Genomic DNA, 144,179 nt, shown 5'->3' on the forward strand with positions numbered 1-144,179 from the left:
ACTTTATGAATGGGCACCAGTCTTAAATAGGAAATAACATTATTTAGTTAAAGCAATACTAAAGGTTGGGGAAGTATTCATGCCCCTTTAATTTTTCCACATTTTGTTATGTTCAGCCTTATTCTAAAATTGATTAAATAAAAACATGTCCTCATCAATCTACACACAATACCCCATAATGACAAAGCGAAAACAGATTTTTTGACATTTTTGCAAATGTATAAGAATAAAAAAAACAGAAGTACCTTATTTAGATAAGTATTCAGACCCTTTGCTATGAGACTTGAAATTGAGCTCAGGCGCACCCTGTTTCCATTGATCATCCTTGAGATGTTTCTACAACTTGATTGGAGTCCACCTGTGTTAAATTCAATTGATTGGACATGATTTGGAAACAACAGAGAAAAAACCAAGCCATGAGGTCGAAGGAATTGACCGTAGAGCTCCGAGACAGGATTGTGTCGAGGCACAGATCTGGGGAAGGGTATCAAAAAATGTCTGCAGTGTTGAAGGTCCCCAAGAACACAATGGCCTCCATCATTCTTAAATGGAAGAAGTTTGGAACCACCAAGACTCTTCCGAGAGCTGGCCGCCTGGCCAAACTGAGCAATGTGGGGAGAAGGGCTTTGGTCAGGGAGGTGACCAAGAACCCGATGGTCACTCTGACAGAGCTCCAGAGTTCCTCTGTTGGGATGGGAGAACCTTCCAGAAAGACAACCATCTCTGCAGCACTCCACCAATCAGGCCTTTATGGTAGAGTGGCCAGACGGAAGCCACTCCTCAGTAAAAGGCACAGGAAAGCCTGCTTGGTGTTTGCCAAAAGCCACCTAAAGATTCTCAGACCATGAGAAACAAGATTCTCTGGTCTGATGAAACCAAGATTGAACTCTTTGTCCTGAATGCGAAGCGTCACGTCTGGAGGAAACCTGGCACCATCCCTATGGTGAAGCATGGTGGTGGCAGCATCATGCTGTGGGGATGTTTTTCAGCGGCAGGGACTGGGAGACTAGTCAGGATCGAGGGAAAGCTGAACGGAGCAAAGTACAGAGAGAACCTGGACTTGAACCCGATCAAACATCTCTGGAGAGACCTGAAAATAGCTGTGCAGCAACGCTCCCCATCCAACCTGACAGAGCTTAACAGGATCTGCAGAGAGGAATGGGAGAAACTCCCCAAATACAGGTATGCCAAGCTTGTAGCGTCATACCAAAGAAGACTTGCGGCTGTAATCATTGCCGAAGGTGCTTCAACAAAGTACTGAGTAAAGGGCCTGACTACTTATGTAAATTTGATATTTCCATTTTTTTATTTTTAATACATTTGCAAAAATGTCTAAACCTGTTTTTTGCTTTGTCATTATGGGGTATTGTGTGTAGATTATATATTTATATATATATTTTTTAATCCATTTTAGAATAAGGCTGTAACGTAACAAAATGTGGAAAAAGTCAAGGGGTCTGAATACTTTCCGAATACACTGTACTTATTACAGTCACCAGCTAGGCTGGAGGACCCTGTGGTATGTCTCCATATTCTTCGTCCTTGGTGCAGCTGAGCTTAGTCTTGTGTGTGTTTGCTGATAACTCGCTGTAGAGTGACCGGCTTGGCTGACTTTGGCCTTGGTGATAACAAATATCTTGTTTCAGCCTATGGGAGAAAAGCTCCCTCTACAGGCTCACACTATCTCCCACTCTACTATCGTCATGGCTCAGTGTTTCATCTGCATCTATAATGGCTCTATATTCTCTATATAGTGGGATTCTGGTCAAAAGTAGTGCACTATAGACAATAGACTGCTGTTTGGGACGCAGGCCATGGCTATCACTCTGCCTTTTTTTCACTGTTTATGATGAGACCAAGAAGGATATCTGCATGAGGGAATAATTAATTGCCAGAAGCTTGTTGTACCCCTCTCATATTCAAGCATTCCTTATTAGAAGAGAGTTGACGCAGATTTTATGAACACATACTTGGTCATATGAGCGATCAGTTTGTAACAAAAACATCCTTATGAACAGAATACTGCATCTTGGAACTTGCCCATAACACCCTGTCTGTGCCTATGTCCCAGTTCTTCCATGGCCTGCATACTCGCCAGACATGTCACCCATTGAGCACGTTTGGGATGCTCTGGATCGACGTGTACGACAGCGTGTTCCAGAATTTTTTTAAGTATCTGTGACCATCAGATGCATATCTGTATTCCCAGTCATGTGAAATCCATAGATTAGGGCCTAATTTATTTAAATTGACTGATTTCCTTTATATGAACCGTAACTCAGTAGAATCTTTGAAATTGTTGCATGTTGTGTTTATATTTTTGTTCAGTGTAGAAGTAGCAGTTAGAGAGAGCCCTTTATATGGAATAGGGTGCCATTTGGGATGCAAGAAAGGGAGACATGCCCCTGTGACATTACTGACATCCACTAGGCTCTGAGGCTACAGAATGAATCCCATGTCCCTGTGACATTACTGACATCCACTAGGCTCTGAGGCTACAGAATTAATCCCATGTCCCTGTGACATTACTGACATCCAGCAGGCTCTGAGGCTACAGAATGAATCCCATGTCCCTGTGACATTACTGACATCCACTAGGCTCTGAGGCTACAGAATTAATCCCATGTCACTGTGACATTACTGACATCCACTAGGCTCTGAGGCTACAGAATTAATCCCATGTCCCTGTGACATTACTGACATCCACTAGGCTCTGAGGCTACAGAATTAATCCCATGTCCCTGTGACATTACTGACATCCAGCAGGCTATGAGGCTACATAATTAATCCCATGTCCATGTGACATTACTGACATCCACTAGGCTCTGAGGCTACAGAATTAATCCCATGTCACTGTGACATTACTGACATCCACTAGGCTCTGAGGCTACATAATTAATCCCATGTCCCTGTGACATTACTGACATCCGCTAAACTCTGAGGCTACAGAATTAATCCCATGTCCCTGTGACATTACTGACATCCACTAGGCTCTGAGGCTACATAATTAATCCCATGTCACTGTGACATTACTGACATCCACTAGGCTCTGAGGCTACAGAATTAATCCCATGTCCCTGTGACATTTGACATCCACTAGGCTCTGAGGCTACAGAATTAATCCCATGTCACTGTGACATTACTGACATCCACTAGGCTCTGAGGCTACAGAATTAATCCCATGTCCCTGTGACATTACTGACATCCACTAGGCTCTGAGGCTACAGAATTAATCCCATGTCCCTGTGACATTACTGACATCCACTAGGCTCTGAGGCTACAGAATTAATCCCATGTCCCTGTGACATTACTGACATCCACTAGGCTCTGAGGCTACATAATTCATCCCATGTCCCTGTGATATTACTGACATCCACTAGGCTCTGAGGCTACAGAATTAATCCCATGTCCCTGTGACATTACTGACATCCACTAGGCTCTGAGGCTACAGAATTAATCCCATGTCCCTGTGACATTACTGACATCCACTAGGCTCTGAGGCTACAGAATTAATCCCATGTCCCTGTGACATTACTGACATCCACTAGGCTCTGAGGCTACAGAATTAATCCCATGTCCCTGTGACATTACTGACATCCACTAGGCTCTGAGGCTACAGAATTAATCCCATGTCCCTGTGACATTACTGACATCCGCTAGGCTCTGAGGCTACAGAATTAATCCCATGTCACTGTGACATTACTGACATCCACTAGGCTCTGAGGCTACAGAATTAATCCCATGTCCCTGTGACATTACTGACATCCGCTCTGAGGCTACAGAATTATTCCCATGTCCCTGTGACAGTACTGACATCCGCTAGGCTCTGAGGCTACAGAATTAATCCCATGTCCCTGTGACATTACTGACATCCGCTAGGCTCTGAGGCTACAGAATTAATCCCATGTCCCTGTGACAGTACTGACATCCGCTAGGCTCTGAGGCTACAGAATTAATCCCATGTCCCTGTGAGATTACTGACATCCGCTAGGCTCTGAGGCTACAGAATTAATCCCATGTCCCTGTGACAGTACTGACATCCACTAGGCTCTGAGGCTACAGAATTAATCCCATGTCACTGTGACATTACTGACATCCACTAGGCTCTGAGGCTACAGAATTAATCCCATGTCCCTGTGACATTACTGACATCCGCTAGGCTCTGAGGCTACAGAATTAATCCCATGTCCCTGTGACATCACTGACATCCGCTAGGCTCTGAGGCTACAGAATTAATCCCATGTCCCTGTGACATTACTGACATCCGCTAGGCTCTGAGGCTACAGAATTAATCCCATGTCCCTGTGACATTACTGACATCCACTAGGCTCTGAGGCTACAGAATTAATCCCATGTCCCTGTGACATTACTGACATCCACTAGGCTCTGAGGCTACAGAATTAATCCCATGTCCCTTTGACATTACTGACATCCACTAGGATCTGAGGCTACATAATTAATCCCATGTCCCTGTGACATTACTGACATCCACTAGGCTCTGAGGCTACATAATTCATCCCATGTCCCTGTGACATTACTGACATCTACTAGGCTCTGAGGCTACATAATTCATCCCATGTCCCTGTGACATTACTGACATCCACTAGGCTCTGAGACTACAGAATGAATCCCATGTCCCTGTGACATTACTGACATCCACTAGGCTCTGAGGCTACATAATTAATCCCATGTCACTGTGACATTACTGACATCCACTAGGATTTGAGGCTACATAATTAATCCCATGTCCCTGTGACATTACTGACATCCACTAGGCTCTGAGGCTACATAATTGATCCAATGTCCCTGTGACATTACTGACATCCACTAGGCTCTGAGGCTACATAATTCATCCCATGTCCCTGTGACATTACTGACATCCACTTGGATATGAGGCTACATAATTCATCCCATGTCCCTGTGACATTACTGACATCCACTAGGCTCTGAGGCTACAGAATTAATCCCATGTCCCTGTGACATTACTGACATCCGCTAGGCTCTGAGGCTACAGAATTAATCCCATGTCCCTGTGACATTACTGACATCCACTAGGCTCTGAGGCTACATAATTAATCCCATGTCCCTGTGACATTACTGACATCCGCTAGGCTCTGAGGCTACAGAATTAATCCCATGTCCCTGTGACATTACTGACATCCACTAGGCTCTGAGGCTACAGAATTAATCCCATGTCCCTGTGACATTACTGACATCCACTAGGCTCTGAGGCTACAGAATTAATCCCATGTCCCTGTGACATTACTGACATCCGCTAGGCTCTGAGGCTACAGAATTAATCCCATGTCACTGTGACATTACTGACATCCACTAGGCTCTGAGGCTACAGAATTAATCCCATGTCCCTGTGACATTACTGACATCCGCTCTGAGGCTACAGAATTAATCCAATGTCCCTGTGACAGTACTGACATCCGCTAGGCTCTGAGGCTACAGAATTAATCCCATGTCCCTGTGACATTACTGACATCCAGTAGGCTCTGAGGCTACATAATTAATCCCATGTCCCTGTGACATTACTGACATCCGCTAGGCTCTGAGGCTACAGAATTAATCCCATGTCCCTGTGACATCACTGACATCCGCTAGGCTCTGAGGCTACAGAATTAATCCCATGTCCCTGTGACATTACTGACATCCGCTAGGCTCTGAGGCTACAGAATTAATCCCATGTCCCTGTGACATTACTGACATCCGCTAGGCTCTGAGGCTACAGAATTAATCCCATGTCCCTGTGACATTACTGACATCCACTAGGCTCTGAGGCTACAGAATTAATCCCATGTCCCTTTGACATTACTGACATCCACTAGGATCTGAGGCTACAGAATTAATCCCATGTCCCTGTAACATTACTGACATCCGCTAGGCTCTGAGGCTACATAATTCATCCCATGTCCCTGTGACATTACTGACATCTACTAGGCTCTGAGGCTACATAATTCATCCCATGTCCCTGTGACATTACTGACATCCACTAGGCTCTGAGACTACAGAATGAATCCCATGTCCCTGTGACATTACTGACATCCACTAGGCTCTGAGGCTACAGAATTAATCCCATGTCACTGTGACATTACTGACATCCACTAGGATTTGAGGCTACATAATTAATCCCATGTCCCTGTGACATTACTGACATCCACTAGGCTCTGAGGCTACATAATTAATCCAATGTCCCTGTGACATTACTGACATCCACTAGGCTCTGAGGCTACATAATTCATCCCATGTCCCTGTGACATTACTGACATCCACTAGGATATGAGGCTACATAATTCATCCCATGTCCCTGTGACATTACTGACATCCGCTCTGAGGCTACAGAATTAATCCCATGTCCCTGTGACATTACTGACATCCACTAGGCTCTGAGGCTACAGAATTAATCCCATGTCCCTGTGACATTACTGACATCCGCTAGGCTCTGAGGCTACAGAATTAATCCCATGTCCCTGTGACATTACCGACATCCACTAGGCTCTGAGGCTACATAATTAATCCCATGTCCCTGTGACATTACTGACATCTGCTAGAATCTGAGGCTACAGAATTAATCCCATGTCCCTGTGACATTACTGACATCCGCTCTGAGGCTACAGAATTAATCCCATGTCCCTGTGACAGTACTGACATCCGCTAGGCTCTGAGGCTACAGAATTAATCCCATGTCCCTGTGACATTACTGACATCCGCTAGGCTCTGAGGCTACAGAATTAATCCCATGTCCCTGTGACAGTACTGACATCCACTAGGCTCTGAGGCTACATAATTAATCCCATGTCCCTGTGACATTATTGACATTCACTAGGCTCTGAGGCTACATAATTAATCCCATGTCCCTGTGACATTACTGACATCCGCTCTGCTCTGAGGCTACAGAATTAATCCCATGTCCCTGTGACATTACTGACATCCACTAGGCTCTGAGGCTACAGAATTAATCCCATGTCCCTGTGACATTACTGACATCCACTAGGCTCTGAGGCTACAGAATTAATCCCATGTCCCTGTGACATTACTGACATCCACTAGGCTCTGAGGCTACATAATTCATCCCATGTCCCTGTGATATTACTGACATCCACTAGGCTCTGAGGCTACAGAATTAATCCCATGTCCCTGTGACATTACTGACATCCACTAGGCTCTGAGGCTACAGAATTAATCCCATGTCCCTGTGACATTACTGACATCCACTAGGCTCTGAGGCTACAGAATTAATCCCATGTCCCTGTGACATTACTGACATCCACTAGGCTCTGAGGCTACAGAATTAATCCCATGTCCCTGTGACATTACTGACATCCACTAGGCTCTGAGGCTACAGAATTAATCCCATGTCCCTGTGACATTACTGACATCCGCTAGGCTCTGAGGCTACAGAATTAATCCCATGTCACTGTGACATTACTGACATCCACTAGGCTCTGAGGCTACAGAATTAATCCCATGTCCCTGTGACATTACTGACATCCGCTCTGAGGCTACAGAATTATTCCCATGTCCCTGTGACAGTACTGACATCCGCTAGGCTCTGAGGCTACAGAATTAATCCCATGTCCCTGTGACATTACTGACATCCACTAGGCTCTGAGGCTACATAATTAATCCCATGTCCCTGTGACATTACTGACATCCGCTAGGCTCTGAGGCTACAGAATTAATCCCATGTCCCTGTGACAGTACTGACATCCGCTAGGCTCTGAGGCTACAGAATTAATCCCATGTCCCTGTGAGATTACTGACATCCGCTAGGCTCTGAGGCTACAGAATTAATCCCATGTCCCTGTGACAGTACTGACATCCACTAGGCTCTGAGGCTACAGAATTAATCCCATGTCACTGTGACATTACTGACATCCACTAGGCTCTGAGGCTACAGAATTAATCCCATGTCCCTGTGACATTACTGACATCCGCTAGGCTCTGAGGCTACAGAATTAATCCCATGTCCCTGTGACATCACTGACATCCGCTAGGCTCTGAGGCTACAGAATTAATCCCATGTCCCTGTGACATTACTGACATCCGCTAGGCTCTGAGGCTACAGAATTAATCCCATGTCCCTGTGACATTACTGACATCCACTAGGCTCTGAGGCTACAGAATTAATCCCATGTCCCTGTGACATTACTGACATCCACTAGGCTCTGAGGCTACAGAATTAATCCCATGTCCCTTTGACATTACTGACATCCACTAGGATCTGAGGCTACATAATTAATCCCATGTCCCTGTGACATTACTGACATCCACTAGGCTCTGAGGCTACATAATTCATCCCATGTCCCTGTGACATTACTGACATCTACTAGGCTCTGAGGCTACATAATTCATCCCATGTCCCTGTGACATTACTGACATCCACTAGGCTCTGAGACTACAGAATGAATCCCATGTCCCTGTGACATTACTGACATCCACTAGGCTCTGAGGCTACATAATTAATCCCATGTCACTGTGACATTACTGACATCCACTAGGATTTGAGGCTACATAATTAATCCCATGTCCCTGTGACATTACTGACATCCACTAGGCTCTGAGGCTACATAATTGATCCAATGTCCCTGTGACATTACTGACATCCACTAGGCTCTGAGGCTACATAATTCATCCCATGTCCCTGTGACATTACTGACATCCACTTGGATATGAGGCTACATAATTCATCCCATGTCCCTGTGACATTACTGACATCCACTAGGCTCTGAGGCTACAGAATTAATCCCATGTCCCTGTGACATTACTGACATCCGCTAGGCTCTGAGGCTACAGAATTAATCCCATGTCCCTGTGACATTACTGACATCCACTAGGCTCTGAGGCTACATAATTAATCCCATGTCCCTGTGACATTACTGACATCCGCTAGGCTCTGAGGCTACAGAATTAATCCCATGTCCCTGTGACATTACTGACATCCACTAGGCTCTGAGGCTACAGAATTAATCCCATGTCCCTGTGACATTACTGACATCCACTAGGCTCTGAGGCTACAGAATTAATCCCATGTCCCTGTGACATTACTGACATCCGCTAGGCTCTGAGGCTACAGAATTAATCCCATGTCACTGTGACATTACTGACATCCACTAGGCTCTGAGGCTACAGAATTAATCCCATGTCCCTGTGACATTACTGACATCCGCTCTGAGGCTACAGAATTAATCCAATGTCCCTGTGACAGTACTGACATCCGCTAGGCTCTGAGGCTACAGAATTAATCCCATGTCCCTGTGACATTACTGACATCCAGTAGGCTCTGAGGCTACATAATTAATCCCATGTCCCTGTGACATTACTGACATCCGCTAGGCTCTGAGGCTACAGAATTAATCCCATGTCCCTGTGACAGTACTGACATCCGCTAGGCTCTGAGGCTACAGAATTAATCCCATGTCCGTGTGAGATTACTGACATCCGCTAGGCTCTGAGGCTACAGAATTAATCCCATGTCCCTGTGACAGTACTGACATCCACTAGGCTCTGAGGCTACAGAATTAATCCCATGTCACTGTGACATTACTGACATCCACTAGGCTCTGAGGCTACAGAATTAATCACATGTCCCTGTGACATTACTGACATCCGCTAGGCTCTGAGGCTACAGAATTAATCCCATGTCCCTGTGACATCACTGACATCCGCTAGGCTCTGAGGCTACAGAATTAATCCCATGTCCCTGTGACATTACTGACATCCGCTAGGATCTAAGGCTACAGAATTAATCCCATGTCCCTGTGACATTACTGACATCCGCTAGGCTCTGAGGCTACAGAATTAATCCCATGTCCCTGTGACATTACTGACATCCACTAGGCTCTGAGGCTACAGAATTAATCCCATGTCCCTTTGACATTACTGACATCCACTAGGATCTGAGGCTACAGAATTAATCCCATGTCCCTGTAACATTACTGACATCCGCTAGGCTCTGAGGCTACATAATTCATCCCATGTCCCTGTGACATTACTGACATCTACTAGGCTCTGAGGCTACATAATTCATCCCATGTCCCTGTGACATTACTGACATCCACTAGGCTCTGAGACTACAGAATGAATCCCATGTCCCTGTGACATTACTGACATCCACTAGGCTCTGAGGCTACAGAATTAATCCCATGTCACTGTGACATTACTGACATCCACTAGGATTTGAGGCTACATAATTAATCCCATGTCCCTGTGACATTACTGACATCCACTAGGCTCTGAGGCTACATAATTAATCCAATGTCCCTGTGACATTACTGACATCCACTAGGCTCTGAGGCTACATAATTCATCCCATGTCCCTGTGACATTACTGACATCCACTAGGATATGAGGCTACATAATTCATCCCATGTCCCTGTGACATTACTGACATCCGCTCTGAGGCTACAGAATTAATCCCATGTCCCTGTGACATTACTGACATCCACTAGGCTCTGAGGCTACAGAATTAATCCCATGTCCCTGTGACATTACTGACATCCGCTAGGCTCTGAGGCTACAGAATTAATCCCATGTCCCTGTGACATTACCGACATCCACTAGGCTCTGAGGCTACATAATTAATCCCATGTCCCTGTGACATTACTGACATCTGCTAGAATCTGAGGCTACAGAATTAATCCCATGTCCCTGTGACATTACTGACATCCGCTCTGAGGCTACAGAATTAATCCCATGTCCCTGTGACAGTACTGACATCCGCTAGGCTCTGAGGCTACAGAATTAATCCCATGTCCCTGTGACATTACTGACATCCGCTAGGCTCTGAGGCTACAGAATTAATCCCATGTCCCTGTGACAGTACTGACATCCACTAGGCTCTGAGGCTACATAATTAATCCCATGTCCCTGTGACATTATTGACATTCACTAGGCTCTGAGGCTACATAATTAATCCCATGTCCCTGTGACATTACTGACATCCGCTCTGCTCTGAGGCTACAGAATTAATCCCATGTCCCTGTGACATTATTGACATCCACTAGGCTCTGAGGCTACAGAATTAATCCCATGTCACTGTGACATTACTGACATCCACTAGGCTCTGAGGCTACAGAATTAATCCCATGTCCCTGTGACATTACTGACATCCACTAGGATTTGAGGCTACATAATTAATCCCATGTCCCTGTGACATTACTGACATCCACTAGGCTCTGAGGCTACATAATTCATCCCATGTCCCTGTGACATTACTGACATCCACTAGGCTCTGAGGCTACATAATTCATCCCATGTCCCTGTGACATTACTGACATCCACTAGGATATGAGGCTACATAATTCATCCCATGTCCCTGTGACATTACTGACATCCGCTAGGCTCTGAGGCTACAAAATTAATCCCATGTCCCTGTGACATTACTGACATCCGCTCTGAGGCTACAGAATTAATCCCATGTCCCTGTGACAGTACTGACATCCACTAGGCTCTGAGGCTACAGAATTAATCCCATGTCCCTGTGACATTACTGACATCCGCTAGGCTCTGAGGCTACAAAATTAATCCCATGTCCCTGTGACATTACTGACATCCGCTCTGAGGCTACAGAATTAATCCCATGTCCCTGTGACAGTACTGACATCCGCTAGGCTCTGAGGCTACAGAATTAATCCCATGTCCCTGTGACATTACTGACATCCGCTAGGCTCTGAGGCTACAGAATTAATCCCATGTCCCTGTGACATTACTGACATCCACTAGGCTCTGAGGCTACAGAATTAATCCCATATCCCTGTGACATTACTGACATCCACTAGGCTCTGAGGCTACAGAATTAATCCCATTTCACTGTGACATTACTGACATCCGCTAGGCTCTGAGGCTACATAATTAATCCCATGTCCCTGTGACATTACTGACATCCGCTGGGCCAGGGGTGTCAAACGTCCGGCCCGCGGGCCGGATCAGGCCCGCAAACGGGTTTAATCCGGCCCGCGAGATGATTTTGTAAAGTATAAAAATGCGCTGCAATTTTTCAATAAAATAAACTGCTGTTCCAATTGCGTCCACTGGATGGCGCAATAGCCATTGTGTTAAGCAAGCAAACTGTTTATACCGGGGCAGAGCAAGTAGGTCAAGCACGTGCAGCCAATGAGCTACTTTGTTTTGCCCGCAATATTTATTACGGCTTCTACTTTTAACATTATGTGCTTTGGCACCCTCATTGCCCCAATATGTCTCTGTCAAAAAAGAGAAAAGTGGACGCAGAGTGCAGTGTTCCAAGAAAAATGGTCATCCTCCTATTTATTCACGGAATTGAATGGGAAAGCTGTATGTTTGGTGTGTTCACAGCATGTTGCAGTGCTGAAAGAATATAACCTTCGTCGCCACTATGTGAGTCTTCATGCTGACAAATATGACAACTTTCAAGGACAGCGGAGAAGAGAGAAGGTGAATGAACTGTTGGCGGGTCTGAAGAAACAGCAGTCTGTGTTTACTCACAGCCGAGACATCAGTGACGCTGCAGTGAAATCGCAGTGGCTTCAAAACCATTTAGTGAGGGTGAATTTGTAAAAACATGCATGATGAAGGCAGCAGAGATTGTGTGCCCTGAAAAGCGTCAGGCTTTTGTAAATATCAGCCTGACAAGAAACACAGTTGCAGACAGGATTTACGATCTTTCAGTGTATTCGGACAGCCAGTTGAAGCAAAAAGTAAAGTCATTTATTGCGTTTTCGGTTGCAATTGATGAAAGCACGGACATTACAGATGTTGCACAACTGGCCATTTTCATCCGCGGAGTTGATGACACATTGACCGTCACCGAGGAGTTTGTGGAGTTGGTGCCGATGACAGATACAACGACAGCAGCTGATATTTTTACCGCACTCGTCGGCGCGCTGGACAGGGTCGGAGTGGACTGGTTCCGCGCTGTCAGCCTGGCTACAGATGGTGCGCCCTCAATGATCGGGAAAAAAGCAGGCGTTGTGACAAAGTTCAGAGAGAAAGTGCATTCTGCAAATGGAGGACGTGATTTTTTGACTTTTCACTGTATTTTGCACCAGGAGGCTTTGTGTTGCAAGTCATTAAAGATGGATAACGTCATGAAGGTGGTCATCCAAACTGTTAATTTCATCCGATCCAGAAGCCTGAATCACCGTCAGTTTGACAGCCTTCTCAGAGAGAAAGACCACATCTATGGCCTGCCACACCACACTGAGGTAAGATGGTTAAGCCGAGGTGCTGTGCTGAGGCGTTTCTTTGATTTACGAGAAGAAATTGAACAGTTCATGGAAGAAAAGGGCAAACCAGTGTTAGAATGTCATTCTGCAGAATGGATGCAGGACCTTGCATTTATGGTGGATGTTACAGAGCACCTGAATAACTTGAACAAACAGCTGCAAGGGCGCAACAAAGTTGTCACGCAGTATTATGACAGCATACGTTCTTTCAAGTTGAAGCTGTCATTGTGGGAGACGCAACTTGCCGGTGGTGATGCAGCTCACTTCCCCTGTCTGAAAAATGTGTGCGTGACCCAACATGTGGCAGACATGAAGCGGTTCAAAGATAAAATAACGGGACTGTTACGGGTGTTTGAGCAACGCTTTCAGATTTTTGGTGAACTGGAGAAAGACTTCAATGTTTTTTGCTCGCCATTCACCGTGAATCCCTCTGATCTGCCCGTCAGCATCCAACTTGAAATAATAGACTTGCAGTGTGACTCGGATTTGAAGGGCAAATTTGCCGCAGCTGGCTTGGACACATTTTATCAGAATCTCTTGCCAGGTTACCCCAACTTGACAGCCCTCGCTGCAAAACTGTTGTGCATGTTTGGAACCACATATCTTTGTGAGCAAGTTCTCTGTAATGAGCATAAATAAAACAAAGCTGCGCTCAAGGCTCACGCACAAGCACTTGAATCACATCCTGAAGTTGGCTGCCACTCAGGATGTGACGCCTGATATTGATGCGCTGGTGAAAGCTAAAAGATGCCAGGTATCAGGAGTCAAATAAACTATGCAACCCCACTTAAAGTGCTGCATGAGACACCCTGATATAGTTCTGTGATCTGTGATATACTTCTGTGAATCACTGAGGCATTGTGTGTTTGTGTGTTCTTTGTCCTCAGAACTTTCAAATAACTTGAGGTGTTTTATGATTAATAGTGATGTTGTGCTTTTGGACACACTGTCCTCAGGCTCCAGCTTTATGTTTATATGTTTTTATGTTGATGTGCTATTGTTTTTAATTGATTTTATTTTATTTGTATATTTAACCTATTCTTGACTCTGTGGTTCTTGCACTTGTTTGGGGAACAGGATTTCATTGTTTTTATCTACATTTCTGCCTGAGAAATGACACCCTGATATAGTTCTGTGATCTGTGAAACAGTTCTGTTAATCACTGAGGCATTGTGTGTTCTTTTTCTTTAGAATTTTCAAATAAACTTGACGTGTTTTATGATTAATAGTGATGTTGTGCTTGTACTATTTTGGACACACTGTCCTCAGGCTCCAGCTTTATGTTGTATGTTGATCGTATTAAAACAAAGAAAACAATCTGAAGTTGTTGTTTTTAAGTTATATATACCATGATTTTTCCGGTCCGGCCCACTTGGGAATAGATTTTCCTCCATGTGGCCCCTGAGCTAAAATGAGTTTGACACCCCTGCGCTAGGCTCTGAGGCTACATAATTAATCCCATGTCCCTGTGACATCACTGAAATCCACTAGGCTCTGAGGCTACAGAATTAATCCCATGTCCCTGTGACATTACTGACATCCACTAGGCTCTGAGGCTACAGAATTAATCCCATGTCCCTGTGACATTACTGACATCCACTAGGCTCTGAGGCTACAGAATTAATCCCATGTCCCTTTGACATTACTGACATCCACTAGGATCTGAGGCTACAGAATTAATCCCATGTCCCTGTGACATTACTGACATCCACTAGGCTCTGAGGCTACATAATTAATCCCATGTCACTGTGACATTACTGACATCCACTAGGCTCTGAGGCTACATAATTCATCCCATGTCCCTGTGACATTACTGACATCCACTAGGCTCTGAGGCTACAGAATGAATCCCATGTCCCTGTGACATTACTGACATCCACTAGGCTCTGAGGCTACATAATTAATCCCATGTCACTGTGACATTACTGATATCCACTAGGCTCTGAGGCTACAGAATTCGTCCCATGCTGCTCTGATTCACCTCACCATGTTTACTTGGTTCTATGGTATTTGGTAATATAATTACATAACTGATTCATTAATTACATAACTGATTCATAGGATCTCTGTGTTTGGGGTCTTCTGTTGTTTAACCCCTTACATGCACACAAAGATAACAGTCCACATAGCCTAACTCATAACAAGAAAATCGTGTTATCAACTATTCCAAAGGAAATAAGGAATATACACACGAAGGGACATATACCTCATGAAGTCAGTCATTTGAGAAGAGGCTCATGTATGTGAATCAAGCGCTCTATGCTGCGTCACATTGTCCAGGTAAACGACGGGACCCGTTTATGGGGGCGGAGTTGAGAGCGCGCGCGGGTCTCCGTCGCTATAGATAGCAGCTTTAACTTATTTACTTCAGGTTACAGCTGAGTGGACGACGCACACATATAAGAGCAATGAACGGTCCCGTTGACTCGGATTATCTGAGACGCATTATGTGAATTTTCCGAATTTGAACACCTTTTCAGGTAAGCTATTTCAATTCAATTGCAAAGTTGAGAATAGTTGTTTTTGTCAGTCTATATTGACCTAATTGTCTTGTACTAGGCTACGTGCCACAAGTAATTTTGTACCTTATTTTCCACAATTAAGCTAATGTCTAGAAAGTTCTAACTAGGCTACAATGGAAAATAGCATAAATTGCTGAAAGAGATGTGAAAAATAGCATGCTGTCTTATTTAGGTAACGGCCTGGTTTAATTGTTTTAATATTTTTAAATATTATTTTTCTCGGAAATAAGAATAAGAACCGTTACAATGTCTCACACGGAGGTTGAGATAGCTGGAAGTGGATTCCATAGCCTTTCTGTCGACCTGAACGATGACTGCTTATCTGGCCGCGTCCCGTCGATGCTACGGACGAACAACTTGGGTGCCAGGAGAAACTCTTATGGGCTTCACAAAATTAACATGGACATTGACCCACAACTCTATTGCGGCGCGCTTTCAAAGGCTCTGTCCTGGTCCGCGGAGAATATCTTAACTTTAAAGGAGGCCAGAATTGAGGAGAACTACAAAACGGAGAATCCGACGGCGTCTCCATCTCGCGTCTCTTGCGCGGGCGCGAGCATCACCGGCAGCACGTCCCCCTGTACCCAAGTCTCGGACCCGGTCACCCCTCTGGTGAACAACTGGAGCTCGGTCCCGAGCCCCAACATACAAGATGCCAGCTCGGACTCAGACAATGAGCTTGTTCAAAATAAACCACACGTGTTCTCACGCAGTCCGTATGAAAGCAAATGGGAACAGGAGGAGAGGGAGGAAATTGAGACCAAAGCTGTGGCCACCTCACCTGATGGAAGATACCTGAAATTCAACATTGAGATTGGGAGGGGTTCGTTTAAGACCGTTTATAAAGGACTGGACACAGAGACTACTGTGGAAGTGGCATGGTGCGAGCTGCAGGTGAGTGACAGACATCATTTTACATTATTGTCGTGAAACAATGGTGATTTTTTCTCGTGCTGAATTGCTAATATGATAAACATAGTTTATTTAAATCTATTGGCACCATAGAAGTTATCCTTGATTTATTTAGTATTTTTGTGGATGTGATGTAGCCTATGGGGTTAGGGATAATTAGCCTGATGGTTGGTGACACTGCTATGTCCTGTCCTGGTGCCAGTAGTAGGTGGCGCAGTGGTCTAAGGTACTGCATCGCAGTGCTAGCTGTGCCACTAGAGATCCTGGTTCGAATCCAGGCTCTGTCGTAGCCGGCCGCGACCGGGAGAGCCATGGGGCGGCGCACAATTGGTCAACGGTCTGCTGAGCCAGTCTGCCTGGCCGGCCTGCCAGCCGTGATCCCCTCTAAGCTGTGTTTTCAGTACCAACCAGTGACACCAGCTCCCTGCCTCTCTCTCTCTCAGCCGTGCTCACGTGTAAACTAGGAACTGCCAAAGTCGCAGATGACTTGAATTCTTCCCTCACTCAACCACAAATCCTCAATCCCACAAGAGACACCTACTGACTGACTGTGCTATTAGATTATTCACTCACTGTTATGTATGAATCATTTGTATTGAGTGTTCTATTATGGTGTCTGTCTGAACCCCTCCCCACACACTCCTTGAAAGGCTAGCTTTGTGAACAACTTTCCTCCATTGCTAGAGTTATGAGTATCCCACCATAGGATTAGCTCACATGCCACAGGTATCACTAATATTACAGGCAGGAGTGCACATTTTGATTTTTGCCCTAGCACTACACAGCTGATTCAAATAATCAACTCATTGTCAAACGTTGATTATTTGAATCAGCTGTGTAGTGCTAGGGCAAAAACCAAAACGTTCACCCCTTTGGGTCCCCAGGACCGAGATTGGGAAAAGCTGGTTTATAGTATTAGTGATACCTGTAGAATTGATTGGAATTGTCAACAAAGCAGCATGACAAAAAATGATGGCAATTTTGTGAACTACCAGTAGTTCCTTTGGGAAGATATATAAAGCGATCTGTGCATTTGAACAACAGCATGAATAGACCTATTTAACTTTTATCACCGTCAAAAACCGAATGACCACTACTGCACATGCTGCCACTGTTTTGATCAGATTATACTATTTAGAACGAGCAGCCAGCTCATGAACGAACGACTGCACCAGGAAGAACGCAAAAAGCATGCAGATGCAAATATTTCAGACCCATAAACTTTTAAACGTTACAGCCTTATTCCAAAATTGATTAAAAAAAATTAATCAATCTACACACAATACCCCATAATGAAAAAGCAAAAACAGGTTGGTATTTTTTGTTGCAAATGTATTAAAAATAAAAAACAGAAATGCCTTATTTACATAAGTATTCAGACCCTTTGCTATGAGACTCGAAATTGAGCTCAGGTGCATCCTGTTTCTATTGGTTATCCTTGAGATGTTTCTGCAACTTGACTGGATTCCACCTGTGGTAAATTAAATTGATTGGACATGATTTGCAAAGGCACACACCTGTCTATAGAAGGTCCCACAGTTGACAGTGCATGTCAGAGCAAAAACCAAGCCATGAGGTCGAAGGAATTGTCCGTAGATCTCCGAGACAGGATTGTGTCGAGGCACAGATCTGGGGAAGGGTACCAAAAAATGTCTGCTGCGTTGAAGGTCCCCAAGAACACAGTGGCCTCCATCATTCTTAAATGGAAGAAGTTTGAAACCACAGAAACTCTTCCTAGAGCTGGCCGCCCGGCCAAACTGAGCAATCAGGGGAGAAGGGCCTTGGTCAGGGAGGTGACCAAGAACCCGATGGAAGAAGTTTGGAACCACCAAAACTCTTATTAGAGCTGGTCGCCCGGCCAAACTGAGCAATCAGGGGAGAAGGGCCTTGGTCAGGGAGGTGACCAAGAACCCGATGGTCACTCTGAGCTCCAGAGATCCTCTGTGGAGATGGGAGAACCTTCCAGAAGGACAATAATCTCTGCAGCACTCCACCATTCAGGCCTTTATGGTAGAATGGCCAGACTGAAGCGACTCCACAGTAAAAGGCACATGAAAGCCTGCTTGGAGTTTGCCAAAAGGCACCTAAAGGACTCTCAGACCATGAAACAAGAAACAAGATTCTCTGGTCTGATTTAAACCAAGATTGAACTCTTTGGCCTGAATGGCAAGCTGGTTGCATCACCGCCTGGTATGGCAACTGCTCGGCCTCCGACCGCAAGGCACTACAGAGGGTAGTTTGTATGGCCCAGTACATCACTGGGGCCAAGCTTCCTGACATCCAGGACCTCTATACCAGGCGGTGTCAGAGGAAGTCTCTAAAAATTGTCAAAGACTCCAGCCACCCTAGTCTTAGACTGTTCTCTCTGCTACCGCACGGCAAGCGGTACCGGAGGGCCAAGTCTAGGTCCAAAATACTTCTTAACAGCTTCTACCCCCAAGCCATAAGACTCATGAACAGCTAAACATGGCTACCCAGACTATTTGCATTGTCCCCCCCACCCCACCCCCTCTTTTATGCTGCTGCTACTCTGTTTATTATCTATGCATAGTCACTTTAACTCTACCCACATGTACATATTACCTCAAAAGCTCTCCCTCGCCCTCCATTTGGCACCAGCACCAGTGACTCGGTTAATAAGGAAGTGGTCAGATGACGCAGATGCTAAGCTACAGGACTGTTTCGCTAGCACAGACTGGAATATGTTCCGGGATTCTTCCGATAGCATTGAGGAGTACACCACATCAGTCACTGGCTTCATCAGTAAGTCCCTGTGCCGAAAACACTAAGGTAACCTGCCTAAATGACTTCCGACCAGTAGCACTCATGTCTGTAGCCATGAAGTGCTTTGAAAGGCTGGTCATGGCTCACATCAACACCATTATCCCAGAAACCCTAGACCCACTCCAATTTGCATACTGCCCCAACAGATCCACAGATGATGCAATCTCTATTGCACTCCTCACTGCCCTTTCCCACCTGGACAAGAGGAATACCTACGTGAGAATGCTATTCATTGACTAAAGCTCAGCGTTCAACACCATAGTGCCCTCAAAGCTCATCACTAAGCTAAGGACCCTGGGACTAAACACCTCCCAGCCACCCTAAAGACTCCAGCCACCCTAGTCATAGGCTGTTCTCTCTGCTACCACACGGCAAGCGGTACCGGAGCGCCAAGTCTAGGTCCAAAAGGCTTCTTAACAGCTTCTACCCCCAAGCCATAAGACTCATGAACAGCTAATCATGGCTACCCGGACTGCATTGTTGGTTAAGGGCTTGTAGGTAAGCATTTCACTGTAATGTCTACACCTGTTGTATTCGGCGCATGTGGCAAATAAAATTTGATTTGATTTGAATTGCCTCGACTAACCGGTGCCCCCACACATTTACTCTGTATCGGTACCCCCTGTATATAGCCTCCCTACTGTTATTTTATTTTACTGCTGCTCTTTAATTATTTGCTATTTTTATTTTTTACTTATCTATTTTTTACTCAACACTTTTTTTTCTTCTTAAAACTGCATTGTTGGTTAAGGGCTTGTTAGTAAGCATTTCACTGTAAGGATTACACCTTTTGTATTCGGCGCATGTGGCAAATAAAATTTGATTTGATTTGAAGCGTCACGTCTGGAGGAAACCAGGCACCACTCATCATCTGGCCAATACCATCCCTACGGTGAAGCATGGTGGTGGCAGCATCATGCTGTGGGGATGTTTTTCAGCGGCAGGGACTTGGAGACTAGTCAGGATCGAGGGAAAGATGAACGGAGCAAAGTACAGCGAGATCCTTGATGAAAACATGCTCCAGAGTGCTGAGGACCTCAGACTGGGGCGAAGGTTCACCTTCCAACAGGACAACGACCCTAAGCACACAGCCAAGACAACGCAGGAGTGGCTTCAGGACAAGTCTCTGAATGTCTTTGAGTGGCCCAGCCAGAGCCCGGACTTGAACCTGATCGAACATCTCTAGAGAGAACTGAAAATAGCTGTGCAGCGATGCTCCCCATCCAACCTGATAGAGCATGAGAGGATCTGCAGAGAAGAATGGGAGAAACTCCCCAAATACAGGTGTGCCAAGTTTGTAGCATCATACCCAAGAAGACTCAAGGCTGTAATCACTGCCAAAGGTGCTTCAACAAAGTACTGAGTAAAGGGTCTGAATACTTATGTAAATGTGATATTTCCTTTTTATTATTTTTAATACATTTTCAAAATGTTCTAAAAACCTGTTTTTGTTTTTTCATTATGGGGTACTGTGTGTAGATTGATGAGAAAAAAACAACAATTTAATCAATTTTAGAATAAGGCTGTAACGTAACAAAATGTGGAAAAAGTCAAGGGGTTTGAATACTTTCCAAATGCACTCAGTAGATAGCTAGCTAACATAATGTCACAAAGCATGATGCGCTAGCCAGTTGACTTTCATTCTGAAATGCTTATTTCCGAGTTAGTCAAATATTAGTTTAGAAAGACTTGAAATTGACATGGGAGCTAGCAAGCTACCAGCTAGCTATATATAGCTAGCTTCTTATCAAAGGTAGATAACTGGTTAATTTGACCAAAGAATCGACCAAACTATTTCTTATTGTTTCTCAAAATTGCTGTAGCTGGCTAATTAATTTCATCATGCTTTGTGATACACCCGGTTTTATGCTGTTTTAGTCCACACAACATGTCACCCTATCACCTACTGTAGAACCTGATGAACACCATGGGGGGAAACAATAAAATTGGCCAGCCAAAGTTATGCTTTTTTGTCCTACCAGATCCCAGATGAGAAGGTTCTAGCTAGTGTATCCCTCTTTCCTTCTACTCTTGTTGGATGTAGATGTCCAGTTTATCAGGTCCCAGGCTCCCATGACTGTTATGATTATTTATTTACAAGTTAATTACAATTAGCTTTAGCGCCATCTGTACCTGATAGAGCAGATACAGTCTCACGTGCTGAAGTAAGCCGTCTGGCGCAAGAGACTCATTGGGAGGGAGACTAGAGCAGACCCAGAAGTTCTGACTGAATGCACATTTGAGTGCCCCAGGACGGTCCATTTACTTTGTGCTGTTATAATTTATGCTATGAAATCCTGCGATTTCATTGGGGCAGTTCCCCCTCATAGTAAATAGCTGGCAAACAGCCTGGTCTCATAGACTATACATTAACATTTTACATTTTAGTCATTTAGCAGACGCTCTTATCCAGAGCGACTTACAGTTAGTGAGTGCATACATTTTTCATTTTTTATTTTTTATACATAACATAGTAAATGTAAATCCGGGACACTCAAATGAGTATAATATGTTACGTTTGGTATGGATAGATAAGACTGATGTTTTTAAGGCAAAAACGAAAGTAAGTTGGTTGGTTGGTTGGTTGGTCGAGGTGGATGGGTGGCCGTATAACGCAAATGTCTAGCAACTCAAAGGTTGCGAGTTCGAATCTCATCTAAGACAACTAGCATTTTAACTAATTAGCAACTTTTCAACTACTTACTACTTTTGAGCTACTTTGCACCTACTTAGCATGCTAGCTAGCCCTTCCCCTAACACTAACCTTAATCATTTTAGCTAACCCTTCCCCTAACCCTAACCCTATCCCTAATAATGATGTAAGTGCCTTAATGTGTTTGGACCCCAAGAAGAGTAGCTGCTGCCTTAGCAGGAACTAATGGACCCCAGGAAGAGTAGCTGCTGCCTTAGCAGGAACTAATGGACCCCAGGAAGAGTAGCTGCTGCCTTGGCAGGAACTAATGGACCCCAGGAAGAGTAGCTGCTGCCTTGGCAGGAACTAATGGACCCCAGGAAGAGTAGCTGCTGCCTTAGCAGGAACTAATTGACCCCAGGAAGAGTAGCTGCTGCCTTGGCAGGAACTAATGGACCCCAGGAAGAGTAGCTGCTGCCTTGGCAGGAACTAATGGACTCGAGGAAGAGTAGCTGCTGCCTTAGCAGGAACTAATGGACCCCAGGAAGAGTAGCTGCTGCCTTAGCAGGAACTAATGGACCCCAGGAAGAGTAGCTGCTGCCTTGGCAGGAACTAATGGACCCCAGGAAGAGTAGCTGCTGCCTTGGCAGGAACTAATGGACTCGAGGAAGAGTAGCTGCTGCCTTGGCAGGAACTAATAGACCCCAGGAAGAGTAGCTGCTGCCTTGGCAGGAACTAATGGCCCCCAGGAAGAGTAGCTGCTGCCTTGACAGGAACGAATGGGGATCCATAATAAACCCCAGGAAGAGTAGCTGCTGCCTTGGGAGGAACTAATGGGGATCCCTAATAAATACTAATCTCCCACCATCCCTATTAATAACAGTTACATGTAAATATCCTGAAGCCCTATTAATGACAGTTACATGTAAATAGTCTAAAGCCCTATTAATGACAGTTACATGTAAATAGTCTAAAGCCCTATTAATGACAGTTACATGTAAATAGTCTAAAGCCCTATTAATGACACATTTACATGTAAATAGCCTAAAGCCCTATTAATGACAGTTACATGTAAATAGCCTAAATCCCTATTGATGACAGTTACATGTAAACAAGTACTGTCTATTATCGATTGCGGTTATAATATCGTTTAGGACCTTGAGCGTGGCTGAAGTGCACCCATGACCAGCTCGGAAACCGGATTGCATAGCGGAGAAGGTACGGTGGGATTCGAAATGGTTGGTGATCTGTTTGTTAACCTGGCTTTCAAATACTTTCGAAAGGCAGGGCAGGATGGATATAGGTCTGTAACAGTTTGGATCTAGAGTGTCACCCCCTTTGAAGAGGGGGATGACCGCAGCAGCTTTCCAATCTCTGGGGATCTCAGACGTTACGAAAGAGAGGTTGAACAGGCTAGTAATAGGGGTTCCGACAATTTCGGCGGCTAGTTTTAGAAAGAAAGGGTCCAGATTGTCTAGCCCAGCTGATTTGTAGGTGTCCAGATTTTGCAGCTCTTTCAGAACATCAGCTGTCTGAATTTGTGTGAAGGAGAAGCGGGGGGGGCATGGGCAAGTTGCAGCGGAGGGTGCAGAGTTGGTGGCCGGGGTAGTGGTAGCCAGGTGGAAAGCATGGCCAACCGTAGCAAAATGCTTGTTGAAATTCTCGATTATAGTAGATTTATCGGTGGTGATAGTGTTTCCTAGCCTCAGTGCAGTGGACAGCTGGGAGGAAGTGCTCTTATTCTCCATGGACTTTACAGTGTCCCAAAAGTTTTTGGAGTTAGTGCTACAGGATGCAAATTTCTGTTTGAAAAAGTTAGCCTTTGCTTTCCTGACTGCTTGTGTATATTGGTTCCTAACTTCCCTGAAAAGTTGCATATCGCGGGGGCTATTTGATGCTAATGCAGTACGCCACAGGATGTTTTTGTGCTGGTCAAGGGCAGTCAAGTCTGAGGAGAACCAGGGGCTATATCTGTTCTTAGTTCTGTATTTTTTGAATGGGGCATGTTTATTTAAGATTGAGAGGAAATTACTTTTAAAGAACAACCAGGCATCCTCTACTGACGGAATGAGATCTATATCCATCCAGGATACCTAGGCCAGGTCAATTAGGAAGGCCTGAAAGTGTTTTAGGGAGCGTTTGACAGTGATGAGGGGTGGTCGTTTGACCGCGGACCCGTTACGGACGCAGGCAATAAGGCAGTGATCGCTGAGATCCTGGTTGAAGACAGCGGAGGTGTATTTAGAGGGTAAGTTAGTCAGGATGATATCTATGAGGGTACCCATGTTTACGGATTTAGGGTTGTACCTGGTAGGTTCGTTGATAATTTGTGTGAGATTGAGGGCATCTAGTTTGGATTGTAGGATGGCCGAGGTGTTAAGCATATCCCAATATAGGTCACCAAGCAGTACGAACTCTGAGGATAAATGGGGGGCAATCAATTCACATATGGTGTCCAGGGCACAGCTGGGGGCTGAGGGGGGTCTGTAGCAAGTGGCAACAGTGAGAGACTTATTTCTGGAAAGGTGGATTTTTAGAAGTAGAAGCTCAAACTGTTTGGGCACAGACCTGGATAGTATGATAGAGCTCTGCAGGCTATCTCTACAGTAGATTGCGACTCCACCCCCTTTGGCAGTTCTATCTAGATGGAAAATGTAATAGTTGGGGATGGACATTTCAGAATTTTTGGTGGTCTTCCTAATTTTGGGGGGCCTTCCTAATGACAGTTAAATGTAAATATCCTAAAACCCTATTAATGACAGTTATATGTAAATAGCCTAAAGCCCTATTAATGACAGTTACATGTAAATAGCCTAAAGCCCTATTAATGACAGTTACATGTAAATAACCTAAAGCCCTATTAATGACAGTTACATGTAAATATCCTAAAGCCCTATTAATGACAGTTACACGTACATATTCTAAAGCCCTGTTAATGACAGTTACATGTAAATACCCTAAAGCCATATTAATGACAGTTACATAATAATAATATGCCATTTAGCAGACGCTTTTATCCAAAGCGACTTACAGTCATGCGTGCATACATTATATATTTTTTGTGTATGGGTGGTCCCAGGGATCGAACCCACTACCTTGGCGTTACAAGCGCCGTGCTCTACCAGCTGAGCTACAGAGGACCACATGGCTCTGTAGGATGTAAATACCCTAAAGCCATATTAATGACAGTTACATGTAAATAGTCTAAAGCCATATTAATGACAGTTACATGTAAATAGTCTAAAGCCATATTAATGACAGTTACATGTAAATAGTCTAAAGCCATATTAATGACAGTTACATGTAAATAGTCTAAAGCCATATTAATGACAGTTACACGTAAATATTCTAAAGCCTATTAATGACAGTTACATGTAAATAGCCTAAAGCCCTATTAATTACAGTTATATGTAAATGCACACCTCCTCTCGCATGCCATGGTTCAATGCCTTTCTTGACCTGGGTTATATATTTTTCTTCAAGAAGTACATTACACATTCCATGAAGTATGTGGATATTCTAGTTGACCATGCAGACAGTAGTAGTTATCTAGTCTGAAACCTTCATCAAGTTAGTTTTGTTGCATACACAGTGAATTTAATAACTTGGACTGATATTTTGATTAACAGTTTTTGTCATTTATGCAATGTAGCTATTGACATGTCAGTGGCTTTTCAATACTATGGCACTGGGTTTATAAACTCTGGGTTAATATGGCTTGGGGGAGCGGCACCACAGAGTGATATCACCTAGCAACCCTTACACACAGGTAAACCAGAATATGCTATTGTGACAACCGGGGATTTAAGAACGCATGAGCCGGCCAGCCGGGCCAATGAAAAATACATGACAACTGACATGATCCCTTTCACTGCTAGAGGAAGAGGATGGCTCGCATGTTTCATGGGAGGAAAGAGTCTGTGTAAGCTGAGCAGATCACAATGTTTTCATTGCATTCACCTCCTATTCCATAGTTCCATAGACATAATGTGTTGGTCTCCCTGGTTCCAGCTGCTCCCTGTACGGTCGTTGATGTGTTGGTCTCCCTGGTTCCAGCTGCTCCCTATACAGTCGTTGATGTGCTGGTCTCCCTGGTTGCAGCTGCTCCCTGTACAGTCGTAGATGTGTTGGTCTCCCTGGTTCCAGCTGCTCCCTGTACAGTCGTAGATGTGTTGGTCTCCCTGGTTCCAGCTGCTCCCTGTACAGTCGTAGATGTGTTGGTCTCCCTGGTTCCAGCTGCTCCCTGTACAGTCGTAGATGTGTTGGTCTCCCTGGTTGCAGCTGCTCCCTATACAGTCGTTGATGTGTTGGTCTCCCTGGTTCCAGCTGCTCCCTATACAGTCGTTGATGTGTTGGTCTCCCTGGTTCCAGCTGCTCCCTATACAGTCGTTGATGTGTTGGTCTCCCTGGTTCCAGCTGCTCCCTATACAGTCGTTGATGTGTTGGTCTCCCTGGTTCCAGCTGCTCCCTATACAGTCGTTGATGTGTTCGTCTCCCTGGTTCCAGCTGCTCCCTGTACAGTTGTTGATGTGTTGGTCTCCCTGGTTCCAGCTGCTCCCTGTATAATCGTTGATGGGGTCCTGAACTCTACAAATGGTTTTCCAGCTGCTCCCTGTACAGTTGTTGATGGGGTCCTGAACTCTACACATGGTTTTCTTTGATTTCAACAAAGAGCTGCGGTGAAGCTGTTCTTGCAATGATGGATTTGAATTGGAAGTAGGGCAGCAGGTAGCCTAGCGGTTAAGAGTGTTGGGCCAGATTTCTGTTTCGAATCCCTGAGCCGTCTAGATGAAAAAATCTGTCAATGTGCCCTTGAGCAAGGCACTTAACCCTAATTGCTCCTGTCAGTTGCTCTGGATAAGAGTGTCTGCTTAATTACTAAAATGTAAATGAATCAGAGCACCTTTATTCCTACAATGAGTATGCCTGTGATGTTTCTGGTTTCAGTGTATAGTAAAGTATTAGAGGCTATGAATCTAGACTGCAGCTCCATCCACGAAACTCAGTTAATTAATATCACTGAACCACAGACTGTAAGACCTGTTGTTGTTTAAGAATACACACCCACTCTGTCCAGTTCCTCTACCCTTCATAACACATTAATAACTCTGTCCAGTTCCTCTACCCTTCATAACACATTAATAACTATGTCCAGTTCCTCTACCCTACATAACACATTAATAACTCTGTCCAGTTCCTCTACCCTTCATAACACATTAATAACTCTGTCCAGTTCCTCTACCCTTCATAACACATTAATAACTCTGTACAGGTCCTCTACCCTTCATAACACATTATTAACTTTGTCCAGTTCCTCTACCCTTCATAACACATTATTAACTTTGTCCAGTTCCTCTACCCTTCATAACACATGAATAACTCTGTCCAGTTCCTCTACCCTTCATAACGCATTCATAACTGTCCAGTTCCTCTACCCTTCATAACACATTAATAACTATGTCCAGTTCCTCTGCCCTTCATAACACATTAATAACTCTGTCCAGGTCCTCTACCCTTCATAACACATGAATAAGACTGGCAGCACTGAAACAATCCTGTTCCACCTTTTAAACCTTTTTCAGGAATCCTTCATCACAGACTCTTTAATGATGCTTGGGGTCAAACAACAGTTGCTTGAATCAAACTGTGTTGTCTTCTCTTGCCATGTGTAAAGAGACTGATCAGAATACAGGGCTTGACTTGGGTGTGTTCAACAGAACACAGCACACAGTACTCAAAACACTTGAAATCTTGACTCGTGGTGAGAGCCAATTGAGGTAAGTGGAGGAGGACAGTGTTTGATAACAAGCACATACCAAGCCAATAAGGCATTGAGCACTTTTAAAGGTGTGGCCCACCTTTAGTTGAGAAGTGTTTTGTATTTTGTGCCGATAAAAAGCCCTTTGCCTGAAAAAGTACTTCTTTATAAAATGTAGTTACGTACCTTTAAGGCAACTGCAGATTTGTTGGAATTTAGTATGTGAATGCAATGGATGTTTCCTCTCACACAGTGGTAAATAGTAGTGATGGGGGGAAAAATCCAAACAGTAGAGTATAGCAATATTATTTTTGACCATATTATGTTGATTTTATCACTCCAAGGATCGATTCTCTAAATGCTAGGTAGTTAATGTTAGCTAGAGCTAGTCAGCTGTACCTTCACCAAAACTCCGGTATATTTCCTTCTCTAGCTTGTTCGTCATCTTCTTTTTAAACAGTGAGCCAACATGTTTTCAGCACTTTTATTTCCATGACTGATCAAAACTCGTTTTCTCATGACTCTGTCTTGTCCCTCTGCAGCGGACATATGGTGAGCAATATGTTTAGAACATCAAATCTCAATAAAATCACAGTATCGAATAGCAATACATATAGAATCGAGAGAATCACAAGGCATTGTATCGGCACCTATGTATGGTGAGACTACTGTGTGGTGATAGTATAGTGATAGTATGGTGATAGTATGGTGATAGTATCGTATGGTGATAGTATCGTATGGTGATAGTATTGTATGGTGATAGTATTGTATGGCGATAGTATAGTATGGCAATAGTATAGTATGGTGATAATACTATATGGTGAGGTCCCTGGTAATTCTCTGCCCTAGGTAATAGTGCACTATATCTGGGAATTGTATTTTGTATTCTTCCAGCTGTTTGTCACACACAGCCCCAGAGAGGGGTGGTACCATGCTCTACTGGTAATCTAGTTCAAGCCTTTAGCTTGGGAGTATAAAGCTGACCGACAAGTGCTGAACTGGAGGCACCATTCTATAGGTCTTCACGGGTTTAAAAAGTTGGACCCATTCCGAAATATACCTGGGGCTTTCCTACCAGAGCCCGATATGCAGCAGAAAACTATTTTTTTTAAGCTACTTTTTTATTTTATTTTTGTATTTTATCCCCTTTTTCGTGATATCCAATTACGATCTTGTCTCATCGCTGCAACTCCCCAATGGGCTCGGGAGAGGCGAAGGTCGAGTCATGCGTCCTCCGAAACATGACCCGGTAAACCGCACTCCTTAACCCGCTTAACCCAGAAGCCAGCTGTGTCGGAGGAAACACAGTTCAACTGACGACCGAAGTCAGCGTGCAGGCGACCGGCCCGCCACAAGGAGTCGCTAGAGCGCGATGAGCCAAGTAAAGACACCCCCGGCCAAACCTGGGCCAATTGTGCGCCGCCCTATGGGACTCAACCCCCTTCTCTTCTGCTTCACTGTTACAAACACACACATAGTATGCCTGTATACACTCAGCACCCAGGCTGTGGTGGCCAATGCTGGAACCAGTAGCGGAGCAGTGAAGTGGGCTCTGGAGGGAGTAGGAGCTGGAAGCTATGCTGTTTACATTTAAGGTCTGCTTTTAGGTACATGCTCACTTATCAGTGCCAGATTAAACTAAAGTAGTTAAACCCTCATTTATACAATTATACGCTTTTCATGATGAGTTGCATCATGGTTCAAAGAACAAAATACAAATAATTCATTTCTACTATTGTTCCAGATCATGCTATAGTAAACCAGGGACCAGCCTGCGAATGTATGTGTGTGTGTGTCTGTATCCGTTATCTCTGACAGAGGGGTTAGTGTTCAGTGTCAAAACAGAGGCAGGGTTTCGGAGGGTCTCCTATTAATTTAGCTGCTCAAAACATCAACACTGTCTATCCTCTCAGAGCCCACAATATGATTGAGTCCATCTTATCTGCACCAGCCCCATATTCCATTGACTTACTGGGGAAAGTGGAGGGGCCCCCTCAATGGTGCAGTGTAGATGCCAACACATCATGGTGATGTGGAGGGGCCAGTGTAGATGCCAACACATCATGGAGGGGCCAGTGTAGATGCCAACACATCATGGTGATGTGGAGGGGCCAGTGTAGATGCCAACACATCATGGTGATGTGGAGGGGGCAGTGTAGATGCCAACACATCATGGGGATGTGGAGGGGCCAGTGTAGATGCCAACACATCATGGTGATGTGGAGGGGGCAGTGTAGATGCCAACACATCATGGGGATGTGGAGGGGCCAGTGTAGATGCCAACACATCATGGGGATGTGGAGGGGCCAGTGTAGATGCCAACACATCATGGGGATGTGGAGGGGCCAGTGTAGATGCCAACACATCATGTTGATGTGGAGGGGCCAACATCTCATGGTGAAGTGGAGGGGGCCAACAGGTGATGTGGAGGGGGCCAACAGGTCATGGTGATGTGGAGGGGGCCAACACGTCATGGTGATGTGGAGGGGGCCAACACGTCATGGTGATGTGGAGGGGCCAACACGTCATGGTTATGTAGAGGTGCCAACACGTCATGGTGATGTGTAGGGGGCCAACACATCATGGAGGGGCCAGTGTAGATGCCAACACATCATGGGGATGTGGAGGGGCCAGTGTAGATGCCAACACATCATAGTGATGTGGAGGGGGCCAACATGTCATGGTGATGTGGAGGGGGCCAACATGTCATGGTGAAGTGGAGGGGGCCAACAGGTCATGGTGATGTGGAGGGGGCCAACACGTCATGGTGATGTGGAGGGTGCCAACACGTCATGGTGATGTGGAGGGGCCAACACATCATGGTAATGTGGAGGGGGACAACACATCATGGTGATGTGGAGGGGCCAACAGGTCATGGTGATGTGGAGGGGGCCAACATGTCATGGTGAAGTGGAGGGGGCCAACAGGTCATGGTGATGTGGAGGGGGCCAACACGTCATGGTGATGTGGAGGGGCCAACACGTCATGGTTATGTAGAGGTGCCAACATGTCATGGTGATGTGTAGGGGGCCAACACGTCATGGTGATGTGGAGGGGCCAACACATCATGGTAATGTGGAGGGGGACAACACATCATGGTAATGTGGAGGGGACAACACGTCATGGTAATGTGGAGGGGGACAACACATCATGGTTATGTAGAGGGGCCAACACGTCATAGTAATGTGGAGGGGCCAACACGTCATAGTGATGTGGAGGGGCCAACACGTCATAGTGATGTGGAGGGGCCAACACGTCATAGTGATGTGGAGGGGCCAACACGTCATAGTGATGTGGAGGGGGCCCACCCTGTGAGTCAGGAGCTCTATTTGTTTCTCTGTGTTAACTTTACATGGTCCAGAGGAAAGGGTGCACAAGAAGTCTCCTCCTACAAGACGTCTCCTCCTACAAGAAGTCTCCTCCTACAAGAAGTCTCCTCCTACAAGACGTCTCCTCCTACAAGATGTCTCCTCCTACAAGACGTCTCCTCCTACAAGACGTCTCCTCCTACAAGACGTCTCCTCCTACAAGACACGCGTGTGTGTGCACTTCGCAGGCAAGGAGGGATGGAAAACCTTGTGGTTATTCAGATGTGCTCAATTTGTTTTGAGAGGTATTCTAGACGTATCTGCAATTGGCACTGAAAATAGAATGCAATGTCAGATAGTGGCTAATATTTCAGTAAGCGTTATATATCATCATCAAGTTTGTCAGATATCAAGTTAGCAACATTTCTATGGACGACGCCCCTCCTCTCCAGCTCATTTACAGCCCTACCCTACATTTATTTTCCATTGAAAGTAATATATATTTTTTAAATCGTTACAAAAAGTTTCCCTCTGTCATCATAACATGCCATTGTTCCGCTTCAGTGGATGAGAATGAGCGAATGGAGAGAACGTGTTGATGACTGTGTTGAGTGTTAGCTAAGTGTTCTACCCTGTGTTGGTGCCTAGCCTTTCTCCTGGAGGGAGAACCTGGCTCTGACCAATGGGAGACCAGAGAGACGCTCATAGAACACTCAGTGGAACATAACATACCAAAATCATATCTCCCTCTGCCAGTAGTAATGATTGAGCTATTGTTCTTACTACTTTTATGCACATGACACATGACACATGACACATGACATTACCATTACAGGAAACCCTCTCTGTGTATTAATACTATAGTGGGACTCATATTCTTTTTGGACTCAACAACGGGCCAGAACCCATATCATTAACTTTTCCAGCCTATAAAAATATGTGAATAAAAATGGTTTGGTGACCCACATTTCATTGGATGATTAGTTTTCTCTCTTTAAGATGAATCTGATTGGATGGTTTGTTCCTTGCCTATTCCCCAATCTCTGAGAGATACAGTAGGCCTAATCCTGGTTTTTGATTGGTTGCCCCCTCTTCCTGCTCCCACAATTTATGGGACTCATTCTTTTGATCTGTCTTTCGTTTTCTTTCCATCAAAACCATCCATCTGCAATGGTGCTGTAGCATGGTGCTGTAGCATGGTGCTGTATAATCTTTCTATATTATGATGCTGTAGAATGGTAGCATGGTGCTGGAGCATGGTGCTGGAGCTTGATGCTGTAGAATGGTAGCATGGTGCTGTAGCATGGTGCTGTAGAATGGTGCTGTAGCTTGATGCTGTAGAATGGTAGCATGGTGTTGTAGCATGGTGCTGTAGAATGGTAGCATGGTGCTGTAGCATGGTAGCATGGTGCTGTAGCATGATGCTGTAGAATGGTAGCATGGTGCTGGAGCATGGTGTTGTAGCATGGTGCTGTAGCATGGTAGCATGGTGTTGTAGCATGGTGCTGTAGAATGGTGCTGTAGAATGGTAGCATGGTGCTGTAGCATGGTAGCATGGTGCTGTAGTATGATGCTGTAGAATGGTAGCATGGTGCTGGAGCATGGTGTTGTAGCGTGGTGCTGTAGCATGGTGCTGTAGAATGGTGCTGTAGAATGGTAGCATGGTGATGTAGCATTGTGCTGTAGCATTGTGCTGTAGAATGGTGCTGTAGAATGGTGCTGTAGCATGATGCTGTAGAATGGTAGCATGGTGCTGGAGCATGATGCTGTAGAATGGTAGCATGGTGCTGGAGCATGGTGCTGTAGCATGGCACTGTAGAATGGTAGCATGGTGCTGGAACATGGTGCTGTAGCATGATGCTGTAGAATGGTAGCATGGTGCTGTAGAATGATGCTGTAGAATGGTAGCATGGTGCTGGAGCATGGTGTTGTAGCATGGTGCTGTAGAATGGTGCTGTAGAATGGTAGCATGGTGCTGTAGCATGGTAGCATGGTACTGTAGCATGATGCTGTAGAATGGTAGCATGGTGCTGGAACATGATACTGTAGAATGGTAGCATGGTGCTGTAGCATTGTGCTGTAGTATTGTGCTGTAGAATGGTGCTGTAGAATGGTGCTGTAGAATTGTGCAGTAGCATGGTAGCATGGTGCTGTAGCATGGTGCTGTAGAATGGTGCTGTAGCATGATGATGTAGAATGGTAGCATGGTGCTGTAGATTTGTAGTCAATTGTAGTCAAATCAAGCCTAATGCCTCAGTAACAGATGAGGAGGAAAGGGTGCCCAACAACCCCACCACGCGATTAACCCTCGGTCAATTTGCAGTACATGTTGAGAGTACAGTGATGAATGGGTTAATTACATTTACATTTACGTCATTTAGCAGACGCTCTTATCCAGAGTGACTTACAAATTGGTGCATTCACCTTATAGCCAGTGGGATAACCACTTTACAATATGTTTTATTTTTTTAATTTTTTTGGGGGGGTGGGGTAAGGGGGAGATTGAAGGATTACTTTATCCTATCCCAGGTATTCCTTAAAGAGGTGGGGTTTCAAGTGTCTCCGGAAGGTGGTGAGTGACTCCGCCGTCCTGGCGTCGTGAGGGAGCTTGTTCCACCAGAGCAGCGAACAGTTTTGACTGGGCTGAGCGGGAACTGTGCTTCCGCAGAGGTAGGGGGGCCAGCAGGCCAGAGGTGGATGAACGCAATGCCCTCGTTTGGGTGTAGGGACTGATCAGAGCCTGAAGGTACGGAGGTGCCGTTCCCCTCACAGCTCCGTAGGCAAGCATCATGGTCTTGTAGCAGATGCGAGCTTCAACTGGAAGCCAGTGGAGTGTGCGGCGGAGCGGGGTGACGTGAGAGAACTTGGGAAGGTTGAAGACCAGACGGGCTGCGGCATTCTGGATGAGTTGTAGGGGTTTAATGGCACAGGCAGGGAGCCCAGCCAACAGCGAGTTGCAGTAATCCAGACGGGAGATGACAAGTGCCTGGATTAGGACCTGTGCCGCTTCCTGTGTAAGGCAGGGTCGTACTCTCCGAATGTGGTAGAGCATGAACCTACAGGATCGGGCCACCGCCTTGATGTTAGTGGAGAACGACAGGGTGTTGTCCAGGGTCACGCCAAGGCTCTTCGCACTCTGGGAGGAGGACACAACGGAATTGTCAACCGTGATGGCGAGATCATGGAACGGGCAGTCCTTCCCCGGGAGGAAGAGCAGCTCCGTCTTGCCAAGGTTCAGCTTGAGGTGGTGATCCGTCATCCACACTGATATATCTGCCAGACATGCAGAGATGCGATTCGCCACCTGGTTATCAGAAGGGGGAAAGGAGAAGATTAGTTGTGTGTCGTCTGCGTAGCAATGATAGGAGAGGCCATGTGAGGATATGACAGAACCAAGTGACTTGGTGTATAGCGAGAATAGGAGAGGGCCTAGAACTGAGCCCTGGGGGACACCAGTGGTGAGAGCACGTGGTGCGGAGACAGATTCTCGCCACGCCACTTGGTAGGAGCGACCGGTCAGGTAGGACGCAATCCAAGAGTGAGCCGCGCCGGAGATGCCCAACTCGGAGAGGGTGGAGAGGAGGATCTGATGGTTCACAGTATCAAAGGCAGCAGACAGGTCTAGAAGGACAAAAGCAGAGGAGAGAGAGTTAGCTTTAGCAGTGCGGAGAGCCTCCGTGACACAGAGAAGAGCAGTCTCAGTTGAATGACCAGTCTTGACACCAGACTGGTTTGGATCAAGAAGGTCATTCTGAGAGAGATAGCAAGAGAGTTGGCTAAAGACGGCACGCTCAAGAGTTTTGGAGAGAAAAGAAAGAAGGGATACTGATCTGTAGTTGTTGACATCAGAGGGATTAAGTGTTGTTTTTTTGAGAAGGGGTGCAACTCTCGCTCTCTTGAAGACGGAAGGGACATAGCTAGCGGTCAAGGATGAGTTGATGAGCGAGGTGAGGTAAGGGAGAAGGTCACCGGAGATGGTCTGGAGAAGAGAGGAGGGGATAGGGTCAAGCGGGCAGGTTGTTAGGCGGCCGGCCGTCACAAGTCGCAAGATTTCAACTGGAGAGAAAGGGGAGAAAGAAGTCAAAGCATAGGGTAGGGCAGTGTGAGCAGGACCAGCAGTGTCATTTGACTTAACAAACGAGGATCGGATGTCGTCAACCTTCTTTTCAAAATGGTTGACGAAGTCATCCACAGAGAGGGAGGAGGGGGGAGGGGGAGGAGGATTCAGCAGGGAGGAGAAGGTGGCAAAGAGCTTCCTAGGGTTAGAGGCAGATGCTTGGAATTTAGAGTGGTAGAAAGTGGCTTTAGCAGCAGAAACAGATGAAGAAAATGTAGAGAGGAGGGTGTGAAAAGATGCCAGGTCCGCAGGGAGTCTAGTTTTCCTCCATTTCCGCTCGGCTGCCCGGAGCCCTGTTCTGTGAGCTCGCAATGAGTCGTCAAGCCACGGAGCAGGAGGGGAGGACCGAGCCGGCCGGGAGGATAGGGGACATAGAGAGTCAAAGGATGCAGAAAGGGAGGAGAGGAGGGTTGATGAGGCAGAATCAGGAGATTGGAGGGAGAAGGATTGAGCAGAGGGAAGAGATGATAGGATGGAAGAGGAGAGAGTAGCGGGAGAGAGAGCGAAGGTTGCGACGGCGCATTACCATCTGAGTAGGGGCAGAGTGAGTAGTGTTGGAGGAGAGCGAGAGAGAAAAGGATACAAAGTAGTGGTCGGAGACATGGAGGGGAGTTGCAGTGAGATTAGTAGAAGAACAGCATCTAGTAAAGATGAGGTCAAGCGTATTGCCTGCCTTGTGAGTAGGGGGGGACGGTGAGAGGGTGAGGTCAAAATAGGAGAGCAGTGGAAAGAAGGAGGCAGAGAGAAATTAGTCAAATGTAGGGAGGTTGAAGTCACCCAGAACTGTGAGGGGTGAGCCATCCTCAGGAAAGGAACTTATCAAGGCGTCAAGCTCATTGATGAACTCTCCAAGGGAACCTGGAGGGCGAAAAATGACAAGGATGTTAAGCTTGAATGGGCTAGTGACTGTGACAGCAGTCATACACTTATATGGCATAATAAGTGTTGGACTAATGGCTATAAGCTGTTTGGGTACCAGTACCTCACACCGCCAAACAGAACAACAAACATTCAAACCTGTTTTCTCAGTCAACAGGTAATAGTATGTACTTTAACAGTGCAAGACGCCGTTTAGGGTTACTAAAGTCCCCCCTGCTCATACTGCACTCTAAAAAAAAGATGGGTTAAAAACAACCCAATTTGTGTTATTTGGTAACACAGTGCTCGGTACATATTGGACAAAACATTATTTTGACCCAGCCATTTTGACCCAGCCAGTTGGGTTGCGTGAATAACCCAATAAATTGAGTTGTTTGGATGACCAAACATGGGATGATTTAAGCATCCGTTGGGTTTTTATTCACTTTCATGCTGGGTTGACCCAGCAGCTGGGGCTTTTTTAATGCAATCCTTATCTTATTTTTATGAGGCGTGGCTTATTAGGGGCGTGGCTTTTTTGGCCACCCTTGAGAGTAAATGTAATTCCTGTTCATCATGTTAAGTTTGTACACCACAAATGTTAATTTTCCTATAATTTTTTTGGACATTAAATATTTTGATATATAAAATTAATAACATTATTATTTCCATATTATAACAAAGTGGTGACTATCCAAACATTGGGATATGCATAGACTCTTGAGGAACTCATACACTCATACACTAATTAAAGCTACAAGTGTCAGTGTTCAACCTTAACACGTAATAACAATACAACAGAATGGATTAACCAGAATTACATTTACTCACAAGGGTGGCCAAAAATAACTATCTGAAAGCCATGCGCCTACTAAGCCACGTCTCCAGTCTTCTGATTTGACCCGCTGGGTCATATCTCAATAACCCAGCATAAATAACCCAGCATCAACAACCCTGTCACGCCCTGACTCTGGGGACTTTTATTTGTTGAGTCAGGGTGTGATTTTCTATGTTGTGTAGTTCTATGTTTTCTATCTAGTATGTCTAGTTCTATGTTTGGCCGGGTGTGTTTCCCAATCAGAGGCAGCTGTTGCTCGTTGTCTCTGATTGGGGAGCATACTTAGGCAGCCTATTGGCAATTAGGTGTTGTGGGATCTTGTTCTGTATAAGGTTTGTTGTGTGTTACCTTAGGACTTCACGTGTCGTTAGTTTTGTCGTGTGTTTATCCGTGTTAATAAACATGTTTGCATATCACGCTGCGCCTTTGTCCGTCCCGTCCGTCACCGAGCGTGACAGAAGATCCCACCAAACGGGGACCAAGCAGCGTGCCCAGGCGGAGAGAGTAGCCATGTCACAGGTGGGCAATTGGTGGTCATGGGAGGAGATATTTGCGGGGAAAGGGCCATGGGCGAAGGTAGATGCCCAGGCAGGAGAGGAGCAACGGCAACACAGAGGACGCCGGTCGAGGGAGAAGCCAGAGAGACAGCCCCAATATTTTCTTTTTGGGGGGGCTAAAAGGGTGGTTGGCGGAGCCTAGTGTTAGAGCAGAGCCAACTCCCCGTACTCACGCGAGGAAGCGTGTTACTGGGCAGGCTCCGTGTTATGCGGAGCTACGTACTGTGTCGCCAGTGTGCCGGAACAGTCCTGTACGTCCTGTGCTAGCACCACGCACGTGCCGTGCGAAGATGGGCATCCAGCCAGGACGGGGTGTGCCGGCTCAACGCTCCTGGTCTCCAGTACGCCTCCTCGGTCCCGCATATCCTGCGCCGGTTCTACGTACTGTATCGCCAGTGCGCGTGCACAGCCCTGTGCGTCCTGTGCTAATGCCTCACACATACTGTGCGGAAGTAGGCATCCAGCCAGGACGGGTTGTGCCAGCTCTCCGATTCAGACCTCCAGTCCGCCTCCACAGTCCGGTACGGCCCGTTCCTGCTCCTCGCACCAAGCCAGGGGTGCGCGTCGCCAGCCCGGTCCGGCCTGTTCCTGCTCCTCGCACCAAGCCAGTGGTGCGCGTCGCCAGCCCGGCCCGGCCTGTTCCTGCTCCTCGCACCAAGCCAGTGGTGCACGTCGCCAGCCCGGCCCGGCCTGTTCCTGCTCCTCGCACCAAGCCAGTGGTGCGCGTCGCCAGTCCGGCCCGGCCTGTTCCTGCTCCTCGCACCAAGCAGTGGTGCATGTTCCTAGTCCGGTTCGGCCCGTGCCTGCTCCTCGCACCAGACCAGTGGTGAGTGTGTCCAGTCCGGCACGGCCCGTGCCCGTTCCACTGGTGCCTGGTCCGGCACCAGTCAGCAGCTCCAGTCCGGAGCCAGAGCAGTCCACTCCACCGGGGTCCAGTCCAGATCCGGTCAGCGGCTCCACTCCGGAGCCAGAGCAGTCCGCTCCACCGGTGCCTAGTCCAGCTCCGGTCAGCGGCTCCAGTCCAGAGCCTGAGCAGGCCGCTCCACCGGTGCCCGGTCCAGCTCCGGTCAGCGGCTCCAGTCCAGACCCAGACGTCAGCCCCTCTCCAGGTTCGGGGTCTCCCACACCAGGGTCCAGACAGGGCTTGGAGTATAGTGGGAGGAAGGAGAGGGGAATCAGCGCGCCGAGGTCCAGACCAGGGGCGCAACAGGGAGGCGGAGAATAGGTGGTTGTCACGCCCGGAGCCGGATCCGCCTCCGAGGCGGAATGCCCACCCGGCCCCTACCCTGTTAAGTAAAGGTTGTGCGGTCGGAGTCCGCACCTTTGGGGGGGGGGGGGGGGGGGGTACTGTCACGCCCTGACTCTGGGGACTCTTATTTGTTGAGTCAGGGTGTGATTTTCTATGTTGTGTAGTTCTATGTTTTCTATCTAGTATGTCTAGTTCTATGTTTGGCCGGGTGTGTTTCCCAATCAGAGGCAGCTGTCGCTCGTTGTCTCTGATAGGGGAGCATACTTAGGCAGCCTATTGGCAATTAGGTGTTGTGGGATCTTGTTCTGTATAAGGTTTGTTGTGTGTTACCTTAGGACTTCACGTGTCGTTAGTTTTGTCGTGTGTTTATTCGTGTTAATAAACATGTTTGCATATCACGCTGCGCCTTGGTCCGTCCCGTCCGTCAACCAGCGTGACAAACCCAACCTTGCTCTTTTTAAAGGAAACAACCTGACTAAGTTACCCAATGCCTGCAACCCAGCAGTTTGGTCATCCAAATAACCCATCCTTTTTTAGAGTGTTGGCCAAAGTCAAATATATAATGTCCATACTTTGTTTTTGTAATCAACAATTTTTTGTTGTTGTTAAAAAAAGAAAATGTTTTAGACCAAATACAAACATACAAGCAATGACTACATCTCATCTGCCCAGACCCACATGCTCACACCCACATCCTTAGTGTCTGTATTATTGTTTGCCACATGGCCTTAAATTGTACCAATTTGTTTTTCTCAGTCACCCATGCTATTTCAATATTTCAGTAATAAATCATTTGATTTATCCATTGTGTTAATGATGGCAGATTAATTGATTTTCAAGTTTTAATATACGTTTTTTCAAGATAAGTGATGAGAAGAGAATCGTCCAGCCCTTGGGTATCTCACTACACCCCCATATGCCATGTCTTGAAATATGCAGACAGAGTAATACTTTTGACAGCCAACTTTCTAACTCCGCTCATAACTTTTGGACTTTATAGCATTCCCAGAAAGCATGGATTATTGAGTCATTGTTAAATTTACACTTAAAACATGACTGCCATAGAAGTTGTGAATTTTGTCTCTTGTGTAATACATTATATACATTAGTTTATACTGGATTAAGCGTACAGTTTATGCTCCAACTTTCCCTTCATTTTGTGCCAACATCAGTTCTTTTGAAGTCTTGCTTCCAATAGTTTATATTTTTTTCTAAGCGATTGTTAGTTGGATAGGCTCTCTGCAATGTTTTGTATATCTTACCTATCATATGAACATCATTTTCTTACTCAAATAAGATTCCCTCAAAGTTGCTCTGATGTCCAATAGATTTCAAATTGAAATTTCATGATATGAACTTTTAAGTTGCTTGTATTTGAAACTTTCTACATTGGTCAGTCCAAAATCACTTTTTAATTCTGTCATGGAAATAAATGTATACTGAACAAAAATATAAATGCAACATGCAACAATTTCAACCATTTTACTAAGTCACAGTTCATATAAGGAAATCAGTCAATTGAAATGAATGCGTTAGGCCCTAATCTATGGATGTCACATGACTTGGCAGGGGCGCAGCCATGGGTGGGCCTGGGAGGGCATAGGCCTACCCACTGGGGAGCCAGGCCCAGCCAATCAGAATGAGTTTTTCCCCACAAAAGGGATTTATTACAGACAGAAATACTCCTCAGTTTCATCAGCTGTCCGGGTGGCTGGTCTCAGACAATCCCACAGGTGAAGAAGCCGGATGTGGAGGTCCTTTGCTGGCGTGTTTACACGTGGTCTGCGGTTGTTATTCCGGTTGGACGTACTGCCAAATTCTCTAAAACTACATTGGAGGCGGCTTATGGTAGAGAAATTAACATTAAATGATCTGGCAACAGCTCTGGTGGACATTCCTGCAGTCAGCATGCCAATTGCACGCTCCCTCAAAACTTGAGACATCTGTGGCATTGTGTTGTGTGACAAAACTGCACATATTAGAGTGGCCTTTTATTGTTCCCAGCACAAGGTGCACCTGTGTAATGATCATGCTGTTTAATCACATTCTTGATGTGCCACACCTGTCAGGTGGATGGATTATCTTGGCAAAGGAGAAATGCTCACTAACAGGGATGTAAACAAATTTGTGCACATAATTTGAGAGAAATAAGCTTTTTGTGTGTATGGAACATTTTTAGAATCTTTTATTTCAGCTCATGAAACATGGGACCAACACTTTACATGTTGAGTTTATATTTTTGTTAAGTATATTTCCTGTTACAAAGTCATTTACGGTTTCTATGCCTTTAGTGTTCCATGTGAGCCAATTTATCGGTTAATTCTGAAAAGCTATCCAATGATTGTTCCATAAGGTTGTGTTTTTTAGGGAGCGATATTGGTTCTTGTGGAATACGTTTCATTTTCTTCCATGTTGTTAATGTTCTAAGCTTTATCCTTTGAAAATAGACATGCAAAAAGATTCTGGGGATGAGAATGTGGATCTTCAATATGTACCCATTGTACCTCTTTAGTGCATTTAACTATGTCACAAGTAAAAGCCTTGGGTAGTGAGTTTATACAATTCCAAGCCTGGATGGTTAAAACCACCCTCAGATTTAGGAAGATGTAAAACGTTCCTTTTTATTATAGGAATTGAATGAGCCCATATGAAATCGGTTATGACCTAGTATACTTTTTTAAAGAATGTCTTTGGTGGGGTAATTGGTATTACTGACAATAAATACAAAAACTTTGGCAGCCATGCCATTCTAAAGAGGTTTATTCTTCCTGTAAGATTTATTGGAAGATTATTCCATTTAATTAGATCTGCTTTCATATTGTTGAGTAATGGATTAAAGTTATCTTTATATATTTGTTGTTTGTTGTCACTTATTAAGCATCCTAGGTATTTAATATTTGTTGTGGTCTACTTAAAGGATCGGGAGTTATTATTAACATTTTTCCTATTATTATTATTTGTTTCCCATGTTAATTTTATATCCTGAGATTTTTTAGTATTCAGAAAATATTTTTTGCAAAGGGGGGCATTTTCAATATTTGTCAGGTATATCACGAGATCATCTGCAAATACATTTAGTTTATATTCATGTTTACCAATACTGATACCTGTTACGTTTGTGTCCTGGCTAATTCTTTCTTCAACCGGTTCAATTGCCAGTGCAAACAGGAGGGGGGAGAGGGGACATCCCTGTCTTGTGTCCCTTTCTAAAGCAATTTCATCAGATAATGTATTATTTGTGTATATTTTTGCTTTAGGACATTTATACAATATTTGTATTAAATGTATTATTTCAGCTGTAACGTTAAAAGGTTCCAAAGTCTTGAATAGAAAAGGCCATTCAAGACGTTCGAAAGCCTTTTCGGCATCAACAGCCATTATTGATAACTCTATATCTGTAGTTTTTTTTTGCATATTGCATTAAACTGAAACATGTTCTTGTATTTGTTTGTAAGTGTCTATTTTTAATAAACCCAGTTTGATTGATATGTATTAGGTCTGGTAAGACTTTTGCCATACTATTGCTTATAAGCTTTGATATTATTTTGCCACAATTTATTAAACTTAAGGGGAGATAATCAGCAGGGGACTCTACAGATTTTCCTGGTTTTAAGATAACTGAAATATAACTGTTTGATACATGGAACTAGGAAGTACTGCATTGACTGACATGTGTGTTGTCATTTGTGTAAATAGGGGGGCTACTTTGTCCCAAAATGTTGAATAGAATTCTATGGGAAAGCCATCCATTCCTGGTGCTTTTCTCTTGTGTGAATGTTTTAACAGTATCTAATATTTCTTCTTGGGTGATCTCTGTTTTAGTGATTATTTTTTGTCTTCTGATAATTGCTTCAGAGTTGTTGAGTCTAAGAAGGCTGTTGTTTAATTCTGATGTATATACATTTTCTTAGAAGCTTTTAAAATTGTCATTCATCTCATTGTTGTTCCTAATTACCGCTTTTGTATCTTTATCTTTTAAAATTGTAACTGGTTTAGCGTTTATTCATTTTGTGAGAGCTGAGAGATATTTACCAGGTTTATTTGCCATTAAGTAGCAGCCTTTATTTGAGTTTAACCTGTAGTTGTTGGCTCTCTTCAGAAGTAAAATATTGTATTCCTGCTTAAGTTCCCAAAGTTTTATTTTCTTTATTTTTTATGGGCTTTTTCTTTCATTTAAATTTCTAAATCAGATTTTACTTTAGCTGAGTATGAGATTATGATACTGACACAATGCTAGTAGTTATTTCCACTATCTCATTGGTTGGCCACGTCATTGGATAGAGTTGAATCCCCTGTGACTCTGAAGGGCACTATGAAGGGCACTATGAAGGGCTCTCCTCTCTTCTTGTCGTTAACTATATCCGGTAGTCCTGGTTGGCACCGGACAATAGAGTGTTGTCCTCTCTCTGTAACATTACCCCTTAGTAAAAGGGGTAAACAGAACACATAGGTTGTATCCCAAATGGCACCCTATTCCCTAGGTAGTGTATTACTTTTGACCAGGGCGTTGGACAAAAGTAGTGCACTATGTAGGGAATAGGGTACTATTTGTGATGCAGACACACATATTTACGATCTTAAATTGATCACTCTCTTGCAGGAGAACTTTCCTTCAATGCAGGAAATTTTTAACTTGTAGTGTATTTCAGGTTTAAAAAGGCTTCTGAAGTTTGTAATTTCTACTTTGACAAATTAAAAACACATCTCATTGACAGCGGAATATGGACATTTACACATGTGGTAAGGTGAATTGCCTGAACTAAAGAATGCCAGACACCATGGCTCTAAATCTTATTCTCAGACTATTTCTCAGTCCCTCACAAATATTGTACATACATACATCCTTGTTCTTAGAAAGTGCCCAGTAGATCATTCCAGGAAAATGGTTGATCTAATATTTGATTCAGAGGAGGCTGGCGGGTGGAGCTATAGGAGGCTCATTGTAATGGCTGGAATGGAATACATGGAATGGTACCAAACAGATCTAACATATGGAAACCACATTTTTTTTCACCTTTATTTAACCAGGTAAGCCAGTTGAGAACAAGTTCTCATTTACAACTGCGACCTGGCCAAGATAAAGCAAAGCAGTGCGATAAAAACAACAACACAGAGTTACATATGGGGTAAAACAAAACAAAGTAAAAAATACAACAGAAATAAATATATATACAGTGTGTGCAAATGTAGCAAGTTATGGAGGTAAGGCAATAAATAGGCTATAGTGCAAAATAATTACAATTAGTATTAACACTGGAATGATAGATGTGCAAGAGATGATGTGCAAATAGAGATACTGGGGTACAAATGAGCAAAATAAATAACAATATAGGGATGAGGTAGTTGGGCGGGCTAATTTCAGATGGGCTGTGTACAGGTGCAGTGATCGGTAAGGTGCTCTGACAACTGATATATATATAAAGTCCCACATGTTTGACTCCATTCTATTCCATTGCAGCCATTACAATGAGCCTGTCCTCCTATAGCTCCTCCCACCAGCCTCCTCTGATTTGATTACAGGGTACTACTTGATGTGAACCTGATTGCATTCTGTGTGTACACACAGTGTGCTTTCATGTTTTGCTATAACAGAAATGTCATTGCCTCTTGCTAATCTAATGGGCACTACTAATGGGAAGTATAGCATTAGACAACACACTGTTTCGTGGAAAAACAACTGAGTGGCCTGATTTGTGGGCTATGCTGTATCATGTGTCTGTTATTCAGCCCTCTGTAATCACTGGGATATACAGTGCATTCGGAAAGTATTCAGACCTCTTGACTTTTTCCACATTTTGTTACGTTACAGCCTTATTCTAAAATTGATTAAATAAAAATGTTTCCTCATCAATCTACACACAATACCCCATAATGACAATACTTTTTTGCAAATGTATTAAAAATAAATAATGGAAATACCTTATTTACATAAGTATTCAGACCCTTTGCTATGAGACTCGAAATTGAGTTCAGGTTCATCCTGTTTACATTGATCATCCTTGATGTCACGATCGTCAGGGTAAGGAGTAGACCAAGGCGCAGCGTTGCAGGCAAACATACTCCTTTATTAAGCGAAACGATATCAAAACAACAAAAGACGGAAACGTGACAGTACACGGTATAACACAACCAACTCGAAACAAGAACCCACAAAACACAAAGGAAAACCGATAGTTTAAATATAGCTCCCAATCAGAGACAACCAGCAAACAGCTGACACTCGTTGCCTCTGATTGGGAGTCACTCAGGCCAACATAGAAAAACACAACCTAGAACACCCAACATAGAAACAGAACACATAGAGTAAACACACCCTGGCTCAACAAATAGAGTCCCAGAGCTAGGGTGTGACAGTACCCCCCCTAAAGGCGCGGACTGCGACCGCGCCTCAATAAGAGCTAAACAGGGGAGGGCTGGGTGGGCATACCTCCTCGGCGGCGGTTCTGGCTCCGGCCTTGCCCACCACCCTCCAATCAACCCCCCATAGCGCCCCTGGTCCGGTCTAGCCCCGCTGGCCGGAGCCGGACTGACGACACGCACCCCTGGCTTGGTGCGTGGAGCAGGAACGGACCGGACCGGGCTGACGATGCGCACCCCTGGCTTGGTGCGTGGAGTAGCACCTGGCCGAACCGGGCTGACGATACACACCCCTGGCTTGGTGCGTGGAGCAGGAATGGACCGGACCGGCCTGACGATGCGCACCCCTGGCTTGGTGCGTGGAGTAGCAACTGGCCGGACCGGGCTGACGACTCGCACCCCTGGCTTTGTGCGTGGAGCCGGAACGGGCCTCACCGGACTGACGACTCGCACCCCTGGCTTGGTGCGTGGAGCCGGAACGGGCCTCACCGGACTGACGACTCGCACCCCTGGCTTGGTGCGTGGAGCCGGAACGGGCCTCACCGGACTGACGACTCGCACCCCTGGCTTGGTGCGTGGAACCGGAACGGGCCTCACCGGACTGACGACTCGCTCCCCTGGCTTGGTGCGAGTAGCAGGAACGGGCTGGACCAGGCTGACGACTCGCACCCCTGGCTTGGTGCGAGTAGCAGGAACAGGCTGGACCAGGCTGACGACTCGCACCCCTGCCTTGGTGCGAGTGGCAGGAACAGGCCAGGCCGGGCTGGCGACTCGCACCCCTGGCTTGGTGCGAGTGGCAGGAACAGGCCGGGCCGGGCTGGCGACGCGCACCGTAGGTTTGGTGCGAGTGGCAGGAACAGGCCGGGCCGGGCTGGCGACGCGCACCGTAGGTTTGGTGCGAGTGGCAGGAACAGGCCGGGCCGGGCTGGCGACGCACACCGTAGGTTTGGTGCGAGTGGCAGGAACAGGCCGGGCCGGGCTGGCGACGCACACCGTAGGTTTGGTGCGTGGAGCAGGGACAGGCCGGGCTGGGCTGGCGACGCACCCTGTAGGTTTGGTGCGAGTGGCAGGAACAGGCCGGGCCGGGCTGGCGACGCACACCGTAGGTTTGGTGCGTGGAGCAGGGACAGGCCGGGCTGGGCTGGCGACGCACCCTGTAGGCTTGGTGCGTGGAGCAGGGACAGGCCGGACTGGGCTGGCGACGCACCCCGTAGGCTTGGTGCGTGGAGCAGGAACAGGCCGGGCTGGGCTGGCGACGCACCCCGTAGGCTTGGTGCGTGGAGCAGGGACAGGCCGGGCTGGGCTGGCGACGCACACCGTAGGCTTAGTGCGAGGGGCAGGAACAGGCCGGGCCGGGCTGGCGACGCACATCGTAGGCTTGGTGCGAGAGGCAGGAACAGGCCGGGCTGGGCTGGCGACGCGCACCGTACACTTAGTGCGGGAAGCAGGAACGAGCCGGGCCGGGCTGGCGACGTGCACCGTACACTTAGTGCGGGAAGCAGGAACGGGCCGGACCGGACTGGTGACGCACACCACTTGCTTGGTGTGAGGAGCGGGACTGGGTTTCATCATAACCCTCCGCTCCCTCAGCTGCCTACCGAGTTCCTCTCGCCGTGCCTCATTTCTCACCCTTTCCCTAATCGCCTCTAATAGCTCCATCCTCTGCAACACTAACTCCTGCTCCCTCTTCGCCAGTAGCCCCCTTAACCTGGTGGCCTCCTCACCTAATCGCCCTGTGGCAGCCTCCTGCTGCCCAGTCGCCCCTGCCGTGTGCCCCCCCCCTAAAAATGTTTTGGGGTTGCCTCTCGACCCTCCGACGCTGCTCCCACGTCCAGGCTGCCTGTTCCTGGACACGCTGCTTGGTCCTGGTATGGTGGGTTCTTCTGTCACGATCGTCAGGGTAAGGAGTAGACCAAGGCGCAGCGTTGCAGGCAAACATACTCCTTTATTAAGCGAAACGATATCAAAACAACAAAAGACGGAAACGTGACAGTACACGGTATAACACAACCAACTCGAAACAAGAACCCACAAAACACAAAGGAAAACCGATAGTTTAAATATGGCTCCCAATCAGAGACAACCAGCAAACAGCTGACACTCGTTGCCTCTGATTGGGAGTCACTCAGGCCAACATAGAAAAACACAACCTAGAACACCCAACATAGAAACAGAACACATAGAATAAACACACCCTGGCTCAACAAATAGAGTCCCAGAGCCAGGGTGTGACACTTGAGCTGTTTCTACAACTTGATTTGAGTCCACCTGTGGTAAATTCAATTGATTGGACATGATTTGGAAAGGCATACACCTGTCTATATAAAGTCCCACAGTTGACAGTGCATGTCAGAGCAAAAACCAAGCCATGAGGTCGAAGGAATTGTCCGTAGAGCTCCGAGACAGGATTGTGTCGAGGCACAGATCTGGGGAAGGGTACCAAAACATTTGAACTCTTTGGTTTCCTCATCAATCTACACACAATACCCCATAATGACAATAATTATTTGCAAAGTATTAAAAATAAATAATGGAAATACCTTATTTACTTAAGTATTCAGACCCTTTGCTATGAGACTCGAAATTGAGCTCAGGTTCGTCCTGTTTACATTGATCATCCTTGAGCTGTTTCTACAACTTGATTTGAGTCCACCTGTGGTAAATTCAATTGATTGGACATGATTTGGAAAGGCATACACCTGTCTATATAAAGTCCCACAGTTGACAGTGCATGTCAGAGCAAAAACCAAGCCATGAGGTCGAAGGAATTGTCCGTAGAGCTCCGAGGCAGGATTGTGCCGAGGCACAGATCTGGGGAAGGGTATCAAAACATTTGAACTCTTTGGCCTGAATGCCAAGCATCACGTCTGGAGGAAACCAGGCACCATCCCTTCGGTGATGCATGGTGATGGAAGCATCATGCTGTGGGGAGGTTTTTCAGCGGCAGGGACTGGGAGACTAGTCAGGATCGAGGGAAAGATGAACGGAGCAAAGTACAGAGAGATCCTAGATGAAAACCTGCTCCAGAGCGCTCAGGAACTCAGACTGGGGCGAAGGTTCACCTTCCAACAGGACAACGACCCTAAGCACACAGCCAAGAAAACGCAGGAGTGGCTTCGGGACAAGTCTCTGAATGTCCTTGAGTGGACCAGCCAGAGCCCGGACTTGAACCCGTTCGAACATCTCTGGAGAGACCTGACAATGGCTGTGCACTTTCCATCTTGGTAAAATAGCCCTTACACAACCTGGAGGTGTGTTGGTTCATTGTCCTGTTGAAAAACAAATTATAGTACCACTAAGCCAAAACCAGATGGGATGGCGTATCGCTGCAGAATGCTTTGGTAGTCATGCTGGTTAAGTGTGCCTTGAATTCTAAATATATCACAGACAGTGTCAACAGCAAAGCACCCCCACACCATAACATCTCCTCCTCCATGCTTTACGGTGGGAACTACACATGCGGAGATCATCCGTTCTCCCACACCTCGTCTCACACAGACACAGCGGTTGGAGTCCAAAATCTCCAATTTGGACTCCAGACCAAATGTCAAATTTCCACTGGTCTAATGTCCATTGCTCATGTTTCTTGGCCCAAGCAGGTCTCTTCTTCTCATTGGTGTCCTTTAGTAGTGGTTTCTTTGCAGCAATTCGACCATGAAGGCCTGATTCACACAGTCCTCTCTGAACAGTTGATGTTGAGATGTGTTTGTGACTTGAACTCTGTGAAGCATTTATTTGGGCTGCAATTTCTGAGGATGGTAACTCTAATGAACTTATCCTCTGCAGCAGAGGTAACTCTGGGTCTTCCATTCCTGTGATGGTCCTCATGAGAGCCAGTTTCATCATAGCGCTTGATGGTTTTTGCGACTGCACTTGAAGAAACTTTCAAAGTTCTTTAAATGTTCCATATTGACTGACCTTCATGTCTTAAAGTAATGATGGACTGTCATTTCTCTTTGCTTATTTGAGCGGTTCTTGCCATAATACTTGGTATTTTACCAAATAGGGCTATCTTCTGTATACCCCCCCCCCCCCCCCCTTCCTTGTCACAACACAACTGATTGGCTCAAATGCATTAAGAAGGAAATAAATTCCACAAATGCATTCCAGGTGACTACCTCATGAATCTGGTTGAGAGAATGTCAAGAGTGTGCATAGCTGTCATCAAGGCAAAGGGTGGCTATTTGAAGAATCTCAAATATAAAATACTTTTTTGGTTACTACATGATTCCATATGTGTTATTTCATAGTTTTGATGTCTTCACTATTATTCTACAATGTAAAAATAAAGAAAAAGCCTTGAATGAGTACGTGCGTCCAAACTTTTGACTGATAGTGTATGTAAATGTAATATTTCCATTTTTTATATTCAATAAATTTGCAGAACATTCTGAAAACCTATTTTTGCTTTGTCATTATTGGGTATTGTGTGTAGATTGATGAGGAAGAAATCAATTTAATACATTTTAGAATAAGGCTGTAACGTAACAAAATGTGGAAAAAGTCAAGTGGTCTGAACACTCTCCGAATGCACTGTACCTCGCTCACATGATATATTAACAGAGCATGGATTAATTATACCAGACATAACAACATGTACTCACTACTTAGGGAAGTAATAGCTCAGTGTTGTTGGCAAACACAGTTACCTGGCCAGTGTCATGCACGAGACTGAGGCTGCGTCACAAATGGCACCCTATCCTCTACATAGTGCAGTACTTTTAGAGCCTATGGGGCTGTGGCCAATAGTAGTGCCCTGTATAGGGAATAGGGTGCCATTTGGGACATGCCCACTGTTACTTGGCCAGTGCCGTGCAGGAGACTCCTTAAAGTCCAGTTTAAGAACTCTGTGTTCCTCTCAGGCCCTTTACAACTGATGTAAGATATAACCGTGAAGGAACATGACAGCCTGTTAGGTTTTCTGCTCCAGTACACTAAACACAGAATATTATTATTCATGTACCAAAACACTTGGGTTGAAAAAACAGCTTAACCTGTGTTGCTTACCTGCAGTAGCTCCAGAGGTGTAAGAAACCTCACATAACACGTAACTTGTTTATTGAATTCTGACACAGTAGCCTCATGAAATGTGGTCTCTCAAGCCAGTGGAAATAGGCTACTAACAATAAGTGTCACACATACACAGTATTTTGAAGGATGGTAAAATAAAAAATGTTGCTAACATTTTCCTCTTGTGTTTGCCAAGTATGGGCTCATTTCAGATTTCATATGTTTGTGTGGCGTGCTGTGGAGGGAAGAATATGGCTGGAGACAAAGCTGTGAATTCCAGGTCGTTATTGTAAAAGAGAACGTGTTCTTAATGACTTACCTGGTTAAATAAAGTTTAACTCAATGTCTGTCAGACAATACATAACCATCGTAAGATCCAATCCAATTCCCTATCCAGTCCTATCTAATTTTCACTGTCTATAGTGTACAAAACATTTAGAATGTCCAAAATACTATACAAAAATGTATTAGTAAGGAGAGCTTTTTCCCATCAGATTATTTTACAACTACTGTATATGCGATAGGTTGAATCTAGTTGATGATCCCTGGCCTATAGGTTACTATGAACCATAACCAACCTACTCTCCACTGTCTGTGTCCCAAGTGGCACCCTATTCCCTATAAAGTGCACTACTCTAGGGCTCTGGTCAAAAGTAGTGCTCTATATAGGGAATCGGGTGCCATTTGGGACACAGATCTGTTTTCATCAAGTCACATATCTGCAGAGGACATAGTTGCAGAGGACATAGCTGCAGAGGACATAGCTGCAGAGGACATAGTTGCAGAGGACATAGTTGCAGAGGGCATAGTTGCAGAGGACATAGCTGCAGAGGACATAGCTGCAGAGGACATAGTTGCAGAGGACATAGCTGAAGAGGGCATAGTTGCAGAGGACATAGCTGAAGAGGGCATAGCAGCAGCACTGTAGTCTGTTTCATAAGAGTAACCTTTGCAGGCTGTACTCTCTCTCTAAATCTTGTGATCTATTGGTGTATCGTACCATGGGAAGGCAGTTCAAGAAAAAGTTTGTTCTCTCTGGTCATTTCCCCTTGAAGGGGTTTACATTTCAAGACAACACTTTTATCTACCCTGTAAAAACAAGGCAGTAGCAACAATGTTAACAGTTTTACTGGATTATCTAAATATTTCAGTCAGGGTCAAGCGGGGTCGAAATAAATGGACAATTAGAGAATGTTCCCTGAGCAAGCAGCAAAGAAACCTGCTGTCTTTTGGGCAATAAAACCCAGATGAATTACCTTTGGGACTTTAAAAGCTTCCTTTCCTCTCAGTGTTATTAGACTAGATGGAACACAGAACGTAGAGAGGACGCAGAATGTCCTCTCTACTATCAGAGATAGTGTCCCAAATCAGACAAAGTGTCCCAAATGGCTCCCTATTTACGGGCCCTGGTCAAAAGTAGTACACTATATAGGGAATAGGGTGCCATTTGGAATGCAGACCCAGTTACCTCGCAGGTGGTCATCAGGGCAGCATCAGCCCCACTCAAAACTAATCCAGGAGGATATAGACACATCAGCTCCACTCAAAACTAACCCAGGAGGATATAGAGACATCAGCCCCACTCAAAACTAACCCAGGAGGATATAGACACATCAGTCCCACTCAAAACTATCCCAGGAGGATATAGACACATCAGTCCCACTCAAAACTAACCCAGGAGGATATAGAGACATCAGTCCTACTCAAAACTAACCCAGGAGGATATAGAGACATCAGCCCCACTCAAAACGAGCCCAGGAGGATATAGACACATCAGTCCCACTCAAAACTAACCCAGGAGGATATAGACACATCAGTCCCACTCAAAACTAACCCAGGAGGATAGAGACACATCAGCCCCACTCAAAACTAACCCAGGAGGATATAGAGACATCAGCCCCACTCAAAACGAACCCAGGAGGATATAGACACATCAGTCCCACTCAAAACTAACCCAGGAGGATATAGAGACATCAGCCCCACTCAAAACTAACCCAGGAGGATATAGAGATATCAGCCCCACTCAAAACTAACCCAGGAGGATATAGAGACATCAGCCCCACTCAAAACGAACACAGGAGGATATAGACACATCAGTCCAACTCAAAACTAACCCAGGAGGATATAGACACATCAGTCCCACTCAAAACTAACCCAAGAGGATATAGAGACATCAGCCCCACTCAAAACTAACCCAGGAGGATATAGAGACATCAGCCCCACTCAAAACTAACCCAGGAGGATATAGAGACATCAGTCCCACTCAAAACTAACCCAGGAGGATATAGACACATCAGTCCCACTCAAAACGAACCCAGGAGGATATAGAGACATCAGTCCCACTCAAAACGAACCCAGGAGGATATAGACACATCAGCCCCACTCAAAACTAACCCAGGAGGATATAGAGACCGAAGACTTGACAGATCCTTCCCACACCAGATACCTGTACATGATTTCCACATCTCTGAGAATCCTGACTTGTTCCAGGATAGACATGACTAACTCCTGTACAATACATCATGCTTACTATTTTTTGGAAACATGCCTTACATGAGACAAATGTCTTATTAACTCTTGCCCCACCAATGAAGAGTGGGAAGAGTTGCTGACTTTGTTTTGAAGAATGAATGACTTTAAAAGATGATACAATTCTTTCAGTTCCAAGGCCAGTCAGTCAGGCACACATGCAGTTCTTCCTTTCACACACGCCTACTATCTAGCAAAACCTCCAACCAGGCCAAACTTCCAGGTCAACGGCAGCCTAAATAGTTCTGCAAAGTTTGCGTCCCAAATCGCTCCCTTTTCTCTATTTAGTGCACTACCTTTGACACTATATGTAGGGAAAAGGGTGCCATTTGGGACGCACTGGGCCCTGGTCAAAAGTAGTGCACTATATAGGGAATAGGGTGCCATTTGGGATGCACATGAAGTTAGAAATCTTGAATCTGTGTCCAGCATAGTCTTTTGCTTGTGTAGTTAATTGCTTTAGGCGCCACTAAAACGGCAGCCAGGTTTTCAGAGTGCTAGCCCCGGTGAGAGAGAGGGTGGGCTGAATCTCCCGTGTCTCCCCCGCTACATTCAGAGAGCAGCTCAGGTTTTTCTTGGAAAGTATACACTGGTACCTCAGTTCCTCACACTGTGCTGTCTGTCTGTCTGTCTCTCAGTGTGTGTGTGCCTGAGATCTCTATCTGTATGGCTTACTGAAGGAGCCTCTGGAGAGCATGTGGGAGTATGACCTCCACATATTGTAGTGAGGGGTTAAAGACACGTAAAGAAGGAGATAAACAAGATAATCACTTTAACGTCTTAAGTTAGCCACAGCACTGGTACTGCATTTATTCTAGACCAAACATGCCGTGATGTCTTCATCTTCCCTCCCTCTCTCTCAATTCAATTCAGTTCAAAGGGCTTTATTGGCATGGGAAACATATGTTAACATTGCCAAAGCAACAAAAGTGAAATAAACAATAACAAATTAACAGTAAACATTACACTCACAAAAGTTCCAAAAGAATAAAGACATTTAAAATGTTATATTATGTCTATATACAGTGTTGTAACAATGTGCAAATAGTTAAAGAACAAAAGGGAAAAGAAATAAACATAAATATAGGTTGTATTTACAATGATGTTTGTTCTTCACTGGTTGCCCTTTTCTTGTGGCAACAGGTCACAAATCTTGCTGCTGTGATGGCACACTGTGGTATTTCACCCAATAGATATGGGAGGTTATCAAAATTGGATTTGTTTTCACATTCTTTGTGGGTCTGTGTAATATGAGGGAAATATGTGTCTCTAATATTGTCATACAGCTGGCAGGAGGTTAGGAAGTGTAGCTCAGTTTCCACCATATTTTGTGGGCAGTGTGCACATAGCCCTTCTTCTCTTGAAAGCCAGGTCTGCCTTACGGTGGCCTCTCTCAATAGCAAGGCTATGCTCACTGAGTGTGTACATAGTCAAAGCTTTCCTTAAGTTTGGGTCAGTCACAGTAGTCAGGTATTCTGCCACTGTGTACTCTCTGTTTAGGGCTAAATAGCATTCTAGTTTGCTCTGTTGTTTTGTTAATTATTTCCAATGAGTCAAGTAATTATCTTTTTGTTTTCTCATGATTTGGTTGGGCCCCAGGACCAGCTTGCTTAGGGGACTCTTCTCCACGTTCATCTCTCTGTTGTTGAGGGCTTTGTTATGGAAGGTTGAGGAATTCCCACGGGGGGCCAGTATGAAAAAAATAAAAATAATGTATGCACTCACTAACTGTAAGTCGCTCTGGATAAGAGCGTCTGCTAAATGACTAAAATGTAAAAATGTAAAAAAATGAATTGACAGGAGTGGACCCTCTAGCTTCGCCTCTTCCTCTCTGATATTCTCTAGCTAAACAAAGAGAGAGGACACATTTAGAGACCCCAATGCTAATTTTACACCCCTGCAGTGCAACAACAATACCTTTGGGACATGTGTAGGTCTACTGTATGAAGGATAGGAAATAAACCACATCAACTCTAGTGTTGGAGACAAATTCTCATTTTCTTTCTTTACTGTTTTGCTCCATTTAGAAACATATTATTATTGAATATAAGTATAAATATTTCATTCTGAATTATGGAGTATGGTTTTATATTATGGGTATTTAAAAGCATTTTGGATCCTTTCCTGGACACACCTCTTTTTATTTAGTTTTTTTGCAGTATGGGTCTACTAGGCCTCAGGTATGGTGGTACCTTACAAGTTTTCGACCGCTAAGCTAAGCTACGCTACGCCACTAAGAAAGCTGCTACTAGTCTATATATTTTGTTTACAGTTTAAATCTGATCGCTTTGACTTTGTTCATCGGGGGAATATAGCCTATGAAATGATCTTTTGTTTGGAAAGAAAATTTTTGTTTTTACATTATTGGAGCTTTGGATTCCCTGTTCTGTGGTTGCTTTGGAAGCGCGTCTGACTATGGCATCACATACCTGTGGCCTCAAGGCAAGTTTGGAATTGGATTACGAATTGCCTTTATAACTAGATTAGATTAATGTTACAATTTAATGCACTGTCGAAGGTAATCTAAATATGAGGCGACAATTGAAATAATGTATTTGGTTCTGTTGCATAGCTTGGTGCAACATCTACAGTATGTGAGGTGTTTGTCTGTGTTTTGTCAGTGAGTTGATAGAGCAGGAATGAGCAGTAGGTAGGTATTAGGAGGAGCAGTAGGAGGATAAAGCCCTTGTATCCACCCAAGGGGCATTCTCTGTCAGTGCTGTAACCTCTCTCTAGGAAATACCAGAGGCCCCACTATACTGTAGTGTTCCAGACTAGCCATGGTTGCTCACTATTTAGTGTTGGTATTTATTAGGATCCCCATTAGCTGTTGCGAAAGCAGAAGCTACTCTTCCTGGGGTCCACACAAAACATGAAACATGACATAATACAGAACATTAATAGACAAGAACAGCTCAAGGACAGAACTACATAAACTATATATACAAAAGTATGTGGACACCCAATGAGTTGATTCGGCTATTTCAGCCACACCCGTTGCTGACAGGTGTATAAAATTGAGCACATAGCCATGCAATCTCCATAGACAAACATTGGCAGTAGAATGAAGAGCTCAATGACTTTCAACGTGGCACCGTCATAGGATGCCACCTTTCCAACAAGTCAGTTCGTCAAATTTCTGCCCCGGTAGAGCTGCCCCGGTCAACTGTAAGTGCTGTTATTGTAAAGTTGAAACATCTAGAAGCAACAACGGCTCAGCCACGAAGTGGTAGGCCACACAAGCTCATAGAACGGGACCACAAAGAACTGAAGCGCGTAGCTCGTAAACATGTTCTGTCCTCGGTTGCAACACTCTTGAAGCAATGTCAGCACAAGAACTGTTCGTCGGGAGCTTAATGAAATGGGTTTCCATGGCCGAGCAGCCGCACACAAGCCTAAGATCACCATGCGCAATGCCAAGCGTCGGCTGTAGTGGTGTAAAGCTCGCTGCCATTGGACTCTGGAGCAGTGGAAACACTTTTTCTGGAGTGATGAATCACGCTTCACCATCTGGAAGTCCGACGGACTAATCTGGGTTTGGCAGATGCCAGGAGAACGCTTTCTGCCCCAATGCATAGTGCCAACTGTAAAGTTTGGTGGATGAGGAATAATGGTCTGGGGCTGTTTTTCATGGTTCGGGCTAGGCCCCTTAGTTCCAGTGAAGGGAAACCTTAACGCTACAGCATTCAATTACATTCTAGACGATTCTGTGCTTCCAACTTTGTGGCAACAGTTTGAAGAAGGCCCTTTGCTATTTCAGCATGACAATGCCCCCTTGCACAAAGCAAGGTCCATACAGAAATGGTTTGTCGAGATCGGTGTGGAAGAACTTGAGCTTTCTTTGCAGCACTTGACCATATGACTGGACAATAAGACAATATTAAACTAGAGCCTGCAGGACGTGCTTTTTGGAGTGAGAGCAGAGCATCTCTTTATTATGGACAGACCTCTCCCCATCTTTACAACCTTTGAATCTATTTGTTTTGACCATGACAGTTTGCAATCTAAGGTAACACCAAGTAATTTAGTCTCCTCAACTTGTTCAACCGCCACACCCTTCATTACCAGATTCAGCTGAGGTCTAGAACTTAGGGAATGATTTGTACCAAATACAATGCTCTTAGTTTTATAGATGTTCTGGACCAGTTTATTACTGGCCACCTATTCCAAAACAGACTGCAACTCCATGTTAAGGGTTTCGGTTACTTAATTAGCTGTGGTTGCTGATGCGTATATGGTTGAATCATCAGCATACATGGACACACAGGCTTTGTTTAATGCCAGTGGCAGGTCATTGGTAAAAATAGAAAAGAGTAGAGGGTCTAGAGAGCTGCCCTGCGAGGCTTCCATTAAAGAAAACCGTTTGAGTTCTATTAGATAGATAGCTCTGAATCCACGAAATGGCAGAGGTTGAAAAGCCATAACAAATGTTTTTTCAACAACAGGTTATGGTCAATAATATCAAAGGCTGCACTGAAATCTAACAGTACAGCTCCCACAATCATCTTATTATCAATTTCTTTCAACCAATCATCAGTAATTTGTGTCAGTGCAGTACATGTTGAGTGCCCTTCTCTATAAGCATGCTGAAAGTCTGTTGTCAATTTGTTTACAGAGAAAGAGCATTGTATTTGGTCAAACACATTTTTTCCCAAGAGTTTGCTAAGAGCTGGCAGCAAGCTGATAGGTCTACTCTTAGAACCAGTAAAGGCTGCTTTACCACTCTTGGGTAGCTGAATGACTTTGGCTTCCATCCAGGCCTGAGGACAAAAACTTTCCTCTAGGCTCAGATTAAAGATATGACAGATAGGAGGGGCTATAGAGTCAGCTACCATCCTCAGTAGCTTTCCATCTAAGTTGTCAATGCCAGGAGGTTTGTCATTATTGATCGATAACAATACTTTTTCCCACACTAACTTTACAAAATTAAAACTTGCAATCCTTTTCTTTCATTATTTGTTTTTTTGTACGAATATGATGGCTCACTGTTCATTGTTGGCATTTCCTGCCGAAATTTGCCCACTTTGCCAATGAAGTAATCATTAAAATAATTGCCAACATCAAATGTTTTCTCTGATGAATAAGCCATGTGATTTGATGAAAGATGGAGTTGAATTTGGCTTTCTGACCATAATTTTCAAACAAAAAGATGAAGAAACTGTATTAATGAAGCTAAGATCAATTATATAAATGCGTAGTACTTTTAATTTAATTTCAAGTACTTTAAACTTTATATAATTGATATTGGCTTCATAATACAGTTTATTCTTCTTTTTGTTGAGTTTAGTCACATCATTTCTCAATTTGCACTAAATCAGCCAGTCAGATGTGTAGCCAGATTTATTAGTCACTCCTTTTGCCCCATCTCTTTCAACCATACAGTTTTTCAATTCCTCATCAATCCATGGAGCCTTAACAATTCTAACAGTCAGTTTCTTAACAAGTGCATGTTTATCAATAATTAGAAGAAGCAATTTCATAAATTCATCAAGTGCAGCGTCTGGATGCTCCTTATTAATCACAGCAGACCAACAAATATGTTTTACATCATCCACATTCACAGCAAAATCTTTTGTATGATCTCTTATACACTATTTTAGGCCCAGCTGTTGGAACTTTGGCTTTCCTGGATATAGCCACTATATTGTGATCACTGCATCCAATGGGTACGGATACAGCTTTAGAACAAATTTCTACAGTATTTGTAAAAATGTGATCAATACATGTGGATGACCTTGTTCCTGTAGTGTTTGTAAACACCCTGGTAGGTTGATTCATACCTGAACCAGATTACAGGCACTGGTTACAGTGAGAGGCTTCCTCTTGAGCGGACAGCTTGATGAAAACCAGTCAATATTCAGGTCCCCAAGAAAGTAGACCTCTCTGTTTACATCACATACACTATCAAGCATTTCACATATATTATTTAGATACTGACTGTTAGCACTTTGTGGCCTATAGCAACACCCCAAAAGAAAAGGCTTTAGATGTGCCAGGTGAACATGCAACCACAACAACACTTCACATGAGATCTTCTCTAAGCATTACAGGGATATGGCTCTGAATAGCAACACCTCCCCCATAAGCATTCCTGTCTCTTCTTTAGATGTTATATCTTTGTATTGCTACTGCTGTATTATCAAATGAATTATCTAAGTGAGTCTCAGAAATGGCTAATATATCAATGTAATCTGATGTTAGCAAGTTATTGATATGGCTAATATATCAATGTCATCTGATGTTAGCAAGTTATTGATTTCATGAACCTTATTTCTAAGGCTACATACAGTATATTAAAATGGGCTGTTTTCAACCCTTTCCTGGGTAGATTATCAGAGATAGACATAATATGGAAAAGAGCAAACAAAACAAGAGAAAAAAAGTATAATAATTCAGCAGTCCATTAATCAGTTGGTGTGTGTAAGTGTGTGTGTGTGTAAGTGTGTGTGTGTGTGTGTGTGTGCTGCAGGGTTGAAGCTACAAACACATAGGCTTGGCTCTCTCATCCCTTCCAGGCTTTTGGGAGGGAGGGTGGACAATGAGCCTGTCATTGCGGATGTAAGCAATGTCCCCACGCACTCTGGCAGCTTTCAGGTGTGATCACTCACTGTTGGTTTCTGTTTACATTCAGACCAAGTTAAGTCCATCACTTGTGTTGTATCAGTGTTAAATTCAACCATATTAAAGTAGTAATATTTATGGAATCTGGGAAGCATGTGATGACCCATCATGTTTATGTAGATTTGACATGGTTGTCAACATAAATTGTCCTATTTTCACATTAGGCACTTCAAATCATCGTACATAATTATCTGTAGCTTGTGTACGTGTGTTTATGCTTAAAAGGCATCATTACATCACTGTGAAATTAGTCCATGTCACACAACAAACCGATCCCGTGATAGCATAACGTGATAGCATAAGGTCAACACAATTTATTGTTTCACTTTAACTTTTGTTCTTAATTCACATACTGGTATTCGCTATTATTCCTGACATTTCTGCCACATGGGTAATAATATTAATAATAATAATAACATAAATACATTTAATTTATAACACAGTTTTCATTAAAAAACTATCCAAAATTGCTAAGTAACTGAACAATAGGTCTTTATTGGAAACAGGTTTTGGATGAGTCAACATCAGACATGTTACAGAACGCCTTTGGAGGCTAGCTGCACATGTTATGCTTACTCTTGCAGGCTTTAGTTCAGGAATGCCTGAATAAGACATAGGCTATTCCAGGAACGCCAAAATCACTTTATTCTGTATTTGAATGTGTTGTGCTTGCCATGTGGTATATTGAGTGAGCTCTCTAGTAAACTCAGGGGTTTAGGAAGCTGTCAGGGTTTCCAGGGCAGGCTGGTTGACCATGAGGCTAAATGCACGTACACACCACAGTGAGCTGTACTGTAGAGGACCTTTAAGTTAAACAGGCCAGTCAGGTCACACCACAGTGAGCTGTACTGTAGAGGACCTTCAAGTTAAACAGGCCAGTCAGGTCACACCACAGTGAGCTGTACTGTAGAGGACCTTCAAGTTAAACAGGCCAGTCAGGTCACACCACAGTGAGCTGTACTGTAGAGGACCTTCAAGTTAAACAGGCTAGTCAGGTCACACCACAGTGAGCTGTACTGTAGAGGACCTTCAAGTTAAACAGGCCAGTCAGGTCACACCACAGTGAGCTGTACTGTAGAGGACCTTCAAGTTAAACAGGCCAGTCAGGTCACACCACAGTGAGCTGTACTGTAGAGGACCTTCAAGTTAAACAGGCCAGTCAGGTCACACCACAGTGAGCTGTACTGTAGAGGACCTTCAAGTTAAACAGGCTAGTCAGGTCACACCACAGTGAGTCAGTCAGGTTGTCAGTCAGGTCGTCAGTCAGGTCAGTCAAGCCGTCAGTCAGGTCGTCAGTCAAGCCGTCAGTCAGGTCGTTAGTCAGGTCGTCAGTCAGGTCAGTCAGGTCTTCAGTCAGGTCATCAGTCAGGTCAGTCAAGTCTTCAGTCAGGTCGTCAGTCTTTTCGTTAGTCAGGTCAGTCAGGTCATCAGTCAGGGCGTCAGTGAGGTCGTTAGGCAGGTCAGTCAGGTCTTCAGTCAGGTCGTTAGTCAGGTCAGTCAGGTCTTCAGTCAGGTCGTCAGTCAGTTTGTTAGTCAGGTCAGTCAGGTCGTCAGTCAGGTCGTCAGTCAGGTCGTCAATCAACAGGAGACATGGCCCTCTGCTCTGCACTGGGGTTATGATTAAACACACGTGTCCTAACACACAAACGAAGGCTCATGTACCCAGATTTCTGCAGCTGCAACTCAATGACATAGTCTTTACCATGCAGTGGGTGTCATCTGTTACACTAATTCTCCACATAGATACATACAAACTCCTTGGTCAAAAGTTATTCTATGTGGTCTGTGTTGAAAACAGAGGCGTCATGTTGGAATCAATCTTCTTATTTAATTAGTGTTTGGCAGTTGATGGATGTCGGTTTGGCAGTTGATGGACGTTGGTTTGGCAGTTGATGGACGTTGGTTTGGCAGTTGATGGACGTCGGTTTGGCAGTTGATGGACGTCGGTTTGGCAGTTGATGGATGTCGGTTTGGCAGTTGTGGATGTTGGTTTGGCAGTTGATGGACGTTGGTTAGGCAGTTGATGGACATTGGTTTGGCAGTTGATGGACGTCGGGGCTCCCCTCATGTATCTCGACCAGATCCTGAGACAGGCCCTCCCATGCTTGATAGGGCTTGAAGTCCCAAATGGTACCCTATTCCCTATATAGTGCACTACATTTGACCAGGGTATTACCAGAACTAGTGCACTATAAAGGGAATAGGGTGCCATTTGGGATGCAGACAGGGCCTGGTAACGTGAGCGGCAGCCCCCTTCTCTAAAGGGGAGGAAGGTGTCATGGTCAGGCGATTGTAAACATAAACATACCCTCAGTGTTTTTCCCAGAACCGCCTGAATGTAGGATTCATGGTTGTAGAAGTCTAGAGGTCTCTACAGAGTTTTCCGCCATCTAGGCACCCACTGCAGCCTCCCGGCAGCTTTACTCAGAGACCAGAGACTCAATCAAACCATTCATACCTCCCTCTGCACAAAAATGGATTTGTTCACCCACCTACTGTGACCCACCTACCCACTGTGATTATTCTGTAACCCACCTACCCACTGTGATTATACTTTGACCCACCTACCCACTGTGATTATACTGTGTTTGGTTAAATTTCTCACTGCTATCAGAAACCTCCTCTTAAAATGTCTATAAGTCCCAGTTCAAGTTTTATGAAAAATATGATTACGTAACACTGGAATGTGGTTCTCAAGATGGACGACCAACCTGTGGTTTTTCACAGAAAAACGAATAAGTGCAGTAAAATATATCCGTCAGAGGTTCTGTTTGTTCTCTCCCTGTAGGACACACACATTTTCATATTTTTCACACATCTTGATAAGCTTATTCATTCTGTATTGAGTGTTGATAATAAACTATAGTCACAAAGTCAGGCCTGAGGGCTGGGGGGTGTTCCCTGCAATATGCTCTGCCCATAGAAATTGAATTCTAGAATGGTTCTGTCGTATGTAATAATTCTAGAATATATCTATGTTGTGTTCCGTGCAGACGCGTAAACTGACCAAGTTGGAGCGGCAGAGGTTCAGTGAGGAGGTGGAGATGCTGAAGGGTCTGCAGCACCCTAACATTGTCCGCTTCTACGACTCCTGGAAGGACAACTCCAAGGGCCTCAAGTGCATCCTGCTGGTCACCGAGCTCATGACCTCAGGCACCCTCAAAATGTGAGCTTGTCCTTCCTGCCCCAACCTGGCCTCAATCATCGTTGTAGGAGAGGAGACTGTTGTTTTGTACCATTTGTTTTATTTCCTCTACAAATTCCTCCTTACAAATTCCTAGCATTTTAATATTTTCTATATTTTATCATGATTATAGAATCTTGATAGAAAACAAGGATTGATAAAATACTTTTCCATGTGAACTCCTGATGGTCCTCACTGGTCTGGCCTGTACTGGTCTGGCCTGTACTCTATAGGTAATGCATCCTGATAGCATGTGTTTACTGCAGGTACCTGAAGAGGTTCAAGGAGATGAAGCTGAAGCTGCTGCAGCGTTGGAGTCGGCAGATCCTGAAGGGGCTCCACTTCCTCCATACCCGCACCCCTCCCATTATCCACAGGGACCTCAAGTGTGACAACATCTTCATCACCGGCCCCACCGGCTCCGTCAAGATAGGAGACCTGGGCCTGGCCACACTCAAAAGTGCCTCCTTTGCTAAAAGTGTCATTGGTGAGTGTATAAGAGTTTACTAACTAACTGCAGTCATCTAGTTTTATGGATTAATTTCATGTTTTGGGTTTTTCTAGTTTAGGGCCTTTGAGTGCTCTAACTATATAATCATTATGAAATCACTCTGCCACAGATTCCAACCCTATGATGCATGTCCTGTGTAATCAAATGTCTCTATCCTGGAGAAGATGCGTGTGTATGTGTACATCTGTGTGTGTGTATATCTGTGTGTGTGTACATCAGTGTGGTTGTGTGTGTCTTCTTGTGACTGGTATTGACTTGTCTCTCTCCTCTCCTCCAGGTACCCCAGAGTTCATGGCTCCAGAGATGTATGAGGAGAAGTATGATGAAGCTGTGGATGTCTATGCCTTTGGGATGTGTATCCTGGAGATGGCCACCTCAGAGTACCCCTACTCCGAGTGTCAGAACGCAGCCCAAATCTACCGCAAAGTCACCAGTGTGAGTGGAAATATATATGCCATTAGGCAGACCCTTTTATCCAAAGCGACTTACAGGAGTGCATGCATATATTCTTCGAAAAAAGGATTCCAAAAGGGTTCTCTGGGTGTCCCCATAGGATAACTCTTTTTGGTTCCAGGTAGAACCATTCTGGGTTCCATGTAGAATCCTATTTTTTCTAAGAGTGTACATTTTGGTATGGGTGGCCCCAGGGGGACTCAAACTCCAAACCCTGGTGTTGCAAATGCCATGCACTACAAACCTTGCAACACAGGACCATGGTCCTACACAGACTGGGACTCTCCTCTCTCCATGCAGGGTTCGTCAATAACGTAATTGTGCACACCTGTTCGCTCTCCTCCTCTTGCACTATGGAAGACAGAAAATAACCATATGAATGTCCTAGATGTCTGGAGGAAGGGAAAAGTCTACGCGGGATCCTTGGGATGTCCCAACTTTGATGTCACCCCATTGAAGTTGATATATAAAAGTTAAGGTAAGGGTTAGGTAAGGGTTGGGGTTAACGTTAGGGTAAGGACGTCCCAAGGATTCTGGATTGCACTAACCCTGGAAGAAGTCTTGATGTTAAACTCCACTCTCCAGAAACAAAGGGGCCCCGGGTGAAATGATGAAAGCACAATTTTGTAATTGTTGTGAATTTTAAAAAGCTCAGTGTGCATTACCATGTTGTAGCCTTACCGCTGTCTCTATTCTGACCTGCAATTTTGACTCATAATAGCTGATATTGAACTCAGTGATTCTGAGCTCGTTCTACACTTTCCAAAGATCTGACTGGATGCTCATGCTCAACATGAGATCTATTAGAAGATTCCATTTCCTACAGACCATGATGACATGGTGCTGGTTACCAGAGCGACAGATGACATGGTGCTGGTTACCAGGGAGACAGATGACATGGTGCTGGTTACCATGGTGAAGAGAGATATGACCTTTTCAGAGCAGCTCATAATAATGACATTTCTAACTGACTCTGATTCCAACATATTATCAGTCACTGTAGTTCCTCTTGGTGCTTCGTAGGCAAGTACCATGGTCTTGTAGTGGATGCGAACTTCGACTGAAAGCCAGTGGAGTGTGGGGAAGAGCGGGGTGACATGGGAGAACTTGGGAAGGTTGAACACCAGGTGGGCTGCAGCATTCTGGATAAGTTGCAGTGGTTTGATGGCACAAGCGAGGAGGCCAGCCAACAGCGAGTTGCAGTAGTCCAGAAGGAAGAAGACAAGAGCCTGGATTAGGACCTGCGCCGCTTCCTGTGTGAGGTAGGGTCATACACTACGGATGTTGTAGAGCATGAACCTGCGGGAGCGAGTCACACCAAGGTTCTTTGCACTTTGGGAGGGGGACACTGTGGAGTTGTCAACTGTGATGAAGAGGTCTTTGAGCGGGCAGGCCTTTCCCGGGAGGAAATGCAGCTCCGTCTTGTTGAGGTTGAGCTTGAGGTGGTGGGCCGACATCCAAGCTGAGATATCTGACAGGCACGCAGAGATACGTGTCATCACCTGGGTGTCAGAAGGGGGGAAGGAGGAAAATAGTTGAGTGTCATCTGTAAAGCAATGATAGGCAAGACCATGTGAGGATATGACGGAGCCGAGTGACTTTGTGTGTAGACAGTAGAGGAGAGGGCCTAGAACCGAGCCCTGGGGGACACCAGTAGTGAGAGTACATGGTGCAGCACATATCATCTTAGGGTCAAGAAGAAAGTTCTGCAAAAGATAGCGAGAGAGTTTGTCAGAGACAGCACGCTCAAGTGTTTTGGAAAGAAAATAAAGAGGGTATACCGGTCTTTAGTTTGACGTCAGAGGAGTAGAGAGTTGGTTTCTTGAGGAGGGGAGCGATTCAGGCCATTTTGAAGTCTGAGGGGGCGCAGCCAGTGGTCAGGGATGAATTGATGAGGGAAGTGAGAAGGTCTCCAGAGATGGTCTGGTGAAGGGAGGAGGGAATGGGGTCAAGCGGGAAGGTTGTCGGGCAGCCAGACCTCACTAGTCGCAGGATTTCATCTGGAGAGGGAGGGGAGAAAGAGGTCAAGTTGTAGGGTAGTTCTGTGTGAGTGGGACCAGTGGACTCAATAGGCTAAGTGAATGAGGAGTGGATGTCCTCAACCTTCTTTTCAAAGTGGTTGACAAAGTCGTCCACAGCGAGGGAGGAGGGAGGGGGTGGAGGATTAAGGAAGGAGGAGGAGGTGGAAAATAGTTTCCTAGGGTTAGAGTGGCTATAGCAGCGGAAGAGAAGGTAGAGAGGAGGGAGTGAAAGGATGATAGGTCCTCCGGAAGTTTAGTTTTCCTCCATTTTTGCTCTGCTGCCAGCAGCCCTGTTCTTGCAATGAGTCACTCAGCCACGGAGCAGGAGGGGAGGGCCGAGCCGGCCGGGAAAAAAGGGGACAGTGTGAGTCATAGCATATGGAAAGGGAGGAGAGTAGGTTTGAAGAGGCAGAATTAGGAGAGAGGCGGGAGAAGGATTTAGCAGAAGGGAGAGATGATAGGATAGAAGAGGATAGAGTAGTGGGAGAGAGAGAAACAAGATTGCAATGGCGCATTACCATCTGGGTAGGGGCTGAGTGGTTAGGGTTGGAGGAAAGGGAGACAGAAAAGGAAACAAAGTAGTGATCAGAGACCTGGAGTGGGGTTGCAGTGAGATTAGTAGGCAAACAGCCTATAGTAAAGATGAGGTCAAGCATATTGCCTGCCTTGACTGGGAAAGGGTGAAGTCAAAAGAGGCAAGGAGGGGAAAGAGAGAGTTGAAAGAAATGAATTGAAGGCAAACGTCGGGAGGGTGATGTCGCCAAGTACGTAGAGCGGTGAGCCATCGTCAGGAAATTAGCTTATCAAGGTTCAAGCTCATTGAGGAACTCTCTAAGGGCACCTAGTGGCCGATAAGACAACAATGTTAAGCTTGAGTGGACAAGTGACAGCATGAAATTCAAATGAGAAAATGGACACTTAAGAGAAATGAGTAGCCTTGTGCCACCACCGCGATGACCAAATGCTCTCAGACTATGAGAGAAAACGTATTCAGATGAAGAGAGAGCAGCTGTAGTAGCAGTGTTCTTTGGGGTGATCCATGTCTTTTGTCAGGGCCAAAAAGTAAAGGGACTGAAGAGCAGCATAGGCTGAGATGAACTCTGCAGTTCCAAACGCTGCCAGAGAGCAGGAATTCCACATGGGTTGTGCGCGAAATAACAAGGGTTGCAGCCAAGGGGTGGGGAGCGTCTGTAAAGACTACAGGGAGAGGTGTGAACAGGTATAGAAAACACACACGGTTGACAAAGCTACAAAATAGTAAAATGAGATCATGTGTAAATATCTAGGTAAGATACTGAAGTGAGAGAGAGGGGTGTGGAGTCTTCCTCTCCTTCCTTCCTCCAACAACTCTGCAGAACAACTCCGTAGAACAACTCCGCAGAACAACTCCGCAGAACAACTCTGCAGAACCGTATTTGTTTCGGCGATTATCTTAGTTTTGCAACACAACCGCCGCTTACAGCTGCCGCTGCAAAACCAGGGGAGACTGAAGAACTAACACTAATTGCTAATTGCCTTGCAAAGGTGAAGAGCACACCTCCCTGTACTAATTGCTGATTGCCTAGGAGAGGAGAAACCACTCCCCCTCCAATACAGCCACTGTTTACGAAAACAATAACAGTAACAAATTGCCCTGCCCCTTGATCCTGGTTGATGTGTCAACAATCATCTGCAAGTTAATAGCAGTCAGCAGTTCACACACCAAGTAGGCTACTGGGAAGACAGGCAGCACTTAAATTAGATGGCCCTAGCTAGCAAAAAGACAGTATTAGACAACAACAGATGAAGACAAAACTTATACTTATCACTCCTGGAGATATCAGGAGTCCTCTAGCTATAGAATGAAGCACTGGGAGACTAATTCACCTTTCAGCAGGACAATAACCTAAAACACAAGGCCAAATCTACACAGGAGTTGCTTACCAAGACAACATTGAATATCCCTGAGTGGTCTACTTACAGTTTTGACTTAAATCTGCTTGAAAATATATGGCAAGACTTGAAAATGGCTTTCTTGGAATGATCAACAACCAACTTGACAGAACTTGAATAATTAAAAAAATTATAATGTGCAAATATTGTACAATCCAGAGACTTACCCAACAAGACTCACAGCTGTAATCGATGCCAAGGGTGTTTCTAACATGTATCGTCTCAAGACAATTTGTGTTTTATTTTTCATATTTTTTAAAATAAATGTTAGAATTTGTCTTCCACTTTTTTGTGTAGATCAAAAGAAATAAAAGACAATTAAATGAATTTTAATCCCACTTTGTAACACAACAAAATGTGGAAAAAGTCAAGGGGTGTAAATACTTTCAGAAGGCACTCAGGAAAGAGTTCAGTTTAAAGCCCATATTTACATTTACCATTTACATTGCTGGCTCAAACTCCTTGGCTATGTCCCAAATGGCACCATACAGTGCATTCGGAAAGTATTCAGAACCCTTGATTTTTTTCCACATTTTGTTACGTTACAGCCTTATAAAAAATATAAAAAAATGTTTATAATCCTCATCAATCTACACACAATACCCCATTATGACAAAGCCAAAACAGGTTTTTTGAAATTCTTACAAATGTATAAAAAATAAAAAAACAGAAATACCTTATTTACATACAGTGGGGAAAAAAAGTATTTAGTCAGCCACCAATTGTGCAAGTTCTCCCACTTAAAAAGATGAGAGAGGCCTGTAATTTTCATCATAGGTACACGTCAACTATGACAGACAAAATGAGAAAATAAATTTCAGAAAATCACATTGTAGGATTTTTAATGAATTTATTAGCAAATTATGGTGGAAAATAAGTATTTGGTCACCTACAAACAAGCAAGATTTCTGGCTCTCACAGACCTGTAACTTCTTCTTTAAGAGGCTCCTCTGTCCTCCACTCGTTACCTGTATTAATGGCACCTGTTTGAACTTGTTATCAGTATAAAAGACACCTGTCCACAACCTCAAACAGTCACACTCCAAACTCCACTATGGCCTAGACCAAAGAGCTGTCAAAGGACACCAGAAACAAAATTGTAGACCTGCACCAGGCTGGGAAGACTGAATCTGCAATAGGTAAGCAGCTTGGTTTGAAGAAATCAACTGTGGGAGCAATTATTAGGAAATGGAAGACATACAAGACCACTGATAATCTCCCTCGATCTGGGGCTCCACGCAAGATCTCACCCCGTGGGGTCAAAATGATCACAAGAACGGTGAGCAAAAATCCCAGAACCACACGGGGGGACCTAGTGAATGACCTGCAGAGAGCTGGGACCAAAGTAACAAAGCCTACCATCAGTAACACACTACGCCGCCAGGGACTCAAATCCTGCAGTGCCAGACGTGTCCCCCTGCTTAAGCCAGTACATGTCCAGGCCCGTCTGAAGTTTGCTAGAGTGCATTTGGATGATCCAGAAGAGGATTGGGAGAATGTCATATGGTCAGATGAAACCAAAATATAACTTTTTGGTAAAAACTCAACTCGTCGTGTTTGGAGGACAAAGAATGCTGAGTTGCATCCAAAGAACACCATACCTACTGTGAAGCATGGGGGTGGAAACATCATGCTTTGGGGCTGTTTTTCTGCAAAGGGACCAGGACGACTGACCCGTGTAAAGGAAAGAATGAATGGGGCCATGTATCGTGAGATTTTGAGTGAAAACCTCCTTCCATCAGCAAGGGCATTGAAGATGAAACGTGGCTGGGTCTTTCAGCATGACAATGATCCCAAACACACCGCCCGGGCAACGAAGGAGTGGCTTCGTAAGAAGCATTTCAAGGTCCTGGAGTGGCCTAGCCAGTCTCCAGATCTCAACCCCATAGAAAATCTTTGGAGGGAGTTGAAAGTCCGTGTTGCCCAGCGACAGCCCCAAAACATCACTGCTCTAGAGGAGATCTGCATGGAGGAATGGGCCAAAATACCAGCAACAGTGTGTGAAAACCTTGTGAAGACTTACAGAAAACGTTTGACCTGTATCATTGCCAACAAAGGGTATATAACAAAGTATTGAGAAACTTTTGTTATTGACCAAATACTTATTTTCCACCATAATTTGCAAATAAATTCATTAAAAATCCTACAATGGGATTTTCTGGATTTTTTTTCTCATTTTGTCTGTCATAGTTGACGTGTACCTATGATGAAAATTACAGGCCTCTCTCATCTTTTTAAGTGGGAGAACTTGCACAATTGGTGGCTGACTAAATACTTTTTGTAAGTAATCAGACCGTTTGCTATGAGACTCGAAATTGAGTTCAGGTGCATCCTGTTTCCATTGATCATCCTTGAGATGTTTATACAACTTGATTGGAGTCCACCTGTTGTAAATTCAATTGATGTGACATGCTTTGGAAAGGCACACACCTATCTATATAATGTCCCACAGTTGACAGTGCATGTCAGAGAGAAAACCAAGCCATGAGGTCGAAATAATTGTCCGTAGAGCTCAGAGACATGATTGTGTCGAGGTACAGATCTGGAGAAGGGTACCAAAACATTTCTGCAGCATTGAAGGTCCCCAAGAACACAGTGGCCTCCATTATTCTTAAATGGAAGATGTTTGGAACCACCAAGACTCTTCCTAGAGCTGGCCGCCCGGCCAAACTAAGCAATCGGGGGAGAAGGGTCTTGGTCAGGGAGGTGACCAAGAACCCGATGGTCACTCTGACAGAGCTCCAGAGTTCCTCTGTGGAGATGGGAGAACCTTCCAGAAGGACAACCATCTCTGCAGTACTCCACCAATCAGGCCTTTATGGTAGAGTGGCCAGACTGAAGCCACTCCTCAGTAAAAGGCACATGACAGCCCGCTTGGAGTTTGCCAAAAGGCACCTAAAGGACTATCAGACCATGAGAAACAAGATTCTTTGGTTTGATGAAACCAAGATTGAACTCTTTGGCCTGAATGCCAAGCGTCACGTCTGGAGGAATCCTGGCACCATCCCTACGGTTTAGCGTGGTGGTGGCAGCATCATGCTGTGGGGATGTTTTTCAGCGGCAGGGACTGGGAGACTAGTCAGGATCGAGGGAAAGATGAACGGAGCAAAGTACAGAGAGATCCTTGATGAAAACCAACTCCAGAGCGCTCAGGACCTCAGACTGGGGTGAAGGTTCACCTTCCAACAGGACAATAACCCTAAGCACACAGCCAGGACAATGCAGGAGTGGCTTTGGGACAAGTCTCTGAATGTCCTTCAGTGGCGCAGCCAGAGCCCGGACTTGAACCCGATCAAACATCTCTGGAGAGACCTGAAAATAGCTGTGCAGCGACGCTCCCCATCCAACCTGACAGAGCTTGAGAGGCTCTGCAGAGAAGAATGGGAGAAACTCCCCAAATACAGGTGTGCCAAGCTTGTAGCGTCATACCCAAGAAGACTCAAGGCTGTAATCCCAGCCAAAGGTGCTTCAACAAATTACTGAGTAAAGGGTCTGAATACTTATGTAAATGTGATATCAGTTTTTATATTTAATACATTTACAAACATTTCTAAAAACCTGTTTTTGCTTTGTCATTCTGGGGTATTGTATTGATGAGAAAAAAACGATTTAAGCTATTTTAGAATAAGGCTGTAACGGAACAAAAAGTCAAGGGGTCTGAATACTTTCCCGAATGCACTGTATTCCCTATATGGGCTCTGGTCAAAAGTAGTGCACTGTAAAGGGAATAGGGTGCCATTTGGGACGCATCCTATTTCTCAAAACCTTATTAAAGTAATCCAGAAGTAAGTAACTCGCTGACAGAGGCATTTACTGCTCAGAGAGGCAGTCAGTAATGAAGGGAACATTGAGAGCTGTGTTCTTGTTCAGTGGGTTTGGGTGGTGACGCCACAGTGGGTTTGGGCAGGTGATGGTAGAATTATGTGTTTTGAAAATGACGTCTGCCTTCTACACAAACGTCGTCTCTCTCTCGCTCTCTCTCTTTCTAAGTGCAGGTTACTGTAGGCGTCGCTGATCGGTCGCCACTCACCATCCATAAAGTCAAAGTTCCATAAACAACTAAAAGGACCTGCTCAAGGGAGTCTGGGGCAATTACTTGGCAGATTACCACTGCTAGTCTGAACACGTTTTTAATATGTCACGTTTTAACATAATAAACTGTTCGATTCACAAGCAGAGACGTTATGACCACTGTGCAAGTATAGAGTGCATTAGAACAGAGTCAGATCAAAAGATAATACTCAATTGGTTTGCTTGCTTGTATACTGTCTGTTCCTTTGTTAAATAGATAAGCCGTAGGGTTATTGTAATTATAGTGGAGGCCAATTGAAGGGCATTGTCCTTTGTGCTACTTACTTGTTATCAAGTATTTGGAAGAGTTCAAGGGATGTGGAAAAAAGAGTCCTTTACTATCACAATGATCTCCAGATAATAGTGATATTCAGAGCATTGGCGTTATGTAACATACTGTCACGCTGTTCCCAGGTAATAACTAAGTTACAGTAGCTGATGCATTTACACAGAGAACCCATTGACTTGTTGATCCTACTTCAAGATGTGAAATGATAATATCACACCCTTAGATACAGTCCATTCCTGCCATCCAAAGTCTCACAGCTCGATTCTCTGTCTCAGAATCAATAGGCTATCAAGGAAAACATAGGCCAATGTCTGGCTGTTGGCAAATCACAAACTCAGAAGCCAAACATGACAAGTCAACATAGTTGCACAATTACAACAATGTAAACCTGTTAACCAACCAACCAAACAACCTATATTTACCAAACAGTTTTATTTTAATGTCTGAATAAACATGGGGTAAGTTCAGGACAGCTGTGATGTTAACTTTAGCTGTTTAAAACATGTGGGGATTTGCTCTGTTCTCTTACCCATAATGCACTGCTCACTGAGTTGCACCAGGGTGGGTGATGAGAGAGGTCTGCAATATTTTTGTAGCCCCGCTGCCCTTTAAACAACAGATAGACAGTCTCTCCCCCCTGCCCTCCCTCCCTCCCAACCCCTGTGTTTACCTGAAGGCAGAGCACAGTGCGATGCAGGCAGGCAGGCTGCATGCTGGCAGACATCACGCCCTCAGGGGGTTGTCCAGCTACTGGAAAGGGACTGTTGTGGGTTCAGTAATGTAGGTATACTCATCATGCGGGAGGAATGTCTGAGCCAAACATGTTTCTGTCAGGCAACATCCGAGGAAGCACATACTGTGACTGTATCTGTAGAAAAAAAGAGAAAGATATGCACACCCAACTTCAGAAGAACGTATTAAAGAAAAAGGTCAATAAATTATTATGTCCACAACTCTGTTCCCATGGTGATTTAATCAGACAACGTTTTCATCTGATCTTCGTCAGGTCCAGAGTTGCGGACATTCCTTTTTTCTTTGTATTGGTACATTCCCCCATGGTACTACTATGTCCCCGTAGGTTACCATTGCCTTCCATTTTCAACCAAGCAGGTAAATAAGCAATGCTAACCAGAATGCTTCTCCTTACAGGGGATGAAGCCAGACAGTTTCTACAAAGTCAAGGTCCCAGAGCTCAAAGAGATCATCGAAGGATGTATCCGGATGGACAAAGATGAAAGGTATTGGGCTTCTCATAATATCCTTACATTACGTAAAACATATGAGATGTTACACATATGGTGAAAATAACATTCCAGCCATCTGCTAAGTAAATTATATATAAAATCCTTTAGAGTTCAATTAAGGTGTCCAATTAAAAGGAGTTGATTGAATTTAATAGCTATATTATTCCTTTACCTCAGGTACACCATCCAGGATCTGCTGGAGCACACGTTCTTCCAGGAGAACAACGGCATCCATGTTGAGTTGGCTGAGGAGGACGACATGGTGAAGTCAGGCCTGAAGCTGTGGCTCCGCATGGACGACACCAAGAAACTCCATGGGAAATACAAGGACAACAACGCCATCGAGTTCCTGTTCGAACTCTACAAGGACGTGCCAGAGGAGGTGGCGCAGGAGATGGTGAGCAGCTCACGTTTCAAGTTGCAGGTTTATTTGCCATACTGTATGTCAAATCTTACTCAGAGCAGAGCTCTCAGCAGAGCTGAAAACAGTAAGAAAGCCATGAAATTGTAAAGTTGAGATTTATATCAGTTTAGATAGGTATACTGTATCCACTCCCTTTGGTACCCCACTCATGTGGTAATACCTGCTACTGTTATAGGCTGTGGGAGTGAACTATATAGCCCTGAGGCTGGGTATCTTCCCACAACACTTGCCTAACATAATGTCCTCTTTAACCTTTATGTCCTCTAGTTGTAGCATTAATTATTAAAATAAGGGTTTCCAGTTGTGGCTCTCACAAGCTAAGGACCAGTGGAGACAGCTAGGTGTAATACTAAAGCTATTATGCAAGTTGGTAGTAGACTCAGCTTACATATTGTTGGAGTGTCGGTGTTGCACCAGGTGGAAACACAGCCATTCTTATTTTTAGAGATAAACAAAAGAAGTTACACTTACGTATCCAGAGACACGGTGGTGATAATGAGTACAGGATGAGTTGAAGAATGAATATCCTGTAGAAATTCAGATGATATAGCTACATTTACATTTACGTCATTTAGCAGACGCTCTAGATATCCCTTTTGCAACAGACCAGGAAACACAAAGAATTTAATACCCCAAGATCTTTACAACATAGTTTACGATTCGATTACAATCGTGGTCAGCATTTAATCATCAGTGGTAGAAATGTGAGAGGAGAGCGTGGCTCAGGAAGAAAGCGGAGGTCAGGGCTTTAATAATATAATGTCTCTCTCTCTCTCGAACAGGACGCCTTAAGAAACAGCTTTTCCTAGGTTGCGTCAAATGGCACCCTATTCCCTGTATAGTGCACTACTTTTGACCAGGGCCCACACACTAGGGTGCCATTTGGGACTTGTGTCCTCCAGCCCTCTTAGCAGAGGTCACTTTTAATTAGAAGGACACGGCCTGGCCACCAGCCACAATTCCATACCTCTTCCTCCTGCCTGCTGCCTGCTGACTGCTGCCTTTTCATCAAGATCCCATTGATCATCATCCAGGACATTTAGTCTGGGTTATGGGAATCTAACAGCCTGTCTGACGAGATGTTGAGAGAGGAGGGAGGCAAACCACCAACCTTCGGTACATCCCAAATAGCACCCTATTCCTTATATAGTGCGCTACGTTTGACCAGAGCACTATGGGCCCTTTTCCTCCCGGGCCGGTCTGAGACTGGAACACTGTGTTCAGAATGGGACAGGTTTGGATGTAACACCATCGTTTAAAGGTCCACTTTGTGATTTACAGCTGTATCTTTTACATTGATTCTTGAAGAATATCAAAGGGCCTCAGATCAGCCCCTCTATACATACACAGCATCCGCTCAATACATATTGATTATCTACACAGCAAATGACAAGACTAGCGTCCTGTCCACGGAGTGTACAGGTGTACTATCTTAATTTGATCTCTGTTGTCGTAGAGAATTTTCCTGCGCAGCAGGCAATGCTAACTTCTAGTGTATTTGAGGCTTAAAAAGGCTTCTGAAGTTTGTAATTTCCACTTTGAAATATCAGACTTAATTTTCTCTTACCAAAAATGTATCAACCCCTACAAAAATGTCAACTAATTATAATCCACATAATAATTCACATTTCCTGTTGCTGCAGGATTATTTTCCTGCTGTAGCAAACTGGCTCAAATTAAGATCCTACATCTGTACAGTACAGAACAGCACGGTCAGAAAGTACATCAGACCTCTATGCATTATTATTTACACAGACAGTGTCCCCTGTAGCTCAGTTGGTAGAGCATGGCGCTTGCAACGCCAGGGTTGTGGGTTTGTTTCCCACGGGGGGCCAGTATGAAAATGTATGCACTCACTAACTAACTGTAAGTGGCTCTGGATAAGAGCGTCTGCTAAATGACTAAAATGTAAATGTAGTTCATGGAATGTGATGTGTTCCCTGTTTGTATCAGTATTAAGTCCTGACTTTGCTATGTCCCTTCTCCCAGGTAGTGCTGGGCTTCGTGTGCGAGGCCGACTTCAAACTTGTGGCCAAGGCCATCCGGGACCGCGTCAACGTCATCAAGCGCCAGCGTGACAAACTGCGCCGCCTCGCAGAGAAGAAGCAGGAAGAGGAGGAGCCCAAGCCTGCACTGCAGCCACCCTCCCCGAAAATCAACAGGTCTCCATCAAAGCCCCCTCAGAGCCTCATAGGCGTCCACACCCTCACCCCGGCACAGAGCCAGGATCACCCCCCCCCGAACCCGATGACCCCCGACCTGTCCCCCGTCAACAGCTCTCTGGACTCGGGCATCAATGCCAGCTTCATCCATGAACCTGAGGAACCAGAGGCAGACCAGCACCAGCATTTCCAGGTCCACCACACCAGCTGCTCCTCGGCCAACTGTGAGAACACTTAACTTAACCTTCAGCTAATTTAAGATGTGGCTCCGTCCCGAATGGCACCCTAGTCCCTATATAGTGCACTACTTTTGACCAGGGCCCATTGGTTTCATAACTGTTGGTTTAATATCTGTTGTAGTGCTGAATGGCCCTGACTAGATGTACAGATGTTTTTTTTTTTTGTCATTTAGCAGACGCTCTTATCCAAAGCGACTTACAGTTAGTGAGTGCATACATTTTCATACTGGCCCCCCGTGGGAAACGAACCCACAACCCTGGCATTGCAAGTGCCATGCTCTACCAACTGAGCTACAGTTGTGTGTGTGTGTGTGTGTGTGTTTGCGTGTTTGCGTGCGTGCGTGCGTGATTGTCCTCAAATGTTTTTTAGTGACCAGCAGAGAGACAATCAGAACCCTCTGTGTGGTCGATCCCTATAATAATAATAATAGTTCCAGTTAATCTAGTTTAAATATTGGAGCTGCGTTCTTCCACATTTGTCATTGTGTCCTGACCATGGTGTTAATCTATAGGGAATCCTCTGAGCCCTCTCTGTGTGTGTGCGTGTGTGTGTGTGTGTGTGTGGGGGGGGGGGGTATATGCATGCATTTGTCTGTGTAAGTGAGTGTGTGCGTGCCTGTGTGGGTGTGTGAGTGCGTGGTGCATGCAATCCTTTGTGTGAGTGCGTCTGTGTCACTCAGTCAGTGAGTGCGGCCCTGCCTGGTCAGTCTCATGGCTGATGTCTCATGCCTGGTCAGTCACATGCTCATGGCTGATGTCTCATGCCTGGTCAATCTCATGGCTGATGTCTCATGCCTGGTCAGTCACATGCTCATGGCTGATGTCTCATGTGTTTGTTGTAACAGCTGACTGTAAGACAGAAGGCTATCTCAGCTCCTCTGGCCTCCACAACCCCCTGGAGATAGTGGTCAGCCTCAACAGGTCAACCTTGACCCCTCCCACCCTGACCCAAAACACTGGGACTGGGACTACTGCCCTCAACAGACACCCTCAGCACCACACCATCCCAGCCCTCCGCTTCCCCTCGGTGTGTGCATGGGACAAATAGCTAGCTAGCTATGATGATGACTAGTAACTCTACCTGAACTGTACATTAATAAAATTGTATTTTTGAATGACCATTATACACTATGTGACTGTTCCCTCTCCCTTGTCCTGTTTGTAGAGTATTGCAGTATTGGGTAATACGGAGCATGGCCACTCTGGAGGACACTCTACCAGCGGCTTCAACTCACCTGTGGACAGGTACACTCCTCAGCCTCTTCCCTAGAATAGATACTTTATTGTCCATTTTTGGTAGAAAGAGAAATTAATCTCCTGCCTTTCCCATCACCCACACACACAAACACACCCACCCACGCACACACACACAAACACACCCACACACACAAACACTCAAATGCACACACACACACACACACACATTGAGAGGCACAGGGTCAGTCAGTGCTGCGTTCCTTGATCTGTTTTGGGGGTGCTTCCAACAGCAGTGGAATCAGAGATAAACCGACCACCAGTTGCCAAGTTGCTACTCGACCCTCTAACCTCTAGGCTTCATACGCCTCCGTACACATCTGTGTCCAAACAGTTAGACTGACCTGAAGGAAACAACAGCTCCTCTCTCCAGCTGAGGGAAACAGTCTCACTCTCTCCAGCTGAAGGATAAAACAGCCTCTCTCTTTCCAGCTGAGGGAAACAACAGCCTCTCTCTATCCAGGAGGGATTCAACAGCCTCTCTCTCTCCAGCTGAGGGAAACAACAGCATCTCTCTACAGCTGAGGGAAACAACAGCCTCTCTCTCCAGCTGATGGAAACAACAGCCTCTTTCTCCAGCTGAGGGAACCAACAGTCTCTCTCCAGCTGAGGGAAACAACAGCCTCTCTCTCCAGCTGAGGGAAACAACAGCCTCTCTCTCCAGCTGAGGGAAACAACAGCCTCTCTCTCTCCAGCTGAGGGAAACAACAGCCTCTCTCTCCAACTGAGGGAAACAACAGCCTCTCTCTTCAGCTGAGGGACACAACAGCCTCTCTCTCTCCAGCTGATAGAACAACACCCTCTCTCTCTCCAGCTGAGGGAAACAACAGCCTGTCTCTCTCCTGCTGAGGGAAACAACAGTCCCTCTCTTCATCTGAGGGAAACAACAGCCCTTCTCTCCAGCTGAGGGAAACAACAGCCTGTCTCTCTCAAACTGAGGGAAACAACAGCTTCTCTCTTTCCAGCTGAGGGAAACAACAGCCTCACTCTTTCCAGCTGAGGGAAACAACAGCCTCACTCTCTCCAGCTGAGGGACACAACAGCCTCTCTCTCTCCAGCTGAGGGAAACAACAGCCTTAATCTCTCCAGCTGAGGTAAACAACAGCCTCTCACTCCAGCTGAGGGAAACAACAACCTCTCTCTAGTCTATTTATTGAAGCACAATGGACTTTTGTATCAGATGTTTCTGGTAACTGTGTTTTCCATGAAGCGGTATGTGAGGAGAACAGCTTTCTTCTCTGTAGGGGAGCCTTGAATGGGGTTGGGGGGTTGAGGTGGGGGGTGGTGAGGTGGGGGCTGGTCTGTGTGTGCGTGTGTGTGTGCGTGTGTGCGTGTGTGTGTGTGTGTGTGTGTGTGTGTGGGTGGGTGCATGCCTGCATGTGTAGCACATGGGGAAGTGTGAAAGTCTCCCAACTTACGCAGCTGAATAGCTAGCTTTTCGCGTGGCGTGACTGGTAAAACATTTCCAGAAGGAGGTCATGTGTGCTAGCAAGACAGAGGTCCTCGGTTCGAGTCTTGGTGTGATCCGAATCAGGAGGAAGTGGTACTCGCTAAGCAAGCAGCGTGAAGTCCTTTACGTGTGTGTTGTCATCTGGTGCCCATCCTGTCTAGGGAATCCCTTATTCAAGTTTTGTCCTCTGAGAACTAAAGTTACCCAAAAGTTATTCAGATTTTAGTGAATGGATAGAAAGCACAGTGGAATCTGCCAACTAGTAAAGCGTCTGTCTGTAAATGTTTGCTGGCCTCAGAGGTATTGGTGGATGGATGGATGGAGGGAGGGATAAATCAGGGACCACGGCGCTAAGAGACTCAGGGGACTCAATTAGCTAACCATGAAGCTTTTTAAAAGTACTGCATGTTCTCCCAGGCTGTGTAACACATTTTCATTACATAAATGCTTCATTGCTGAACAGAACACATGGATTTGTTATTTCTATAGGAGATCCCATATTACAGCACACTGACGTTTACTATATCCTCACATTAGGCTTTATTTGGCATATACACTCACCGGCCAGGTTATTAGGTACACCCATCTAGTACCGGGTCGTACCCCCCTTTGCATCCAGAACAGCCTGAATTCTTTGGGGCATTCTACAAGGTGTCGGAAACGTTCCACAGGGATGTTGGTCCATGCTGACGCGATAGCATCACGCAGTTGCTGCAGATTGGACGGTGGTACATTCATGCTGCGAACAGCCTGTTCCATCTCATCCCAAAGATGCCCTATTGGGTTGAGTTCTGGGGACTGCACAGGCCAGTCAATTAAACTGAACTCGCTGTCATTTTCCAGGAAATGTTTTTCCACTCCTCAACTGTCCAGTGTTGGGGATCGCGTACCCACTGGAGCCGCTTCTTCTTGTTTTTAGCTGAGAGGAGTGGACTTATCATCGGTTTGATCGTCTGCTGCAATAACCCATCCATGACAAGGACCAACGAGTTGTGCATTCTGAGATGCCGTTCTGCACACCACTGTTGTACTGCGCCGTTATTTGCCTGTATGTGACCGGCCTGATAGCTTCCACAATTCTTGCCATTCTCCTTCGAATTCTCATCAACTAGCTGTTTTCGCCCACAGGACTGCTGCTGACTGGATGTTTTTTGTTTGTCACACCATTCTCGGTAAACCCTAGACACTGTCATGCATGAAATGCCCAGGAGGCCGGACGTTTCTGAGATACTGGATCCGGCGCGCCTGGCACTGACAATCATACCAAACTCAAAGTCTCTTAGGAAACTATTTTTGCCCATTCTAACGTTCAATCGAACAGTAACTGAATGCCTCGATGCCCTTCTGCCTGCTTTATATAGCAAGCCACGGCCACATGACTCACTGTTTGTAGGTGCGATTCATTTTCCTGAACGGGGGGTTTACCTAATAAACTCTCCAGTGAGTGTATATTTGGCATGTATAGCGGTCTGTTTCTGGTCCTGTTTTGATGGGTGGTTGTTTCCATTTCTTTCTCATGGTTCATGTATTAACTCAGTTCATGTATTAACTCAGAAATGGCTGCAACATAAAATTAACCAGTGGTTTTACAGCGGTAATGACACAAATTTACTAACACACCAATCATCTTCACAGCTACGCCTCTGACGTCACCTCAGGTTTGAGTGACGGCTACGAGGGCCTATCAGAGAGGAGTGGCAAGACTGCTGCCGGGCGCACGGCTGGCAAGCTGTTCCGGAGGAGAGCCCGTTCAAGACTGCGCATCACTGGGGTAAAACAAATCAATCAATCAATTAATCAATCAAGACTATTCTATACAACTGATTGTCAAGTCTGATTGTCAAGTCCAAAATTAGGGCCCGTCCCAAAAGCACCCTATTCCCTATATAGTGTAGTAATAGAATGCTAATAGGGTACATTAATTTAGCAGCAGCACCTTTTTTATATACAGTACCAGTCAAAAGTTTGGACACACCTAGGGTTTTTCTTAATTTTTTTTACATTGTAGAATAATAGTGAAGACATCAAAACTATGTAATAACACATATGGAATCATGTAGTAACCAAAAGACTGTTAAACAAATCAAAATATATTTTATATTTGAGATTCTTCAAATAGCCACCCTTTCCCTTGATGACAGCTTTGCACACTCTTGGCATTCTCTCAACCAGCTTCATGAGGTAGTCACCTGGAATGCTTTTCAACTAACAGGCGTGCCTTCTTAAAAGTTAATTTGTGGAATTGTTTTCCTTCTTAATGCGTTTGAGCCAATCAGTTGTGTTGTGACAAGGTAAGGGGGTATACAGAAAGAGCCCTATTTGGTAAAAGGCCAAGTCCATATTATGGAAAGAACAGCTCAAAGAGAAATGACAGTCCATAATTACTTTAAGACATGAACGTCAGTCAAATACGGAAAATTTCAAGAACTTTGAAAGTTTCTTCAAGTGCAGTTGCAAAAACCATCAAGCGCTATGATGAAAATGGCTCTCATGAGGACTGCCACAGGAATGGAAGACCCAGAGTTACCTCTGCTGCAGAGGATAAGTTCATTAGAGTTACCAGGCTCAGAAATTGCAGCCCAAATAAATGCTTCACAGAGTTCAAGTCACAGACATATCTCAACATCAACTGTTCAGAGGAGAGTGTGTGATTCAGGCCTTCATGGTTGAATTGCTGCAATTAAACCACTTCTAAAGGACACCAATAATAAGAAGAGACTTGCTTGGGCCAAGAAACATGAGCAATGGACATTAGGCCGGTGGAAATTTGAGATTTTTGGTTCCAACCGCCGTGTCTTTGTGAGACGCGGTGTGGGTGAACGGATGATCTCTGCATGTGTAGTTCCCACCGTAAGGCATGGAGGAGGAGGTGTTATGGTGTGGGGGTGCTTTGCTGGTGACACTGTCTGGGATTTATTTAGAATTCAAGGCACACTTAAACAGCATTGCCACCACAGCATTCTGCAGCGAAACGCCATCCCATCTGGTTTGGGCTTAGTGGGACTATCATTTGTTTTTCAACAGGACAATGACCCAACACACCTCCAGGCTGTGTAAGGGCAATTTTACCAAGTAGAGTGGTGGAGTGCTGCATCAGATGACCTGGCCTCCACAATCCCCCGACCTCAACCCAATTGAGATGGTTTGGGATGAGTTGGACCATAGAGTGAAGGAAAAACAAGTGCTCAGCATATGTGGGAACTCCTTCAAGACTATTGGAAAAGCATTCCAGGTGAAGCTGGTTGAGAAAATGCCAAGAGTGTGCAAAGCTGTCATCAAGGCAAAGGGTGGCTATTTGAAGAATCTCAAATATAAAATATATTTTGATTTATTTAACACTTTTTAGGTTACTACATGATTCCATATGTGTTATTGCATAGTTTTAATGTCTTCACTATTATTCTACAATGTAGAAAATAGTAAAAATAAAGAAAAACCCATGAATGAGTAGGTGACTTGGCTTATCCTCTCGGAGGTTATGCTGCTGCTACAGTATGCTCATCCTGCCATGTGAACAGAACATGAACTCAGCAAAAAAAGAAACATCCCTTTTTCAGGATCCTGTCTTTCAAAGATAATTAGTAAAAATCCAAATAACTTCACAGATCTTCATTGTAAACGGTTTAAACACTGTTTCCCATGCTTGTTCAATGAACCATAAACAATTAATTAACATGCACCTGTGGAACGGTCGTAAAGACACTAACAGCTTACAGACGGTACATTTACATTTTAGTCATTTAGCAGACGCTCTTATCCAGAGCGACTTACAGTTAGTGAGTGCATACATTATTTTTTTTTGTTTTCATACTGCCCCCCCGTGGGAATTGAACCCACAACCCTGGCATTGCAAACGCCATGCTCTACCAACTGAGCTACATCCCTGCCAGCCATTCCCTCCCCTACCCTGGACGACGCTTGGCCAATTGTGCGCCGCCCCATGGGTCTCCCGGTCGCGGCTGGCTACGACAGAGCCTGGATTCGAACCAGGATCTCTAGTGGCACAGCTAGCACTGCGATGCAGTGCCTTAGACCACTGCGCCACTCGGGAGATGGCAATTAAGGTCACAGTTATGAAAACTTAGGACACTAAAGAGGCCTTTGTACTGAAAAACACCAAAAGAAAGATGCCCAGGGTCCCTGCTCATCTGCGTGAACTTGCCTTAGGCATGCTGCAAGGAGGCATGAGGACTGCAGATGTGGCCAGGGCAATAAATTGCAATGTCCTTACTGAGAGACGACTAAGACAGCGCTACAGGGAGACAGGACGGACAGCTGAACGTCCTCACAGTGGCAGACCATGTGTAACAACACCTGCACAGGATCGGTACATCCGAACATCACACCTGCGGGACAGGTACAGGATGGCAACAACAACTGCCCGAGTTACACCAGGAATGCACAATCCCTCCATCAGTGCTCAGACTGTCCGCAATAGGCTGAGAGAGGCTGGACTGAGGGCTTGTAGGCCTGTTGTAAGGCAGGTCCTCACCAGACATCACCGGCAACAACATCGCTTATGGGCACAAACCCACTGTCGCTGGACCAGACAGGACTGGCAAAAAGTGCTCTTCACTGACAAGTCACGGTTTTGTCTCACCAGGGGTGATGGTCAGATTCTCGTTTATCGTCGAAGGAATGAGGGTTACACCGAGGCCTGTACTCTGGAGCAGGATCGATTTGGAGGTGGAGGGTCCGTCATGGTCTGGGGTGGTGTGTCACAGCATCATCGGACTGAGCTTGTTGTCATTGCAGGCAATCTCAACGCTGTGCGTTACAGGGAAGACATCCTCCTCCCTCATGTGGTACCCTTCCTGCAGGCTCATCCTGACATGACCCTCCAGCATGACAATGCCACCAGCCATACTGCTCATTCTGTACGTGATTTCCTGCAAGACAGGAATGTTAGTGTTCTGCCATGGCCAGCGAAGAGCCCGGATCTCAATCCCATTGAGCACGTCTGGGACCTGTTGGATCGGAGGGTGAGGGCTAGGGCCATTCCCCCCAGAAATGTCCGGGAACTTGCAGGTGCCTTGGTGGAATAGTTGGGTAACATCTCACAGCAAGAACTGGCAAATCTGGTGCAGTCCATGAGTAGGAAATGCACTGCAGTACTTAATGCAGCTGGTGGCCACACCAGGTTACTTTTGATTTTGAACCCCCCTTTGTTCAGGGACACATTATTCAATTTCTGTTAGTCACATGTCTGTGGAACTTCAGTTTATGTCTCAGTTGTTGAATCTTGTTATGTTCATACAAATATTTACACATGTTAAGTTTGCTGAAAATAAACGCAGTTGACAGTGAGAGGACATTTCTTTTTTTGCTGAGTTTATTTACATTTACATTTTAGTCATTTAGCAGACGCTCTTATCCAGAGCGACTTACAGGAGCAATTAGGGTTAAGTGCCTTGCTTAAGGGCACATCGACAGATTTTTCACCTAGTCGGCTCGGGGATTAGAACCAGCGACCTTTCGGTTACTGGCACAACGCTCTTACCCACTAAGCTACCTGCCGCCCCAGTAAGGTATTTATCAGTAAGGTCTCAATGGAAGCTTACACACGTCTGCATACACACGTTCTGCATACACACGTTTTGCATACACACTTTCTGCATACACACATTCTGCATAAACTTGTTCTGCATACACACGTTCTGCATACACATGTTCTGCATACAAATGTTCTGCTGCTTCCCCAGTGTTTCTTTAGTCTACAGAACATAAACAAAGTAACCCTGATGGATGGTGTCTCTATGTGCAGCTCTCTGACAAAGACGACCGGGTGGTGGAGTGTCAGCTGCAGACTCACAATGACAAGATGGTTACCTTCAAGTTCGACCTGGACGGAGACAACCCAGAGGACATCGCAGCTGTCATGGTTAGTAGTCACCTCTAGGATTCCCTATTCCCTATGTAGTTCACAACTTTTGACCACGGCCCTAAATAGGGAATAGAGTACACCATTTTGGACGCAGACCTAGTCTACTCAGTCAATCATTGGCCCTTCACTGTTCTACAAATAATATACCTACACACTATAGGGTAGTACAATCTCCAGAGAAATGATGCACTACCAGCTTATTTTACTGACATATACTACTATCTACCCCTATCTCACATAGCAGCACAGGCTCTACGTCCTTCTTCCAGTTTAAACACTCTTGTCTCTGTGTTTCTCTGTCATATAGATGTATCTCAATTAGGGGGATGTGAGGCAAGCAGATAAGCAGTTTACGTACGTGCCATTTTAGTTTACACACGTGTCTCATTTAGGTGTGATTACGAACTTGGGGAGGTTCTGGCATAGGGATACACAAAGAACGTAGGCAAGATTAGGTATTTTCTACTTCTGTTGGTGGTAGATTCTAGAACTTTGTGTTCACTGAGTATTCTGTTTACTCTGACTCTGAATGAAACACAGTGAGCTTTTGTTCAGGCGAGTCTTGGCACAGAGTTGGTCAGGCCTTATTAGTGCAGTACACCAGCACTACATGCTGACAGGAGAGCCAGCCCATTCACCACACCCAACCATCAACCACCCAACCACCCAACCACCCACCCAACCACCCAACCACCCAACCACCCAACCACCCAACCACCAAACCACCCAACCACCCACCCAACCACCCAACCACCAAACCACCCAACCACCCAACCACCAAACCACCCAACCACCCACCCAACCACCCAACCACCCAACCACCCAACCAACCACCCAACCACCCAACCACCCACCCAACCACCCAACCACCCAACCAACCACCCAAACACCCATCCAACCACCCAACCACCAAACCACCCAACCACCAAACCACCCAAACACCCAACCACCCAACCACAATTCACAGAATTACACAAACCACGGGGTACTGCACGTGGTCCACGGGGTACTGCAGGTGGTCAACATTTTTTGGGTGATTATTTATTTTAATTGTATTTTTTTGTTGTTTAATTTTTTTGTTGTTGAAAAAATAATAACAGTTGGGAGTATTAATATTATTATTTGCAATTTTACATAACTTTTCACAATGCAAATTGTTTATAATAATTATTATAATAATAGGCCTTTTATTTGTTACATTCACTGCAAAAATGGACAACATATTTTATTTATTTTTAAATCTGCGATGTAATTTGGTGGTCCCAGGAACGGAAAAGGTTGGGAACCGCTCCTCTAGACTGCTCCAACAAATTAGTACTGTGTGTGGAGGTTACACAAAAAGCCACTTATGACAATAGCTGAAAGCGGAAGGACGGATGGACGTACAGACAGACATACATACACAGACAGGCAGGCAGGCAGGCAAACAGGCAGGCAGGCAGGCAGACAGACATTGAGTTGATAGACAGGTGTTATTAATGTAATTATTATTATGTTATTCATGTGTTATTGATTTATTCATGGTATGTGTCTTTTCCAGGTACACAATGAGTTCATCCTGCCATCGGAGAAGGAGGGTTTCATCCACCGCATGGGTGACATCATCAAGAGGGCGGAGACTCTGATGAAGGAGCACATGGTCCACGTGGGCGGCAGCCATGGAGCGCCACGCCCACAATACCACAACGGGGTCAACTCACTGTCTGCATCACAGGTCAGTACCAGCTCAGGGTTCCCATCATAAAAATCACTGATTTCATTCTATATGGTTCCTATATCATGATTCCTATATCACCTAAACCAAAGACAACAATGCTCTCACTAACTGTGGATCTATATGGTGCTATAGTGTGCTATATGGAGCTATACGGAGCTATACGGTGCTATATATAAAAAAACATATATTTAACCTTTATTTAACTAGGCAAGTCAGTTAAGGATAAATTCTTATTTACAATGACGGCCTACACCGGCCAAACCCGGACAATTGTGCGCCGCCCTATGGGACTCCCAATCACGGCCGGTTGTGATACAGCCTGGAATCGAACCAGGGGGCCTGTAGTGACGCCTCAAGCACTGAGATGCAGTGCCTTAGACCGCTGCGCCACTCGGGAACCCTATATGAAGCTATATGGAGCTATATGGTGCTATACGGTGCTATATGGAGCTATACATTACATTTACATTTTAGTCATTTAGCAGACGCTCTTATCCAGAGCGACTTACTGTTAGTGAGTGCATACATTCTTTTTTATTTTTCATACTGGCCCCCCGTGGGAATCGAACCCACAACCCTGGCGTTGCAAACGCCATGCTCTACCAACTGAGCTACATCCCTGCCGGCCATTCCCTCACCTACGACGCTGGGCCAATTGTGCGCCGCCCCATGGGTCTCCCGGTCGCGGCCGGCTACGACAGAGCCTGGATTCGAACCAGGATCTCTAGTGGCACAGCTAGCACTGCGATGCTATACGGCGCTATAGGGAGCTAAATGGTGCTATATGGAGCTATATGGAGCCATATGGAGCCATACGGAGCCATAGGGAGCTATATGGAGCTATAGGGAGCTATATGGAGCTATATGGAGCTATATGGAGCTATATGGAGCTATAGGGGGCTATAGGGGGCTATAGGGAGCTATATGGAGCTATAGGGAGCTATAGGGAGCTATATGGAGCTATATGGAGCTATAGGGAGCTATATGGAGCTATATGGAGCTACATGGAGCTATATAATAAAGATACAGTAGCATTTCTTTTATGCTACCCTCTGTGCATTATATATTACATTATACATGAGTTACAATACAATTCCCCAGCTGTGCTTATCCTGGGCAGGTCACACTAGTCCCAAGTAGAAGATTGTGTTTAGTAGGGGCCTCATGGGGAAAAAGCCCTCAGAGACAGAGACGGGTTAAGGCAGGGTTCTCCAACCCTGTTCCTGGAGAGCTACCCTCCTGTAGGTGCCCTAGATTAGGGATGGAGCAAAAACCTACATTACGGTAGTTAAGGAGATTCCCGGGTTTAGGAGTTATGGAGAAAGCAATATGAGTAACACTGTAATCAGGACATGGTGGTACTAAAAAGCTCTTTAACCTTCATAGAAATCCTATGATGTCATTAGTGGAACCAACCAACAGGCCTCCCTCTTTCCTCTCCCACCCTCTGGTGGTTCACTGAGAAAGGGGCTACATCCCACATGGCACCCTATTCCCTTTATAGTGCACTACTTTTGGGTTTAGGGCTCTGGTCAAAAGTAGTGCAGTGTATAGAATAGGGTGCCATTTGGGAAGCACATGTACCTAGATAGGGGCAGCCAGGAGAGAATACTCTGTACTTACATTTTTACATTTACATTTTAGTCATTTAGCAGACGCTCTTATCCAGAGCGACTTACAGGAGCAATTAGGGTTAAGTGCCTTGCTCAAGGGCACATTAACGTCATTTAGCAGACGCTCTTAGCCACTCAGAGCGACTCACAAATTGGTGCGTTCACCCTATAGCCAGTGGGATAACCACTTTACAATTGGGGGGGGGGGGGGGGGGGGGTAGAAGGATTCCTTTATCCTATCCCAGGTATTCCTTAAAGAGGTGGGGTTTCAAATGTCTCCGGAAGGTGGTGAGTGACTCCGCTGTCCTGGCGTCGTGAGGGAGCTTGTTCCACCATTGGGGTGCCAGAGCAGCGAACAGTTTTGACTGGGCTGAGCGGGAACTATGCTTCCGCAGAGGAAGGGGAGCCAGCAGGCCAGAGGTGGATGAGCGCAATGCCCTCGTTTGGGTGTAGGGACTGATCAGAGCCTGAAGGTACAGAGGTGCCGTTCCCCTCACTGCTCCATAGGCAAGCACCATGGTCTTGTAGCGGATGCGAGCTTCAACTGGAAGCCAGTGGAGTGTGCGGAGGAGGGGGGTGACGTGAGAGAACTTGGGAAGGTTGAACACCAGACGGGCTGCGGCATTCTGGATGAGTTGTAGGGGTTTAATGGCACAGGCAGGGAGGCCAGCCAACAGCGAGTTGCAGTAGTCCAGACGGGAGATGACAAGTGCCTGGATTAGGACCTGTGCCGCTTCCTGTGTAAGGCAGGGTCGTACTCTCCGAATGTTGTAGAGCATGAACCTGCAGGAGCGGGTCACCGCCTTGATGTTGGCGGAGAACGACAGGGTGTTGTCCAGGGTCACGCCTAGGCTCTTCGCACTCTGGGAGGAGGACACAGCGGAGTTGTCAACCGTGATGGCGAGATCATGGAACGGGCAGTCCTTCCCCGGGAGGAAGAGCAGCTCCGTCTTGCCAGGGTTCAGCTTGAGGTGGTGATCCGTCATCCATACTGATATGTCTGCCAGACATGCAGAGATGCGATTCGCCACTGAGCCTTGGGGGACACCAGTGGTGAGAGCACGTGGTGCGGAGACAGCTTCTCGCCACGCCACTTGGTAGGAGCGACCGGTCAGGTAGGACGCAATCCAGGAGTGAGCCGCGCCGGAGATGCCCAGCTCGGAGAGGGTGGAGAGGAGGATCTGATGGTTCACAGTATCAAAGGCAGCAGACAGGTCTAGAAGGACAAGAGCAGAGGAGAGAGAGTTAGCTTTAGCAGTGCGGAGAGTCTCCGTGACACAGAGAAGAGCAGTCTCAGTTGAATGACCAGTCCTGAAACCTGATTGGTTTGGATCAAGAAGGTCATTCTGAGAGAGATAGCAAGAGAGTTGGCTAAAGACGGCACGCTCAATAGTTTTGGAAAGAAAAGAAAGAAGGGATACTGGTCTGTAGTTGTTGACATCAGTGGGGTCGAGTGTTGGTTTTTTGAGAAGGGGAGCAACTCTCGCTCTCTTGAAGACGGAAGGGACATGGCCAGCGGTCAAGGATGAGTTGATCAGCGAGGTGAGGTAGGGGAGAAGGTCACCGGAGATGGTCTGGAGAAGGGAGGAGGGGATGGGGTCAAGCGGGCAGGTTGTTGGGCGGCCTGCAGTCACAAGTCGCAGGATTTTATCTGGAGAGAGAGGGGAGAAAGAAGTCAAAGCATAGGGTAGGGCAGTGTGAGCAGGACCAGCAGTGTCATTAGACTTAACAAACGAGGATCGGATGTCGTCAACCTTCTTTTCAAAGTGGTTGACGAAGTCATCCACAGAGAGAGAGGAGGGGGGGGGGGGGGGGGGAGGATTCAGGAGGGAGGAAAATGTGGCAAAGAGCTTCCTAGGGTTAGAGGCAGATGCTTGGAATTTAGAGTGGTAGAAGGTGGCCTTAGCAGCAGAAACAGATGAAGAAAATGTAGAGAGGAGGGAGTGAAAAGATGCCAGGTCGGCAGGGAGTGTAGTTTTCTTCCATTTCCGCTCCGCTGCCCGGAGCTCTGTTCTGTGAGCTCGCAGTGAGTCATCAAGCCACGGAGCTGGAGGGGAGGACCGAGCCGGCCGGGAGGATAGGGGACACAGAGAGTCAAAGGATGCAGAAAGGGAGGAGAGGAGGGTTGAGGAGGCAGAATCAGGAGATTGGAGGGAGAAGGATTGAGCAGAGGGAAGAGATGATAGGATGGAAGAGGAGAGAGTAGTGGGAGAGAGAGAGCGAAGGTTGCGGCGGCGCATTACCATCTGTGTAGGGGCAGAGTGAGTAGTGTGGGAGGAGAGCGAGAGAGAAAAGGAAACAAAGTAGTGATCGGAGACATGGAGGGGAGTTGCAGTGAGATTAGTAGAGGAGCAGCATCTAGTGAAGATGAGGTCAAGCGTATTGCCTGCCTTGTGAGTAGGGGGGGACGGTGAGAGGGTGAGGTCAAAAGAGGAGAGGAGTGGAAAGAAGGAGGCAGAGAGAAATGAGTCAAATGTGGACATAGGGAGGTTGAAATCCCCCAAAACTGTGAGGGGTGAGCCATCCTCAGGAAAGGAACTTATCAAGGCGTCAAGCTCATTGATGAACTCTCCAAGGGAACCTGGAGGGCGATAGATGACAAGGATATTAAGCTTAAATGGGCTAGTGACTGTGACAGCATGGAATTCAAATGAGGAGATAGACAGATGGGTTAGGGGAAAAATTGAGAATGTCCACTTGGGAGAGATGAGGATTCCTGTACCACCACCCCTCTGACCAGATGCTCTCGGGGTATGCGAGAACACATGGTCAGACGAGGAGAGAGCAGTAGGAGTAGCAGTGTTTTCAGTGGTGATCCATGTTTCCGTCAGCGCCAGGAAGTCGAGGGACTGGAGGTTGGCATAGGCTGGGATGAAGTCAGCTTTGTTGGCAGCAGAACGGCAGTTCCAGAGGCTGCCTGCGACCTGGAACTCCAGGTGAGGGGTGCGTGCAGGGACCACCAGGTTAGAGAGGCAGCAGCCGCGCGGTGTGGTGCGTTTGTGTAGCCTAAATCAGGGATTTCCTCAGCGTCTGATTCATTTTCAGAGTCAGCGTGGCACGATCGTCCTCCAGAAAGTTTTCCATCACAACTTTTTCCCACTGATCTTTGTCGATGGCGCCTGATAAATGTACTGCCAGGACATGTTCCTATCCCCAGAACACAACATGTCTGCTGTGCTGTGCCTTCCAGTAAACGGATCTAGGATGTCTATAGTGGAGAACAATGTGTTGTTTCATGTGGGTCGGGAGGACCGGTAACTCCTTATCCTGGAAATCTCTCCTAACTGGCTCCGGACCAGGACCTGATTGAAAACAGGCTGTTGACCCGACCACATCTCTAACTGAGACCCTATATGGCCTTATACGTTTCTGGACTATTTGGACTATTTGTGTGTCCCCCGGGGAGGCGTCAGACATCGCCGTTGGCTTTTGCTGCGGCGTTTCTGAACCTGTCTGTGGCGAGAGATGACACTCGTAGCTGGATGCTCAGCCTGATAAAAGTCATGCTTTTTATGGAGAGAACGGAGCTAACGTTACACATTGAGGAATTTATAACACCGGGGTGGAGCTACAGGCACACTGCTGTCGGGAGACACCAACTCAACGCCGAAAACTTCGGAACTCACAAACTCAGATACCTGTGTCAACACCTGCTATCAACTAGCTAGCTAGCTAGGTTGCAATGGAGCCCGCTTCACCTGGAATAGCTAACAAACATTTCCAACGCTGTAGAAGCTGTGTTTATTATGCTCTTGTCTGGGACAATATTGACAATCCGGATTTCCAATGCGGCAATTGTTTGCTAGTGGAGGATTACAGGAATGAGGTGGCTATGCTTAGCAAACAAATCTAAATTCTGCGCAAATTTATAGGGAAAACACAAATTGGTGCTTTCTCGTTCTCAACTCCTATGGCTGGACGCCGCTCGAGCCTGATGGATGTTTCCCCGCCTTGTCATTTGCACTGTGCAGCGAAGCTATTCCTTATGTCAATCTGCTATGAACCTCTCACAGTTACTCCTCCATCCTGTAGTGAAGTAGACGGAGAACAGCAAGAAGAATGTTCCAATCAGTGCTAGTCCCATGTCACAAGTCATGGAATCCGAAGGCAGCGGCATGCTGCTAAGCAGATGGGAGTAACTGCGAGAGGTTCATAGCAGATTGACATAAGGAATAGCTTCGCTGCACTGGTGCCTGATCTACCTGCGCCTTCATCGCTGGTATTGCCTGTGTCTGCGACGGCGGTGCTGACTCCATTACGCTGACTCCAGCAGCAGCTTCGTCGTTGAGTTTGGCTCCTTTACCCCTCTCTGGATCTGATGGGGCACTGCTTGCTGTGGGATGTCTGGTCCTATCAATGGGAGCAGCGTCGTATGCTATCCTGCTTCTCGTGAAAGGTTCAACGAATTGTGTGAGGGATAGGAATGGGCGGGTTTCTCCATCCCATCTACCATCTCCGGACGTTGTATTGAGCAGTTCAGTGGTGACAAATGTCTCAGTCCCTGGATCAAAAACGTTGTGCTATCCAGGAGCATGAGTACAGGACATCAATAAGCTGCTCCCAAACATTTTAAACCTGCATCATGAAATTGAGTCTATCACAGTTCATGTGGGATTCAATAACATTATGAAGGGCAGCTCATAACACCTGAAGATGGATTTTAAAGAACTGATTGGGTCACTACTTGACACCAACAAACCCCCTATAATATCTGTCCCTCTGCTCTCCCTAAATCGTGGCATTGAACGGTTCAGCAGACTTTTAGCCCTCCATAACTGGCTACGAGACTATTGCAGCTCTGTGGGTGTTAATCCCTACCATTGTGTCGCTGAGTTGTCATAATGCTTCAGCAAATGTACATTATCCCAGGGGCGTCGGAAGACACAATGTAAGTAACCTAATGTATGTCCCTCTTACTTCCCCCAATGCCTCTGCTGATCCCACAGCTATTGTATGCAGTAATCATGTGCCTATAAACCAGAGTTCTACTGTTAGCACTGAGGCGGTGTGCCCTAGTAGGAAGTCTCACCCTGCACTAACATAAGTAACACGGCATGTCTACCTCTGCTAGGCTTCCCAGTAAAGAAATGAAAACAGTCAAACATCCCAGAAAAGTGCTAAAAATAGCCCAGGTTAACATATGTTGCTTAAGAAACAAGGTTCATTAAATAAATAATTTATAGTAACAGATCAAATCAAATCAAATCAAATTGTATTGGCCACATGCACCGAATACAACAGGTGCAGACATTACAGTGAAATGCTTACTTACAGCCCTTAACCAACAGTGCATTTCTTTTAAACAAAAAAAGTAAAAATAAAACAACAACAAAAAAAGTGTTGAGAAAAAAAGAGCAGAAGTAAAATAAAATAACAGTATGATGACATTCATATTCTGACAATCTCTGAAGCTCACTTAGATAATACCTTTAATGACACAGTGGTAGCAATACATGGTTATAACATCTACATAAAAGACAGAACCACATTCCTGTAAAGCTTAGAGAGGATCTCACGTTAAATACTGTTGAAGTAATAATTCCCCTGTAGCTCAGTTGGTAGAGCATGGCACTTGCAACGCCAGGGTTGTGGGTTCGTTTCCCACGGGGGGCCAGAATGAAAATGTATGCACTCACTGACTGTAAGTCGCTCTGGATAAGAGTGTCTGCTAAATTACTAAAATGTAATATGGCTACAGGTTCATCTGCCTCACTTAAAGCCCATTCTGGTGGGAAGCTGCTATAGACCACCAAGTACTAACAGCCAGTATCTGGATAACATGCGTGAAATTCTTGATAATGTATGTGATATCAACAGAGAGGTATATTTTCTGGGTGATTTTAAATATTGACTGGCTTTTGTCAGGCTGCCCACTCAAGAGAAAGCTTCATACAGTAACTAGTGCCCGCAACCTGGTTCAGATTATCAGTCAACCTACCAGGGTAGTTCCAAACAGCACAGGAATGAAATCATCAACATGTGTTGATCACATCTTTACTAATGCTGCAGAAATTTGCTTTAAAGCAGTATCCAAATCCATCGGATGTAGTGATCACAATATAGTAGCCATATCTAGGAAAACCAAAGTTCCAAGGGCTGGGCCTAATATGGTGTATAAGAGGTCATACAATACGTTTTGTAGTGATTCCTATGTTGTTGTTGGTCCGTGGTGTGTAATGAGGAGCACCTGACACATTCATGAAATTGCATATCCCAGTTACCAATAAGCATGCACCCATTAAGAAAATGACTGTAAAAACTGTTAAATCCCTGTGGATTGATGAGGAATTAAAAAAAAATATATGGTTGAGAGGGATGAGGTAAAAGGTATGGCAAATAGGTCTGGCTGCACAACCGATTGGCAAACGTACTGCAAATTGAGAAATCATGTGACTAACTTAATTAAAAAGAAGAAACTAAACTATGAATCAAAGACAAATGACATAAAGAATGATAGTAAAAAGCTTTGGAGCACCTTAAATGAAATGTTCGGCAAAAAGGCAAACTCAGCTTCATTGAATCAGATGGCTCATTCATCACAAAACCCACTGATATTGCCAACTACTTTAAATATTTTTTCATTGGCAAGATTAGCAAATTTAGGCATGACATGCCAGTAACAAACGCTGACACTACACATCCAAGTATATCTGACCAAATTATGAAAGACAAGCGTTATCATTTTGAATTACGTAAAGTAAGTGTGGCAGTGGTGAAAAAGTATTGTTGTCTATCAACAATGACAAGCCACCGGGGTCTGACAACTTGGATGGAAAATTACTGAGGATATTAGCGAACGATATTCCCACTCCTATTTGCCATATCTTCAATTTAAGCCTACTAGAAAGTGTGTGACCTCAGGCCTGGAGGGAAGCAAAAGTAATTCCGCTACCTAAGAATAGTAAAGCCCCCTTTACTGGCTCAAATAGCCGACCAATCAGCCTGTTACCAACCCTTAGTAAACGTTTTGATTTTTTTTTTTACAATGCTTTACAGTAAACAAATTGACAACAGACTTTCAGCATGCTTATAGGGAAAGACTATCAACAAGCACAGCACAGCACTTACACAATTAACTGATGATTGGCTGAGATAAATGTATGATAAAAAGATTGTGGGGGCTGTTTTGTTAGACTTCAGTGCGGCTTTTGACATTATCGATCATAGTCTGCTGCTGGAAAAACGTATGTGTTATGGCTTTACACCCCCTGCTATATTGTGAATAAAGAGTTATCTGTCTAACAGAACACAGAGCGTGTTCTTTAATGGAAGCCTCTCCAACATAATCCAGATAGAATCAGGAATTCCCCAGGGCAGCTGTCTAGGCCCCTTATCTTTTTCAATCTTTACTAACGACATGAGTAAAGCCAGTGTGTCTATGTATGCGGATGACTCAACACTATACACGTCAGCTACTACCGCGACTGAAATGACTGCAATACTTAACAAAGAACTACAGTTAGTTTCAGAATGGGTGGCAAGGAATAAGTTAGTCTTAAATATTTCTAAAACTAAAAGCATTGTATTTGGGACAAATCATTCACTAAACCCTAAACCTCAACTAAATCTTGTTATGAATAATGTGGAAATGTAGCAAGATGAGGTGACTAGACTGCTTGGAGTAACCCTGGATTGCAAACTGTCATGGTCAAAACATATTTATACAACAGTAGCTAAAATGGGGAGAAGTCTGTCCATAATAAAGCGCTGCTCTGCCTTCTTAACAGCATTATCAACAAGGCAGGTCCTACTGGCCCTATTTTTGTCACACCTGGACTACTGTTCAGTCGTGTGGTCAGGTGCCACAAAGAGGGATTTAGGGAAATTGCAATTGGCTGAGAACAGGGCAGCATGGCTGGCCCTAGGATGTACACAGAGAGCTAACATTCACTCTCTCCTGGCTCAAAGTGGAGGAGAGATTGACTTCATCACTACTTGTATTTGTGAGAGGTATTGAATGCACCGAGCTACTGTTTGAACTACTGGCACACAGTTCGGACACCCATGCTTACCCCACAAGACATGCCAACAGAGGTCTCTTCACAGTCCCCAAGTCCAGAACAGACTATGGGAGGTGCACAGTACTACATAGAGCCATGACTACATGGAACTCTATTCCACATCAGGTAACTGATGCAAGCAGTAAAATGTGATATAAAAAACAGATACAAATACACCTTATGGAACAGCGGGGACTGTGAAGCAACACAAACATAGGCACAGACACATGCATACACACACACGATAACATACGCACCATACACAAATGTACACATATATTTTATTTTGTAGATATGTGGTAGTTGAGTAGGGGCCTGAGCGAACACAATGTGTTGTGAAATCTGTTGTGAATGTATTGTATTGTTTTTAAAATTGTATAACTGCTTTAATTTTGATGAACCCCAGGAAGAGTAGCTGCTTCTATTCTTAACAGCATCTCAGATGGGTTCTGAAGTTATTTGTTGATATTAAACTCCTCATGGAAGACAGGATAGGAGAGGACCCCTGGACATGTATGTTCTCATTACAGTCCAGTAATTCAAGGAAGTAAGACAAATCTGTGACTCTAGACGGTTTATTTCCTGTTTAGGAGGGGTTAGAATTAGTTATTAGTTCAGATTATGGTGTTTAAAAGATTTAGACCAAAGCGAAGTAATGGGAACACTAAATAGGTCTTAATGATTGTCTTAATGGGTCGTTATTCAAATCGGTCTCATCATTAAAATGACCCTGGCTAAATGCAGCTGACTTCTCACAGCAAACCCATTGGGTTTATGTCCTATGTTTATGTTTATTAAAGAAATGCTCTGGAACTTTGGTGACTACTAAGTATTTTTTTAACCTCTCGCTTTGGGCTGGATGTGTCAATGTGTAGTTCATGCATGCATAATATATGAGCAGAATTACTGTCTTTCCTCAATTAGTTTGAAAGAGTCCGTTTCTCTGGAAGCTGTGCTGCGCCATTTTCCTTACATTTTCCCCCACTTGGGCCACCCCCCTAGCAATTCGAGTTCTAGCCAATGAGCTTCAGCCCCTCACCATTTGAGTGACAGCTAGCAAGATGCACACACAGCAGAGCGAGAGAGGGAGAGAGAAATGACGTGGTGCACATAGCTGCTCATGTGTGATGTAGTACGCAATTTTCGGGGACCACTTTTGGCACGTGAGCGCTACTTTCAGAACTACTGGCTAAAAAGGATAAGAAAGTACCAGACAATCTCTAACTCACTGTGTATATCTGGGTCCTCTCTTCCAGCCTAATCTCCATAGACATCAATCTCTAACTCACTGTGTATATCTGGGTCCTCTCTTCCAGCCTTATCTCCACAGACATCAATCTCTAACTCACTGTGTATATCTGTGTCCTCTCTTCCAGCCTAATCTCCACAGACATCAATCTCTAACTCACTGTGTATATCTGGGTCCTCTCTTCCAGCCTTATCTCCACAGACATCAATCTCTAACTCACTGTGTATATCTGGGTTCTCTCTTCCAGCCTTATCTCCACAGACATCAATCTCTAACTCACTGTGTATATCTGGGTCCTCTCTTCCAGCCTAATCTCCACAGACATCAATCTCTAACTCACTGTGTATATCTGGGTCCTCTCTTCCAGCCTTATCTCCACAGACATCAATCTCTAACTCACTGTGTATATCTGGGTCCTCTCTTCCAGCCTTATCTCCACAGACATCAATCTCTAACTCACTGTGTATATTTGGGTCCTCTCTTCCAGCCTAATCTCCACAGACATCAATCTCTAACTCACTGTGTATATCTGGGTCCTCTCTTCCAGCCTAATCTCCACAGACATCAATCTCTAACTCACTGTGTATATCTGGGTCCTCTCTTCCAGCCTAATCTCCACAGACATCAATCTCTAACTCACTGTGTATATCTGGGTCCTCTCTTCCAGCCTAATCTCCACAGTCACATTCTGGAGCAGACACACTCTTCCTTCTCTCTACCAGGTAAGATAACGAAACCTCAGTTCTTCCAAGTATCATCTTGTGCTGCTTGGTCTCTATTCATATTCAGCCTCACTACACCTACTGTATGTTAACTATGGTTTGTATGGTAAATAGACATGTATTTTCTTGCCACTGTGCATGTCCATCTCAATGACTGAGACTGACTGTCTGTGTCTGTCTGTTCTCCCAGACTTCAGCATGGCTAACCCCAGTGTAGGGGTTCGTGGTTCTCCCCCGGGCCCCACTGGTGGAGGAGACTTCTTCAGCCCAGCAGACGTGACTTCACCTGCATGGAGACCTCTATTACGCTCCCAGTCTTTCCACAATGCCCCAGGTACCGTACTGTAACAGCCCACCTCTCCTCCTCCTCCTCCTCCTCCTCCTCCCGACAGGCCCATGGGAAGAGACTTAGCATTGTTTACTGTTCACCACAGAGGGAGGACTGTTGCAGACTGAATGACACCCTATTACCTATAGGGCACGACCAAAGCCTGGTCAAAAGTAGTGCACTATTAAGGGAATAGGGTGCCATTTGGGATGCATCCTCATCTTGGCAGAGAAGAATACAAACCGGGCCCGACAACGTCGTAAAACCCCTCCCTCCTCAGACCCCTTTCTCAGTATTGTCAGGACATTTGCATGGTGCCGATTGACCTTCCCTGCACCTCAAAGCCCGGGTCTGTGCTTCAGTGGTGCCGTGCCGGCCTTGCCCCAGGGCCTCTTGGGTAATTACCTCACCTGAAGGGCGCTTGTTGCCTCTTTTCGAGATGTGAATGCAGTCACTGTGAAGCATACGTTTTCCCAGCCTAGCTAGCACTACAGTACGATACTCTGCTACATCTGTTTGCCAGCACACACACACACACACACACACACAAGCACACAAATGTACGCATACACATACAGACACACATACAAACAATCCCACTCCCCCTCACTGCAGGAGATGGAAGCATTTAACGTCAATTAAAGAACACACAACTTCCCCCTCTACCCCACTAGCTAAAGACTTGGTGGCCATCTGAAGTATATCCCCCCTCCCTCCTTCCCCTGTTGTCTCTCTGTTCTCTGCTGGACACAGCCACAGCACAGTCCGGTTTCACAATGCCTGCTGGCACTGCCTCATTTATAGAGTGTTGCTCAAACTATATTTATATCTGAATTGACATGTTAGTGGCTGGATTACATCAGTGACTGACATGTTAGTGGCCGGTTTACCTCAGTGACTGACATGTTAGTGTTTGGTTTACCTCAGTGACTGACATGTTAGTGGCTGGTTTACCTCAGTGACTGACATGTTAGTGGCTGGTTTACCTCAGTGACTGACATGTTAGTGGCTGGTTTACCTCAGTGACTGACATGTTAGTGGCTGATTTACCTCAGTGACTGGCGTGTTAGTGCCTGGTTTACCTCAGTGACTGACGTGTTAGTGGCTGGTTTACCTCAGTGACTGACATGTCAGTGGCTGGTTTACCTCAGTGACAGGAGGCCTGTTGGTTCATAACTGTAGAGCCATTGTTGAGTAAAATGTAAAATCAATGGATGAGGTAGTGTAATGGCATCCGCACTAATCCTTTGAGGAGTTATCAACATCCCTGGCTAAAGTCTCCACTGTAGGGTTCTCAAATTGACTAAAAACGTGTGATAAATGCACACATCCCACAATATTTTCAATTTCAGACTTTCTTAAAATGTCAAAACTAGTCCTTCCTCACTCCATTACATTTCTAATCCAAAATAAATCCCTGTTTGCATCCCAAATGGCATTCTATTCCCTACAAAGGGCACTAATTTTGGATGCCATTTGGGATGCAGACATAACAGCACATGCCCAACCGCTCTGGCTATCAGTGCCTGTTATGCAATAACAATCTCATCAAAGCTCTCTCTTAAACTGTGATTTTGTAAGACAAAACCCTGCCATTCATGCCATGGAAACCACCGCACATGAGGGATTTATGTTCTAAACATCTGATGTCACTTGGCAGTGGGGCAGAAGGAACAATCCAAAATCTGAGGAGAGCGAGATGGAGCAAGAATAATACACTGCTCAAAAAAATAAAGGGAACACTAAAATAACACATCCTAGATCTGAATGAATGAAATAATCTTATTAAATACTTTTTTCTTTACATAGTTGAATGTGCTGACAACAAAATCACACAAAAATTATCAATGGAAATCAAATGTATCAACCCATGGAGGTCTGGATTTGGAGTCACCCTCAAAATTAAAGTGTAAAACCACACTACAGGCTGATCCAACTTTGATGTAATGTCCTTAAAACAAGTCAAAATGAGGCTCAGTAGTGTGTGTGGCCTCCATGTGCCTGTATGACCTCCCTACAACGCCTGGGCATGCTCCTGATGAGGTGGCGGATGGTCTCCTGAGGGATCTCCTCCCAGACCTGGACTAAAGCATCCGCCAACTCCTGGACAGTCTGTGGTGCAACGTGGGGTTGGTGGATGGAGCGAGACATGATGTCCCAGATGTGCTCAATTGGATTCAGGTCTGGGGAACGGGCGGGCCAGTCCATAGCATCAATGCCTTCCTCTTGCAGGAACTGCTGACACACTCCAGCCACATGAGGTCTAGCATTGTCTTGCATTAGGAGGAACCCAGGGCCAACCGCACCAGCATATGGTCTCACAACGGGTCTGAGGATCTCATCTCAGTAACTAATGGCAGTCAGGCTACCTCTGGCGAGCACATGGAGGGCTGTGCGGCCCCCCAAAGAAATGCCACCCCACACCATGACTGACCCACCGCCAAACCGGTCATGCTGGAGGATGTTGCAGGCAGCGGAACGTTCTCCACGGCGTCTCCAGACTCTGTCATGTCTGTCACATGTGCTCAGTGTGAACCTGCTTTCATCTGTGAAGAGCACAGGGCGCCAGTGGCGAATTTGCCAATCTTGGTGTTCTCTGGCAAATGCCAAACGTCCTGCACGGTGTTGGGCTGTAAGCACAACCCCCACCTGTGGACGTCGGGCCCTCATACCACCCTCATGGAGTCTGTTTCTGACCGTTTGAGCAGACACATGCACATTTTTGGCCTGCTGGAGGTCATTTTGCAGGGCTCTGGCAGTGCTCCTCCTGCTCCTTGCACAAAGGCGGAGGTAGCAGTCCTGCTGCTGGGTTGTTGCCCTCCTACGGCCTCCTCCACGTCTCCTGATGTACTGGCCTGTCTCCTGGTAGCGCCTCCATGCTCTGGACACTACGCTGACAGACACAGCAAACCTTCTTGCCACAGCTCGCATTGATGTGCCATCCTGGATGAGCTGCACTACCTGAGCCACTTGTGTGGGTTGTAGACTCCGTCTCATGCTACAACTAGAGTGAAAGCACCGCCAGCATTCAAAAGTGACCAAAACATCAGCCAGGAAGCATAGGAACTGAGAAGTGGTCTGTGGTCACCACCTGCAAAACCAGTCCTTTATTGGGGGTGTCTTGCTAATTGCCTATAATTTCCACCTATCTATTCAATTTGCACAACATCATGTGAAATGTATTGTCAATCAGTGTTGCTTCCTAAGTGGACAGTTTGATTTCACAGAAGTGTGATTGACTTGGAGTTACATTGTGTTGTTTAAGTGTTCCCTTAATTTTTTTGAGCAGTGTATAATTCACTAGTCTCTGTGTTCGATCAGTCCGTTTCCCACTCTTTTACAACCTAAGGGGTTCTCTAGACGTTGGCATAAGAGTTTGTGTGAGGACACTGTAAAGAACACATTGAGTTTTTGTAAGGTGTTCTTTTTATATAAGTGGTATTTCTAAATTAGGTCATGTTATGTTGATTTGTGTCTACCAATCCGTCACCACATAGGAAGTTCCCTCTCAGTAAATAAAAGTGACTTGAATTTGATAACTAACATAAATTGTTGTGTTTTGTTTCTATCTTCCAGGTTCTCATCACTACCAGCAGCAACACCCAGCCTCCATGTACTCCCCAGGGCACCCCCACCCCCAGCAAAACCCCCAGCACCACCCCCACCCCCAGCCCCACCCCCAGCCCCAGCCCCACCCCCACCCCCACCCCCAGCAGCACTACCACATGCCCCCCTTCATGGGCTACACACACTTCCCTTTCCTTTATCCAGTGAACCCCGGTTCCCCCAAACCAGCCCATCCTCCCCTCACACGGGTCGCCAGCAACCCCACGTTACCCTCCGTTTACTCCCCAGCCCCAGGCTTCTCCGGCGGCCCACACTCTGATGCCCCGAGCCCCTCTGAGTACAGTGGGGAGGGGAACCCCATGTCCCCCTCTGCTTACCCCCAGCACCCCAACTTGTGGCCTTCCCACACACAGCCCCTCTTCTCCCTGGCCAACGTGATCTCCATGGCGATGAGCATGGCCCACTCCTTCATCCCCACCAACAGCCTGGCCAACCAAGGGATGCCCTCCATAGCAGGCTTCCACCCCCAGCTAACCCACCCCCAGTCGGGCTACCCGTCCGTCTACTCTCCCCACTACCAGACAGCTCCAGTGGAGGTCCCCTACCCCCAGGGTGGGATGCCTGGCCAAGGGCAGCAGCACAGTGTCTACCAGGGCCCAGACACTCCACCACAGATACAGAGGGATGGGTCTGGGTCTGTGTACTCTCAAAACAGACACCCCAGCTGGCAGCATAACCACATATCTCCCTCTATGATGGGTTACAACACCCCTCCAAGGAACCCACAGATGGTGTCACAGCAAACAGCGTCTTACAGCCCTCTAAGACATTTACAGAATAGTTCCCAGGGAACCTACATGGTTCCTCAGGACCAATCTGATGTGTCCAGCTCTGCATCAGGGTCTGACCTGTCCCCCTCGCCAACAGACAGCCCCGAGAGCACAGTAAGTTACTAACCAGCCCATACATGACTGTCTGACCGTGACAAGTTATGTCATTCTTGCTGAATATTTTTGGTCACTGAAACATAGCTGAAATGATGTTGCAAGCCTACTGGAAACATGTAATCAACATTATTAAGAAAATGATAAAGATAAATAAACCTAATATATGGGGGGATTCATTTTCTTAATAATGTTGATTACATGTTTCCTTCCTCTTTTCCCAAGTTATCATCGTTTAGCTCAACCACACCAATGTCCAGACCAATGGTGCCTGAGCTGAATGCCAGTGCTCCCAAGCCCAGAGTATCTCCCAGTTACACAGGTACGATTCACAGTGACTTTACCCTCTCTACTTCTACTCTGTATTGTACTGTACTGGCCCTTACCTAAGCTTACTGTTAATCTGTTGATGGTAGGAGACGGGTCGGCGAGGACGCTGGCACAGACCTTGTTAGCACACTAAACAAATTGTAGACGGTACCTGGCGCCGACGAAGATGGCGGCCTCGCGACTAGTTTGCAGTATTTTGTATTTTTATGTATTATTTTTTACATTATTAGCTCAGAAAGTGTTTTGCATCATTACATACAGCCGGGAAAAACTATTGGATATCAGAGCGGCGGTAACTCCAGGATTACGACCAGGAATACGACTTTCCCGAAGCAGATCCTTTGTTTGCTCTCCCCAGGGCAACTGAACTGATTCCAGCGGCTGACCCAAAACATCGCCGGCGGAGGAGAGGCACTCGGAGCGGCCTGCTGGTCCGACTTAGGAGGCGCGCACACCACCCACCGCTTCCAAGTATTGTACTCACTAATCTTCAATCTTTGGTTAACAAAGTCGACGAACTACGGGCAAGGATTTCTTTCCAGAGAGACATCAAGGCCTGTAACATACTCTTTCACTGAAACATGGCTCTCTTGGGATATTCTGTCGAAATCGGTCCAGCCAGATGGGTTCTCAGTTCATCGCGCAGACAGGAATAAATATCTCTCCGGGAAGCAGAAGGGCGGAGGTGTGTGTTTCATGATTAACGACTCATGGTGTAATTGTAGTAACATAGAGCATAGAGGAACTCGAGTCCTTCTGTTCACCCAACCTAGAATATCTCACAATCAAATGTCGACCGTATTATCTCCCAAGATAATTTTCTTCGGTTATAGTCACGGCCGTGTATATCCCCCCTCAAGCCGATACCACGACGGCCCTCAAAGAACTTCACTGGACCTTATGCAAACTGGAAACCACATATCCTGAGGCTGCATTTATTGTAGACGGGGATTTTAACAAAGCAAATTTGAGGACTAGGCTGCCGAAGTTCTATCAACATATCGACTGTTGTACTCGCGCTGCTAAAATCCTCGACCATTGCTATTCAAACTTCCGGGATGGTTATAAGGCCCTCCCCCGCCCTCCTTTCGGCAAATCTGAGGTCTAGGTCCTGTGGTCCTCTGTAGCTCAGCTGGTAGAGCATGGCGCTTGTAACGCTAAGGTAGTGGGTTCGATCCCCGGGACCACCCATACACAAAAAAAAAAATTATGCACGCATGACTGTAAGTCGCTTTGGATAAAAGCGTCTGCTAAATGCCATATTATTATTATTAAATCTGACCACGACTCCATTTTGCTTCTCCCTTCCTATAGGCAGAAACTCAAACAGGAAGTACCCGTGTTAAGGACTATTCATATTTTTTACATATACACTGAAACGGTGACGGAATTTATCAGGAAGTGTATAGGTGATGTTGTGCCCACTGTGACTATTAAAACCTACCCTAACCAGAAACCGTGGATAGACAGCAGCATTCGCGCAAATCTGAAAGCGCGAACCACCACATTCAACCATGGCATGGTGACTGGGAATATGGCAGAATACAAACAGTGTAGCTACACACTCCGCAAGGCAATTAAACTGGCAAAACATAAGTATAGAGACAAAGTGGAGTCGCAATTCAACGGCTCAGACATGAGACGTATGTGGCAGGGTCTACAGACAATCACGGACTACAAAAAGAAAACCAGCCACGTCGCCGACACCGACGTCTCGCTTCCAGACAAGCTAAACACCTTCTTCGCTGCTTTGAGGATAACACAGTGCCACTGACGAGGCCCACTACCAAGGACTGTGGCCTCTCCTTCTCCGTGGCCGACGTGATTAAGACATTTAAGCATGTTAACCCCCGCAAGGCTGCCGGCCCAGACGGCATCCCTAGCCGCGTCCTCAGAGCATGCGCAGACCAGCTGGCTGGTGTGTTCATGGACATATTCAATATCTCCCTTTCCCAGTCTGCTGTTCCCACATGCTTCAAGATGGCCACCATTGTTCCTGTACCCAAGAAAGCAAAGGTAACTGAACTAAATGACTATCGCCCTGTAGCACTCACCTCTGTCATCATGAAGTGCTTTGAGAGACTAGTCAAGGATCATATCACCTCTACCTTACCTGTCACCCTAGACCCACTTCAATTTGCTTACCGCCCCAATAGATCCACAGATGATGCAATTGCCATCACACTGCACACTGCCCTATCCCATCTGCACAAGAGGAATACCTATGTAAGAATGCTGTTCATTGACTATAGCTCAGCATTCAACACCATAGTACCCTCCAAGCTCATCATTAAGCTCGAGGCCCTGGGTCTGAACCCCGCCCTGTGCAACTGGGTCCTGGACTTCCTGACGGGCCGCCCCCAGGTGGTGAAGGTAAGAAACACATCTCCACTTCGCTGATCCTCAACACTGGGGCCCCACAAGGGTGCGTGCTCAGCCCCCTCCTGTACTCCCTGTTCACCACTGACTGCGTGGCCAAGCACGCCTCCAACTCAATCATCAAGTTTGCAGACGACACAACAGTAGTAGGCTTGATTACCAACAATGACGAGACCGCATACAGGGAGGAGGTGATGGCTCTGGGAGTGTGGTGACAGGAAAATAACCTCTCACTCAACATCAACAAAACAAAGGAGATAATCGTGGACTTCAGGAAACAGCAGAGGGTGCACCCCCCTATCCACATCGACAGGACCGCAGTGGAGAAAGTGGAAAGCTTCAAGTTCCTAGGCGTACACATCACTGACAAACTGAAATGGTCCACCCACGCAGACAGTGTGGTGAAGAAGGCAAAACAGAGCCTCTTCAACCTCAGGAGGCTGAAGAAATTTGGCTTATCACCTAAAACCCTCACAAACTTTTACAGATGCACAATTGAGAGCATCCTGTCGGGCTGTATCCCCGCCTGGTACGGCAACTGCACCGCCCACAACCGCAGGGCTCTCCAGAGGGTGGTGCGGTCTGCCGAACGCATTACCGGGGGCAAACTACCCGCCCTCCAAGACACATACAGCACCCGATGTCACAGGAAGGCCAAAAAGATCATCAAGGACATCAACCACCCGAGCCACTGCCTGTTCACCCCGCTATCATCCAGAAGGCGAGGTCAGTACAGGTGCATCAAAGCTGGGACCGAGAGAATGAAAAACAGCTTCTATCTCAAGGCCATCAGACTGTTAAATAGCCGCCACTAGCACATTAGAGGCTGCTGCTGCCTATTGAAATCGCTGGCCACTTTAAGAAATGGAACACTAGTCACTTTAATAATGTTTACATATCTTGCACTACTCATCTCATATGTATATATTCTATAATATTCTTCTGTATCTTAGTCTATGCCGCTCTGTCATTGCTTGTCCATATACAGTGGGGAAAAAAGTATTTAGTCAGCCACCAGTTGTGCAAGTTCTCCCACTTAAAAAGATGAGAGAGGCCTGTAATTTTCATCATAGGTACACGTCAACTATGACAGACAAAATGAGATTTTTTTTCTCCAGAAAATCACATTGTAGGATTTTTAATGAATTTATTAGCTAATTATGGTGTAAAATAAGTATTTGGTCAATAACAAAAGTTTCTCAATACTTTGTTATATACCCTTTGTTGGCAATGACACAGGTCAAACGTTTTCTGTAAGTCTTCACAAGGTTTTCACACACTGTTGCTGGTATTTTGGCCCATTCCTCCATGCAGATCTCCTCTAGAGCAGTGATGTTTTGGGGCTGTCGCTGGGCAACACAGACTTTCAACTCCCTCCAAAGATTTTCTATGGGGTTGAGATCTGGAGACTGGCTAGGCCACTCCAGGACCTTGAAATGCTTCTTACGAAGCCACTCCTTCGTTGCCCGGGCGGTGTGTTTGGGATCATTGTCATGCTGAAAGACCCAGCCACGTTTCATCTTCAATGCCCTTGCTGATGGAAGGAGGTTTTCACTCAAAATCTCACGATACATGGCCCCATTCATTCTTTCCTTTACACGGATCAGTCGTCCTGGTCCCTTTGCAGAAAAACAGCCCCAAAGCATGATGTTTCCACCCCCATGCTTCACAGTAGGTATGGTGTTCTTTGGATGCAACTCAGCATTCTTTGTCCTCCAAACACGACGAGTTGAGTTTTTACCAAAAAGTTATATTTTGGTTTCATCTGACATTCTCCCAATCGTCTTCTGGATCATCCAAATGCACTCTAGCAAACTTCAGACGGGCCTGGACATGTACTGGCTTAAGCAGGGGGACACGTCTGGCACTGCAGGATTTGAGTCCCTGGCGCCGTTGTGTGTTACTGATGGTAGGCTTTGTTACTTTGGTCCCAGCTCTCTGCAGGTCATTCACTAGGTCCCCCTGTGTGGTTCTGGGATTTTTGCTCACCGTTCTTGTGATCATTTTGACCCCACGGGGTGAGATCTTGTGTGGAGCCCCAGATCGAGGGAGATTATCAGTGGTCTTGTATGTCTTCCATTTCCTAATAATTGCTCCCACAGTTGATTTCTTCAAACCAAGCTGCTTACCTATTGCAGATTCAGTCTTCCCAGCCTGGTGCAGGTCTACAATTTTGTTTCTGGTGTCCTTTGACAGCTCTTTGGTCTTGGCCATAGTGGAGTTTGGAGTGTGACTGTTTGAGGTTGTGGACAGGTGTCTTTTATACTGATAACAAGTTCAAACAGGTGCCATTAATACAGGTAACGAGTGGAGGACAGAGGAGCCTCTTAAAGAAGAAGTTACAGGTCTGTGAGAGCCAGAAATCTTGCTTGTTTGTAGGTGACCAAATACTTATTTTCAACATAATTTGCAAATAAATTCATTAAAAATCCTACAATGTGATTTTCAGGATTTTTTTTCCTCAATTTGTCTGTCATAGTTGACGTGTACCTATGATGAAAATTACAGGCCTCTCTCATCTTTTTAAGTGGGAGAACTTGCACAATTGGTGGTTGACTAAATACTTTTTTCCCCCACTGTATTTTCTTTGTATTTCATTACTTTAACAGAACATTTCCTAAAAGTTCAAACATGGTTACATTTAATAAAAATGTTGGTAATGTAGGAATGTTCTCCAACTGGTTTGATATTGGGAATGTTTTCAAATAGTTCAGAAAACATTAACAAACAACGTTCTTCTGTGGGAATTTCAGTACGTTTTCTACATGGTTCTATTTAAAGTCATGTTCTCAGAACGTTCAGAAACTTTCCAGTAAAGTTCAGAGGTTATTATAGTAAACTAAACCTGAAACTAAAACAAAAACTCATCATGAAAAAACGATTTAGTAAACTGCAATAAAATAATTAAGAAACCTGTTTGAAAAACTAAAACTATACTAAAACTATTAACTTTGAGTCCAAAACTAAATAAAATAAAATAAAATCCATGGTAAATTAGTTAAGTTTTTTCTCTTCTAAACTTTGGGCAAAAAGATGCATCATGCTGCCTTGTTGACAACATGACCAAGTGGTGCAGAATACTGTTTGATTTGAAAAGGGTGCTCCTACCTCACCACTTTTGCCCGTTCACGTCACGGCCATAGCACGTCCGGGTGCACTTAGTCAAACTTCCTCAGTGTTCCAGCATACACGTCTCATCTGTACAACCTACGTCTGTGACAGCATGGACAGTGCCATTGAGGCTGATGTTTGAAAAAAGTATATAGCTAATATTGGTGATTTACCTCCACCTGCAGTGCTGGAGTCTTGAACAAAACCTTGTGTGGCATTCATTTATTGTGGCCACTAGATGTCGGTAATAGAGCTCAAAGCCATTTACAAACTAGGCAAACCAATTTAAAGAAGAATACAATGCTCTGATCATTGGCTGATTACTCCCAACCCATAGGAATCCCCACCCAGTTGACTACTTTAAAATGGTGGAAGCTCTCAATGGCAATGTCCATGCAAAATGGTTATTTCCATGTAATGATCTCTATTCATCTCTTTGTAACAGGGAAGCACGTCGCTGCCTTATCCGGTGACATCATGGCCCTGTCTGTTTGTTGCCCTAGCATCAACATCCCCACCAGACATACAGTTCCTTCAGAAAGTATTCACACACCTGGACTTTTTCCACATATTGTTGTGTTACAGTCATAATTTAAAATGGCATACCCCATAATACCCCATAATGTCCCCATTATGTCAAAGTGGAATTATATTTTTCAAATTGTTTACTAATTTATTAAAAATGAAAAGCTGAAAATATCTTGAGTCAATAAGTATTCAACCCCTTTGTTATGGCAAGCCTAAATAAGTTCAGGAGTAAAAATGTGCTTAACAAGTCATAATAAGTTGCATGGACTCACTCTGTGTGCAATAATTGTGTTTAACATGTTTTTTGAATGACTACCTTATCTCTGTACCCCACACATACAATTATCTGTAAGTTCCCTCAGTCGAGCAGTGCATTTCAAACACAGATTCAACCACAAAGACCAGGGAGGTTTGCAAATGCCTCGCAAAAAAGGGCACCTATTGGTAGAAGGGTAAAAATGAAAAAAATAGACATTGAATATCCCTTTGAGCATGGTGTGGTTATTAATTACACTTTGGATGCTGTATCAATACACCCAGTCACAACAAAGATACAGGCGTCCTTCCTAACTCAGTTGCCGGAGTGGAAGGAAACCGCTCTGAGATTTCACCATGAGGCCAATGGTGACTTTAAAACAGTTACAGAGTTTAACAGCTGTGATAGGAGAAAACTGAGGATGGATCAACAAAATAGTAGTTACTCCACAATACTAACCTAATTTATGGAGTGAAAAGAAGGAAGCCTGTACAAAAAAACACACAAAAAACATACATGCATCCTGTTTACAACAAGGCACTAAAGTAATACTGCAAAAGACGTGACAAAGCAATTCACTTTTTGTCCTGAATACAAAGTGTTATGTTTGGGGCAAGTACAATACAACACATTACTGAGTACCACTCTCCATATTTTCAAGCATAGTGGTGGCTGCATCATGTTATGGGTATGCTTGTAATCGTTAAGGACTGGGGAGTTTTTCAGGATAAATAATTAATGGAATGGAGCTAAGCACAGGCAGAATCCTAGAGGAAAACCTGGTTCAGTCTGCTTTCCACCAGACACTGGGAGATGAATTCACCCTTCAGCAGGACGATAACCTAAAACAGAAGGCCAAATCTACACTGGAGTTGCTTACCAAGAAGACAGTGAATGTTTCTGAGTGGCCGAGTTACAGTTTTTACATAAATCTACTTGGAAATCTATGGCAAGACCTGAAAATGGTATTGTGTGGGGTATTGTGTGTAGATGGGTGAGGGGAAAAATCAATTTAATTCATTTTGATTTCAGGCTGTAATACAACAAAATTTGGAATAAGTCAAGGGGTATGACTACTTTCTGAAGGCACTGTAAAGCTATCTAGCTAGCGAGATGGAGAACGCAGAGGTTATATTTAATTAGTGCATTTCATAATGGCTAGTTTGCATCATTTACAGTACCTTCACTAAAACCACTGCAAAGGATTTTCCTCATGCTCTGAGATGTCTGCTTACTCGCTTCAAATAAAACCATGCAATTTATTAATGCCTAAGGAAATTAAATTCCATGTGTCCTATCTGTGCTTGGAGTTCAAAAAGTAAACCCAAAATAAGCTAGCAGTGTTATTAAAAGGGTTATTGAAACATTCAGTGAAAGTTTTAAGGAAGTTTTAATTAAATTTTTTAAACTCAAAATAACCTATAATTTCCATTATCAGAGCGTTAATAAAACGTATAGGAAACCTTTAAAGGAACCAAATGTGCTATCTGGGTAATGACTGTGTTTGGGCCAATTTGCCCTTCCCCTTGTTTTCTGTTCTGTTTTCTGTTTTATCCTGCCCACGTCGGTGTTTGGTGACAATATCACCTATTAGCACTAGCAGTGCCTCGGGATCATTGAATAAGGGACCAATATGTAGGCGTGATTAAAGCCCTGCCTACCAGTATTGACCTATTAGAAGCTTTGTCCAGCAGAACTGACCAATTAGAAGGCTTCCACACTCGCTACAGGCCTCTCCTCCCATATCCTCCCCACCTGTCTGTGTTTATACCCCCACCCCGCCCTGTTCCGGTCCCCGAGCGACCCAACCCAAAAAGGCCCGCCCCACTCAACAGACAGACAGAACAGGCTCTGTTTGAGAAGTCCCAGGGCCGCATTAAGCAGAGAAAAGCTGCTTTCCAAGCCAGTAGAGTAGAGTGCCACCTAGTGCCAAACCTCAGCTAGCTCTGATTCCTTCTCACCTCTTCCACCACCGCCAGATTTTGGCAGTAGATATGGCAGTTGGATTTGTTTTTTGACCGAATGTTATGAAACTAAGGCCAGGGTTCTATCCGATCACTGTCCACGTAAATTTCAGATTGAGCCGACATATGCAGCGTTTACCATGAATGCAGTCTCCGCGAATGTGGAAACATTGCCTTTAAGCGGTACATAGACAAAAAGGGGCAATCGGATTGAATCCCGGCCTAAAGCATTGTAATCAATTTGAGTGTACATGAGTCAATATCAGTGGAAAATAATATCAACTACTGGAACAGAATGTAACACAAACAGCAGATTGTGAAAATGAATTATTATCACTGTATTGATATTCATCATAAACCCCCTCCACCCCACAGATCCCCCGCCTGCTGTTGTCACTGTGGGCCGTTTCCAGGTCTCCCCTAGCATGGAGATCCCTGTGACTGCTGTACCAGGTGGACAGGGCTCTAACCCCACCAGGCCCATGTCAGTGGGCAGCACCACCACCTCCAAGAGCAGCACAGAGGAGCAGGAGCAGCGGGGGTCAGAGACCAGCCTGAACACCTCCCTCACTCTCTCCCCCCCACACCGACACCTTACTATGGGGGAGGACCGGGAGGTCCAAGTAGGGTGGGCCGAGACCAAGGAGCAGCAGCAGGAAGAGGAGGAGGATGAACAGAGGGATGAAGATGAGGAGGTGCAGGAGAAGGAAGAAGCGGAGGAGGAGGAAGCACAGCAGACAGTGAGGAGGAGGAGGAGGAGGAGAGCGTGCAGCCTGATGGATATGTCTGCAGACAGCGGCCTGTCCGTCATGGACTCAGAGGGGCGTGGCCTGTGGGAGGGAGGGGCAGGGAGCCCCACCTACAACTCGGCCCTGTGGCTGAGCTACAGCCGTAACTTCACGTACCTGAGCAGTGACGACTCAGAGAGCGAGGACATGTGGGAGGAGCTGCAGGAGATGAGGGAGAAGTGAGTGTTTCACCTTCAGCATCTCTTTAGTCATTCACCCATTTTTATTCTAGATCGGTTTGGGTTTTAATCGAAGTTTGATTACTTTGAACTCAACTTGATTCTCAACTATTCCAAAGCACTTAAACGTCCTCCTCAGAGTCCTTAGCTGTTTCTCTCTCTCTCTGCCTCTCTCTCTCTCACTCTCTCTCTCTCTCTCTCTCTCACTCTCACTCTCTCTCTCTCTTTCTCTCTTGTCAGACACATGGCGGAGGTGCAGAGTCTCCAGGCCACACAAAAGAGGGAGATTGAAGAGCTGTATGAGAGGATGGGGAAGGTTCCCCCTGCGGGGATTGTCTCTCCTGCCGCCATGCTGTCCAGTCGCCAGCGCCGCCTCTCTAAGGAAAGGAGTTACGTCTCCTCCTCCCGCAGAAACAGCCTGCAGCGCCTGGACATGCTCCCCCTCCAAGGTATCATTAGGAAGAACTCTCTGGGTGGCAGCAGCAGTAACAGCTCTCTGGAGAAGCCCTCTAAAGGGGTGACTTTTGCCTCTGATGTCAGTAGAATGGTGGGTTTCCACATTGTCCTTACAGTGGCCAGGTCCGAATACTTCTACTTGCGTTCTAAATAGTAGAATGATTGGGAATGCGAAAATGCAACATTTTAGTGTGTGACATAAAAAAAAATGTTGCATTCTTTAAATGCCAGGATGTCATACTCATTTTGGCTTTTCATCTATAGTGAGGGAAAAAAGTATTTGATCCTCTGCTGATTTTGTACGTTTGCCCACTGACAACGAAATGATCAGTCTATAATTTTAATGGTAGATTTATTTGAACAGTGAGAGACAGAATAACAACGAAAAAATCCAGAAAAATGCATGTCAAAAATGTTATAAATTGATTTGCATTTTAATGAGGGAAATAAGTATTTGACCCCCTCTCAATCAGAAAGATTTCTGGCTCCCAGGTGTCTTTTATACAGGTAACGAGCTGAGATTAGGAGCACACTCTTAAAGGGAGTGCTCCTAATCTCAGTTTGTTACCTGTATAAAAGACACCTGTCCACAGAGGCAATCAATCAATCAGATTCCAAACTCTCCACCATGGCCAAGACCAAAGAGCTCTCCAATGATGTCAGGGACAAGATTGTAGACCTATTCAAGGCTGGAATGGGCTACAAGAACATTGCCAAGCAGCTTGGTGAGTAGGTGACAACAGTTGGTGCGATTATTCGCAAATGGAAGAAACACAAAAGAACTGTCAATCTCCCTCGACCTGGGGCTCCATGCAAGATCTCACCTTGTGGAGTTGCAATGATCATGAGAACGGTGAGGAATCAGCCCAGAACTACACGGGAGGATCTTGTCAATGATCTCAAGGCAGCTGGGACCATAGTCACCAAGAAAACAATTGGTAACACACTATGCCGTGAAGGACTGAAATCCTGCAGCGCCCGCAAGGTCCCCCTGCTCAATAAAGCACATATACAGGGCCGTCTGAAGTTTGCCAATGAACATCTGAATGATTCAGAGGAGAACTGGGTGAAAGTGTTGTGGTCAGATGAGACCAAAATCGAGCTCTTTGGCATCAACTCAACTCGCCGTGTTTGGAGGAGGAGGAATGCTGCTTATGACCCCTAGAACACCATCCCCACCGTCAAACATGGAGGTGGAAATATTATGCTTTGGGGGTGTTTTTCTGCTAAGGGGACAGGACAACTTCACCGCATCAAAGGGACGATGGAGGGGCCATGTACCGTCAAATCTTGGGTGAGAACCACCTTCCCTCAGCCAGGGCATTGAAAATGGGTTGTGGATAGGTATTCCAGCATGACAATGACCCAAAACACACGGCCAAGGCAACAATGGAGTGGCTCAAGAAGAAGCACATTAAGGTCCTGGAGTGGCCTAGCCAGTCTCCAGACCTTAATCCCATAGAAAATCTGTGGAGGGAGCTGAAGGTTCGAGTTGCCAAACGTCAGCCTCGAAACCTTAATGACTTGGAGAAGATCTGCAAAGAGGAGTGGAACAAAATCCCTCCTGAGATGTGTACAAACCTGGTGGCCAACTACAAGAAACGTCTGACCTCTGTGATTGCCAACAAGGGTTTTGCCACCAAGTACTAAGTCATGTTTTGCAGAGGGGTCAAATACTTATTTCCCTCATTAAAATGCAAATCAATTTATAACATTTTTGACATGCGTTTTTCTGGATTTTTTTTGTTGATATTCTGTCTCTCACTGTTCAAATAAACCTACCATTAAAATTATAGACTGATCATGTCTTTGTCAGTGGGCAAACATACAAAATCAGCAGGGGATCAAATACTTTTTTTCCCTCATTGTAGTAGAATTCGCTGCACACTATTGAGGAAGAGAATCGTCTTTTCAGACCAACGTGTGTTTGACAAAATCTGATAATCAGATAACAGGGGACAAGCTATACCAAAATGAACAAATGGCAGGAAACAACACAATTGCTCATTAGATGACACTCTCGGTATGGGTGAGCCTAGTATGTTGATATTTGTTGCTTACTGCATACGTTTTTACTAAACAGTATATTCTAAATTGTATGTAGTGTGATTAGTACACAGTATGCAGTTTTAGTAAGTAGACAAGCCAGATTTCAGACAGCTACTGTATAGAGTATGTATTGGATTTATCCTTCTGTCCGAAATCTAAGTTTATCTAGAAGACAGGAGGTGAAAGATTATCCACTACATCTCAATACTCTACACATCTAATCATTGCTTCTCCTTGTCTCCTCTCTCACCAGTAAGAATCTTGAGCCATGCTTGCTGTAGAATAAACCCAGACTACCTCATCTGAAGAGTGACTGCAGTGATCATGTCCATCCTGCTGGAGGAAGGAACATCACATCTAAACCCTTTATCTGGCCCCCCACTGGAGGAGAGAGTAAACTAGGCCCCCCAGAAACCAGGAAGCTCCTCTGCTGATCCAATGGTCACAGGGTTAATCAAAGGTCACACAGGTAATCAGAGGTCACAGGGTTAATCAGAGGTCACAGGGTTCATCATAGGTCACCGAGCTTCTGTCAACCTCGGTCATCTGCTGTCAGTCACCCCAGAGAGAAGCTCTGCCAGAGAGAATGGTTCAGTAGGACGCCACCAGAACAGTGTTTAAAGTGAGATGGTCAAACCTTTCCAAACTGCTTAAACCTCAGCTAATGAGTATAAAAGGCTCACAACAGTACAAGCCCAAGTAGTGCACCATCATTCCTCATACTATGCAATGCTAGGGAGAACATGTGTGATAGTTGTACATAGAGCCTTAGTGATCAGCTATAGTCCTGCCTTGTAGCCACAAAGCAGTAAGGGTTGTTCCAGCTACAATATTGGGATCATGGGATCAAGGCTGGGGCAGTTGATCAATATTTTCCTGCTTATCTGACAGTCGCAGCCAGTTTTTATTTGGACTGTTTCAGATTATTCACGCTTTTCTTTGCACATTTGACTGTCTGTTTGCATTCTGTCGATGTTGATGCTGACTGTAAGCTCACTCCTGCCCTCTAGAGTGACTATGAAAGTCCAGATATGTTGTTGTAGTTCTGCCAGTTTTCCAATGTACAATAGGGATGCAATACTTCTGATTAATTCAACAGCTTTATGAAGGACAACTGTTGTCGACATTTAGAAAGATGTGAACATTGTTTTCTAACGTTAGGCAGTATCTTATATACATGATAGTGAGCATTTATCAATAAAATACAACACTATAGACAAGTAGTTTTCTACTGCTGAATACAACCTACTACTATTGGTAGAACTAGAACACTGAGATCATTTAGGTGTCAGTCTTTCCAGAATATTTCTGAATATCACATTATGATATGTGGTCAAATGAAATATAAAAAGGTTATACACCATAGGAAGCTAAGCACGATACAGGTCTATACATGAGGAATACCTAAGACAAACTAACTAGCTACTCCTTTTTTTTTAATCAGCCATGTCGATAAAAAAAAAAAAACGATTTATGGTTGATGATTGTTACAAACCTCTCCTGACTTTTTGGCTGAGAATATATTTTCTACAAACATAATCCAACATCCAGATATTGTTCTAGACTAATGGCTCTCACCATGATTGGAAATATGAAATAATGCATTTAGAAATTACGTTTACAAATGAATCAAAGACATTCTGGCTACCTACATTTCTTTCCATGACAGACTGACCAGGTGAATTTACAATTTCCCCCCCAAAAATTGTACTATATTTTTTACTTTCTTATACAGTACCAGTCAAAAGTTTGGACACCTACTCATTCCAGGGTTTTTCTTAATTTTTACTATTTTCTACATTGTAGAATAATAGTGAAGACATCAAAACTATGAAATAACACATATGGAATCATGTAGTAACCATAAAAGTATTAAACAAATCAAAATATATTTTATATTTGAGATTCTTCAAATAGCCACCCTTTGCCTTGATGACAGCTTTGCACACTCTTGGCATTCTCTCAACCAGGTTCACCTGGAATGCTTTTCCAACAGTCTTGAAGGAGTTCCCACATATGCTGAGCACTCGTTGGTTGCTTTTCCTTCACTCTGCGGTCCAACTCATCCCAAACCATCTCAATTGGGTTGAGGTCGGGGGATTGTGGAGGCCAGGTCATCTGATGCAGCACTACATCACTCTCCTTCTTGGTAAAATAGCCCTTACACAGCCTGGAGGTGTGTTGTGTCATTGTCCTATTGAAAAACAAATCATAGTCCCACTAAGCCCAAACCAGATGGGATGTTGTATCACTGCAGAATGCTGTGGTAGCCATGCTGGTTAAGTGTGCCTTGCATTCTACATAAATCACAGACAGTGTCACCAGCAAAGCACCCCCACACCATAACACCTCCTCCTTCATGCTTAACGGTGGGAAATACACATGCGGAGATCATCCGTTCACCCATACCGCGTCTCACAAAGCCATGGCGGTTGGAACCAAAAATCTCAAATTTGGACTCCAGACCAAAGGACAAATTTCCACCGGTCTAATGTCCATTGCTCATGTTTCTTGCACACTCAGCACCCCTACTGCCCGGGCAAGACAAAATATTTAAGTGCCTTTGAACAAGGTATGGTAGCTGGGTTTTTCACGCTCAACAGTTTCCCTTGTGTATCAAGAATGATCCACCACCCAAAGGACATCCAGCCAACTTGACACAACTGTGGGAAGCATTGGAGTCAACATGGGCCAGCATCCCTGTGGAACGCTTTTGATACCTTGTAGAGTCCATGCCACGACTAATTGAAGCTGTTCTTAGGGCAAAGGTGGTGCAACTCAATATTAGGAATGTTTAGGGCTGTCCCCGACAAAAAACAAAATCTTGGTCGACCGAGTGTTTTAATAAAAGCGACTATATATAACGGAGCTTATGACGCAAAGTAGTCGGTTTAATTAAATAATTAAGATACACAAACGACTCAAGAGGGAGTCAGAGATCAAGATAACCTAACCAGAAGAAAAAAAAACTGTTGCCGACGCTCCTTCTCCAGCTGCTGCTGGCCTTTGCAGATTCTTCCGTTATGCTCCTGAAGTTGCTGGGAATAGGCTACACCAGGGGTCTGCAACCTTTTCCATTTAGTGTCAATGTATCTTACCATTTCCGATCTGCGTGCCAGTTATGATTTTCATATGCACATTTTAGTGGAACAGTTTCATTTCATTTATAATAGTCTTTGTATCTCAAAAAAATAATTGTCATGTGGTCAATCTAAATTCTATCTATATCTAAATGAAAATGATACAAATCTATAAGTAACTTCTATTGCCATTGCCAACTATGTAAAAATAGCCTACATAAAGCCAACAAACAAAAACATTGCAGCCTGCAGGTAGACTATATCCTGATAAATATAAATATCCTATAAATCACATTGGCTACGCATGGCCTGTCTGCAACAAACTTGAAACATTGTATCAACTATTAACTTGGGTACAGCCTGAAGCTTGAGCTAGCAAACTTTCAACATGGTATAAATATTCTGGGCCCTGTTTCCCGCGCCAGTGAGCTCCAGACAGACATAGCTGTAGGCTATTTGTGCAAGGGATAAGAAGTAATCATCTATTTTATGACGTTTCCACTGGATCAGAGCATGACATTTTCCCCTTTCATGCCAAGTGGATATCGAAAAGGAGAGAGCTGGAGATATTTTTCAAATACATTGAGGTTCTATTGTCATGCTCAATGGATTCTGAAAACAGACTTGGTTTACTTGCTGTTTGAGGTGAAGAAAAAAATACTTTGAGAAGCTCCAGAGCTCATTAGGTAAGACAATCAGAAATACTATCAGACATCCCCAAATGGGCACATTTATAGGCCAGGTAGCCTAGGCCTACTTCTAGGTCTATATGCGTAATTAGGTGCGCGTCCTTACTCAACATTGACAGTAGCGCTCCAAAGAAAATATCATTAATACATTGACAGAATTCGTAAATGGAATTAAATAAACCAAAACTTGTTTCTCACAAGTGTAGCATAGGTTGTGAGCTCTGCAAACAACGTGTCCACTCCGACAATGAGAACGGTAAACTACTAATAATAATATGAATGCATTAACCGAAATTCCCCTAACCAAACAAAAATTCTAAATTCTAAATTATAGGAATTAACGGTAAATGTAGCCTACTACTGGTGATACATGTAATGGGGAATTGATCATAGACACTAACAATCAAAGAGCAAACTATTTACACAATGAAGTTCTGAAACAATGAGAGATGTGCCTTCTACATCTTACCTACACGCTCCTTCTTGGACCGTGGTATCCCCGCGGCCTCCTCAATGGATTAGTCCACAGAGACAAGCGCAAATCAGACAGTTGCAAAACTATTTGCAACTGCTCTACAAAAAAAATATTGGCCGACCAACAGCCTATGGACCAAAGAATCGACCAGTAGACTAAATGGGCTCAGCCCTAAAGGTGTTCCTAATGTTTTGTATACTCATGTGTACACAACATTGAACAATGATAACAAACATTGCTGCAATGCGTAATAAACAAGACACCCTCTGCACTTTAGTAACTTCTACTTTAGTAGTCACTAATTTCACACTTTTTGGTAAATGAAGTAGCATATTTATAGGGAAGAAAATGACTCCATAACAAATGGAACTGTGAGCCCTTATTAACCATGCCGTTCAATACGGAATTCTATTGTAGATGATACTCATCTAAGATTTCCACAAATGTATATATTTAAAGAAAATGTGATTACAATCCTAATATTTGTGTATGATTGTATTGCTTTGATATGCAAAGCTGCCGTCCTGCCATGCTCAGCCTTTCCCTTGCAAAGCCTTATTTGATATTTTTACTCTGTAGGTTTGGTGGCTACATCATACACTGTAAATCATATTGACATAATAAATAGTTGAAATTATGATAGTGTTCCTCTCTGCTTCAGTACTATTGTGGTAATACCAGTATGTCTGACATTTAGCCTATGAAACATTACACTGACCTTATATCAAGATGTGATTTTTTGTGTTGTAAAAAAACAACTACATAATACAAATTTTACAACTCAGTCCTTTATCAACATAAATATATTTCAATCTGATTATGTGCTTCTTTGCGGGCGGTGCAGTTGCTGTACCAGGCGGTGATACAGCCCGACAGGATGCTCTCAATTGTGCATCTGTAAAAGTTTGTGAGGGTTTTAGGTGCAAAGACAAATTTCTTCAGCCTCCTAAGGTTGAAGAGGCTCTGTTGCGCCTTCTTCACCACACTGTCTGTGTGGGTGGACCATTTCAGTTTGTCAGTGATGTGTACGCCAAGGAACTTGAAGCTTTCCACCTTCTCCACTGCGGTCCCGTCGATGTGGATAGGGGGGTGCACCCTCTGCTGTTTCCTGAAGTCCACGATCATCTCCTTTGTTTTGTTGATGTTGAGTGAGAGGTTATTTTCCTGGCACCACACTCCCATAGCCCTCACCTCCTCCCTGTAGGCTGTTTCAGCATTGTTGGTAATCAAGCCTACTACGGTTGTGTCGTCTGCAAACTTGATGATTGAGTTGGAGGCGTGCTTGGCCACGCTTTCGTTGCTGAACAGGGAGTACAGGAGTGGGCTGAGCACGAATGGGGGCAGTACCAATAATTCTGTAGAAACAATGAGAATAGAAGGGTTCAGAACTTTTGTGAAATGTCACAGTACAGTTGAAAAATATATGGCAAATAGAAATCCAATATGGTTGGTGTTAAGCAATAGATGGGAGGTGTTGAATGGAGCTGAAGGACGGGACTAATAACAACAAGATAACTAATGTAAAGCATACTGTGTCCATAATAAGTACATAGGTTATAGGTTGAGAGCTTTTGTGAAAGAGCACAGTTAGAAAGATATGGCATATAGAAGCAAACCAGATGGACATCATGAAAATGATCGGATAGGTTGTGGGTTGATGAAGTTCAGGAGTAAAAACAAACAAAATATAATTATTGTACAATTGACTGTGTCCATAAAATGTATATAGTATGTTTAAGCTGGAAGTAGAGGCCTAAGCATTGTTGTTCACTAGTTTACTCCAATTAGGGAAGGGGTGGTGGGGTTGGAAAGTAATAAAGGGAAATATATATATGTATATTATATGTATGTATGTATGTATATATATATATTTGCGAGAAGAAAAAAAACATATGGGGGATTGGAAGTGATGCAGACAATTACATTGATGGAAGTTACAATGTATCTGCAATATTAAAGCTACACCTATAAGAAAAGAAAAAAATTAAATAATAATAATAATAATAATTCTACACAAGTGACTGACTACTTGTTGGGAAGAAGAGGAAGGAGAATATAAGAGGAAGGAGAATAGGGTCGTGTTCATTTAGGAAACGCTACAAAAATAAGTCTACAACAACTACAAGTAGTCCATTTTCTTCCATTTAGTAAACACCACCCAGGTATCCTGAATTAGTAAATCGGGAACAGTAGATCTTTCCTTCTATTGACAAGCATGTTTAATCACAATGTCAGCAACACAATTACATAAAAACCTACAAATCCTGGGCAAAACAGGGTCAGATGCTGCCTTTGAAAGTTGACAATGCGTCGGCATTAGTCCCTTCAGGAGATAATATAGGTGGCACACCACACAGTCCATCTGAGCTAAATCATCTGATTGCCATGTCAGTTGGTGCCTGTCTTTGCCCCCCTCATCCTCGCGAACTTGGCCTCCTCATCCAGCTCATCCATGATCTTCTCCTGTTTCACTGAGTAAAACGTGTAGGCATCTAGGAGGAGCAAAGTCAAGGCAAATGTGCTGACAGAGGCAAGGGATGTGCTGGCTAAAAAGCTATCTATAGTCGTTTTCAACATCATCATACATTTATGGCAGACATGTTCTATATCGTGGAGCTCCGCCCCATAGGGGAGCTCTGCTCCTAGTGGGTTACCCTCTGCCCTAAGGCAGCAACAGCCTGAAACAAAATTATGCACACACCTGCAGCCAATGGGAGCACAGGTGTCCCTATAAGAGGGGATGCCTCCCCTCAATCAGCCTACCATTATCTTCAGCGACTGGACGACTAGACTGAAGAAGCCAAGAAGAGACGAAGAGAAGACTCAGGAAGAAATCGCCGTCGATGAGCCAGCCATCGACGTCTTCTAATATGAGCACACCAGGAGATTTTCCACCCCCAAAAGCCCTTTTCAGGGCTCAGTGCCGATGTTCCTCCAAGGCATCTGCGGACCCCCACGACCTCGGTTTCGTGTGTTTGGGGCCGCAGCATGCCAAGGAAGGGACCGGCAATCCCCCTAATTGCGCCTCCTGCGCCCTCCTTCCTATGAAGGTGAGGAAGCAGCGTTGGGCGTTCTTTAGGGAGGATATCCCCCTAGAGGATGTACTGTCTCTTCTCGCCTCTGCTTCAGAGGCGTCGTCGGACAGTGCTGGCTCAGGGGATGACAAGGAGAGAGACGCAGAGATGGATGTTCCAATGGAACAATCCGACCCTCTGACGCCAACCTTCAAGACCCCCTTCCCTTTGGGGAGTGTGAGATCTGAAGGCTCCTTGTGCGATGACGACACGGGCTCTGTTACGTCAGCAGCCCTGTCCTTCGCAGCGGCCTCTCTGCGTTCGGACTTTCCCGAACTCATTGAGAGAGCCGCGAATCGACTTGAGATAGCGCTGCCCCCTGCTCCCCCCCCTGTGGAGGTCGACATGATGGAGGGCGGCCCCTACTCTAGACCGAGAAAGGCAGCTGAGCCAATGGCTCCTGCTATGCCTTCTCTCGGAAAATATGTCGAGGGCTCGTGGGATACACCCCTGGCGGCGCGTTCGCCGGCCAGAGTGTACACCCCATTCACGAGAGTGGCTGGACGTGAGTGGGCTGCCAAGGGAATCCCTAGGCTCGAGAGCGCCATGGCGGCGTATCTAGTGCCGGGTTCGAGTCCCTGGGCGGCCTCCAAGAAAGCCACCTTGCCAGCACAAAAGGACAGACTCACAGCACAGCTGGCTGAGAAGTCCTTTACGCTGGGAGCCCAGGCTGTGTCAGCGGCTAACAACATTGCCCTCCTCGCGGCCTCCCTATCCCGTCTAACAACGGGTAGGTCTGAGTTGACCAGCGAGGAGATTGAAGAGGCGTCCAGGATTTCTGGCGCTATTCTTCATCTGACACAGGCGTCAGCGATATGCGCAGGCCGGTCCATGGCCACCTCGGTGGTCATGGAACGTCACCTCTGGCTGTCAATGACGGCTATGAAGGAGACGGACAGAGCCTCGCTGCTAAACGCTCCCGTCTCTAGCGAGGGCCTCTTTGGGGTCGCCGTTAAGGAGGCGACGGAGCGTTTCGGCAAGCTAGACGAAGAGAGGAAGCACCTGGCTAAACACCTGCCATTGGCAGGCAAGTTTAGCAGGGCCTCAACTAACCCGTCAACCTCTAACGCCCCCAGTAGAACTACAGGGAGGCGACGGGCCAGGCGACAGGCGCCTACCACCGACAGCAGGCGAGCGGGCTCGGCCCCCCCAGCGACGACAGTGGTGGCGACGATTCCGCCGGCGAGAGAGGTCGTCACAAAACCGTCCTGGCAAGGTCAGCCAGAAACGACGGCGTCAATGACGGGACGAGGGGGAGAGGACGGATGACGGCTCGGCGCTGGACGCGACAGAGCCCACTGTTCCCCCCCAACCTATTGTTCAGGGCATGGAGGGAAATGTTTATTGTTGTTATGTGAATAAAGAGTTGGCTCCCACTGACATTGTCACAAAAGAGCCCTTTTTCCATGACACATTGCAGAGTACTACATGTCCTATGAATCTCTCCCACCATCCTGAGTGTAGCTCAACCCACCGAAGGTGCGTAGTTGAACACACACAGGAGAGGAAGGAGAAAAAGGTAGCAAGGCGTAGCCTTAGCTCACCTAATAAAGATATTTTACTACAGACTCCTAGGAGCTCTGTAGTAAAGGTCTCACATAGCAGGCAGCTGTCTCAGTCTAAGTATGACATGAAGACGCAGCCGCTAGCTGGGAATGACGCCTTGCTTCAGGCTAACGCCTCAGCAAGCGCAGTTCAGACCTGTGCGACGTTCACGGAGGGCCGAAATACTAGAGTTACAGGTGTAACCGATGTATGGGCGCCCCCGGTTAATTCAGAACGTAACAATACCCACTACTCTGAGTACAGCTCACCACACCTAGAGTGTGCAGTTGAGCAACCTCATGAGACCAGTGAAAAAGAGGTATTGTGGCGCCACCTTGTGGTACCAGTTAGAGACCACACTTTCCAGACTGTTGAGTACTGCAGTGGACGGATCTCATGGCAAGCAGCATTCTCAGTCAGACAATGACATGATGACGCAATTGCTATCCGGAGAGGGCGCTCTGTCTCAGGTTAATACCTCGGTCAGTGCAGCTCAAAACCGTGCTACGTTCACGGAGGGCCGGAATACTAGAGTTACAGACGTAACTGACGTATCAAGGCCTCCGATTCTCTCAGAACGAGCTGATGTTTCCTCTCCCTTTCGAGGGGGGCCCGCCTTGGGCTATTCCACCAACCCAGTGTTGGGGAATAGCGGCGGCGAGGGCCATAGAGGAATACAGGTCCTTCCTACTGGATGCACCACAGCTTCGTGCGCGCCCGCTTTCTCTGCATTGCTGGCAGTGGCAACGAAGCTGTACCCTCTCACGCTGGCTAGAACAGACGTTGCAGAAGGGTTATACCCTCCAATTCCATCGAACCCCACCCCCGTTCAGGGGAGTGGTGGAGGGCGGTGATGAAAACGCCAGACAAAGTGGCCGCTCTGATGTCAGAGATTACGGAACTTTTGGCGAAGGAGGCGGTCACAGTAGTTCCCCGGGAGCAAAGGAACAAAGGGCTATATTCGCCTTATTTCCTAGTGCCCAAAAAGACGGGGGGAGTGAGGCCGATTTTGGATTTACGCACTCTCAACGAGAGCATAACCAAACGACCCTTCCGAATGCTGACGACAAAACGTCTACTGGAATGTGTCCTGAAAGGAGACTTTTGTACAAGCATAGACCTAAAGGACGTGTACTTCCATGTGCCGATACAATCGCGTCACAGGAAGTTTCTGCGGTTCGCCTTTCAAGGGGTGGCGTACGAGTTCACGAGGATGCCATTCGGGTACGCCCTGGCACCTCGAACGTTTTCCAAATGTGTGGAGGCGGCATTGGAACCGTTGCGTCGTCAAGGGAAAAGGCTATTAGCCTACCTAGACGACCTGCTGGTTCTCGCCCCGTCAGCAGAGCTGGTGTTCACTCACACAACACAGACAGTGATTCATCTCACGCGTCTGGGGTTCGCTGTGAATTGGAAAAAGAGCGCACCCTGGCCCAGTCATCAGATTGTCTACCTGGGGCTACAGCTAGACACTGTAATGATGAGGGCTCGAATTTCGGACCCTCGAAGGGTAGCATTGTTGCTAGCCCTGAGGAAGTGTCGTCCGAATCGCACAGTGACGGCGCTGTCGATCATGTCACTTTTGGGTCTCATGTCGTCAGCCCACTCTGTGGTTCCGCTGGGACTCCTGCACATGCGCAGAATACAGCGATGGTTCGCCCAACTAAGACTAGACCCAGTGCGTCAACGTCATCGGTTGGTGGTGGTTCCTCTCTCGCTAAGAGCAGACCTGGACTATTGGAGGAATCCGAGCGTTCTCACGCACGGAGTCCCGATGGGCAAGGTGTCATCCTACATTCCAGTATTTACAGATGCTTCTCTGACTGGATGGGGAGGGACATGTCAGACTCAAGCGATAGGAGGTGTGTGGCCTCAATCAGGTCATCACATAAACCTCTTGGAGTTGGAAACGGTTCGACTGGTTCTGACCCACTTCGCGCCTACCCTTCGGGGTCGCGATGTGCTGGTCTGGTCAGACAACCGGACCACAGTGGCTCACATAAATCGCCAGGGAGGAGTCAGGTCTCCTGTTCTCCACCGGGCGGCAGAGGAATTGTGGCTGTGGGCTCACAAGCACCTTCGCTCGTTGAGAGCAGCACACATTCCGGGCTACTTGAACGTAGGAGCAGACCTCATGTCAAGAGGGGGTCCTCGAGACGACGAGTGGTGTCTGCATCCGGACATTGTTCTCCAAATTTGGGAACAGTTCGGGAGAGCCGAGGTGGATCTATTCGCGTCACGCGTGAACGCGCAATGTCCCCTATGGTTCTCTCTGAGGGAACAGGACGAACCACCACTGGGAAGAGATGCATTCGCGCACTACCCGTGGCCGAAAGTTCTCCTGTATGCATTCCCTCCGCTGTCTTGCATTCTCCCACTGCTAGCCAGGGTGAGGTCAGGGGGGCGGTCAGTGATACTGATAGTGCCCGATCGCCCGGGGGCTCCTTGGTTTGCGGAGATGAGTCAGATGTTGATTGCGCCACCTTGGCCAATTCCACATCGACGGGACGCGTTGACCCAGGCGGGAGGCTCGATAGGGCAGTGGCCCATAATCGGCCAACCACTGAAGGCTTGGTTCCTGAATGGGACAGGTTGAGGCGCCGTGGGTTATCTGATGCAGTGATCAGAACCATACAGGGTGCACGAGCCGGTTCCACTTCTAGGATGTATACCAGCAGATGGAACGTTTTTTCACGATGGTGTGACACACAGGGTGTGGACCCCATGAACTGTCAGGTTGAGAGTGTGCTCTCTTTTCTGCAGTTTATGTTTGATAAGCAGAAATCGCCCTCCACCATTAGAGTGTTTGCAGCAGCGATTTCAGCTGGTCATGAGGGGTTTGGCGGAACGAATGTGTTCAGCCACCCTCTAGTGAAACGTTTCTTATTGGGAACGCGGCGGCTTAGGCCAATGCCTGGGATTTGGCTTTGGTACTCGAAGCGCTATGTAAGTCGCCTTTTCGAGCCATTGAATCAAATACCCCTCAAGATGCTGTCTATCAAGACGGCACTGTTGCTCGCTTTGACTACCGCTAAGCGTGTCAGTGATTTGTGTGCTCTGTCGACGAGACCCGACTGCCTTGCCATTAATGGCGATCTGAGCAGAGCGGTGTTACGTCCTAAACCGGCGTTTGTGCCGAAGGTTATTAGCAGTGCATATAGATCACAGACCGTGGAGTTGTGGGCTTTTTCTCCCCCTCCTCATGGGGAGAGGAGTGAGGAAACGCTTCATTGTCTGTGCCCAGTGCGCGCTTTGGCGTGTTACGTTGAGCGCACAGCAGTGATTAGGTCATCGCCTCAGCTGTTTGTGTGTCACGGTGCGGCTGCATTAGGTAGACCACTTTCAAAACAGCGATTGTCTCATTGGCTTTGTGAAGGCATTGAGACAGCTTACGAGGCAGCGGGGCGACAATTGCCTCAGGGTATCAGAGCTCACTCCACTCGTGGAGTAGCAGCTTCTACTGCCCTTTTCAGAGGAACAGGGGTAGAGGATATTTGTAGAGCAGCGTCGTGGTCGACACCGTCTCCATTTATCAGTTTCTATCTCTTAGATATGTCTTCTAACTCTTTGGCTCGATCTGTACTCAGCGTGGCTGAAGGGAGATCTTGAGCAAGGAAGAGAAAAAGCAGGACTGTGGACGTAGGTGTCCATCAGGTCCGCTTTGGTTAGGAAGACGTATTTTTGATAGATATGTTTTCTAACTCTTTGGCTCGGTCTGTACTCAGCAAAGCTGAAAGGAGATTTTGAGCCAGGAAGAGAGGATAAAGCAGGACTGGGGACACAGGTTTCCATCAGGTCCGCTTTGGTTAGGAAAACATGTTTTTTGATAGATAGGCTTTCTATCTCTCTGGCTCGATTTGTACTCAGCATAGCTGAAGGGGAATCTTGAGCTAAAAAGAGAGAAAAAGCAGGACGATGGACACAGGTCTCTATCAGGTCCGCTTTGGATAGGAAAGCATATCTTGTGGCATGACTCCTGACTGACAGGTTCAGTACAGTAGAGGCATGTATTGACTTGACAGAATGTGAGGTCATCTATCTGATTGTTCAGTTTAGTATGACCTATGTTTTGTTCCTGCCCACTAATCTCTGGGATTCCATTGAGTGAGTGAGGCGGTCTACCGTGTACATAATGTAGAGTGACACTTGGTGTCATTCCATTAGTGGTCGGTAGTGTTTTCACAGGATATTGAGGCACATCTATCTGCTAGTACAGATTAGTATAGCTTCTATTCTGGTGATCTGCCCACTAGTCAGTGGCATTGCCATTGAACTAGGTGGGGCGGGTCTTTAACCGATGACGCGGTATATTGTGACGCCCGTATGGGTTCTTGGTTGCAGTACTGCGGGAATTGGTTGCAGCCATTGCTAGGCTTGACCTTTTCATTTTTTAATGGGAAGTGTTAGGCTCGGCAGGGAGTACATTTTGGAGCGCTACGCTCCGCCTTAAACCACTAGGAGCAGAGCTCCCCTATGGGGCGGAGCTCCACGATATAGAACGATTAGTTACTGGAGTGTAACTCCAGTTCTATGAGTGGAGCGGAGCCCGATAGGACTTAAGGCCCTGCCGACCCTCTCTAGTCTCGCTGAAGATAATATCTCGGGAGGCTGATTGAGGGGAGGCATCCCCTCTTATAGGGACACCTGTGCTCCCATTGGCTGCAGGTGTGTGCATACTTTTGTTTCAGGCTGTTGCTGCCTTAGGGCAGAGGGTAAACCACTAGGAGCAGAGCTCCCCTATGGGGCTCCGCTCCACTCATAGAACTGGAGTTACACTCCGGTAACTAATCGTTTTACACTCATCATCACCAGCTTTCACTGTAGCAGCTTACAATAACGTGACATGCTGAGAGAGCTACTTAGGTAGCTAGTTTGCCAATTAGTGAACCAGAAACTGGGCTTACAGGAGACGCTGAATATGACGACCCAAAGTTGAATATTGCGATTCGATTAAAGGAGAATCGCTATATTCAACGTCTCCTGTAAACCCAGATTTTGGTTAAGTCAATTAGCTAACTCGCTTGCTACAAGTCATGCTGCTCTTCACCATTACAACGTGAATTTCATAACATTTCTACAATGACTTGCAGCTTCAAGGACCTTAATGAATGACTGGTTGACTTTACCTGCTAAGCTATGGCAAACGTTACCATGGCTTGCTATATCATGCCGGTTAGTGCAAGTTAGCTCTTACGTAGCTAGCTAGTTCACCTTATGTGACTGTTTGACAAGGATACAAATTCCCATTACAAAGGCTCCGATTGCAAGTCCTGTTGCAATATTACGGCCCCTCAGTTGCTGAGATTTCTTCTTCCATTGCGCAAGCTCCACTTGTCTGATGAAGTAGAACTCGTCCCTGGTAAGATCCTCCTTGTTTGGATCTATTCTCTTGGCAAAAGGGACTTCAGGATCCACCGTCGGTTTCTGTTTAGACATTTTTCCGACGACCAGACTGGTCTGCTTGTGCAAAACTAAAATAGGTCCCTCAGACGTTGCCTTCTTCTTCTTCTTCTTCTTCTTCTTCTGTAGGTTTTATTTGGCGGTTGGCAACCAACTTTAAAGTCCATTACCACCACCAACTGGACTGGAGTGTGGACCAGAGACAGTGAAGGTCTAAATCCTACCCAATAATCTCGTCTACCTAAGGAAACTAAATACATAATTAAATACTACATCCCCTGAAGATTTCCCCAGCAGTTCACTTAATCCTGGCTCTTTAACCCCATTACTCCTCAAATCTAATAATAATCACTCCCTTTCTCTCACATATTTCTGACACTGAAATAGAACATGTTCCACTGTCTCCATCTCCTCCTGACAATGATCACACCACCCAGTCGGATGTTTCCACACGACTTTCAATGTACTATTGAGCCTTGTGTGTCCCAGTCTCACCCTGGTGACTACACTTTCCTTCCTTCTCTCTCGGCCTGAGGACCTCCCTGCCCCCACCTTTTCCTGGATCTTATACAGATGTCTTCCCTTACACTCCCTGTTCCACAACTCTTGCCACTTATTTTTAACCACTGTTCTTATTAATCCCTTGGCTTCTGCTTTACTGATTCCATCTCAACATTAGGATGTTTAAGAGCCTGCTTGGCAATAATATCCACTTCCTCATTCCCCTCTACTCCCACATGAGCTGGTACCCAGAGGAACATCACAAATACCCCCATCTGTTTCACCCTATACAAACACTGCAAACCTCATACAATACATCCTGTCTGCCCTGAGACACACATGAATTTAAGCTCATCAGTGCTGCACAGGAGTCAGAGCAGATGACTACCCTGTCTGGCCACACCTCCTCCACCCACTCTGCAGCCAATAGTATGGCCAACAACTCCATTGTGTAAACAGATAAATGATCTGTTGCTCTTTTCGTCACTGCCACCTTAAACTCAGGCACACTAAAAGCTGCTCCTGTCCTCCCTGTTTTAGGGTCCTTAGATCCATCTGTGAATATATTCAAAAAAGCATAGTATTGTGTTCACTTACAACTGAATCTACTCCTTCCTCAACATCTCTTACCCTCTCAAACAACCCTAGATCTATCACTGGTTGGGAGAAACCAAGGTGGGATAGCAGGAAGAAGGAAATAAAGAGAGGTGAGCAAAATGTTTAATATGTTGTATTTGTAACATAGTTAACTATTAAATGCATTAGAGGTGTAATGTTAGATCAGCTAATGTTAACCTGGCCGTTTGTTACTTTCTTTCTGAATTAATTAACGAATTGGCTTGAATCCTGGGCTATGTATTAATTTGCATTGTTTTTGGTTTAGTTTTTTAGCTAATTCTAACAGTCAGGCATCGAAAATGTATGGCAATATGAAAAAGGATATAATATTTGATCAAAAACGCATGGTGCTGAGTGCTTTTACTTAAACCACACTCAGTAAACGTATTGTAACGTTAAAAGATTAGACATGAAAGCTAGCTACCTAGCAAGTCAGTTATTTTAAGTAAATGAATGAATAAGCTTGTTCCTCATTGCTTTTGCTTTATAGTTCTCACCAAAATGAAGAGAAAAAAGGACTTAATGTCCTTCTTCCAAAGAAAAGACAAGGCAGAAAATCAGACAGAGGTTTAAATAATTAGTCATTTAGCAGACGCTCTTATCCAGAGCGACTTACAGGAGCAATTAGGGTTAAGTGCCTTGCTCAAGGGCACATCGACAGATTTTTCACCTAGTCGGCTAGGGGATTAGAACCAGCGACCTTTCGGTTACTGGCACAACGCTCTAAACCACTAAGCTACCTGCCGCTTTCAGGTGTGGAGAGAGCAAGAGGGAGCAGATAGAGAGAGAGAGCAGAGAGAGAGAGCAGGAAGACTTGTCCATTGGAGAGACTGAGAGTGAAGGCATAGTAGAGCAGGAAAGTGAGACAGATGGAGAGACTGAGGCTGAGGGGGACATAGAGGCTGAGAATAAGACACCAACAGAGGAGCCATGTGCGTCCACAAGCAGTGGACCATGAGGTTTGTGATGTTGAATACATCTGTGGTTACTTGTAAAGCAGTGCAATTAGTCAGTTTATATGGTGTATAGAAATGTGTTGGTTAATGATTGAAATGAATGATCTCATTTAACATGCTATTGGGCTTGTGATATAGATATCAGATTGATTTCAGAAGTTGTCTGATGGCTATGTGTCTAAAATTACCCAAATAGATACTTTTAATTATAGTTTTTTTTCTTCGACAGATATCAGCAAATCCCGGGAGGACTCACCGGTGCAGCCAGTGATGAACATGGACCCAAGGGACAGGAGGAGGAGCTTCAAGGCGGCCTGGTACCACATCCACCCCTGGCTTGAATATTCAAATAAATTAGAGACTCTGTGTTTTGTTACGCCTGCAGGCATTTTAGCCCTCCCAAAGTCTCAGAGACTGTATTTGATTGAAAATTGGGTTTTAACAACTGGAAGAAGGCAACTTACAAAGAGGGGTGATTTGCAATTCATGCAAGGTCTGAGCGGCACAAACAAGCAATGATTACATGGAGAGACTATCAGAAAGCTGTAAAAAGTAATGCAACACTGGTAAATGCCCTAAACAAGTAAAACAAACGGAGAAGTACTACTACTTACAGCCACACAAAACATTGCACAAATTTTTATTTATTTTTAATTCACCTTTATTTAACCAGGTAAGCCAGTTGAGAACAAGTTCTCATTTACAACTGCGACCTGGCCAAGATAAAGCAAAGCAGTGCGATAAAAACAACACAGAGTTACATATGGGGTAAAAAAAACATAAAGTCAAAAAATACAACAGAAAATATATATACAGTGTGTGCAAATGTAGCAAGTTATGGAGGTAAGGCAATAAATAGGCTATAGTGCAAAATAATTACAATTAGTATTAACACTGGAATGCTAGATGTGCAAGAGATTATGTGCAAATAGAGATACTGGGGTGCAAAAGAGCGAAATAAATAACAATATAGGGATGAGGTAGTTGGGTGGGCTAATTTCAGATGGGCTGTGTACAGGTGCAGTGATCGGTAAGGTGCTCTGACAACTGATGCTTAAAGTTAGTGAGGGAGATAAGAGTCTCCAGCTTCAGAGATTTTTGCAATTCGTTCCAGTCATTGGCAGCAGAGAACTGGAAGGAATGGCGGCCAAAGGAGGTGTTGGCTTTGGGGATGACCAGTGAGATATACCTGCTGGAGCGCAGACTACGGGTGGGTGCTGCTATGGTGACCAATGAGCTAAGATAAGTCGGGGATTTGCCTTGCAGTGATTTATAGATGGCCTGGAGCCAGTGGGTTTGACGACGAACATGTAGTGAGGACCAGCCAACAAGAGCGTACAGGTCACAGTGGTGGGTAGTGTATGGGGCTTTGGAGACAAAACGGATGGCACTGTGATAGACTACATCCAATTTGCTGAGTAGAGTGTTGGAGGCTATTTTGTAAATGACATCGCCGAAGTCAAGGATCGGTAGGATAGTCACACAAAGAGGACATGATGAGTCTAATAATAAAGGGAACTTCATGGCAATCCTAGAAACAATAGCTAAGCATGACACAACTGTGAAAAAAAGGTTGACTTCCATTCATAATGCAAAATACACAAGCAAAGGGATTCAGAATGAGGTTCTGATTTTTTGGCAGACATGGTTCGAACAAAAATTATAGAAGAAGTGAAAGACAGTGAGGTCTTTAGCATAATGGCAGACAAAACAAAATATGTAAAAAAAACAAAAGGAGCAGATATCTCCAGTACTCAGGTACTATTTCAGTGGAGCTGTCCATGAGAGCTTTCTCCACTTGAATTGGCTGATCCACTAGATGCAGCAGGGCTTACTGACAAAATCATACACATATCAGAAAGTCATGGTCTTGAATACAAAAACAAACTAGTAGGCCAAGCATATGACGGTGCTTCAGTTATGAGTGGCAAGCATTCAAGCGTCCAGGCACGCATTATAGAACAAGCAAAGCATGCCTTTTACATCCACTGCAGTGCACACTGTCTAAACTTAGTTTTAGTAGATACAGTCAAAGCTGTCCCTGAGGTAGGACAGTTCTTCTCCTTACTAGAAAGACTATGTCTTCACATCTGGGTCATATGTGCATCAAAAATGGCTTAGCGTACAAAGAGAGATGTACCCAGGTGCACCTAGAGAGCTTCAGAGACTAAGTGACACTCGCTGGGCATGTCGATATATGGCTCTACATACTATTATGGATAGATTGCCTGCCATTAAGCGAGTCCTGCAAGACATAGTTCAAGAACACAACGGTGACAGATCTGTTGAGGCACGAAGTCTGCTTGCACAGATATATTTACAATTCATTGTGTCTTGTTACACTCCATAAAGTTTTTGGAGAAGCAACATTTCTATCAGATGTGCTACAGTCTTCATCACTTGACCTGTCAATGGCTGTTGATTTAGTTGAAGCCTTAGTTCAAACTTTGAATAACTACAGGGATGAGTCATTGTTTGATGACCTATGGAATGAAGTGTTGAACACAGCTGAGCAATGTGATACTGCAATACTGCCCCCTGCAAAACCACCAAAAAAGCTACGCTCTCAATTTAATGGAGACTGTACTCAGTACAGGAGGTCAGATTCAGAAATAGATAGACAGTTTTCGTACAACATTTGTCTACCCTGTCTTAGATCAGATGCTCAATGAGTTTAACAGATGGTTCTCAAGCAAAAACTGTGACATAATGAATGGCATCCAAACTCTAAACCCCAAAAGTGATGCATTTCTCAAAGAGATGTCCCTGTTTCCATTTGCTAGAATGTATGAATCAAATATTGGGGACTTGGGGCATGAACTACATCAGTTCAGAATAATTTTACAAAGGAAAATCCAGAGTGGCATGCAGAGACCCTCCAGTGTAATAGAGCTAGCATTATTCATTGAGCCTTATAAAGACGTTTTCTTTGAGCTCTTTAAACTGTGCAAAATAGCTGTTTCAATCCCTGTTAGTACCGCTTCTTGTGAACTGAGTTTTTCTGCACTAAAGCTGGTGAAAATGTATCTTAGATCCACAATGTCATATGAGAGATTAAGCAATTTAGGTGATTAAGTATTGAGTCAAGGAGGGCAAAGGCCTTGAATCTAGATGAATTTGCTGATCTTTTTGCAAGAAACCACAAAAACCGTAGAATACAGTTGATGTAACTGATACTGAATATGTAATGCAAATGTAATGAAAATAATAAATAGTTTAATGATTATAAACATGGTCTTTTGCCTATTAATGCCTGCAATGCAGTGAAGAAAACGACATGACAACAATAATGTCTAATGTAACTGGCCCCTCTAACAGTACAACTGGCCCCAGCAAGATATTGAATGTGATGCGTTGCCCAGTTGAAATGGTCTAGAACCGCCACTGCGCCCCACTCCATTCCTGACAAGCAACGCATCACATTCAATATTTTCTTTCCTTTGACAACTACTCTGTTAATATGCTCCGCCCATGTCATTCGAGTGTCAAACCAGACCCTCAGGAACCTAAACCCTCCCACCCTCTCCAGATTCCTTCTATACAACTTCAAGTATATTTCCTCCCCAACCTTCCTTCTAGAAGAAAATACAGTCTGTGTTTTCTCAACTGAAAACTTGAAGCCCCACCTGAGGGACCACTGCTCTACTTCACTAATCACTTCTTGAACTCTTCTGGCTGTATGGGTCATATTTCTCCCTCTCTTCCACAGCGCTCCATCATCCGCAAACAATGACCTCCCAATATCAGGTCTCACCTGAGAGAAGACATTGTCAATCATAATGGAGAACAACAAAGGCCTAATGACACGTCCCTGGGGTGTACCATTATCCACCTCATAGCTTTCTAACATAGAGCTCCCCACCCTCATGACACTTCCCTGGGGGGTACCATTATCTACCTCATAGCTTTCTAACATAGAGCTCCCCACCCTCATGACACTTCCCTCCCCAGAGCGTACTATGAGCATTAAAATCTCCACACCAGATTACCCGTCTCCTATCTTGACCTTCTACCTTCCCAAGGGTCAGCAACTCCAGTCTCTTACACGGGTTGTAAAAGTTCACTATTACCATATTCCCCCCTCCCAACCACACCTCTACCACTACATACTCCTGTCCACTCCCTCTCCCACACAACTATATGGGATCCCCCGCTTTATAAAGGTATCACACCCTCCTCCTTCTCCCCCTGCCACCCTATCTCTACGGACTGCAACATAACCTTGTAATACAAAATCTACAGTAGGTTTAAACCATGTCTCCTGGAGACATATCACATCAGGTTTGGCTGGTAACTCCTCAATAAACTGTTTGAACTCTTGTCCATGAGCCATTAAACTTCTGGCATTCCATTGAAGGATTAACACCATAAAGCAAATTAACCAATACATGATTCCTGGCTGGACTGATTCAATCTTATTGAGGTCATCCTGTACATTTTCCCATGTCAGTCCTGTGATCCCAAGATACCTCACTGCCTGCTCCACTATGATCTTTATCTTCTTAGTCCTCCATTGTAATTTTTCTGTGCAATTGATTGCTGCTGTCACAAATGTAACAACCTTCCTCATGTCTCCTACCAGTCTTGTGTTCTCCCCCATTCTGCTCCCTCCATCACGCCCAACCTGCATCTCGACCTGACCTGGAATACCTGCTATTCTAGGTACCCTGATTGTTTCTGCAGAACTACCTTCACTGCTTCTGCATACGAGATGTTACACTCACTCCTGACCTGCTGCACTTCCAGCTGTCTTTTCATCACTGAACAACCCCTGTACGCTACAATATGGGCGCCCCCATAGTTACAGCACTTTAACTGGATCCCATCTCCACATGCATGTTCTCCCCCACACTTAATCTCCTTTTGCCTTTACACACCGCTGCCACATGCCCAAACTTTTGACAGTTATAGCAACGCAATGGTTTCAGAACATATGCTCGCACATAGTAACTCATATACCAAATTCTAACTTTTCCTGGCAATACCAGATCCTCAAAGTTAAGTAGCACTGACAAGCTATCCACCTTCTTCCCAACTGGTGTCATCTGGAGGTGCTTTGCCTCAAAAAGAGAGCCTCCCTTCAAGTGGTCCTTTATTTCTTGCATGTTAACAATTTCTGAAACTCCTGTAATAACTCCCTTCACTCACTTCCGTCCAGTTTGATCTGGCATGCTACTATCAACCACACGTTTACATACCTGCTTGAGTTTGAGTACCTTCTCATACTGTTTAACATTGAAACACACCACCACCAAACTTCCATCACGAAGTACTTTAGCAGACACAACCTCTCCTACTTTACTCTCCAAATCCCTAGCCAACACGATCTGACTCACCGCCGTGACTCCACCTTGATCCTTAAATTTCACCAACACCTTGAACTTCACTTCTCTCAGTACAACACTGCGACCCAAACCTCCCTCATTACATTTTAGTCATTTAGCAGACGCTCTTATCCAGAGCGACTTACAGTTAGTGAATATATATATATATATATATTTTTTTATATATACTGGCCCCCCGTGGGAAACGAACCCACAACCCTGGCTTTGCAAACGCCATGCTCTATCAACTGAGCTACATCCCTGCCGGCCATTCCCTCCCCTACCCTGGACGACGCTGGGCCAATTGTGCGCCGCCCATGAGTCTCCCGGTCGCGGCCGGCTGCGACAGAGCCTGGATTCGAACCAGGATCTCTAGTGGCACAGTTAGCACTGCGATGCAGTGCCTTAGACCACTGCACCACTCAGGAGTACCACCTCATCACTACTCTCCTCTGACAAGACCTGCAAAGGCTCCTCAGGCTTCCTCTTCTTCTTAACCTTTACTCCTACTATACTGCCACCTTTTCCCACTCCACCACTACACTCCATCCTGTCCTCCTCAACTCCTAACCCCCCTACCTTTCCATCTCTACTCCAGTCACAGCCCAGTGTTGCACAACCACCTTTCAATACTCACTTCTGATTGGTTGAGAGCCTGACAATTCTTCCTCACATACATTAACTCCTCTGTCCCGATCCTCCTCAAACATTTCCGGGTTCGACGTGAAAAGTTCCTCTGTTTCAAATGCGATTTGTGTGTGTGTGCTGTAATTACGCCATCATGGACAATATAAAGTACTGCCTTTCCAAAAATTTACTCCATGGAAAACAGTTCTAGAATTTTGTCATTTCAAAAAAGATCAATAAATGTTTGTATGTGTATTTAGAACAAGTAAAGTTAGATGTTGTCTTAGGTCTCTCTTTATGTAGTGTTGTGGTGTCTCTCTTGTCGTGATGTGTGTTTTATAACAGAAAATACATTACAGACTAAATACTTTACAATTTACAGACATAAAAACATTAACATGTAGTGTGTGTGCATCTATCAGTTACTCATAGATGTCAGTACATACACACAACATGTAGGTCACATAGGTGTCCTTACAAAAAAAGATTGCAGTTTTGAAACTGCAGTCAACTGTGGTGTTTTGGACGCAGTAATTGCAGAATATGTGGCCTTTTATAAACGCATTTCATGCCATTCTACGTAATTTTACATGACTGGAGACTTTAGCAGAATCTTTTTTAATATAGCACAAATGATCGAGAATCTGAGATCATTAAAAACGACCTTGTCTTGAATCCATCAATAGCCTAATCCTAGGTGTGTGGAGACACATTGTTGGCTACAATATGAGGAGGAAATTATAGTCCTAAAAATGCTTTCCAGTTTCTCAGACTCACCCAATGATGTGCAGCTCACTCACCGGTGATGGCCGATGCGTTTGTGCCAAAAGCCTATATCTCTCATTTTACTTTGTAAAACAATATTTGAAAGTTGACCAAATATTTTGGTAGCCTACAGCATAGAGTCTTCTCTTTTCAGCAGGAGCTATTTGCTTTCCTGTGTTTTCCCTCGATTTGTATTTGAAATATTGCGTAAGGCCTGTTTTGTCTGCATGCTGTTTGTTCACTGACAGATTTGCCGCGCGTTCCCGACTGTAGGCTATTCAATGTTATTGGGCTACAATCCACAGCTAGGCTATTTAAAATAAATAAGCTATTGATCCTCTGTGGCTAAATTATAGGCCTTCTCATGGTGTAGCAGGCTATTCTGAATGATTCTATAACTTTGGCAAATTTATTTCAATTTATCAGGGGTGCTGCAGTTCCTTCAGAACCCTTCACGCGATTCTATAAGGAAATAAATGATGAAGTGCAACGCTGGAGAGATGAGAGTTGCAGGCTCATGTCTATCAGAGTAGAGAGGGAGAGAGATCTCATTCTAGTTATGTGAGATACTTCTCACACAGCCACGGCCATGCGTTGGTCTCAAACATAGGTTACAATGTTGCGCAAACCATAAACCCGGGCTGGCCCAACCCGAATCAACTCTTCGAATATTAGGTGTACTTTTTTACATCATTTTTTTTGGGGGGGGCATGAGAATTAATTAACTTTGATCGCTTTTGTTAAAAATTGTACATTGCTAAAAGTGAGAGAAAAACATGAATGGCACCAGAGGTACTAGATCTGGCCAAATAGGTTTCATTAGTGTGACGCTGTCACTCTTTCCTCAACTCTTAGCCGAGACAGGCTGGCCCTGGGACGTACACAGAGAGCTAATATGCGTTGTCAATCTCTCCTGGCTCAAATTGGAGGAGAGATTGACTTCATCACTACTTGTATTTGTGAGAGGTATTGACATGTTGAATGCACCAAGCTGTCTGTTTGAACTACTGGCACACAGCTCGGACACCCATGCATACCCCACAAGACATGCCACCAGAGGTCTCCTCACAGTCCCCAAGCCCAGAACAGACTATGTTAGGCGCACAGTACTACATAGAGCCATGACTACATGGAACTCTATTCCACATCAAGTAACTCATGCAAGCAATAAAATTAGATTTAAAAACAGATAAAAATACACCTTATGGAACAGCAGGGACTGTGAAGCAACACAAACATAGGCACAGCCACATGCATACAAACAATAACATACGCACTATACAGACACATACACATGGATTTTGTGTTGTAGATATGTGGTAGTAGAGTAGGGGCCTGAGGGCACACACTTAATATGTTGTTAAATTTGTTGTGAATGTATTGTAATGTAAAAAAAAAATATATATATATGTATAACTGCCTTAATTTTGCTGGACCCCAGGAAGAGTGGGGATCCATAATAAATACAAATGCTCTTAGTTTTAGAGATGTTCAGAACCAGTTTATTACTGGCCACCCATTCCAAAACAGACTGCAACTCTTTGTTAAGGGTTTCAATGACTTAATTAGCTGTGGTTGCTGATGTGTATATGATTGAATCATCAGCATACATGGACACACATGCTTTGTTTAAAGCCAGTGGCAGGTCATTGGTAAAAAATAGAAAAGAGTAGAGGGCCTAGAGAGCTGCCCTGCGGTATACCACACTTTAGATGTTTGACATTAGTGAAGCTTCCATTAAAGAAAACCCTCTGAGTTCTATTAGATACAGTGGGGAAAAAAAGTATTTAGTCAGCCACCAATTGTGCAAGTTCTCCCACTTAAAAAGATGAGAGAGGCCTGTAATTTTCATCATAGGTACACGTCAACTATGACAGACAAAATTAGGAAAAAAAATCCAGAAAATCACATTGTAGGATTTTTAATGAATTTATTTGCAAATTATGGTGGAAAATAAGTATTTGGTCAATAACAAAAGTTTCTCAATACTTTGTTATATACCCTTTGTTGGCAATGACACAGGTCAAACGTTTTCTGTAAGTCTTCACAAGGTTTTCACACACTGTTGCTGGTATTTTGGCCCATTCCTCCATGCAGATCTCCTCTAGAGCAGTGATGTTTTGGGGCTGTCGCTGGGCAACACGGACTTTCAACTCCCTCCAAAGATTTTCTATGGGGTTGAGATCTGGAGACTCCAGGACCTTGAAATGCTTCTTACGAAGCCACTCCTTCGTTGCCCGGGCGGTGTGTTTGGGATCATTGTCATGCTGAAAGACCCAGCCACGTTTCATCTTCAATGCCCTTGCTGATGGAAGGAGGTTTTCACTCAAAATCTCACGATACATGGCCCCATTCATTCTTTCCTTTACACGGATCAGTCGTCCTGGTCCCTTTGCAGAAAAACAGCCCCAAAGTATGATGTTTTCACTCCCATGCTTCACAGTAGGTATGGTGTTCTTTGGATGCAACTCAGCATTCTTTGTCCTCCAAACACGACGAGTTGAGTTTTTACCAAAAAGTTATATTTTGGTTTCATCTGACCATATGACATTCTCCCAATCCTCTTCTGGATGCACTCTAGCAAACTTCAGACGGGCCTGGACATGTACTGGCTTAAGCAGGGGGACACGTCTAGCACTGCAGGATTTGAGTCCCTGGCGGCGTAGTGTGTTACTGATGGTAGGCTTTGTTACTTTGGTCCCAGCTCTCTGCAGGTCATTCACTAGGTCCCCCCGTGTGGTTCTGGGATTTTTGCTCACCGTTCTTGTGATCATTTTGACCCCACGGGGTGAGATCTTGCGTGGAGCCCCAGATCGAGGGAGATTATCAGTGGTCTTGTATGTCTTCCATTTCCTAATAATTGCTCCCACAGTTGATTTCTTCAAACCAAGCTGCTTACCTATTGCAGATTCAGTCTTCCCAGCCTGGTGCAGGTCTACAATTTTGTTTCTGGTGTCCTTTGACAGCTCTTTGGTCTTGGCTATAGTGGAGTTTGGAGTGTGACTGTTTGAGGTTGTGGACAGGTGTCTTTTATACTGATAACAAGTTCAAACAGGTGCCATTAATACAGGTAACGAGTGGAGGACAGAGGAGCCTCTTAAAGAAGAAGTTACAGGTCTGTGAGAGCCAGAAATCTTGCTTGTTTGTAGGTGACCAAATACTTATTTTCCACCATAATTTGCAAATAAATTCATTAAAAATCCTACAATGTGATTTTCTGGATTTTCTTTTCTCAATTTGTCTGTCATAGTTGACGTGTACCTATGATGAAAATTACAGGCCTCTCTCATCTTTTTAAGTGGGAGAACTTGCACAATTGGTGGCTGACTAAATACTTTTTTTCCCCACTGTAGATAGCTCTGAATACACGATATGGCAGAGGTTGAAAAGCCATTACACATAAGTATTCTCAACAACAGGTTAGTGTCAATAATATCAAAGTCTGCACTGAAATCTAACAATACAGCTCCCACAATCTTCTTATTATCAATTTCTTTCAACCAATCATCAGTAATTTGTGTCAGTGCAGTACATGTTGAGTGCCATTTTCTATAAGCATGCTGAAAGTCTGTCGTTAATATGTTTACAGAGAAGTAGCATTGTATTTGGTCAAACACCATTTTTTCCAACAGATTGCTAAGAGCTGGCAGCAAGTTGATAGATCTGCTGTTAGGCCTGGAGGGAACCAGTAAAGGCCACTTTAACAGTCTTGGATAGCGGAATGACTTTGGCTTCCCTCCAGGCCTGAGGACAAAGACTTTCCTCTAGGCTCAGATTAAAGATATGATAGATAGGAGTGGCTATAGAGTCAGCTACCATCCTCGGTAGCTTTCCATCTAAGTTGTCAATGCCAGGAGGTTTGTCATTATTTATCGATAACAATCATTTTTCCACCTCTCCCACACTAACTTTACAAAATTAGAACTTGCAATGCTTTTCTTTCATTATTAGTTTTTTTGTACGAGTATGATGGCTCACTGTTCATTGTTGGCATTTCCTGCCTAAGTTTTCCCACTTTGCCAATGAAGTAATCATTAAAATAATTGCCAACATCAAATGGTTTTGTGATGAATAAGCCATCTGATTCGATGAAAGATGGAGTTGAATTTGTCTTTCTGCTCATAATTTCATTGAAAGTACTCAAGTCTTTATATCATTGATCTTGGCTTCATAATACAGTTTCTTCTTCTTTTTGTTGAGTTTAGTCACATAATTTCTCAATTTGCAGTAAGTCAGCCTGTCCGATGTGCAGCCAGACTTATTAGTCACTCCTTTTGCCCCATCTCTTTCAACCATACAGTTTTTCAATTCCTCATCAATCCATGGAGCCTTAACAGTGCTAACAGTCAGTTTCCTACCAGGTGCATGTTTATCAATAATTGGAAGAAGCAATTTCATCAAGTGCAGCATCTGGATGCTCCTTATTAATCACATCAGACCAACAAATATTTTTTAGATCATCCACATATGAGTCACAGCTAAATCTTTTGTATGATCTCTTATACACTATTTTAGGCCCAGCTGTTGGAACTTTGGCTTTCCTGGATATAGCCACTATATTGTGATCACTGCATCCAATGGGTACAGATACAGCTTTAGAACAAAGTTCTACAGTATTAGTAAAAATGTGATCAATACGTGGATTATCTTGTTCCTGTAGTGTTTGTGAACACCCTGGTAGGTTGATTAATAACCTGAACCAGATTACAGGCACTGGTTACATTTAGAACAGTGGAGGCTGCTGAGGGGAGGACAGAACATAATAATAGCTGGAACGGCGTAAATGGAATGGCATCAATAACATGGAAACCATGTGTTTGATGTATTTGATTCCATTCCACAAATTCTGCTCCAGCCATTACCACAAGCCCGTTCTGGGCAGTGCTTACCAAAAGGATGCTCCTAGGGTGGGAGACAGACGGGTGGGCAGTGTTTACCAAAAGGATGCTCCTAGGGTGGGAGACAGACGGGTGGGCAGTGCTTACCAAAAGGATGCTCCTAGGGTGGGAGACAGACGGGTGGGCAGTGTTTACCAAAAGGATGCTCCTAGGGTGGGAGACAGACGGGTGGGCAGTGCTTACCAAAAGGATGCTCCTAGGGTGGGAGACAGATGGGTGGGAGACAGCTGCTTACCATAATACATTCAAATGCAAAAAGAAAGAGGTGTCTCTATTCTATTTTCCAAAAGTATACATGTTCAAGTGGGAAAAGAGTTTAAGGACAAAGAGGGACGAATCTTGATTTTACTTGTAAAGATTTCAGGACAAAACATAATATTGGGAAATATTTATGCTCCAAATTAGTAGGACCCAGACTTCTTCCTTCAATTTAACAGAATAATACTGGATTTCGGTAATTTTCCTCTGGTACTAGGGGGGATTATAATCAGGTCCCTGATGCTTTTTTAGATAAATCCAAAACTGTTCTGACCAGGACCTCAAAAACTCAAGAAGCAATTAAAACACTGTGTAAAGATGCTGGTCTTTATGATATATGGAGATTGATAATCCAACTGCTCGTGATAATACATTATTTTCAAATAGGCACACTGTTTATTCACGCATCAACTACTTTCTGATCTCTTGCAGTGTGGGCACGATAGCGGTGACAGATCACCCATTGATCTGATTGTTGGAGTAGAAGAAGAAAGAGACACATGTAAATGTTGGTGAATGAACACCAGCCTCTTACAGGACAAGGTGTTTTGTGAATGAACACCAGCCTCTTACAGGACAAGGTGTTTTGTGAATGAACACCAGCCTCTTACAGGACAAGGTGTTTTGTGAATGAACACCAGCCTCTTACAGGACAAGGTGTTTTGTGAATGAACACCAGCCTCTTACAGGACAAGGTGTTTTGTGAATGAACACCAGCCTCTTACAGGACAAGGTGTTTTGTGAATTCCTTAAAACACACGACGATATTCTTTGAAACAAACAATAGTGTGAAACAGGTACATGTCTGGGAAGCTTTCAAAGCTCACATACGCGGAGTAATGATCGAACGATCAGCTACTATTAAGAAACTAGTGTGATGGATCAGCTTGTCCGAAACACCCTAAAACAGGCGGGAGGTATGAAATGACCAGACCGGAGGCAGTGGTTACTTATCTTTTGTATTGTCAATAAACTGGTTTTCTTTCACCGACAAAATGATTCCAGTACAGGGTAGCGTCCAACGCTGGAACAACAGTGGGGAAAAAAGGAATAATAAATCAACTAAGCAGTTGACCAAAAGGCCGTGGCCAAAAGGGAAAACAAAACAACAAAAGGCTTCACCCGTCTTTAGACTATCATCTACACATAATATTTACAGGTGGTACGCTTCTCTCTACCTATAGCCTGCCTTGTTTAACAGAGAGCCAAGGTGCATCAGATGAAGAAGCTTTCTCTGAGGTAGGAAAGTACGACGTCCTCACAGGTCCACGTGTCTGCTCCCAGCCTCGAGCTCATCTCCTGGCACACTTATATAGAGGGAGACACCACACAATTAGTGGGCCCAGCTGTAAACTAATTGGCTTTACACCTATCCCCTGAGGAGGGTGCTGTCGTGTCATCTTCCTCC

At 45.1% G+C, this 144,179-nt stretch overlaps 2 protein-coding genes across 2 annotated transcripts; one reads left to right on the plus strand and one right to left on the minus strand.

The window, feature by feature from the left end:
- Positions 1-15,979: 15,979 nt before the first annotated feature.
- On the plus strand, positions 15,980-112,666 carry LOC311120735 (serine/threonine-protein kinase WNK4-like; the record flags this gene model as incomplete). Its single annotated transcript, XM_084157885.1, has 18 exons — positions 15,980-16,627; positions 62,257-62,429; positions 62,714-62,934; positions 63,236-63,393; positions 72,874-72,962; positions 73,146-73,365; positions 75,382-75,778; positions 76,639-76,820; positions 76,959-77,038; positions 80,133-80,268; positions 84,262-84,378; positions 85,922-86,095; positions 97,628-97,682; positions 97,873-98,021; positions 101,682-102,521; positions 102,747-102,843; positions 111,465-112,056; positions 112,297-112,666. The coding sequence occupies 18 exons, from the start codon at positions 15,980-15,982 to the stop codon at positions 112,664-112,666; spliced, it is 4,698 nt and encodes a 1,565-aa protein (XP_084014011.1).
- An 8,527-nt stretch (positions 112,667-121,193) lies between these two features.
- Positions 121,194-128,860, minus strand: coa3a (cytochrome C oxidase assembly factor 3a; the record flags this gene model as incomplete). The annotated part of the gene is made up of 2 exons (XM_084158438.1): positions 121,194-121,297; positions 128,662-128,860. 2 exons carry the CDS (start codon positions 128,858-128,860, stop codon positions 121,194-121,196), a joined length of 303 nt encoding a protein of 100 aa, XP_084014564.1.
- Positions 128,861-144,179: the final 15,319 nt, after the last annotated feature.

This window comes from Coregonus lavaretus, assembly GCF_964263955.1.
Source record: "Coregonus lavaretus genome assembly, chromosome: 1".
In the NCBI taxonomy this organism is placed as follows: Eukaryota; Metazoa; Chordata; class Actinopteri; order Salmoniformes; family Salmonidae; genus Coregonus; species Coregonus lavaretus.